Below are 111125 nucleotides of genomic sequence, written 5' to 3'. Positions count from 1 at the left end.
AAAAATGGATGACGGGCAGAGGGAAGAGACCCCCGTTGCTTCTCACAGGCCTCTCACCTGAGTGCACTCACCACAAGTGAGGGAGCTCTGGCTGCCCAGGCCTTGACGGGGAGAGGAGGGGAGGCCTGGCCTAGTGCCCTTTCCAGCCCAACGCGATGCCCCTGCCATCGGGGACATTGCCCCCGCCCCCACCTGAACATTGCTCCGCAGAGGCCTAGGTGGGCAAAAATTCCCAGGTGCTCCCAGCTGACTGGGGGCCTCCCTGTGCCCCCCCCATTTCTATTTCTCTTTTCCCCAGGCCCATCGCAGGGGGTAGCTCTGAATTCCCAGCCTGATGGGGACCCGGCCCCTCGGGCAGCTGGAACCCACAGAGGTGCCAGCTTGGACACCTGCCCCTCCTCGCCTTCGTCAGCACTGAACTTCTCGGCCAGACTTCCAGTTGAGGCAGGGGAGTGCCTGCAGGTTGGAGGGAGAGCACTTCCTGGAGCTTGCTTGGAGACTCTCCCCAAAGCTCCCTACTTGGACCCTAGGCCGTCTACTTGCACAGGGGCACGTCTCATTATCATTTGTGCAGCTGCCTTCCGTAGTCTCCTGGGGACTGAGACTGATGGGCCTAGAGCTGCGGGAGCTGTGAGACACAAAGGTCAGCAGCCCCACAGGAGCTGGGTCTTCTGAGGGGAGGCAGGCAGTGCACAAAGCCATGGCAGAATGTAGCACCGGCCAAGGAAGTGAAGTGACCTGTGGGTACTGTCACCTCTGGGAGGCTTTGGAGGGAAGAAACCTAGGCCCTAGGGAGGCAGGGAGGCCAGGCATCATAAAGCAGCCCTGGCCAGGTGCACTGGTTCATGCCTATAATCCCAGCACTTTCAGAGGCCAAGGTGGGAGGATCACTTAAGGCCAGGAGTTCAAGACCAGCCTGGGCAATATAGCAAGACGCCCATCTCTAAAAAAAAACAGGCATGGTGGCATACGCTGTAGTCCCAGTTACTCAGGAGACTGAGGTGGGAGGATGCTTGAGCCCAGGAGTTTGAGGTTGCAGTGAGTTACGATCGGCCACAGGGTCTCTGTTCACACCACATCTGGTCTGAGTTAGGTACAGTCCAATAACGGAGGTAGTTAATTTACAACAAGGTCAGGGATGGGGAGGGAGTTCCGGTCTCTGGCTTTTCCTCGTCGGGTACAGAACGGGAGCAATGGGGAAGAGGGTTAAGCTCCAGTCTAAGAGGCAGATCTGTAGAACAGGCTCTGTGACCCACATCACAGTCACATCTCTCTCAAGGCTTAAAGCGGTTTTGGGGTTCCAACAGCTTTTACATTTTTTTCTTTTTTTTGAGGCAGAGTCTCGTTCTGTTGCCCAAGCTGGAGTGCAGTGGTGCGATCTCGGCTCGCAACCTCTGCCTCCTGGGTTCAAGCGATTCTCCTGCCTCAGCCTCCCAAGTAGCTGGGGACTACACACATGCGCCACCATACCTGGCTAATTTTTTAAATTTTTTTGGTGGAGATGGAGTTTCATCATGTTGCCCAGGGTGGTCTCAAACGCGTGACCTCAAGTGATCTGCCCGCCTTGGCCTCCCAGAGTGCTGGGATTACAGGCATGATCCACTGCACCCGGCCAGCTTTTAAATTTTACTTACTCACACATGTTGGACACCCAGCTGGTATCAGATCATTGGTGTGAAAGTAACAAATACTTGGTGTTAGAAAAACACAATTTCTCCCCCTAACCCCCCAGCTCTGTGTTGTGGAAGTTTTACCTGGGGTGTTATACTCTAGGCAGGTGTGGTCAAAAAGACAGAGGCTCTTATCCCAGCTCCTAGTCTGGCTCTTCATTTCGCTGTGGGAGGGGAAGGCTGCTGGCCTTTCTTTACACAGCACCCACCCCTCCCTGACCATCCCTGTGTTGCAGAATCTCTATTGCAAGCAGGTACAGCAGACAGGACTTTCCCACAAGGCCCACCTGGAGCGTGGACACTGTTCTCCAGGTGCCGCAGGTTGAGAGTGCTTGGGCCCTGCTGGCCCAACTCCAGCTAGCTCATAGGATGGAGGCTTTTTCACACTAGGCGGGGCGAGACCAGCTGAGAATATCAGTGGCTGCCACCCCCTGGTACCCACTTATAGAGCAGGGTGTGACTTAGGAAAAGTAGGTCCCTCCCCCAGTTTGGTGCCATTGCGCGTGGATTTTTACTCTGGGGGAAGAGGCAGGGGAAGAGAACAAAGAGCTCTGTCACTCTGCCGAGGGGACTTTGCTTCCGGTCACAGCTTTAAAAAAATCCATGTCTAGCCGGGCGCGGTGGCTCAATCCTGTAATCCCAGCACTTTGGGAGGCGGAGACGGGCGGATCACGAGGTCAGGAGATCAAGACCATCCTGGCTAATACGGTGAAACCCTGTCTCTACTTAAAAATACAAAAAACTAGCCGGGCGACGAGGCGGGCGCCTGTAGTCCCAGCTACTTGGGAGGCTGAGGCAGGAGAATGGCGTGAACCCGGGAGGCGGAGCTTGCAGTGAGCTGAGATCCGGCCACTGCACTCCAGCCCAGTCTGGGTGGCAGAGCAAGACTCCGTCTCAAAAAAAAAAAAAAAAAAAAAAATTCATGTCTAAAGGCTGACAAAATTACAATCGATCAGTTTAAATATCGTAATTGACACTTTCTTTCTTTCCCTCTCTTTCTCTCTTTCCCTTTCTCTCTCTCTCTCCTCTCTCTCTCTTCTCTCTCTCTCCCTCCCTCCCTCCCTTCTTTCTTTCTCTTTCCTCCCCTCCCCCTCCCCTCCCCCTCCCCTCCCCTCCCCTCCACCTCCTTCTCCCCTCCCCCTCCTCCTCCCCCTCCCCTCCCCCTCCTCCTCCCCCTCCCCTCCCCCTCCTCCTCCCCTCCCCTCCCCCTCCTCCTCCCCCTCCCCTCCCCCTCCTCCTCCCCCTCCCCTCCCCTCTTCTCCTCTCTTCTCTTCTCCTCTCTTCCCTTCTCTTCTCTTCTCTTCTCCTTCCTCTTCTCTTCTTCTTTCTCTTCTCTTTTCTTTCTTCTCTGAGTCTTGCTGTGTTGCCCAGGCTGGAGTGCAGTGGCATGATCTCAGCCACAGCACCTACGCTGAATGAGGTTTTATTTGTTATTCTAGAATTGGGCAATAGAATGAGTGTCCCGATGAGCTGAATAGAGGAGGTTGGTGTGATAGATAGCGGAGGCTGACAAAAGCAGAAACAGAACAAAAAGTGGATGGGTTGTTTCAAAGTGGCTTTCAGCTGGATGCAGCAGCTCACGCCTGTCATCCTAGCACTTTGGGAGACCGAGGCGGGTGGATCACCTGAGGTCAGGAGTTCGAGACCAGTCTGGCCGACGTGCCAAAACCCTGTCTCTACTAAAAATACAAAAAAAAAATTAGCCAGGTGTGGTGGCACATGCCTGTAGTCCCAGCTACTTGGGAGGCTGAGGCAGCTGAGATCGTGCCATTGCACTCCAGCCTGGGTAACAGAGCAAGATACTGTCTCAAGAAAAAAAAAAAAAAAAGACAAATAATGACAAATGTTGGCAAAGCATGTCACAATGTCACAGGCTCATGTCAAAAGCCCAGCACCTGGCACCTGATGAGTTCACAACAAATGGTTGTGGTGACAATAATCATGATGATGATTTGTCAATTTAGATGACACAAACACGCCAGATTTTATTGTTTATTTGTTTTTTGAGACAGGGTCTCACTCTGTCTCCCAGGGTGGAGTGCAGTGGCACAACCACGGTTCACTGCAGCCTTGATCTCCTGGGCTCAAGTGATTCCCCACTCCCACCTCCATCCCCAGTAGCTGGGATTACAGGTGCATGCGCCACCTCTGGCTTTTTTTTTTTTTTTTGAGACAGAGTCTCACTCTGTTGCCCAGCCTGGAGTGCAGTGGTGCAATCTTGGCTCACTGCAAGCTGCACCTCCTGGGTTCACTCCATTCTCCTGCCTCAGCCTCCCTAGTAGCTGGGACTACAGGCACCCACCACTACGCATGGCTAATTTTTTGTATTTTTAGTAGAGACAGGGTTTCACTGTGTTAGCCAGGATGGTCTTGATCTCCTGACCTCGTGATCCTCTGCCTCAGCCTCCCAAAGTGCTGGGATTACAGGCATGAGCCACCGCGCCCGGCCTACACCTGGCTATTTTTTAAATAATTTTTGTTTTTAGAGATGGGGGTCTCCTTGTGTTGCCCAGTCTGGTCTCCAACTCCTGGGCTCCAGTGATCCTCCTGCCTCGGCCTCTCAAAGTGTCATGAGATTACAGGCATGAGCCACCATGCCCAGCCAAACATGCCAATTTTTTTTTTTTTTGAGACGGAGTTTCACTCTTGTTGCCCAGGCTGGAGTGCAATGGTGCGATCTTGGCTCACTGCAACCTCTGCCTACCAGGTTCAAGCAGTTCTCCTGCCTCAGCCTCCTGAGTAGCTGGGATTATAGGCATGTGCCACCACGCCTGGCTAATTTTGTATTTTTAGTAGAGACGGTATTTCTCCATGTTGGTCAGGCTGGTCTTGAACTCCTGGCCTCAGGTGATCTGACCACCTCGGCCTCCCAAAGTGCTGGGATTACAGGCATGAGCCACCGCACCCGGCCCAAATACACCAATTTTTAAAGATTTCAAGTAGACTGGGCACTTTAGCAGGAAAATGACTGAAACGTTCAGGTTCATCAGCTCTGAGATGAAGAGCACTTTCTTTAGCAGGTCAAGTACTCCTGATCCTTGGACTGGAGCCTGTCTGGCAAACAGCTGAGTCTTGATTAAGTGCCTTCATTCACTGATTCATTCATTGATTCATTGATTCATTCATTCATTCCCTTTCTTTATTCAACGAATAGATCCCTGCTCCTATGCCCTTATTAAAGTGAGTGGCCCTGTGTGTGTTGGGGAAGATGTCAATCAGATGTGAACACAAGTAGCAGAATTACACCTGTGATTTGGTACTGTGATACGTTAACTTAAAAAAAATCACGTGATTTATAAATTTGGGAAAGGAGAGGAGGAGACTCCTTTAGAGGAGGTTACAGCCTGCAAGGTGGTCATCCCACAGGCTAGGAAGCGTGCCTCCAGCCAAGACCACAGACAGATAGGAGGAGGGGTTGGGGTAGGAGCTTTATGCTGAATGGGTTCGCTAAACATACATATTCAACAGATTGCAGGAGGGGCTATGAATATTCATGAAGGTAGTTCGACACATGCATATTGAACAAACATGCATGTACCATTCGACCCATGTTTACTTTGGGGTGGAGACTTGACATTTAAATATATTACAATTAGGCCCTATTCGTCAAAAGGACTTTTCAGAAAACGAGGGCAGGCAAGTGCACAATCTCTGTAAACTGACCAGAGCCAGTCCATGATCTTGCTGAAATCAGCCTCTTGTCCAGTGAAAGCTGTAGTTATGGCTGGTGGAACTGGTGGTCAGTCCCTCAGCCTCTGGGAGCTGGGCGAATTGTAATTGTTTTAATATTGCTTATCTCCAGGCCATCTAGAGCTTGTTTAGCTGCTAGAGAAAAAGAAAAGCTTGTGGCAAGTGTGGAGTGTGTGACTTAACCCTCACCTGCCATGGCCCGAGGTCCTGTTTATAATTTGACACTGTATTGCCATAAAGAGTCTGTTCTGCCAGTCTCATGATCTCTGTTTTAATGTGAATGCTGGTCAGTTGTTGTTTCTAAACTGTAAGACGGAGGGGCTTCATGAGGCGTGTCTGACCCCCCATCTCATCATGGCTGGGAACTGTTTTTAAGGTTTTTCTTGGGTTCCTTAGCCAAGAGGGGCTCTGTTCAGTCGGTGAAGGGCTGATTTCATTTTTAGTCGACAGAGGAAAGGTACAGAGAGCTCCAAAAGCACGAGGAGGAGCCAGGAAGAGCCCCCATCATGGAGGCGCTAGGCTTGGAGGAGAAGGAGATGCTGCCCATAAGAGGTGTGTGTGGGAGGTGGAAAGACAGCCCAGGGCCTAAGGCAAGAAAAACAGCTCAAGTTTGATGAAGGCCAGAAAGCTGCAGCTGAGAGAAGGAGGGAGCAGGCAAGAGGGGGGCAGAGAGACAGCCTAACACATAAGCTTCCTAGACCGGAGAAGGAGCAGTGCACAATCTGATCAGCCGCAGAAGTGCAGGTTCCAAGTTGCTTTATTTTTATTTGACTTTATTATTTTTTTGAGACAGTCTTGCTCTGCTGCCCAGGCTGGAGTGCACCACAACCGTGTTTGTATTTTTAGTAGAGACGAGGTTTCACCATGTTGGCAAGGCCGGCCTCGAACTCCTGGCCTCAAGTGAGACCACCCGCCTGGGTCTCTGGAGGCACTTATATTATTCCCATTATGTTGATGTGAAAATTGAGGTTAAGTAACTTCTGCAGGTCACACAGGGAAATCAGGAGTCAAATCCCAGGCTCAACTCCGTAGCCCGTCTGGTAACAATTATGCAATAAACACTGAGAATTAACAGTGCCTGTTCTCCTAGGAAGAGACTTTTCTGGTAACAGCTAACTCCCAGAACCAGTTCTTTTTTTTTCCCCTGATAGCACATTTTATTTTGCTCAGCACAGTCTTTCATTCTACTTTAAGGTATCACATGGACAAAATATGGAAGGCTTCACCAATATGCGTGTCATTGGTTCCAATTTTAGTATTCCTACTGCCTAACCCAGCACCCAGACAGAATGACCAACACTTCACAACCCCGCCTGGGAAAGCCAGCCAATCAGCAACCGTCTTACTCCAGGAACCCCCGCCTCCAGGGCCAGAGATGACCAATCCCTAAACATCCCGGCTAGTAGCCGCTTACTAGCCCCGGAAGCCCGGCCTCCCCAAGCTCAGTCCCGAGGCCGCGTCTGACCCGCCGCGTGACCGGTGTCGGGTGGCGGCCTTTTCCTTGCTCACAGTGTCTCGGCCTAGAGTGTCTTTTCCGCGTTGGTTGAGGGGCGCGCGGGCGGCGGGGCAGAAGGCGCCCTGGCGGCAGCTCCGGTTACCTTGCCGCAGCGCCGGGCGTTCCCCGGGCATTTTGGCTTCTGTGGAACACCAAGAAGTTGTCCTTGGCCGGGCGCGGTGGTTCACACCTATAGTGCCAGCACTTTGGGAGGCCGAGGCGGGCGGATGACTTGAGGTCATGAGTTCGAGACCAGCTTGGCAAACATGGTGACACCCCATCTCTACTAAAAATACAGAAATTAGCCTGTAGTCCCAGCTACTCCGGAGGCTAAGGAAGGAGGATCGCTTGAACCCGGGAGGTAGAGGTTGCAGTGAGCCGAGATCACACCACTGCACTACAGCCTGGGTGAGACTCCGTCTCAAAAGAAAAGAAAAGAAAAAAAAAAAAAAGTTGGTCTTGTGGGAGGCCGCTGCTGGGACAGGGACAGCTCCAGGGGCGGCTAATTCAGGACCTTTAACCCACCTCTTCTTTTTTTTTTGTTTTTTTTTTTTTTGTTTTTGTTTTTTTTTTTTTTTTTGAGACGGAGTCTTGCTCTGTCGCCCAGGCTGGAGTGCAGTGGCCGGATCTCAGCTCACTGCAAGCTCCGCCTCCCGGGTTCACGCCATTCTCCTGCCTCAGCCTCCCGAGTAGCTGGGACCACAGGCGCCCGCCACCTCGCCCGGCTAATTTTTTGTATTTTTAGTAGAGACGGGGTTTCACCGTGTTAGCCAGGATGGTCTCGATCTCCTGACCTCGTGATCCGCCCGTCTCGGCCTCCCAAAGTGCTGGGATTACAGGCTTGAGCCACCGCGCCCGGCCTTGTTGTTTTTTCTTAGAAACAGAGAAGGTAATGGATCCCCATACCATTACCCACTAGAACCAGGGATTCTATATCCATAGGGAGGGGCACACGTGCTTCAGAGAGAATAGGTAGGAATTTGCCCCACCCGTTTTTATTTTTTGAGACAGCGTCTCTGTTGCGCTGGCTGGAGTGCTGTGGTGCAATCATGGCTCAATGCGGCCTTGATCTCCTGGGCTCAGGTGAGCCTCCCAAGTAGTTGGGGTTACAGGCATGTGCCACCATGACTGGCTAATTTTTCTTTTACCTTTTTTTTTTTTTTTTTTTTTTTTTTGAGACAGTCTTGCTCTGTCGCCCAGGCTGGAGTTCAGTGGTGCGATCTCGGCTCACTACAAGCTCCTCCTCCTAGGTTCACACCATTCTCCTGCCTCAGCCTCCCAAGTAGCTGGGACTACAGGCACCTGCCACCTCGCCCGGCTAATTTTCTGTATTTTTAGTAGAGATGGAGTTTCACCGTGTTAGCCAGGATGGTCTCGATCTCCTGACCTCATGATCCTTCCGCCTCGGCCTCCCAAAGTGCTGGGATTACAGGCGTGAGCCACCGCGCCCGGCTCTTTTACTTTTTTTGTAGAGATGAGGTCTCACTCTGTTGTCCAGGCTGGCCGTGAACTCCTGGGCTCATGTATTCTGCTCTCCTTGGCCTCTCAAAGTGTGGGATTACAGGCATGAGCCACCGTGCCCAGCCTGTTTTGTTTTTCTAGTAGCCATTCTAATAGGTACGAGGTAGTACTTCATTGTGGTTTTGACTTGCGTTTCCCTAATGATTAGTGAAGTTGAGCATCTTTTTGTGTGCTTATTTGCCATTTGTATAATTTATTTAGAGAAATGGCTATTCAAATCCTTTGCCCATTTTTTCTTGGTTTTGATTTCATTTACTTTTAAATAGATTCGAGGTCTTGCTGTGTTGCTTGGGCTGGTCTCAAACTCCTGGGCTCAAACCATCCTGCCCCCTCAGCCTCCCAAGTAGTTAGGACTACAGGTGCACGCCACCATGCCCAACTTCTGCCCATTTTTAAGTCAGATTGTTTTTTGTTGTTGAGTATAGGAGTTCTTGGATCTGGGTATTAGCCCCTTATCAGATATGTGATTTGCAAACAGTTTTTCCTACTCTGAGACTGCCTTTTTCTCCCTGCAGATTGTGTCCTTTGATTGTAGTTTTACATTTTGAAGTAGAACAATTTACCTATTCTGGTTTTGTCTGTGCTTTTGGTGTCATGTGAGCACACGATTTTAATGATAAACAGAGCAAGCACTATCTGAGCACTTCCCCTTCATAAAGAGGCAGCGCTCCCACCAGGAGGAGACTCAAATCCTGCTCCACACCATTCAACCCAGTTGTAAGAGGGACCACAAGTGTTGACAGCATCCTTCTACATAGTCTGCCATGGACACTTGCCACCAGCCAACAGTGTCATCTGCTCAAAGGATGCTGGAGGTCATATTTTTTGTAGAGATGGGGTTTCACCATGTTGGCCAGGCTGGTCCTGAACTCCTGACCTCAGGTGATCCGCCCACCTCAGCCTCCCAGAGTGCTGAAATTACAGGAGTGAGCCACTACTCCCGGCCAGGAGTAGCTGGTTTTACAAGCTTCTTGGCAACAGTTGGTGCCACTTTGTACTCCAAGGAGTGTAACTCAGATCACTGTCTCTGTAGTTTGGGTTTCTTCCCAACCTTTAGCCATGGAATTCATCAATTTCATTCTAGAATGTATTCTTTTTTTTTTTTTTTTGAGGTGGAGTCTCGCTCTGTCACCCGGACTGGAGTGCAGTGGCCAGATCTCAGCTCACTGCAAGCTCCGCCTCCTGGGTTTACGCCATTCTCCTGCCTCAGCCTCCCGAGTAGCTGGGACTACAGGCGCCCGCCTCGTCTCCCGGCTAGTTTTTGTATTTTTAGTAGAGACGGGGGTTTCACCGTGTTAGCCAGGATGGTCTCGATCTGACCTCGTGATCCGCCCGTCTGGGCCTCCCAAAGTGCTGGGATTACAGGCTTGAGCCACAGCGCCCGGCCCTAGAATGTATTCTTTAGTGCTTGGTCTGGAAAAATGTGCTTGGCTTATGGACTAGGTTATTGTGCTTCGTTTGAAATTGATTGAAATATTTAATTGAAATAACTAAAATATTTCAGTGTGTTCATCCACTCTTTGACAATGTTCTTTTATAACAGGTAATGCATAGGGGACCAGGCAGGTATAACTCACTGGCCCAGGAAAATCCAATTTTTATTGTACCACTTTATTTCCATTCTTTTTCTTCTTTTGTGTTGGTTGTGTAAAATCATCATCCTTCACGAGTCATTTGTTCCAGCCTATACAGACTCACACTCTGTATTCACACTCTGTATTCACACTGGAATCCCACTGTCTGCTTATGCCGAGAATGTTTTCTTTCTTTTTTGAGATGGAGTCTTGCTCTGTTGCCCAGGCTGGAGTGCAATGGCACAATCTTGGTTCACTGCAACCTCTGCCTCCCGGGGTCAAGTGATTCTCCTACTTCAGCCTCCCAAGTAGCTGGGAGTACAGGTGTCCACCACCATGCCCAGCTAATTTTTTTTTTTTTGTATTTTTAGTAGAGACGGGGTTTCACCATGTTGGCCAAGCTGGTTTTGAACTCCTGACCTCGAGTGATCCACCTTCCTCAGCCTCCCAAAGTGCTGGGATTAACAGGCGTGAGCCACCGCACCCAGCTGATAATGTTTTTCTGATAGTGGAGGGCTCTGGAGTCAGATGGCTGTGTTTAAATCTAGTCTCTGCCATGTACTAACTGGAGGGCCCTAGCCAAGTTGCTTTGTCTCTGTGTGGTTTTGCTTCCCCATATGTAAGTAGGGCTAATAATGGCACCTAACTCATACAGTTGTTGAGAAGATTCAGCAAGTCACATATAAAGCACTCAGTGCCTGGCACATAATAAGTGCCATGTATTATTTATTTAGAGACAGGGTCTTGCTGTTGTCCCAGCTGGAGTGCAGTGGCACAATCACAGCTTACTGCAGCCTTGAACTCTGGGGCTCAGGTGATCCTCCCACCTCAGCCTCCTGAGTAGCTGGGACTACAGGCACATGCCACCATGTCAGGGTCATTTTTTAATTTTTTGTAGAGACAGGATTTCACCATGTTGTCCAGGCTGGTCTCAAACTCCTGGGCTCAAGTGATTCGCCCTCCTCAACCTCCCAAAGTGTTGGGATTACAGGCATGAGCCACTGTGCCTGGCCTTCATGTATAACCACAATCAGAATGATTGTATTAATACTTTTTTTTTTTTTATTCAATGAAGCACTTTTAAGCCCATGGCTCATTTGAAATTGAAGATACAAGACAATAATAATAACCATCCCTTCCCCATGGCCAGTCACTATCCTGACTTTGGTATGTTATTTCCACACGTCTTTTCACACATTTACAACATATGTATCCACAAGCAATATATGGTGCTTTTTATGAGGTTCTGAAGTGCCGTGGTTTGCCAAGGTTACTATGGGACTGAATGAAGGATGAACGCAGAAATGAAAACTTAAACTATTTTAAAGAAGTGGTCGGGGGAAGAAGAAGGCTCCCTGCTTCTAGTGAGCAAAAGCAGCAGCTCTGAACTTCTACAGCCCTTCGTATTTATGGGGTAGAAAGAGCAGGGAGGAGGAGGTAATGACTGGTCAGCTACTTAATTGATCACAGGTTCACATTATTGCTAACAGGTTTCAGATGTACCTAATCACAAGCAAACGGCGCTTAGGGCATGACTGCCCTCTGCATTCTTTCTGGGCGGCAGATGCAGTTTGTCAGTTTGCCAACATTCTGCATTTATGAGAACAGTTTGCTGTTTACTCATATAGGCTCCAGGATACTGAGTTCATCATGACCCTCACTCTTTCAGCCTGCAACATTGAAGCTTTATATAAATGCACCATCCTGTCTGTATCCTCCCATTCTGTGCTCTTTTCACTCACTGTCAAGTGTCTGAGATCTATTCATGTGGATATATGCAACTGTGTGTCATGCATTTTTAACTGCCTTAAACCCACCATTGGGTGAATGTGCAGTTTATCTGTTCTCTTGTTGATGAGCATTGGGCTTTTTTAAATTTATGAGACTTATTTATTCTTTTCTCCCCAGGCTTGGCTTGGACTCATCATCACCATCATCATCATCAATGACTGAGCCCTCACTGTCCTTCCTGGGAGCTGGGCTCAGCTTCCCGCCTCCACGGGCAGTACAGGAGGGAAGAGAGTCACCTGTCAGGATCATGTGGAAAGAAGCCAAGGGTGGATTTAACCCAGGTGTGCTGATGCTCAAGTCTGCTCCTAACCACTCTGGCCTTCTGCTTCCTCAGGAACAAATGCTTGGTGGGGGGTATACAGGCCCCTGGCAGTCTCTGCTGAGCCCCACAGCCTGGACCAGGGCCTCTGAAGAGGCACAGTTCCTGGCTGCAGCTCACAGACGTGGCTTTAGAATGGCTCAGTTGGTGCTTTGGGTTGTTTTGGAACTCCCTGCTCCTCCAAGGATATTTAACACCATTGGAGACTTTTTAGCCTGTGGGTTCCATCTCTGTTGGTAACACAGAAGGACCAGGGCTTTGGCCCAGAACCTAAAGGGCCACACTCATTTGCTCTTGGGTGGCAGTGAAGGGGTGGAACGGAGAGAGGTGACGAAAGCTGGGACAGAAGACTTCAGCAACAACCAGGGAGATACTAGAAAGCCACTCCCATGAGCTTGGAGGGACAGATGATCCCAGGAAGCAGCAAACAGTGCTGCTTTTGCTTTAATGTAAATTTGGCTTAGGACAATTTAGAATTTTTAAAATTCCAATCTTAGATCTCGTTCCAAAACCTTCTGTTTGCTGCTGAACTAACTAATGATAGATAATGGGGGCCACAGTGGCTCACACCTGTAATCCCAGCAGTTTGGGAGGCTGAGGCAGGCCAGTCGCTTGAGCCTAGGAATTCAAGACCAGCCTGGGCAACACAGTAAGACTCCGTCTCTCCAGAAAAATACAAAAATTAGCTGAGCATGGTGGCACGTGCCTGTGGTTCTGTGGTTTCAGTTACTCGAGAGGCTGAGGTGGGAGGATCACCTGAGCTCGGGAGGTCAAGGCTGCAATGAGCCGTGATTGGGCCACTCCACTCCGGCCTGGGCAAGGGAGTGAGACCCAGCCTCAAAACAACAACAAGACAATGGGTGTCGGGAGTGAACTTTCTGAATTTCTGCATCTCTCTGAGCCTCAGCTTCCTCATCTGTAGAATGGGAGAGGATCTGCCTAACAGGCAAGTAACTGACGGGCCTGGCATGGTCAGTCAATGGTTGTTACCTCCTCATGAGACATGTCTCACCAAACTATAGTAGGCTATGGTGGTGCAAATTCCACCCACTGCCGCCGAGTTGGTAGCTTTCTCAGTGCCGTAAAGGAGATCAGGACCAGAATGAGAATGATGGGAAAAAGAAGTAGAGACAGAAGTCCCTACAAAGGGTCTCACTCCCCTGGGCCCAGCATTCTAGCGAGTTTCCTGTGTGGCCTCAACCCTCACCTAGGGTCCACTCCGAGAGCTGGGCCCACCTCACCGCAGTCTTCTCAGGTCATGAGCAGGTTCCAAGACAAGCAGGACACGCACCAGCTTCCATCCTGGAGAGAAGTTCATTATACACGTAGGGTGGATGGTGTAGCAGCAGGAGCGGAGGAGAGGAGTAATGCTGGTGAAGTGACCTCACTGCGTGCCCTAAATACACAGGCACCACATGATTGGAGAGGGAGCATCTGCAAAGATGGAGCCCCACAGTGTCTGCGTTAGAAAAGCATTCTAAGGCTGAGGCGGGCAGCTCACCTGAGGTCAGGAGTTCAAGACCAGCCTGACCAACATGGCAAAACCCTGTGTCTACTAAAAATACAAAAATTAGCTGGACATGGTGGTGGGTGCCTGTAATTCCAAAAAGGAAGGAAGGGAGGGAGGGAGGGAGGGAGGGAAGGAGGGAGGCAGGCATTCTAGATAAGGAGAAACGCGGTGGAAGAATGGTCTCATCTCTAGGCAGCGTCCTGTTGCAGCTAGAGGCCCAAGACAAGTTCCATGGCTAGTCCCCAGTGCGAGGCAGCTACAGATTTAATGCAAGCCACGGGGACCTGACTCCATGCCACAGCTCGGGGTGGCCGCCTCCTCTGTGATGAACTACTGCAAAAGCTTTCTCCTTCTGTTGCCCAAAGGAAAGCCAGACTACAGGCCCCTGGACACCAGGAAGGGGTGCTGATTTCTTTATTTATTAGACTCAAGTGCTTTAGTACAGAATGGTACAGAGATGATATATGTTTGTGCTTCAATACTTTCAAACACTGAGATTCTGATAATTTTAGGGTAAACAAGTTTCAAGACAGACTAGCTTTTTTAAAATATCCTTTTGATAAATTATTTTCATATAAATAACAGACAGAGGGAAACCAACATCTTCGACAAACAAGGTCCTGAAGCATGAGCACTGTTTGGTCCGAGGAAGGGGACAGAACAAGCAGCGGGAGTAAGACACCCGGAGCGGGTGCCTGCGGTTCTGTCCTAAGGAAATCAGGTCGTATAAGTCGGGAGGGAGACAGGGAGAGAGCTGACGACTAATTTCAGTGCAAGGGGAGATTTCAAAGCCTTGAGAAGAGAACACCACAATGCAGCGAGCGGAGAGGGCGGGGAGCAGGCTCTGAAAGAGAGGTGGAGGTGGCGCCGAGCTCGTGTACAGCACTTTGCGAGGACATCACTAGACGAGTAATACACACATGGCTTGCGGGAGGTCAAGGGCGGCGAGGGGGCTGGGCAGGGGACATTTTTGTGACTTCCACTGTTATATTTCACGACAACAGCAGCAGGACAAATGGTGTGCTCACCACTGGAGAATGAGAGCTGCTGAGTCTTGAGGATGGCGAGACAGCCTTTCCTGCATTTGCTGCTTTAGTTTCTGCTTTAGAGCTAAGTTTTATACAGAGAATAAAATGACCATCTTCTCTTACAAACACGATGACGTATGACCCCACACGACACAAAATAAGGTATTATGAAGTATCTGAAACTGAGGATAATCTGACTGAAGATGTTTGCCAAGAGGGTACAGGGTCTGTGTGAATCCAATGGGCCAAGAACCTTCTCCACAGCCATAACCCTCTGTTCAGGTACCTCCAGAACCCATCTGTTCTGGTTCACTCCTGACCCTTGAACGAAGGCTGACTAGGGAAAATGAGCTGTTGGGGTGATGCCTGGGGACAGAAGGGCCTGGGCCACAGGCTCCGGACTGTTTTTCCAAAGAGATGGAGGCTCCCAGCAGGAGTTTGCTTTTCACCTGTCGGGGCACTGTGACTTAGACTGGAGGACTTCCCTCAGGATCACGGCACTGTGGACACAGGCCGGGGAGGAGGCAGTTACGGGCTGTGGAGGAGGACGCTGACCTGGCTTCGTGCGGACACCCCAGCCTCCACCCACAGCCACACCCCTGGGGGCATGAGACACTGGGAAAGGCAAAGAGGTCTGTTCCACCTCAGACCTCCTGAGATGTCCCGATGATCACCTCCCAGGTTATTTGGATGAGACCAGGCACTGAGGGGTAGAGACTGGAATGAAGATAACAGATTAGTCCTCAGCGTGCAATACTCCAAGAACACAGACATCTCTATGATTCTCAACAAGGACAGGAGCGACCCCAAACAAGGTTTTAAAAATACCCACATTTCTACCGTTCCACACCCAAGCAATGTGCACATGTCACCCAGGGCTATGTACAAGGTCATAAATCTTAAATAACGGGAAGGAGGCGTCCGTTCATCCTAACAGTCCAGAAACTTCTCCTGCTGCACACCAACTGCACATGAACTTCTCCTTTCAGGATACATATGTAAGATACTCTTTTAAAAAAACACAATGCATTATTTTCTTTTGTTTCAAACAAGAAGAGGGCATCACTGAACACGAGAACGCAGCGGCAACAGTGCCGGCCAGGGCGTGCAGGGCTGGGGAGGCAAAGGACGCAAAGGAACTGAGGCGGGCGATGGTGGGAAGCTGTGGACCGCTGTGGGATGGGGCGTGTTTGGAGGGGCGACTTATTTTTTTAACTGCTTATTTCTTCATCTGTTTTATTCAGTTTCTTCAGCGTGTCCAGCAGTTTCTGTGGGGTGAGGATGTGCGTGGATCCTGGAGGAGGCAGAGAAGACAGTGAGCTTGCCAGTTCTGATTTCTAACACTTTTCCTTTCCTGCGCTTGACTGCCAGATCTGCACCCACCCCCCTCCCCCACCCTGGTCTGGGTCTAGTGGAAGCAGGGAGGGGAGCGGGGGTTGGGATTGGGGTCCCGTTGCAATAGGCCTGGGAGATATTCGGGGGCTGTGGATAAACAAAACACATCCTCTGGCTCAGGCAGGCTCCCAGGCTGCACCAAGGAACGAGCCGCCTGGCCATCAGGGTGCAGAGCCATCTACAGGTGATGGGCAGTTGCATTTCTAATTCACTCTTAAACTCCAAGTGAAGCCGGGGAGAGAAATTCCAAACATGGCAAGGGGGAAAGGTTGAAAATGGAGGCAGAGTTGGTAGGGGGACCATGTGTGGAAAGCACGGTGCCTGGGAGAGAATGCTGACAGGCAAAGCCCCCTGGGAGAATCCACTGACCTCTGGGAGCCAGCCAGTTGGTATTGCCCTGGTGGGTGGGACCTCAGGTGTGAGAGGGAAAGGGCCAGGGGACCTGAGGCCTTACCTTGCAGAGACCGCGTATTGTAAGAGATTAGAAATGCTTGCAAAAATTTAAGCTAATGGAATTAGATATACTTCTACTGCAAAAATAAAAATAAAAATAAAAATAAAAATAAAAATAAATGAAAGTCTTTTTCATAAGGAGAGAGAGAGAGATCTAGTAAGTGCAGTAAAAAAAGATGCATGGGTCGTGTGGTTTGGACATGGACTTAAACAGAACAGAGGTGACTGGGGTGGTGTGTGGGTGAGCATGAGGCCCGCACACATGCAGCAGTGCGCTTCAAAGAAAGGTCCTGGTGGGAGAGAAGAACGGAACAAAAGAGACCCGTACTTGAAAATGTGCCTCCCTGGAGACGTGGCAAAGGAATGGGCCTTCATGGGAGCAGAAACCACTGGATGCCAGATTTCCACCTCAAGGGCAGGCAAAAGAAGGCTTTGGCTGGCTCATTGGGCATGACTCCAATACCAGGGTCCCTATGCATTTGACCGCTGACTACTCGCTCAGCTGACCCAAGACTGCTGGAACTGCAGCCCTTCCTGGTCACTCCAGACTAGCAGAAACTTGGAAAGCCCTCTCTGTTCTTCCAACATCCCTTTCTCTGCAGTTCAGGCCCCAGCTGCCCACTCCTGGCTGAGCAAGGAACTTGTCCTCAGATGGATGCCCTGTGCATGCGGCCTGCAAGGGCCCTGTGCTGGAAAGCTGACTCATTATTCTGCAGACCCGAGGCTCCTTCAGCAAATGCGATGCAGGTTTCAGGAGTGTGTCCCTGGGCTTCTTTATAGCACTCCTTTCTCCTGAAGTCCACTCATTTCTGTGACCTTACCACTCCTCCTGCTTGTCCTAAAAGAGGCCAAAGGCTGATGTACAAATGAGGAGCAAGGACGCACATTACAAGGCTTGCCCCAGACTCTGAAGAGTGAACCATTGCCAGGATGGGGGGCCTCCAAATTGCAACTCCATGTAGCCCACATGTCCAAATGCTGAAAGACGGCCTGTCCTGCAGAGTGTGGGGATTTGCTTGGGAGCTTCCTCGTTAAAAGCAACAGCAAGGAGCGCATGTGCCAGAGAAAACATCCCCGAGGCCTTCCTTAGCCATCCAAATGACCCAGGAAATAACAGGGCAGACTCATCTTAGAGGATGCATCTGAAGGAGTTCATCTGATCAGATGCTCATTCCAAAGTCCTCCCTGTCTTTGCTGATGTGTAAATCTAGGATTTGGGGGAGGTCAGACAGAGGTTAGGGAATTAATGCACTAGAAGTCTCTGATATTATCTAATCACTGACCATTCATTGCTCCCAGTCTTGACTGAAGAACAATTCTAGGACTGAGTACTGGAGACAATCAGTGACGCCTCGGCAACAGGCATGGGCCTAGAACTTCACCTGTGTCGTTTCTTTAAGGGAACCAGACTAGCTGGTGTAAATGCTGACCATCAGAAAGCCAATTCTCCACACTCAATCATCCGTGTTGTTTTAATAAATTGGTCAAGCTTCTCACCACTATAAACATTGCAAATTAAGCTGAGTCCATAATCCACATTTTGCACGTTCTTATTTTGAATCCACAGATGACTGACCATATTGGTTTTCCAGAATAGAGCAGCAAGTGAGCTCTATTGCTCTGAGGGTCCTATTTAGTCCCTATAACTGGAAGATTATGAAATGTAAACAGTGGTCTCTAAAAACTAGTTGAGGCCCATCCACATGACTGTGTACATGTTTTCAAAGCTGTGGGCCACACACAGCAAGCTCTGATGGGACAAAATCCTTCTTTCTATGCGGACAGAATCTGAAAACCGAAAGTGTTCTTGCAGGCTAGCTGGTCCAATCATTCTTGAGTTTGGCTGAAGCAGACCTACTGACTCAGAATATGCAGGGTGGTGCCAGAAAACGTGTACGTTTAAGAGCAGCCCAGGTGAGTATGATCATCAGCCAGGTTTGGAAAACTGGGATCCGGCCCTCCCCTCTCATCCTACACATGGGACACATGAAGGCCAGAGTAGTCAGGTGCTTGCTCAGGGTGGGTGGCATAGACAGGAGAAGCAGTGCCTCCAGGCTCTTGATTCTCGGGACCCTGTGGCCCCTGGGAGGGCAGGGGAGGGGATGGGCAAGTGGATGCTTAAATAGCAGCCAGGAAATAGGTGGGCCTGAATTCAGATTCAAATCTGAGTCCCAAAGAAAAATGAAACGTACCTGATCCCAATCTGGAATGAAGCAAAATAATCAATATAAAAACCCTCAAACTTTCTCCCAAGTGGCCCCCATGTACTACAAAGATCTGATCCAGTCTTCAGCTCTCTCTCATTTGCTTCTGACAATCTCTTGGGTACTCCCCAGTGAAGAGTACTTTTATCATAAACCAACCAGAGCAGAGAGGTGAAAATCTAATCAAAAGATTTCATTTCTTAGACAATGTGGAGGGATTGGTGAGGATTTAGTGAGAGTTGTTGGTGAACCCTGACCTCGGGGGAGCCAGCCTCAGCTACAGGAGGGAGAGGAAAGAGAGGGTGTGGCACCATCACCCATGCACGGTGTCTGCTAGGAACCCTCTCATTTGCTGCAGGAAAATTCATCCTCTCTTAAAAGACATGTTGGGCCAGGCGCAGCGGCTCATGCCTGTAATCCCAGCACTTGGTAGGCCAAGGCTAGAGGATAACTTGAGCTCAGGAGTTTAAGACCAGCCTGGGGCAACATGGTGAAACCCAGTCTCTACCAAAAACACAAAAAAATTAGCCGGCGTGGTGGCGCATGCCTGTGGTCCCAGCTACTAGGTAGGCTGAGGTGGAAGGATCGCTTGAATCCAGGAGGTCCAGGCTGCAGTGAGCTGAAATCATGCCACTGCACTCCAGCCTGGGTAACAGAGTGAAACCCTGACTCAAAAGAAAGAAAAAAGACACAAAAGATATGCTGTCACAATGCTGGTCTTTAGGACACTCAGGTTTTCTGACGGTTTGCACTGTCCTGCACTTTGGTCACCTGGCCGATCACAACACAAGAGGGCAAGTCAGACCTTAATCTGCTTTCTGACCTCACTGGTATTAGGGTTCTGTGCCTTGCTTAACTGAATGCTCTAAAACCCAACACCACTCAGCAAATGATTTCAGAAGCCAGGAATATACGGAGTCTGTTTACTTTTTCTCTTTGTTTTGATGGCAGCTGAGACCTACTGTGCTGATCAAATACAACGCAAAGGAAAACACTCTGCAAAGCAGCAGCTTGTTCTGAAGCAGGGAAGCCCAGAACTCATCCTAGCAGGAGCTTTTGCAGTTTGAGCCTGTGATTCTTTCAGATGCTGCAAGTGGTCTGGTATTGCTGCAGACTCGACTGAACATTTGTCTTTCTAGAAGTCTTAAAATACATACTGCAGCAAATCCATCCACCTACCTGCAGTCTGCACACAGAACCAGATGTCTCTGATTTACAACCTATCAAGGTGCTTCTAAGGAATGACTTTTTTTTTTTTTTTTTAAGAATGGCTTTTATTCACCACATACTGGCCTTGCTTTATAGGGACGGCCAGCCCAGGCAGGATGGGAGCTATAGCCCAGGGCTATAACCAGGTCCACTTTCTGCTTTCCCAACTACTTTCAGTTCCTTAGCACACTGCTGCCCTGATGTTTATGTCAAGGAAGGGAGAGAGGAGGAGATAAGGAGCGTAGCCTTCTGTTCCTACCTTTAGGAGGAAGCATCATTTTCCTTACATACACAAGCAGCTGCTGATGCCACCTAGCCAAGGTTCTGATGGGCCATTCCCGTGAGGCTCACCAGAGAGTGAGAGAGTGGGCAGGACTGCATGGTTTGAGGCACAAATCATAATCACTGAATGTACAGAATGTCAGAGCTCCTGCATGCCTGGGGGCACTGCGATCCAGCTTCCCTGTGCTCCTATGCTATGGCCGAGAGAGCGAGGTTATCTTCCTACAGCCATACAGGTGCCCATGGAGGAGCTGGGGTAGAGGCCAGTCCTCCGGGCTCTGAGTCCAGGTCTCTCTCCACTGCTCACAGGGGACTCAAGCTCTGTGACTCACTGGGCCACATCTCAGCTCAGGTGAAGGGGCTTTTCAAGGGTCCATTGTCAATAATATACACAAAATCAGGTACACAAAATATGGCCTCATGACAGAATGTATAACAAGCTAAGGAGTCACCGATGTGATGATGGAAGTCTGCCATTTAAACACATAGGAGGGTCCCATCATATCTGAAGGATGGAAAGACGGAGGAGGGAATGAGGACAATTTTGAAGATCAAAATTTGGATAGTCGGCTGTGCGCGGTGGCTCATGCCTATAATCCCAGCACTTTGGGAGGCTGAGGCACACGGATCACCCGAGGTTGGGAATTTGAGACCAGCCTGACCAACATGGAGAAACCCCGTCTCTACTAAAAATACAAAAAAAAATTAGCCGGGCGTGTGGCACATGCCTGTAATCCCAGCTACTCGGGAGGCTAAGGCAGGAGAAACGGTTGAAACCAGGAAGCGGAGGTTGTGGCGAGCCGAGATCGCACCGTTGCACTCCAGCCTGTGCAACGAGAGTGAAACTCCATCTCAAAATAATAATAATAATAATAAATAAAATAAAATTTGGATAGTCTACTAAGCAGACAACAGGTTCTGGGTAACAAGCTTGGTGGGAGACAGAAGACGCTCTCTAAAACCACACAGAGCATTAATAATAGGTTTATGCTGGGCACAGCGGTGTGGGCCTACGGTCCTAGCTACTCGGGAGGTGGAGACAGGAGGATCTCTTGAGGCCAGGAGTTTGAGGCTGCAGTGTGTTGTGATCACACCTGTGAAGAGCCACTGCACTCCAGCATGGGCAACACAGCAAGACCCCATCTTTAAAAAAAAAAAAAAAAAAAAGAAGAATACATTGCTACTGAAAGGCTCTCGGACCTTACCAAGGGACTTCAGTGGGAGAGAGAGGGGTATGACTACTCAACTCTTGAAAGGATCCACAGAATTAAAAGTAATTACTAAAAGAGCAAATGACTGTTAAGTGCTGTTTCCTACAGAGGCACATGAAACAAAAGCTCTTCCCACTAAAGACTGGAGCTCCCCAAGGAGATGGCGGCCTGTGACCCAATTACCCCTTATCACTTATTCCTTGAGAAGTGCCTGTCCTAGGAAAAAGGTATTCACACCATCTGTCCAGCTGCCACTGACCTGGGGTCTATTCTGTGTTCCCTGCCAAGCTTCCCTCATGACCAGCCATCTCCACCACCACCTGCCTTCCTGGACAAGGTGTTCCCCGAATGTCCACTGGCCTCACTCTCAGACCCCCACACCCAGCAAAATCAGGACACTTTAAATTCCTTGTGGGGGCCACAAATTCATCCCAGACCAGCAGGCTTGGGCACTGTGCCTCAGGCATCCCCCAGAATTCCAGCTCCCTCTCTGACAACTGTTCACAGCAGTCATTATCATTTTTGGTTTCCACCCAGCGGCCTGCAGGCGTCTGACTGAGCAGTGTGGAACCCAAGGCATGAGTGAGCCAGCAGGTCGGAGCCCGGAGGGTTCATGGCAGGGCTGTGAGGGCAGCACTGGACACATTTTCAATCGGTGTTGAGAACTGCAAGCATTTTCTTGTTGAAACAAAATCAAATAAATAATAAACTAAAAAGGAAGAAATAAAGAAAAAGAGTGACGGAATAATCAAAGAAAGCCCTTCAGAGTGGAAGAGTTTCTTTTCTGTAATAAGCTGCTTTTACTTTGTTTCTTTGGCTCTCACTCCATTGTTGGAGCCTGATCCTCAAAAGATACCCTAGAGGACTCCCTGAAGTCGGGGTGTCTCAGGTCCATGAGAAATTTGGTGGGAGTAAGAATGTGAGTAGAACCTGTGGGAGAACAGAGGCCAGCTGACTGCTTGAACAAAGGTACGTCACAGGAACATGCCAACTTAGGCCTACATTTTATGCAGTCAATGAGGTATGAGAAAGCAAGACACACACATGCGTGCATGCATACACACACACACAAGCGCACACACACAAGCGTGCACGCACACACATGGCAGCAAGGCGGCTGGCATGCACAAAGCAGGGGAGGCAACACAGTGGATGTCAGCTGTCTGTGCGAGGCCCCTCCATGAATCTTCATGGGCAACTTCATACCCCCAGGTTCCCACCTCCCAATATATGGAACCTCAAGTCAGGTCTAAAGATGAAGGGGAAGATTTACACCCAAAGCCTGGCTGTGACAGCTTCTGTCCAGAAAAGCTGTGTTTGAGCTCCAGAATTACTCCCTACATTCATGCAACACATATGCAAGCAGGGAGCAGAGGGCTTTCTCACCGGGGCTACACAACAGGAGGAAAAACAGTTATGTGGAGAGCTGGTGACCTGACATGGGAAGCTGGAGGGCTGCGGTGGGGAGGTACAGTCTCCCCACTGGATTGTGCTCTCAGAGAGGTGGCTGACAGCCCCAGATCCATCTTGAAAAACCCAGGAACAGCCATGTGGACTGGTCCATGGAGTCTGCTCACTTGGATACCTTGTGGGGGGGGTGCTGTGACTTACTCACCCCAAATTGGAGGTATAAAACCGCCACTTGTTATTGAGATAATGACTGTGCCTGGGATTAAGACCAGTGGTGGGCACCTATGGCAGGTCAGCAATGCCTCCCAGCCGGGGCAGCTCAGGGCCTCTCCCTGCAGCAGTTCATGTGTAAGTGGCCTGAGAAGCCATCCTTGGTCCTGGAGAGTATAATTCCCCACTGGGTGAGGAGCATACCCCTTTCCAAATGGAGGCCAAAAGCCTTGGCCTCTTCCTGCTCAGTGTGAGCCTGTTTCCACTGAGAACAGAGCCCAGCCAGGGTAGTGAACATGACAGCTTCTTGCCAGACAGTGTTGAGAGGCCCCCCAGGCTGGTGGGTTCCCTCCATTTTGTTAAGTGCAAAACAGGACAAAAAGGGAGGCATCTGGAGAAAGTAAGACTTTTCTTAGCTCATTCATCTTCTTCCAGCCCTAAACATCATAGAAGCCCCCAAAGGCAAGAAAAAGGAGAAAAATCTCCTGCTGCGTTAAGTCAGCTCCTACAAGTCGCTTCCTCTCTTTTGGAAAATGAACAGGAAATACAAGAAAGGGCATGGCAGAGCTAGAAAGTGGTTGGAGGTGGCTGGGGGAGCCCTGAGCAGAGTCCAGCGGTCAGGCAGTAGTTTCAGGCAGCACCTGCTCACAGCTGTCCGTCCATCTCCACCTGACAAGTGAAGAAGGCAGCGACTGACTGCCATTCACTGCCCATTTCTGCCTGGGCATGAGGCCAATGCCAGGAAACTGACAGACCTCATCTTGGGCCTAGTTCAATGCTGTATTACTGATCCCGTTTTGTTGAGTAAGGAAATGGTTGGAGAGCTCAAGCCACTTGCTCAAGGTCCCCCACTTGCAGAGCAGGAATCTGAGCCTGAGTCTGCCAGACCCTGCGATCAGGCACTTCCTACCTCATGAGGCTGCCTTCCACTGAGAGATGCAGCAGGGCAGACGAAGGAGGGAACCCTTGGCCCCTAGCTTCTGCTGTCCACAGAGACTACGTTTTGTGGGTCAAGGGAGTCTATGACAGAATGCGACACCAAAGCGTGGAATGGAGTTGAGGTGCGATGCGGCGGCGCCTTCCACTGGAAGCATGGCCACTCACCTATCAGCACCTCCCACTTTCCGTTGGCCTGGGTCACCTCGTAGGCGCAACGCATCTCATTCAGGCTCACGCCCCCAAGGATGAAAATGATGAGGCGGGGGCCACTGCGGTACTCGCCTGGGGCCTTGTTCTTATGCCAGTGCCCATAGCGGGCGCTGAGAGAGAGAGAGAGAGAGAGACAGAGAGAAAGGGAGAGGGAGAGGGAGAGAGGGAGAGGGGGAGAGAGAGAGAGAGAGAGAGAGTGCATATGTCAGTCAGTTTATCTGCACTCACTGCATCTAATGCTTCATACCCCAGTGGTTTGTTTACATATTAGGTGTGTACACTTGTGCCCCAAACAGAGTAGATGCTTAGTGAGTGTTGGCTGAATTTCACTGCAATGCAATTTTCAAGTGGTCTGGTTCCCAGGAGAAGAGTCACTATGAACGCCTGTGCTGCTGTGACCTTGTCACTCTTAGAAACATGCAGGCGGCCGGGCGCGGTGCCTCAAGCCTGTAATCCCAGCACTTTGGGAGGCCGAGGCGGGTGGATCACAAGGTCAGGAGATCGAGACCATCCTGGCTAACACGGTGAAACCCCGTCTCTACTAAAAAGTACAAAAAACTAGCCGGGCGAGGTGGCGGACACCTGTAGTCCCAGCTACTCGGGAGGCTGAGGCAGGAGAATGGCGTGAACCCGGGAGGTGGAGATTGCAGTGAGCTGAGATCCGGCCACTGCACTCCAGCTTGGGCAACAGAGCGAGACTCCGTCTCAACAAAAAAAAAAAAAAAAAAAAAAAAAAAAAAAGAAACATGCAGGCGACAGACAGGATCAGTTCAGCTCTGACGTTTTGCTGGGTCAAGTTCAGTAGCATCCCCCTGCTACAGGCTTATGCAGACGTCTACCTCAAGTCATGCATGCCTCTGAGCTTGCCTGGGACACTCTGCTGTCAGTGCGCAGTGATGACAGTCTAAGATCTGCCTTCAGGCTGGCACACAGATCCCCTGAAAACATGTACTGAGTGAGTGCCTCTTGGAGGCCAGGGCCTCCCCAGTACCACATCCCAAGGAGACACAGGCCTTGACCAAAAGGTCGTCGTTGAATGGGGAGGTAGGGAGAAGGAAGTGAACCCAAATCCTGGTCTGATGAAGAGCTCTGTGCTATAGGGCCAAGCACAGGGAAGCCCTGGAACCCTGTCCAGGCACCACTAGGGAGGCTTCTCCATCCCTGAGCTGCCTTCTGGAAATCGCGGCGAAGCCAGGCAAGAAGAGTACTTCAGTGGTGGGGCTGCTCCCAGAGGGGCCTCCCTCTGTCCCCGGGTTTCCTTCAATAGCCTTTACCTTTGACTGAGAAATAGGAACAAATGGGTTGTTCCCAGGTTAAGAAAATGAGAAAAATGAGATGAAAGGAGCAAGTCCTTTCTGGCCACTGCAATGCATCACCTTTCTTTCTGACTCATGACAGCCTTACAGTCACTTTCCAAACCAGGAAGAAGCCTGGGGCACCATTTGGGCCAACAGAGAATCTCACGGTCACTTTCGTTCCTTGTGCAATCATTTGACATCCCGTTCTCATCACCCAGCCTGACTGTGGCGCTACTGGGGATTTTGCATTTTATGCCATGTTTGGCAATTTTCGTTTTGTCTCTGCTGCCATGAGAAGGGCTGCACAATGACACAGAGGCTGCCACAGGCCTCTGGCCCAGCTGAGGCCAAAAGTGAACACAGAGAGAGGAGACGCAAGAGAGAAGACAGGCGGGGAAAGCAGGAGAGGAGGGACAGAGACGTGCACATCCTGGGGTGCCAGGAGTGGTACAGCTGCAGTGCCAGGGTTGCCCTCTCGAGCTGATAACTCTACCATCCCAAGTGCGTGCTCAGCCCTCACTGTTCTGAGGAGCCACTGTGTGCAGAGAACACGTGTGTTACCCACTCGTCAGCTGGGGGACATGTGGGCTGCTCCACACTTGGACTGCAGGAGTAAAGCTATGAACGCTGATGCGCTGCAATTTTTTTTTTTTTTTTTTTTTTTTTTTTTTTTTTTTGAGGCGGAGTCTCGCTCTGTCGCCCGGACTGGAGTGCAGTGGCCAGATCTCAGCTCACTGCAAGCTCCGCCTCCCGGGTTTACGCCATTCTCCTGCCTCAGCCTCCCGAGTAGCTGGGACTACAGGCGCCCGCCACCTCGCCCGGCTAGTTTTTGTATTTTTAGTAGAGACGGGGTTTCACCGTGTTAGCCAGGATGGTCTCGATCTCCTGACCTCGTGATCCGCCCGTCTCGGCCTCCCAAAGTGCTGGGATTACAGGCTTGAGCCACCGCGCCCGGCCGATGCGCTGCAATTTTAAACAAGGTGGTGAGGCAAGATTGGAGAAGGTAACACTTGATTAAAGACCAAAAGAGATAAGCGGCAAGCCATGCAGACATATCTTTTGTTTGTCTGTTTGAGACGGAGTCTTGTTCTGTCACCCAGACTGGAGTGCAGTGATGCAATCTTGGCTCACTGCAACCTCTGCCTCCCGGGTTTAAGCAATTCTCCTACCTCAGCCTCCTGAGTAGCTGGGACTACAGGCGTGAGTCACCATGCCCAGCTAATTTTTGTATTTTTAGTAGAGATGGGTTTCACCATTTTGGCCAGGCTGGTCTCAAATGCCTGACCTCAAGTGATTCAACCGCCTTGGCCTCCCAAAGTTCTGGGATTACAGGTGTGAGCTACTGTGCCCAACCCATGCAGATATATCTGGGGAGAGATAATTTCAGGCAGAGGGAAAAGCAAGTGCAGTGGTCCTGAGGCAGACGTGGGCCTGACTGTTCGAGAAGTGTGAGGAAGCTGGCATGGCTGATGCGGAGTAAGGGAGGGAGGTGTGAGGGATGAATCAGAGAGGAACAGGATGCTGGAGGGGGAAGGGCCGTGGGGCCACTGTGCAGACCTGGCCCACGCTGCAGCTGTGGGGAGCAGCAGCGAGAGGGTTCTGGCAGATCACATAGCCACACAGTGGGACTGCCGCAGAGCTGACATCCAACCAGAGCTGGCCCCGCTGTCCTTGCTCAGGGATTTTTACCTACCTGACGGCGGTCGTACTGAAGGAGGCAGAGGATCGGGTAGAGATATAAGGGTAGTGCTTGGTGTCAAGTTTGTCCTCAATAGTGTCCTAGAAGGAAAAGAGACAGATATTAGCTTGCCATCTGTCTGAAAAATGCTGACGGGAACCAAGGCCAGATGATCTGGAGAACATGTCACTTGGCAAAGCCATGGCCAGGTTTACAGCAACCAGAGCTCCCTTCCCTGCGGCCAGAGGTGCCTAGCACAGGGCTCAGTTATAGCAGATGCTTTGTAACTGTCTGCTACACTGAGATAGCCTGCTTTTTTTTTTTTTTTTTTTTTTTTGACGGAGTCTTGCTCTGTCGCCCAGGCTGGAGTGCAGTGGCCGGATCTCAGCTCACTGCAAGCTCCGCCTCCCGGGTTCACGCCATTCTCCTGCCTCAGCCTCCCGAGTAGCTGGGACTACAGGTGCCTGCCACCTCACCCGGCTAGTTTTTTGTATTTTTTGGTAGAGACGGGGTTTCACCGTGTTAGCCAGGATGGTCTCGATCTCCTGACCTTGTGTTCCGCCCGTCTCGGCCTCCCAAAGTGCTGGGATTACAGGCTTGAGCCACCGCGCCCGGCCAATAGCCTGCTTTTTAAGAGAAGTTTTTTCTTGCTTCTCTTCCAGTTTATTCACTTTCATAATTTATGTGAGGTTTTATAAATGATGCATTCTGTCCAATAAATTCCTGATACTTGCCATCAGCCTTGTAGAAACCAGGCACAAGCAGTCTCTCCTGCACAAAGGAGTCTTACCCACTCCGTTTTTCAAGTGTCTAATTATCTGGTGGGTGGACTCTCACCATCTACCTCCTGCTGCCTAGAAATCCACACTCTTCCTTACAGCTCCCACATGAAGCCTACACATGTCTCTTTAGGGGACTGGAGAGGAGGGGGAGCAAAAGGGAGCAGAGAACAAAGGAGGGAATGAGACAGAGGGGTTGGCTATCCCAACAAGCAAAGAGATATAATTGGTTTCTAGATGTTTCATGTTCACCCATCCTTTTAGTTTGTGGATTTTAAAAATGGGAGCTGACTCACTCTATATATTTAAAATACATTTATATTAATGTACAATTCAATAGGAATACCTGGGCTGCCAGGAATTAACTAAGGGATCCCGAGAAAAACCCCTTCATTCTCTAGACCCTAGTTTTGTTCACCAATCAAGTTGGAAAGATCCAGTGGTGCGGGATTCTATGCAGGGTCTCTTCCCGCTACAAGGAGAGAAGGGAGTGACCCCACAGGGCTACGGTGGTGGCGACCACGTTATACACCTTCCAGCCAACAACTGCAAAAACACCTGCTGCACTAGAGGCTCTGTGCAGATGACACAGCAGCTGAGGGGACAGGACCAACAAACAAAAAGGCGACCCGAGGCACCCAGTGGCACATGTGCACTAAGGAATCCAGGGGAGGCCTCCATGTGCTGAGTGCTCAGACAGGTGGGCCAGCAGATGGAAACGGTGAGATTCAAGAGGGGCTTTGATGAAAAGCAGGATCTGGGGAGGGAGGTGGAAGGGTGAGAACATGCCAGGCAAGGGGCTGCTTTGGCCAGAGGAGCAGAGTCTGATTTGCTGTGTGTGGAGGCTCAGGTAGGGAGCAATAGGAGGAGGGCAGGGCAGGGCAGGCAGGGCTGCCCTGGGGAGGTGTGCTGAGCCACTTGTGTGGAGATATGATGTCACTCATCTGACCTTTGAGATGCACCTGGGCCCCACTGGATGCGGCACCCTAGAGGGGTCTCTGTTATAGGAGCTGAGTCCTCCAAGACATAACGACAAATAGATCTGGGACTGTGCTTCACAGTCTGTCAGCTCTTCATAAACCGCAGGGTAAGGGGCGCTATGAGGGCTGAAGGAGGCCTGGATGGGAATCCTCAAGTGGAGGCAGCACCCGTGAAGTCAGTGGCACCTCGCAGCAAGTGAAGCTGGAAGCATCCAGGCCGACAATCCGAGGGCCCTGGGCCTGGTTCTTCCTCCCCACGCCCCAGCACTGACCTCCATGATGTCCTTGATAATAGGAGTCCACCGTGAGAGCTGGTAGGTCTGCTCGCTGATGCGCTCCTTCCGCTCCGGCTTGCTCCGGCGACGCAGTGTGGACTGCATGCACACACACACCAGGTGAGAACCTGAGTCAGGGCCACTTGGGCCCTAGGTGACCTCTGCTACTCTCTAGAAATTCTCTGAAGGACCCCAGAGGCAGCAATGGCAAAGAGTAATGGGGGGCATGGTTTTCCTTGGAATAGCCCAAAATGTGCCCTTTTGGGAACCTGGAGCGAACTTGTTCTTTAAAGTCATAAAAGGGCCGGGTGTGGTGGCTCACACATGTAATCCCAGTACTTTGGGAGGCTGAGGTGGGCGGATCACCTGAGGTCAGGAGTTCAAGACCAGCCTGGCCAACACAGCGAAACCCTGTCTCTACTAAAAATACAAAAATTAGCCAGGCATGGTGGCGTGCACCTGTAATCCCAGCTACTCAGGAGGCCAAAGCAGGAGAATTGCTTGAACCTGGGAGGCAGAAGTTGCAGTGAGCCAAGATCTCACCACTGTACTCTAGCCTGGGCAAGAGAGTGAGACTCTCTCTCAAAAAAAAAAAAAAAAAAAAAAAAAAAGTCATAAAAAATGGCAAACATAGGTCAACTATGTAAGTGCCACTAGAAAAAAAAAAAAACTCCAGGCAGTTGAAAAAGTAGTTTGCTGCCTGTTAGAGGAGGGCATACTACTTGGAGCATGCCGTATTGGATTTCGGCAGCACGGCTGTACTGGATGAATGCACATCTCCATTCTCATTTTGATCCCTCTTGTGAACAAGGGTTTAAAAATGCCAAACTCCTGCTAGTTACAGGGCTATGGTCTGGTGGCACTGGAACAGTTTTGTTTATAAGATTCCAGAGGGAGAATATTTGCAACCCTAGCTTTGTTAGTGCTGTGCCTATAGAAGACAAGCACACAGTGGGGCTGTGACATACAAGGCTCATGGCAGAGTCCTCTGCAAGGGTCCTGGAGGCTTCACCCCACCTCTTCTAGAGCACATCACACGGTCCAGGCCTCCCAGATAACCTGCCCTGACTTGGCTCTGAACCAACCCAGTGCAGTAGACTCAAAGGTGGCCAAACTGCTAGCTCTAAGCATCATATTCTTATCTTCACAGGGGACGCTGAGGCTAAGCTGTCCAAAGGTGAGGCCAGACGGACCCTGAGACAAGACAGATAAAACGGCGGGGACCCCTATTATGGTTTGGTTCCAAGACAGCTCAGCTTTCACGACTGTGAATGACTCACTGCTGTTCAGGTCTAGTTCTTGGCTTTGTGCCTCTAGTTTATGTATAGCTTTACACCTTTATCCTTCTGATTCCGTGTCTCTCTCTCTCTTGACGTACGAGTGTGTATCAGAGGATGCTGTACGTCAGTCAGAGAGCAGAAGCAGACAGATCTGCCAGCTCCCCTCCCGCCTCCCCCAAGAACCTGAGCTGGCCTCTTACATCGGTGACGATGGGCACACCGAGGTGAGCCATGTTGGTGATGATCTCACTGTCCTCTGGGGGAATCTGGGCGTGCTGGATCAGTTTGTTCAGGTTTTCCTCTGTGATGCCTGAGGGCACAAGACACCCGATCACCACACACAGCCCCCATGCACCCAATGGGACAGGCTGGATGGTGGCCCTTCTCCCCTCAGGGTTAGTGGACATTGCTCCTCTAACTCATCAGCTTCACTGTCGGTGAGGAAAACATGAGGATCCCGATTCCCCTCCAGCCACTCTGCCTGAGTGAGGACCATCAGCAGCTGCTCCTCACAGTCTGTGTTTCCATCTGCCCCCTGGCTTCTCAGTAACCCCTGCCCACCCGCACCCTGAGTCAAGTCAAATTGGATGAGAGTTTTATTATCTATCTTTTGGACATTCCTGGGCAACTGTGATTGAACTGGGTAAAAGTCAGTTCTTTTTCTTTTGTTTTTTGAGACAGAGTCTCGCTCTGTCTCCCGGGCTGGAGTGCAGTGGCTGGATCTCAGCTCACTGCAAGCTCTGCCTCCCAGGTTTACGCCATTCTCCTGCCTCAGCCTCCCCAGTAGCTGGGACTACAGGCGCCCGCCACCTCGCCCGGCTAGTTTTTTTTGTATTTTTTAGTAGAGACGGGGTTTCACCGTGTTAGCCAAGATGGTCTCGATCTCCTGACCTCGTGATCCGCCCATCTCGGCCTCCCAAAGTGCTGGGATTACAGGCTTGAGCCACCGCGCCCGGCCAAAAGTCAGTTCTTTAATGGCAGAGATTACCAATGTGATACAAGTCAAAAATACCTGGTGGGCAGAGCTCTGGTAAACTGGCCACAAGGCCAAGCAGCTTTCCCTCCCTCCCCAGCCCTGTCCTCTTCCATCTACTCCATACCATTTATTAACTCTACAATGACCGGGGGACATTCAGCCTCTAGCTGCAATGATCTGACTACACTGTATTTCCCCAAACAAAAAGGGCCCCTGGGATCTTCTTTCCCTTCCCCAGTCCGTATCTTTTAAATGACTTCTCTACTTTGTTTCCTCTTTCTCAGCTGTCTCAGTTTCCCCAAGACAGGGCCTGTGCCTTTCTCTAGGTCCCACAGCCCTACCATTCTTCAAAAAGATGTAGAGAAGGATGATGCGGATTTTGTCGTAAGTGCTGACATTGGCGTCCAGCAGAATGGGGACGATGGCTCGCATAGGGTCCTTGATCTTCTCTCCCTCAGCATCTGTGCCCATGGCCAGGTCCTATGGAAAATATATCTCGTTGGCCCCATCTCTCTGGTGACAGTGTGGAGGGATGGTAGCTCTTAGGAAATTCAGGATCCACAAATGTCTAGAACTACCAGCTTGGTTGGGGAAGGTCTTAAAACAGGTGCTTCTATTCTCATAATGCACTGTAGTTAGCAGGAGTGTGATCAGCACTGTCTCCCATGACATCAGTGAGGGTGGATAAAAGCCCTGAGTGCCACTTGCCCAACAGAAACCACAATGATTTCCCATCTTGTTTTAAAGTAGGCTGTTCACTGTAGGTGAGTGCCAGTGTACTTGTGTCAGCTTCTCAGATAAAGACTCAATCCTGGCTGGGGGTGGTGGCTCATGCCTGTAATCCCAGCACTTTGGAAGGCTGAGGTGGGAGGATCTTTTGAGCCCAGAAATTTTGAGCCCAGCCTGGGCAACACAGTGGAGACCTCGTCTCTACCAAAAATAAAAAAATTAGCCGGGCATGGTGGCACATGCCTGTAGTCCCAGCTACTCAGGAGGCTGAGGCAGGAGGATTGCTTGAGCCCAGGAGTTCAAGGCTGCAGTGAGCTATGATTGCACCACTGTACTCTAGCCTGGGTGACAGAGCAAGACCCTGGTTCATAAAAAAAAAGAAAAAGAAAAAGAAAAAAAAAAGACTAAATCTTGGTAGGCTCTCTAGAGGTACAAGGCCCTGTGAGGGAGCAGGGCTTAAAGGGATGTGCTTCCCTCCCATGAAAAGTGCTGGGATTTTAGGATGCCTCCGCATGGGCAGATTCTTTCCACTCTGCTTCCCCTCTCATTGAAGCACGTGCTTTTTGAGTTTGAACTGCTCCAGGGTTTTAACCTGTTTTTAATCTTTCTACCATGTTTCATGTGTGAGAAAGGGAAAAAAAAAGAGCCCCCAAACCACCAAATCCAAACCCCAGGAGATGAAGGGGAAGATAAGAGCTGAAAAAACTAGAAATGAAACAGTGAAGTGAACACAAGCTTCTGACCCCACTTCATGACGCAGGTGAGACTCAGATCCAGAGAAGGCAGCACGCTGGTCTCAGCCAACCAGGACTCAGCTGCAGCTTCCTTTGTGGCTCTCAGGAGGTTGCCTGAAGGCTCTCCTTTTTTCTCTCAAGACCCCAAGAGTCCATACAAATTCTGATCTCGAGTTCATAGTCTCTCTCCAGTCTGTGTCCCAGGAAGGCAGGACACCTCTCACAGGCCCCTTCACCTTTCAGTCCTACCACCAGCCTCAACAGACATTTGACTAGCAGGACATGATTTTAATAATGCAACTACTTCAACCATACTTTTGATCACTTCTGAAAATCTGTAAACTTCCAAAATTAATCCCAAGCTGCATTTTTACTGATTTAGGTATGACCTATTTTCTAGATGGTCAGGTTCTTTTTGAGAGGACACCTTGTGTTTGCTATAAGCCCCTGTAAAATTGATGGATTTTAGCAGGGCTGCTTCCCCTTATAAAATATTCAATGATACAGGACAGGGCTTACAATCCTAAGCTGAGCCTGTCACATCAAACCAGAGGATTGAAATCTTAGCTTCACACTGAGATCCTGAATTTTTTTCTTCTATGAAAAGAGGCCAAGCTGAGGCTTCAGAATTTTATTATTATTTTTGAGATGGAGTCTCGTTCTGTCGCCCAGGCTAGAGTGCAGTGGCACAATTTCTGCTCACTGCAACCTCCACCTCCCGGTTCAAGCAATTCTCCTGCCTCAGCCCCCCAAGTCGCTGGGATTACAGGCACTCACTACCACGCCCAACTAATTTTTGTATTTTTAGTAGAGATGGGGTTTCACTGTGTTGCCCAAGCTGGTCTTGAACTCCTGACCTTGTGATCCGCCCATCTCAGCCTCCCAAAGTGCTGGAATTACAGGCGTGAGCCACCGCGCCCAGCCGGCTTCAGAATCTTTTAACTTTCTTCGCTTAGAAGTTGAACCATGGTTTTATAATGTTGCAACACTTAAAGAATTAGGATGAATCTAAGCCAGGATTAGTGACTCCACAAGACAACCTTAAAAAATGTCAGCACTGATTTCCCTTTTGCAGATGAAAAAAATGAAACACAAAGAAACAGACACATCAAATAATCAGTGACAGAGACAGAACTCAAACCCCAAATTCTCAATTTACAATCCTAATTGTGATCAGGGATGCTTTGAGCAAATTTCTGACTGCTACTGCTCTACCCTCTGTCAGGCTCAAGGTCTCCAAAGCTGGCCTGGCCATGGCAAGAGTAGAATACATTCAGAATATAAAATTCTGCCAGCCCTGTCAACGTAGGGCTCAGAACCCCACATATCTTTCTTCAGTCATTCCAGGGAAAATAGAGCCTTTCAAAACAGGCATGCAAAATCCAAACGGCACAGCATTCCAGACCAATCTAGTCCCTACCATGGACAGTGGAACCGCACTGGCTCCAGAGTTGAGACAGCACGATCTAGCAGGCCTTCCCGTCTCTATTTCCTATGATTCTGCAGGATGTTCAAGGTCAGATGTTAAAATTCTGCTGGGTAAATGGACCTGGCAAAAACTTGCTGTGGCAGAAGGAGGAGAGTCCTACCTGCTCCACTCGGCAGAGTTTGTCTACGGTGCCTTGGTAATGCTTCATACAGTCCTCAGCAAGGTGCAGGTGGGTGGAGTACTAGGAAAAAGCACAACAGTTTGTGACCAAGGGGCTAATCACGGATGCATGCAACATCTACTGAGCACCTACTACGTATAAAACACCACTGGGGCCGGGCGCGGTGGCTCAAGCCTGTAATCCCAGCACTTTGGGAGGCCGAGACGGGCGGATCACGAGGTCAGGAGATCGAGACCATCCTGGCTAACACGGTGAAACCCCGTCTCTACTAAAAATACAAAAAACTAGCCGGGCGTGGTGGCGGGCGCCTGTAGTCCCAGCTACTCGGGAGGCTGAGGCAGGAGAATGGCGGGAACCCGGGAGATGGAGCTTGCAGTGAGCCGAGATTGCGCCACTGCACTCCAGCCTGGGCAACAGAGCCAGACTCCGTCTCAAAAAAAAAAAAAAAAAAAAAAAAAAAAAAACACCACTGGGCACCAAGGAGTCTCTAGCCTCAGAAAGGAGATAAAATGTGTGTACAAGTGGGTACACAATCACTACAAAGTAGAAAAGGTTACATGTCAAAAGAGAGGGACAAACCACATTCTAAAAGAGTTAAGAGGAAGGAGAACTCCTTTATGAGGGTAGGTGGCACCATGGTTTTTTTTTTTTTTTTTTGAAAGAGTCTCATCTGTTGCCCAGGCTGGAGTGCAGTGGTGCAATCTCGGCTCACTGCAACCTTTGCCTCCTGGGTTCAAGTGATTCTTCTGCCTCAGCCTCCTGAGTAGCTAGGATTACAGGCATGTGCCACCAAACCCGGCTAATTTTTGTCCTCATTTTTTTTTTTTTTTTGAGACAGAGTCTTGCTCTGTCGCCCAGGCTGGAGTACAGCGGCCGGATCTCAACTCACTGCAAGCTCCGCCTCCCGGTTTTACGTCATTCTCCTGCCTCAGCCTCCCAAGTAGCTGGGACTATAGGCGCCCGCCACCTCGCCCGGCTAGCTTTTTGTATTTTTTTTTTTTAGTAGAGACGGGGTTTCACCATGTTAGCCAGGATGGTCTCAATCACCTGACCTCGTGATCCGCCCGTCTCGGCCTCCCAAAGTGCTGGGATTACAGGCTTGAGCCACCGCGCCCGGCCAATTTTTGTCCTTATAGTAGATATGGGGTTTCACCATGTTGACCAGGCTGATCTCAAACTCCTGACCTCAGGTGATCTGCCCACCTCAGTCTCCCAAAGTGCCGGAATTATAGGTGTGAGCCACCGCGCCCAGCCAACGATGGTTTTATTACTACAATGCATCCACAAATTCTTTGATACTCCTCCTTTTAGGAGGCAGAGCTTCATTCCCTCCTGAACTGTAGGCTGGATTTAGTAGCTTGCTTCTAACAAGCAATGTGGAGGAAGTGATAATGCATGGCATCCAGGATCAGGACATAAAAGGTATTGTGACTTCCTCCTAGCACTCTCTCTGTCAGACGGCTCACTCTGGGGAAAGCCAGTGGCCCTGTTGGGAGGATGCTCAAGCAGCCCTGTGGAGAGGCCCATGTGGTGAACTGAGGCCTCCTGCCAACAGCAGGGGAATAGGAAGGAAAACATAAAGAGGGGAAAAGAAAGTGACAGGAAATAAGGTGCCTATCCCAGCCTTTCATTTTCTTTTCTAATAAAAATTGAAGATGACTAAAAATCTGCGATTTTCCATAGATTATTCCATAGACTATCTATTCCACAGAGTAGTAGGGCTTTGAGAAGTCTTTTTGTGGTTGTTTCTACTCAATGATTCAAACAGATGATTCGGGGCTGCCATACCTTGCTGAGCTCTTTCTGGTACTGAGGCATCTTTTTCAGCATCTGGGACAGGTCCCGCATGGTGGTCTGTAAGGGAAAGGAAAGCATATGGTGTCACTCTAATGGCCCTGATGTCAGGAGGCTTTGCAAGGCTGGCGGGCACAGGACAGGACAGCCGCCCTCAATAGGGTTCCCAAGTGCACTCTCCGTAACCCTCAAAATGAATCTGTGAAACACAAGATCATGTGTGTTTAGATTTCCAGGCCTCTGGCTCAAAAATTTTTTTGATCCAAATATGATTGTCTTACAGGTTGGGAACTGAACTCTGAAGTCTCTAGAAGTTACATTTTATTCTATGCTTATTGAACTAGAAAGCTGTTGAGAGCCAATTCTTGGTGAGGAAAAAAATCCTTCTATTCATTGCTTTTCTTCATCCTCAGCTCAAGCAGCCTTAGCATCAAGTTTGCACTTTCTCCTGGCAGAAAGACTGTGGGTGTGTGGACAGGAGAACAGGGAGGTCAGAGAGGGTGGCAATCTGCACCCGAGGGGCAAGATGGGTCTGTGTGCTTTCTAACTGTGTAGGCCATCTAATCCCATCCATTTATCCCACAAAAATTTACTTAATTACTACTATATACCAGGAACGATTAGGTGCTGGAGATACAAGGACAAAAGTAAAAAAAAGAATCTCTGATTCACGGAGAATCAGAGCATCCAGGAGAGGAGTCAGATAAAGCATTGCAGAGATCAGGGCCCTTCGAGGGTACTCACCAGGTAGTGTGGGTGCAGTGCACATGGCACAGACATCTGCCTAGTCTAGGTAGGGGACCGGGGAGGGTTTCCCTGAGGAAATGATGTTTGAGCCAAAGAACCTGGCCAGGTCTGAGGTAAGAGGACCCTGGCATGGCTGGAGCAGGAAGGCAGGGCAAGAAGGACAGGGGCAGAGATGAGACCAGAGAGAGGCCTGTGGGGCTCATGATCTGGGCTTTGGAAGGGTTGTGTGTGTGTGTGTGTGTGTGTGTGTGTGTGTGTGTGCTGCAGATGGGAGTTATTCTAAGGGGAACAGGAAGTCCCCTTAAATGGTTTTAAGCAAGGGAGTAATACAACCAGAGTTGCAGTTGGGTAATTTCACTTCCCTTGACTAAGACAGGTGCACCACCTCTGATAAACAGGCAGGATATGGAGAGGCTTAGGTAAGGTAGCTTATAAATTCTAATTTTTTTTTTTTTTTTTTTTTTGAGATGGAGTCTTGCTCTGTCACCCAGGCTGGAGTGCAGTGGCGCAATCTTGGCTCACTGCAAGCTCTGCCTCCCGGCTTCATGCCATTCTCCTGCCTCAGCCTCCCGAGTAGCTGGGACTACAGGCGCCCGCCACCACACCCGGCTAATTTTTGTATTTTTGGTAGAGACAGGGTTTCACCATGTTAGCTAGGATGGTCTCAATCTCCTGATCTTGTGATCCACCCACCTTCGCCTCCCAAAGTGCTGGGATTACAGGCGTGAGCCACCACACCCGGCCATAAATTCTAATTTCACTACAAGTTAAAAAAAGGTCTTGGCCGGGCGCGGTGGCTCAAGCCTGTAATCCCAGCACTTTGGGAGGCCGAGACGGGTGGATCACGAGGTCAGGAGATCGAGACCATCCTGGCTAACACAGTGAAACCCGTCTCTACTAAAAAAATACAAAAAAACTAGCCGGGTGAGGTGGCGGGCGCCTGTAGTCCCAGCTACTCGGGAGGCTGAGGCAGGAGAATGGCGTAAACCCGGGAGGCGGAGCTTGCAGTGAGCTGAGATCCGGCCACTGCACTCCGGCCTGGGTGACAGAGTGAGACTCCGTCTCAAAAAAAAAAAAAAAGGTCTCACAGTTTGTTCTTCTGCCTTAAAATGAATCATGATCCAAAATAGTAAATATTAACCCTCAGAGTAACAAAAAGCAGTTCTCTGTAAATATCAAAATCTAGGGGCTCTGGATCTGTATCTTTTTTTTTTTTTTTTTTGACAGAGTCTCACTCTGTCACTCAGGCTGGAGTGCAATGATGTGATCTTGGCTCACTGCAACCTCCACCTCCCGGGTTGAAGCAATTCTCCTGCCTCAGCCTCCCAAGTAGCTGGGATTACAGGTGCCCGTCACCATACCCAGATAATTTTTTGTATTCTTAGTAGAGACGGGGTTTCACCATGTTGGCCAGGCTGACCTCGAACTCCTGACCTTGTGATCCACCTGCCTTGGCCTCCCAAAGTGCTGAGATTACAGGCATGATCCACCACGCCCAGCCTGGATCTGTATCTTAAGTGTAAAAATGGCTGGGCGCAGTGGCTCACACCTGTAATCCTAGCACTTTGGGAGGCTGAGGTGGGTGGGTCGCTTGAGGTCAAGAGTACAAAACCACCCTGGCCAAGATGGTGAAACCCCATCTCTACTAAAAATACAAAAAAATTAGCCAGGCGTGGTGTTGTGTGCCTGTAATCCCAGCTACTCGAGAGGCTGAGGCAGGAGAATTGCTTGAACCCAAAATGCGGAGGTTGCAGTGAGCCAAGATCCTGCCACTGCACCTCAGCCTGGGAAACAGAGCAAGACTCTGTCAATAATAATAAATAATAATAATAATAATAATAATAAAAACAAAATAAAAATAAGGCAAAATGATGTAAACTAAGAAAGGGATATGACCTTTCTAACCCACTAGTCCTATTCAGAGGAAGCAACTTCCCTGCTCTTAGAGAGAAAGCAGGGACTAATTTACTGGCATTTGAGTGCTGGCATGGGTTTACCTTCTCTCCAGTATTCATTCTCTTGCTAGAAGAAAAATCTTTCAGAGACCGGGTGACTTCCCTGAAAAATAAAAGGAGGCAGCTAAGTTTCACAGCAACACCATAGGCCTTGCTATGGATGCTAGAGGAGTCATGCAATTTTTCCTTTAGGAGTATGTGGTACTCCTAAACTGGTTTTCCTGCCAGTAAGGTATGCATTTAAAGTTACTTTTTGCCAGGCGTGGTGGCTCACGCCTGTAATCCCAGCACTTTGGGAGGCCAAGGCGGGCAGATTACCTGAAGTTGGGAGTTCGAGACCAGCCTGGTCAACATGGTGAAATTCCGTCTCTACTAAAAATACAGAAATTAGCTGGGCATGTGGCACACTTTTTTTTTTTTTTTTTTTGAGACGGAGTCTAGCTCTGTCGCCCAGGCAGGAGTGCAGTGGCGCGATCTCCACTCACTGCAAGCTCCACCTCCCGGGTTCACGCCATTCTTCTGCCTCAGCCTCCCGTGTAACTGGGACTACAGGCACCCGCCACCTCGCCCGGCTAATTTTTGTATTTTTAGTAGACACAGGGTTTCACCATGTTAGCCAGGGTGTTCTCGATCTCCTGACCTCGTGATCCACCCGTCTCGGCCTCCCAAAGTGCTGGGATTACAAGCATGACCCACCGCGCCCGGCCATGTGGCACACTTCTGTAATCCCAGCTACTTGGAAGGCTAAGGCATGAGAATTGCTTGAACCCAGAAGGCAGAGGTGGCAGTGAGCTGAGACTGTGCCACTGCACTCCAGCCTGGGTGACAGAGCAAGGCTCGGTCTCAAAAAAAAAAAAAAAAAAAGAAAGAAAGAAAGAAAAGAAGTTATTTTCTAAGAGAAAAGAGAGACATGTAGCTTTTCTAATTAATATTTGAAACCAGTGATCTCCAGAGTGGGGTGTACCAGATTATTCAAGGAGAAAAGAGAAGAAAATATTAGAATATCTGTGTTTATTTTACCTCATTTTGTCAAATTTATGTTGGAATATGGTGAAACATAATTCATGTTTGAAAAATATACAAACATATATATGTTGTAAATACACACATTAGTACAATAAAGCATATTTTAAATTCATAAATACATTTAATTTACTGAAATGTGGATTAATATCTTTTTTATTTTTTGAGTCGGAGTTTTGCTCTGTCGTCCAGGCTGGGATGCAATGGCGGAATCTTGGCTCATTGCAACCTCCGCGTCCCAGGTTCAAGTGATTCTCCTGCCTCAGCCTCCCAAGTAGCTGGGACTATAGGCACACGCCACCACGCTCAGCTAATTTTTGTATTTTTAGTAGAGATAGGGTTTCACCATGTTAGCCAGGCTGGTCTCGAATTCCTGACCTCAGGTGATCCACCTGCCTCGGCCTCCCAAAGTGCTGGGATTACAGGTGTGAGCCACCATGCCGGGCCATGGGTTAATATCTTTTTAAGCTGAGCGATCAAAAAAGTTTAGAGACCTCTTCTCTAAACAACAGAACTATCCAAGGCTGTATTGTTTTCTCACTCTTCCTTGGAAATTTCCTGAATATATCACTAACTCAGGGTAGCAGAATGTGTCTTTCTGAAAAAGCAGAATCATTATCTACAGTTTAAAGTTCTTACAACAATGTTTAAATATTAGAAAGATTCTGAAACATTTTCAGAGCTGAATACAGTTTAGTAAGGAGACATCAGCTATTGCTCAGGAACTGTAGGTAAAACAGGGAAGGTTGAATATAGCAGCTATAAAAAAGAAAATCCAATTGTATACTGTGGTGTTTGGGTCTAATGTTTGTAATGCATTTTTCTGAGAGAGCTACATATGTTTTCCAAGAATCCTAAAAGCAGCCCTAATACAAAATTGATTTTCTAACTTCACGAAGTCAGAGTAGCTCAAGCTCAGAGAACAGAAGGGATTTATCATTATGGGTTAGCATGTTGATGACTCTGCCAAGGAAACGAATTCACACAAGGATGAGCCCCCACGAGGTGCCCAGAGTGAGCACATCATCAACAGCAGCTGGGGAGAGGCGCCTCGCTGGAGAAGGGGGTAGGGGGCTCTTACTGGGACACCTCTGCGATGTGCTTGTGGCGCAGTGCTATCCACAGGTCGTCGTCCTCGTCCAGGAGCACCTCCTTCACCCGTGCCTCCCCGATGCCGCTTGTCTCGTACCTAGAATGGAGACGGGACTCAGCTGGAGCGCACTGTCTCCACAACAGTCATCGAACCCTCTTCAGCTTACAGCAGCAGCAGCTCACCACCCTCAGCTGTCAGATGTTCACAAGTGCCGTCACAGCAAGTCCCGAACATTGAACATGTCAATCAGGCCTGCTGTGGCAGCACTGACCCGGGCTGCAATTCCTTGGGTAGGAGAGACTCAAAGCTCTATTCAAAGTCAACCAACTTGAAATTCTGTCTTAAAATCTTCTGGGTCAGCTGATACAAGCTCCACCTGAGCTGCCTGTCCAGGGCATGAAGTCAGGTCATACATGAGTTTAGTTATTTATAGGGGAAAGGTAAAGATCATATCTGTCCCTCTGGAAAGGCACTGGGATGTCATCCTTAATGTGTGGTGCCTAAATAGCTTCCAGCAGCTGCCTGCAATGGGCCCTCGGCACCCATCACATGGGAAATCGCGAACAGCTGGAGGAAGCACAAATTATAGCTACCAACAGGGAAAACCGAGATTCACTCATATTTTTGGAATCTTCATTTTGAAACCACTGTCTTTATGATGGGTGCTATTAAACGCCATGAGAACAATATCTGTTCTCATACAGTCTGTTTCTCATGCAGTGTGGTTCCATAAAAGGAAAAACTGGTTTTTAGAAACTAAATTTCTGATGATTGTTACCAAGAAAAATGTTTTTTATAAATGAAGAAAACAGCTTCTCTGTAAGGAAAGTTCAGTACGAAACTTCTGTTGATATATTTCATCATCATCATATTTCAGGATCTATAAACAAGAAGTTTCAACTCTGCCTCCAGAGAGGCAGAACCAATAAAACAGAAAATAAAAATTTCTTTTTTTTTTTTTTTTTTTTTTTTTTTTTTTTTTTTTTTGAGACGGAGTCTCGCTCTGTCGCCCAGGCTGGAGTGCAGTGGCCGGATCTCAGCTCACTGCAAGCTCCGCCTCCCGGGTTTACGCCATTCTCCTGTCTCAGCCTCCCGAGTAGCTGGGACTACAGGCGCCCGCCACCTCGCCCGGCTAGTTTTTTTTTTTGTATTTTTTTTTTTTTAGTAGAGACGGGGTTTCACCGTGTTCGCCAGGATGGTCTCGATCTCCTGACCTCGTGATCCGCCCGTCTCGGCCTCCCAAAGTGCTGGGATTACAGGCTTGAGCCACCGCGCCCGGCCGAAAATAAAAATTTCAACTCTGAATGAGATACACACATAAACACAAAATCAACATATTAACATATCCAAGTAGGCTATGACCTGAGGTGATGTGAGCTGGGAAACAAAGACCTAAAGTGCTTGTCCTCCCCCAAAAGAGGACAGGTCATGAGTTCCTGCCTAGAAATGCCACCTGGATCTGTGGAACTTACAGAAGAACTTACAGGCTAATTTGCAAGGTTGAATCAATGAACCATTTTTCCTAGGGTTAAAAACACTCTTTTGCTGGGCACGGTGGCTCACACCTGTAATCCCAGCACTTTGGGAGGCTGAGGCATGCAGTCAGGAGTTTGAGACCAGGCTGGCCAACATGGTGAAACCCCATCTCTACTAAAGATACAAAAAATTAGCCGGACGTGGTGGCGCACACCTGTAATCCCAGCTACTTGGGAGGCTGAGGCAGGAGAACTGCTTGAACCTGGGAGGCAGAGGTTGCAGTGAGCAGAGATTGCGCCACTGCACTCCAGCCTGGGTGATAGGGCAAGACTTCATCTTAAAAAAAAAACAAAACAAAAAACGCTCTTTTTCTGCCAGGCGTGGTAGCTCATGCCTGTAATCTCAGCACTTTGGGAGGCTGAGGCAGGCTGATCACGAGGTCAGGAGTTCGAGACCAGCCTGACCAGCACAGTGAAATCCCATCCCTACTAAAAAAAATACAAAAAATTAGCTAGGCATGGTGGCACACACCTGTAACCCCAGCTACTTGGGAGGCTGAGGCAGGAGAATTGCTTGAACCCAGGAGGCAGAGGTTGCAGTGAGCCGAGATCACACCACTGCACTCCCGCCTGGGCAACAGAGCGAGACTCCGTCTCAAAACAAACAAAAAAACCCGTTCTTTTTCTAGATGTATTTTTGGTTCATGTGCAGAGCCGCATGCACTCTGGGGTTTGTAACACTATACTTACTTGTATACATCATTTTCGATAGGCAGCAGATCATAACTCATAGCCTGAAAAGTCAATTCGTGGAGCACAGGGGAGCTGGGGTCAAAGCCTCGATCCAGGATCAAAAGCTGGGAGCGTGCCTTGTCTGGGCCCTGGGGGAAAACAGGGAGATGCTTCACAAGCCACTCAGCCAACTCCGGCTTCTCCACCTAGCAAACCCCTCTTGCAAAGGAGGGCAGCAGGAAGCGAACTCTGAGGTGCAAAGCTATTAACGCAGCACAGAAGTCTACCACTGGACAAGATCACCAAAAATACCCTAAAAGACTCCAGTGTTTCCATTTCATAGCAAGCGCATTTAGAGGCAGATATGAAATGCTAGGAGCTGAAGTGAGTTTCTGTAGGAGCGTGCTGCCCAAGTTCAACTACAAATGGGGCAACCACCCTCCAGTCTGCCTGGGACTGAGCGGGTTCCCAGGACCTGGGACCTTCAGTTTTAAAATCAAGGTGGTGAGGAAACAGCTCTGTATCTTGATTGTAAGATGGTTACATGAACCTATCCATGTGTAAAACTGCACAGGACTGTACACAGAGCATGTGTAAAAACCAGTGAATGCTGAATGAGCTCTGAAGAGCGTGTCAGTGTCGATTTTCTGGTTTGCTGTTGTGCTTCTGTGGGTTTTCCAGGACGTTGGCTATTCAGTGCTGCAACCAGGAAAGCCCTGGCAAACAGAACAAGTTGGTCACCCTGGCCACGCTGAACACACGGAGATCGCCCTGCCCCAGGGGCTTCGGGCATTTCGCTGGAGGCCAGTCCCCAGGAAAAGCAGCACTGACATACACTCTGCGGCAACAGAACCAAGCTGTCTCTGGGACTGTCACATAAACACTGCGGTCCTTGGTAAGAAAACAATGTGGTCCAAGCCAGACTTACCTCCCCCATTGTTGGGTCATCAGCTTTATAGGCATCAAGCTTGTCCTGGATTAGCTGAGCCAGCAGGGCATTGTCCTTGTATTCCCTGACAAAGGAGGAGTGACAGAGCATGAACCACCCAGCATCGTGATGGTGCTAGCTGCCCCCGGGAAAGGAAGCCAAGCAGTGCAGGGGGTTAGGGGAGATGTGAGCATCGTCTGTACTGGTATTTTTACAATGAGAGTATAATTAGAGAGGAAAAGCAAAATAAAACACTTAGCTCAGTGCCTGGACCATAAATAAGTGATTTTCTTATTGCTTTTTTCCCAGAATGATCTAAGTGGAAACGTACATCTTTCCAAGCAGCTTCAGATAAACCACCACACTTCCACTGGGGGCCCTGACCAGTCAGTCAACCTTTTGCCACGATCAGGCCCCCAGCCTGACTCCCATGATTCTCACTTCCCTCAGTTCACATTCTCTTGGGTCTTGTATTGTTTTGTTTGTTGGAGAGTGACATTTCAGCTGGCATGGCCAGAACAATGTGAGAACCTTTGAACCTTTCCCCATGGTTGGGTCTGACGGCACTCCCTGGCCCCCACCTGACCTGATGCTGGGGCGGTGGCTGCCTGCCTCCTGGCCAGCGTCAGCACTGCAGCAGCCCCGCTACCTGCCTGAACTCCTGCTGGTCAGTCAGGAGACGCCACCTAGGTCCCATTTCTTAACTGCCAGTCGGCTTTGTCATGAGTACCAACAGTGGAGGGAAGCCAGGCACTGGGACAGCAACCAGGAGGTGTTTTTCTATGGCCACAACTTCCAGCAGACGATGAGGTCACAGGATGGGTGAACCCATGATCTGTGGCAACACCAAGCTCTTGGTTAACTCAGCACAATGCCTTGGTAGCCTAAGCCCTTCCTGCCCTACTCCCAACCTTCTGGCAGTTATGAGTCTACCTCTGCACCCTCTCAGATTCTGTCCTTACCTGTCCACCCCATTCCCATCACTCCAAGACCAGGCCCTTTGTTCCTTCTGCAGTGGCCTCCTGTTTAGCCACCCCTTCTGGTTTTTCCTTGCCCTGACTCCTGCTCATATTCCAGACTTCACTTTCCCAGAGTGCTGTGGTCACCCCCCTGTCCAAATCCCCCATAGGTTTCCAGTGATAACCACTGAAGGCCATAATCCCAAACCTGACATCTGAGACCTCCAGAATTGGCTTCATCCCATGCCACTGCCCTACACATACACTGTGCTAGGCTACCCGTCTTCCCCAAATGTGCCCCACATTTTCCCAACTCCAAGTTTTTGTTTATACCAAATGCAAGAGCCAACTGTACACACAAAATGCTGGCCCCTCTCTCCTCATGAGCCTATTGTCACCTGTGGTCTGCAGACAGGCTTCACCCTTGGCTCAAAGGGCCCTCTCTCTACTGTGGTTGCCCCCAGCACTTGGCCTGTCCTGTCTCGCAGGGCCGAGCCTGCAGGGGTGCATCTCTCATGCACACACACACTGGAAGGCAATCCCACCCATCCTCCCTGATCATGGGCCGGGTCTTCAGCTTCAGGTGCCCCCAGCACTCAGCACACAGCAAGCAAGTGAGGAATGCGTGGCTTTATAAAATCTGAGGAACATGTCCTTCGGAGAATTACTCTGTGTTTTGTCTTACTCTGAAACATCTTTAGTAAAGATAGTATTTGTCTTTAAAGATCAGAAAGACATGAAAAATGGTAGGCAGCCTGAGTTGCAATTACACAGAGGTTCACATTTTCGTTATTCAATAGTTGATTTGTGCTTTTTTCTGCATGTATTATTATATTTTGCTATAACATTTAGAAGATAACAAAACCATTGGAAGAATAATTTTAAGTGAGAGATGCTCAAATCCTGATCTTCTTGAGACAACTGTCAGAGGAACCTTAAGGCCAGAGGAGGAGTCCAGGCCAGCTCCTCGCTTGGGGGACACACAGGATGCCACTCTGGCAGAAAGGTGCACTGCCTTACCCCCGATACCGCACAGCCGGGTACTCCTTCAGGGTGGCACACAGGGTCGCGATCTGCTCTGCCAGGCGCTCCAGTATAGGATTCTTCATCTGAGCCTTGTGGGGACTGTAGAAGCTTTGGAAAGAGTCAGCAGAGTCCAAGGAATAGACCTGGGGAGCAGAAAAAGTATTAATACATATTGCGAACTATCGGAGTATTCTCCGACCCTGGCAGTGAGTCTATAGAATATGTTCCTGTTTCTTCCACAAATATGTGCTGGGTGCCTACCACGTGCCCATGTGCTAAACACTTGGGAACTATTAGTGACCAAAACATCCCTGTCCTCAAGGAGTTTGCAATCTAGTAAGAGAAAGCAGGCAATAAACATAATGAAAAGCGAATTGCGTGGTCCTGAGAAACTGGCAAGTATATGAGAAAATATCAGAGCAGGGGAGGATGTCTAGGAGGGCTGGACAGGGAGGACACCAGGACTCGCTGAGAAGGTGACGTCTGAGCAAGGGCTTGAAGGTGGGATGTTTATCACCAACAGGGGACTTCCACATGCAGGGAACAGGTAGTGCCAAGGACCTCGGGCAGGTGTGTGTCTCGGGTGCCTGAAGAACAGTGACAAGGCCAGGAGGACAGCAGAAGGGGTTAGTGTGAGACTACACTGGAAATTGTAAGCTTAGTTTCAATAAATAAGAGACAAGCCAGATACTGTGTGTGACTGCGGGCAAATAAAGGAGCTATTTATGGATTTAATAATACCTTATTTTCAGTAGTATGTTCTAAGTATTTGTCTTTTCTTTCTTTCTTTTTTTTTTTTTCTGAGATGGAGTCTCGCTCTGTTGCCCAGGCTAGAGTGCAGTGGCATGGTCTCAGCTCACTGCAAGCTCTTCTTCCCAGGTTCACACCATTCTCCTGCCTCAGCCTCCCAAGTAGCTGGGACTACAGGCATCCGCCACCACGCCCGGCTAATTTTTTTGTATTTTTAGTAGAGATGGAGTTTCACCGTGTTAGACAGGATGGTCTCGATCTCCTGACCTCATGATCCACCCATCTCGGCCTCCCAAAGTGCTGGGATTATAGGCGTGAGCCACCATGCCCGGCCATATTTGTCTTTTCTTTTTCCACTTCTTTTTTTTTGGAGTGTGCTAGAAGTTGAAGATTCTCTCTTAAATGACTGAGTCTTCCAGTGATCAGTATTCTCTTAAATTCTCATTTATATAAACTACCTTAACCTTAAAAAATGGTATATAAAAAGAGTTTATTACTTTCTCAAAATTTCTGAAATATAATATTGTTGAATATGCTAAAGCTGGATTTTGTTCTGTCCACGTAGGGACGGAACATACAGAAGAAAAAAAAATTCCTTTCCCCAAGCAGGTGACAGGCTTTAGGCCAAGTGAGAAGGAAGCCTGTTTTTAAATGTTCACACTACATCTTATGCGTCTCTCTTTCTCTGAGAATAGGTCACTCTCCGGTGTCTCGAAGCTGATCTGTAAAGATCCAATATGCCACAATCATCTTTTAGCTCCATAAAATGCATCAAAGTCCTGTGGTTTTTGTTTCCTTGTTTGGTAAGAAAAGACATTTTAACAACTCTTAAAATACCAAGACAAGTTGTGTCTGTTCTCTCACAATCAGCTTCACCTTTATTTGTTTAATAATTTTGTTTGTTTCCAAGGGAGCAATTTATGGGCCTGGCATTTGGCACTTGAAGTGTTAACGGCTAATGACGAAGGCTGCCATCTGCTCTTTCAGCACATGACAAGCTGAGGTTATCTCTACCTAAAAAACAGTCTCCTTCACAGCAGATGGGATGCTTCTGCTCCCCTCCCTCGCTCTCCTTCCAAGCTCGTTTTTGATTGGCTATTCTATGGTTATTCAAGGAGTCAGCCGACAAGAGTGAGCACTGAGAGCAAGGATGAAATGCACACAAAGAAAGGCACAAGGCTGATGCAAAGTCAGAAACAACTGGAGAGTAAGATGAGGGCAGGGGGCAGGCCCTATGGAATACTATTTCCATTCAGTAAACATTCACTTATAACCTGTTATTTGGCAATTCACAGCATGGTACCTTCCCTCCCCCACTCTTTAGTAGGTCCCACCCCACCCTCTCAGAATAGGAGAGGATGCAGATTTCCTTCGCACCCCCTACTCAGGCTCACCTGGGATTCATATGGGAGAAATGCAATATTGATTTCCGTCAGAGTTTTGATGACTTTGGCTGCTCGAGATTTTACCAGTTCATTAAACAGGGCATCTGGACAAGCTGCAAGCATGACAAAAGACAGTTGGCTTTCCTGTCCATTTGATGGTTCATTTAATAGCTGCACACGTACAGTGGGCTCTTCATTTTATCAGGATTTTTTTTTTTTTTTTTTTTTTTTGAGATGGAGTCTCACTCTGTCACCCAGGCTGGAGTGCAATGGCGTGATCTTGCTCACTGCAACCTCTACCTCCCGGGTTCAAGCAATTCTCCCGCCTCAGCCTCCTGAGTAGTTGGGATTATAGGCACCTGCCGTCATGTCCAGCTAATTTTTGTATTTCTGTAGAGACAGGGTTTCACCATGTTGGCCAGGCTGATCTTGAACTCCTGACCTCAGGTGATCCACCCACCTCAGCCTCCCAAAGTGCTGGGATTACAGGTGTGAGCCACCACACCTGGCCAAAATCATTCTTCTTCTATATCCTTTCCATTTTCTCAGCGGTGAGTGCAGTGGGAGTTTATCCCTAGAGAGAAGATCTCTGGGTGAATTCTTACTGTTTTATACTCTGTAGCTATCCAGGTCAATTCATCTCCCTCTGCTTCTCCGCCAGAATCTGAGCATAAAATCCCCACAACATAAGAAAACTAATTCCATGGTAATGACGCAGCTTCTATTTAATTCAAAGACTACTGAATTGGAATATCTTTGTAGTTGAAAAATTGATGGAAACATACTACAGCATACAGTGCTGACTGAAGTCTACATAATGAAATGCCAAGCCTCAGGAAGGTCATTCTCAGCACCAAGCCTGTCAGTCCTGAGAAGAAGTGCTTGTGTGCTATTTTTCAGCAGGAAGGACTGCATGATCTAGTGGGTTTGTATTTGGTGCACTTATTTTTGTCTCTTATGCAATTTATCTTCTGAAGAGAAACTAGCAGATTGGGACAAGCATGGTAACAACCCATTTCTTCCCTCTTGACCTGCCTTAGTTTTGGCTCAGCCCAGCTGTGCAGAAATGCTAACCTGCCTGATGGGACTGGGGACAGCTCTCGGTTGTACTCACAGTCAGTGAAGAAGACGTGTGCGGCCCGGTATTTAGCAGTCGGCGGGTCCTTAAAGTCACTGATGAGAGAGTGGACGGACTGTGAACAGGGGGAAAAAAGAGGGACCTGAATCCAATTCTAGAGCCAAATGGGACCTGTATCTGAACTGAGTTAAATCCAATGGCTTCAAGACACTTGCACAAAATCAGGGGATTTTTGATGCATAATTCTAACACTCATGTTTGGCCACAACCAAGTCCTGAGGACTTAAAATTAGTATTATTTCAGAGTTTAGATGAACAAAGGCCTTCTTAGCTCATTCTGGAATGACAGTATCAGTTCTCTGGAGCCATGTAATTAGTTGTTAGGAAGACACCCACAAAAAAAGGAAATTGGGCAGAAACCTTCCAGGAGATTCACATTGATGACCTTTTGGCAATTTACTTGTATCTGTAGAAACTCATATGTAGGCCAGTTTTCAAAGTGGAAAGAAAGTGTGAAAATTGGAGGAAATTTATATAGCCTAAGACACCTAAGGCTGGTGTGGTGGCTCACGCCTGTAATCCCAACACTTTGGGAGGCCAAGGCAGGTGGATTGCTTGAGCTCAGGAGTTTGCCACTAGCCTAGGCAACATAGCAAGACCCCCATCTCTACCAAAAATTAGCTGGGCATGGTGGCGTGTGCCTGCAGTCCCAGCTATTTGGGAGGCTGAGGTGGGAGGCTCACTTAAGCCCCAGAGGTCGGGGCTGTAGTGAGCTGTGACCACACCACTGCACTCCAGCCTGGGTGATGGATGAGACCTGGCTCAAAAAAAAAGGCTGAGCGTAGTGGCTCACGCTTGTAATCCCAGCACTTTGGGAGACTGAGACAGGTGGATCACTCGAGGTCAGGAGTTTGAGACCAGCCTGGCCAACATGGTGAAACCCCGTCTCTAATAAAAATACAAAAATTAGCTGGGTGTGGCAGGGGGGTGCCTGTAATCCCAGCTACTCGGCAGGGTGAGGCAGGAGAATCTTGAACCCGGGAGGTGGAGGTTGCAGTGAGCTGAGATTGTGCCACTGCACTCCAGCCTGGGCAACAGAGTTAGACTCCGTCTCAAAAAAACAAAACAAAAATGACAAAACAAAACAAAACCTGCCTAAGACAACTATTACCCAAAAGCAAGGAGTTGGACCTTGTTTGGAAGGTGATTTGAAGTAACCTCCAAAATTATAAGACAGGTAAATCTGAACAGTAACTGGATATTGATAAAATAAAATGAAAGCATAAAATACCAAAGTCTGGAGGTGGACTGCTAATGAGACAGAGTGGGTCCTACCTGAAGAGGGAGTGCAAGGGGGAAAACTAGAATGATCCAGGGCCATGGAACACAGGCTCTGGTTTTCTGCACAGCTGCTGTGTTTAAGAACGTTTAATACATCACTTCTCACTGCATAAACACCACCCTTCGCCCCACCCCATTGTGGATTGCATGCTTAAACAGAGCAGTGTGTTAAATGCGTGCTTAACCTAGAAATGTCAGACAGTCTGTGACACATAAATCCCAAGCCAGTTCATCTAACCTTAGCCAGAGTCCTCCTCTGGTGGAAGGTTTACCTTCTCGGATGGAGTGATGAGATACACAGCCTCCAGGCTAGGGAGTGGCTCTCTGCGCTTGTTGATATCTTCCACAACTAGACAACAAAACAACCCACAGTGAATAAGAAAACATGATGGATGACCATAAAACCAGAAGCAATATAGACAGGCTACCTTCAGACTGTTGCCGATAAATATCTACAGTGGGGGGGAAACAATCATTCACCCATTCCTTAAGGTTACCACGTTCCTTGGGAGTGAATTCCATGGTCTCAACATGCCCAAGATGTTAGAATCTGAAATCCAGGCTGGGTATGGTGGCTCATGCCTGTAATCCCAGCACTCTGGAAGGCTGAGGGGGGCACATCACTTGAGGTCTAGAGTTCAAGACCAGCCTGGCCAACATGGTGAAACCTCATCTCTACTAAAAAACTACAAAAATTAGCCAGGCATGTTGGAATGTGCCTATAATTCTAGTCACCCAGGAGGCTGAGGTGGGAGAATTGCTTGAACATAGGAGGTGGAGGTTGCAGTGAGCCAAGATCGTACCACTGCACTCCAGCCTGAGTGACAGAGACTCCATCTCAAAAACAAAAATAACAACAAAGGAAAATCTGAAATCTTATCACACTAGATATTTCTCACTTCCCATTTCAGTTTAAGTAAATTCATTGATCTGTTCTGAGAGAAAATGGAAAATGCTATCTAATTCTGTCAAGAATGGGTCCTCTGCCTCTTCTTCCGCTTTGTCTCATCTGCCCTAGATAATCCCAATTCCTTTAGAATTTCCATGTTGGGTTTATTTATCAACAGCTGGATAGTTTCATTGCTCTCCTCTGCATATCAAATGAAGGCATTCCAACTACATCCTCTATACAATATTGCTTCCTTCAATAGCGCAAAGATTAAACATTCTATTTGGTTAAAACAAACCATGGGCTTTGGTTTGCTTGTTTCCTCTACAGTTATGTCAGTGACTTCACCTGGAAAGAACAGCGTTTGGGAGAATCTTACCAATCACCTGGTAATGCTTAAAATGTGTTATCTACTGTCTTCTGGCATGGAGGGAGCAAGGCAATTATACAGGTGCCATTCTTCCTGTGCAGATGATTTAAGTAGATAAAAGCATCACTTTAAAAGACTGTAACATTGATAAAGACTCGGAACATTTATAAAGATTTTCACCCCAAATAATGTTCAAATTAATACCAAAATCCCCAAACATCTACTTTACCAGTGGTTATAGATTTTTTAATTTACTAGGCCTCTAATACTTGCCCCCAAAATATTTCAGAGCTTCAACATAGGGTTGCTAACTTTTAAATTTTGCTAAGTAAGAACACTTTTTTCTTTTTTTCTTTTTGAGATAGTCTTGCTCTGTCGTCCACGCTGGAGTGCAGGGGCACGATCTCAGCTCACTGCAACCTCCACCTCCCAGGTTCAAGCGATTCTCCTGCCTCAGCTTCCTGAGTAGCTGGGACTACAGGCACATGCCACCACGCTTGGCTAATTTTTGTATTTTTAGTAGAGATGGGGTTTCACTATGTTGGACAGGCTGGTCTCAAATTCCTGACCTTGTGAGCCGCCTGCCTCCACCTCCCAAAGTGCAGTGGCCAGATCTCAGCTCACTGCAAGCTCCGCCTCCTGGGTTCACACCATTCTCTTGCCTCAGCCTCCCGAGTAGCTGGGACTACGGGCGCCCACCACCTCGCGCGGCTAGTTTTTTGTATTTTTTAGTAGAGACGGGGTTTCACCGTGTTAGCCAGGATGGTCTCGATCTCCTGACCTCGTGATCCGCCTGTCTTGGCCTCCCAAAGTGCTGAGATTACAGGCTTGAACCACCGTGCCCGGCCGCAGGACATTTTTTAAAAACCACTTTTAGGGGTAGGAGAGAGTCTGTGTATAGTGGAGCGCTCTGAATCCCCATCTCCCACAGGAAGTCAATTAATGATTCAAGAGATAATAGAACAAGCATTTATGTAGAAAAATCAAAAAGATGACCAGAATGAAGAGCGAGGCGGCTGTCTCTGGGGTAATGGACCCCGAGGATGGGAGATGGGAGGACAGGGGGTTACTGCTCTTTTCTTAGATCCTTGTTAGCTCCATTTGGTGTTTTTCCCCTTTACTTTTGTGGGTTGTTTTGTTTGTTTTTGCTTTGATAGACGAAAAAAATAGTTTCAAAAATTCAATGAAGAAAATAACATCGTAAGCTCAAAATAGGGGCAAGCCTAGTCTTAAGACTGACTTGGGGCAGGGCACGGTAGCTCACATCTGTAATCCCAGCACTTTGGGAGGCCAAAGTGAGCAGAAAACTTGAGGCCAGGAGTTGAAGACCAGCTTGGCCAACATGGTAAAACCCTGTCTCTACTAAAAAAAAAAACAAAAACAAAAACAAACAAACAAAAAAAAATATATATATATATATCCAGGTGTGCTGGTGCCTGCTTGTAATCCCAGCTACTCAGGAGGCTGAGGCATGAGAATTGCCTGATTCCAGAGGCGGAGTCTGCAGTGAGCCAAGATTGCACCACTATACTCCATCCTGGGCAACAGAGCGAGATTCTGTCTCAAAAACAAACAAAAAACACACTGACTTAGATCACTAAATGACATAAAAGTCACATCAAAAATTGTGTATGTGTGCCAGGTGCGGTGGCTCACACCTGTAATCCCACCACTTTGGGAGGCCAAAGCAGGTGGATCACCTAAGGTCAGAAGTTTGAGACAAGCCTGCCAAAATGGTAAAACCCTGTCTCTACTAAAAATACAAAAATTAGCTGGGCACAGTGGCAGGTGCCTATAATCCCAGCTACTTGGGAGGCTGAGGCAGGATAATCGCTTGAACCCAGGAGGCAGAGGTTGTGGTGAGATAAGACTGCGCCACTGCCCTCCAGCCTGGGAGACAGCAAGACTAGGTCTCAAAAAAACAAAACAAAACAAAACAAAAAACTGTGTATGCCATTTACAGGACTATGCTTCTGCTGATAGATACACCGGATCTGTTTTTTAAAAATGAAGGAATCACATCCATGTGCAACCAAAATGAATACAGACACATGTCTTATACCCTTTAGAAATGTTGACTCAAAATGGATCACAGACCTAAATGTAAAATGCAAAATTATAAAACTCCTAGAGGATTACATAAAAGAAAAGCTAGGCAGCCTTGGATTTTGCAATGACTTTTTAGATATGACACCAAAGTGACAATCCATGAAAAAAAGAATTGATAAGCTGGACTTCATTAAAATTAAAATTTACTGCTCTGTGAAAGATGCCATCAAGAGAATGAAAAGACAAGTCACAGACTGAGGGCAAATATTTCCAAAAGACACATCTGATAAAGAACTGTTATCCAGGCCGGGCACGGTGGCTCAAGCCTGTAATCCCAGCACTTTGGGAGGCCGAGACGGGCGGATCACGAGGTCAGGAGATCGAGACCATCCTGGCTAACACGGTGAAACCCCGTCTCTACTAAAAATACAAAAACTAGCCGGGCGAGGTGGCGGGCGCCTGTAGTCCCAGCTACTCGGGAGGCTGAGGCAGGAGAATGGCGTGAACCCGGGAGGCGGAGCTTGCAGTGAGCTGAGATCTGGCCACTGCACTCCAGTCCGGGCGACAGAGCGAGACTCCGCCTCAAAAAAAAAAAAAAAAAAAGAACTGTTATCCAAAATATACGAAGATCCTTTAAAATTCAACAATAAGAAAACAAATAACCCAATTAAAAAATGGGCCAAAGACCTTACAGACACTGCACCAAAAAACAATCTACAGATGGCAAATAAGCATGTGAAAAGACGCTCCACATCCTAGGTCATCAAGGAAATGCAAATTAAAACAACGATACCGTACCACTACACAGCTAGTAGAATGCTCAAAATCCAGAACACTGACAACTCCAAATGCTGGTAAGGATGTGGAGCAACAGGAACTCTCATTCACTACTGCTGGGAATGCAAAATGGTCAGCCACTTTGAAAACTGGTTTGGCAGTATCTTACAAATCTAAACACACTCATCATGTGATCCAGCAATCATACTCCTTGTCATTTACCAAAAGTTATAGCACACATTCCAAAGCGTGAACAAAACATAAACATACAAATAACTATAAGGCAAATGTCTAAATAAGGACCACCCCAGTTAAGAAACAAAAACCCAATCAGCACCACATAAGTGCCCTGGCTCCAGCTCACATTCCCCTCTGTCAACGCCATTTCCTCTCTTCCCTGCAAACAGAATCATTATCCTCCTTTGAATGGTGAGCTCTTCTCTTTAGGTTTTACCCCCTACATCTGCATTTTAAAACAACACAGCTGAGCTCTGCGGTCTGAACTCTGTGGAATGAAGGCTCACTCTCAGTGGTCTTGCGTGTCTTGATGTCTTTGCTCACCGTTGTGTTTATCAGATGCATTCATGTTACTGTGAGCGCTCAGGGCTCGCCCATTTTCATCCCTGTAGAGTGTTCTGCTGTGTAATTGCACCGCAACTGACTTAACCATTCTACACTTGATGTATGTTTTGGTTGTTTTCCACTTAGGCACCTATGAGCAACACTGCACATGTATTCCTACACATGTATCCTAGGCACACATACCTGAGGTTGTCTAGGACATACACCTGACCACAGACTTGCTGGCTCACGGGACATGCATACCTTCAACTTTACTAGACACTGCCAAGTGCTTTTCAAAGGGGCAGACATTCCATCACATAGGAGTTTCCATTTTTCTACCTTCCCACCGTCACTTGGCACTCTCAGAGATTAAATATTCTAATATTTTGAATCTGTATTGGCATCTCACACTCTGGTTTGAATTGCATTTCCCACTAGTGATAGTGACAATTTTCTTTTCTTTTTTTTTTTTTTTTTTTTTTGAGACGGAGTCTCGCTCTGTCACCCAGGCTAGAGTGCAGAGGCCATATCTCAGCTCACTGCAAGCTCCGCCTCCCGGGTTCACGCCATTCTCCTGCCTCAGCCTCCCGAGTAGCTGGGACTACAGGCGCCGCCACCTCGCCTGGCTAGTTTTTTGTATTTTTAGTAGAGACGGGGTTTCACCGTGTTAGCCAGGGTGGTCTCGATCTCCTGACCTTGTGATCCGCCCGTCTCAGCCTCCCAAATTGCTGGGATTACAGGCTTGAGCCACCGCGCCCGGCCGACAGTGGACAATTTTCATAGATTGATTGGCCATTTGGATTTCATCTTTTGTTAAGTGCCTGCTGAGAACTTTTTTTCTTTTGGGTGGGCTGCCTTTTCTTTCTTGATTTAACCTTTCTTTTGGCATTCCTTTAACACACATTGAATGAGCATCTAGCCCTGGATTTGGTGCTAGGGATTCAGTAATGAACAAGATAGCCTTGGGCCTCTCAGGAGCTTCTAGTCTTAGCACACAGGTTGCTGGAAGAATCTAAAATCAAAGGAGATAATAACGAATAGGAAAGAGCTAAGCCCGCCACAGAGAGAAGGCTCCAGTACTGCTCAAGCACAGAGAGCATGCTCACTTGTTATGCCCTCGGTCATGATGTCTGTCATCTTGCAGCAGGAGGACAGCATCCTCATGCTTAACTGATCCACCACCAGCACCTGCAAGGAAAGAGAACAGCATATTGGCTGCATGGCATCTGCTGTGGTTCTCGCTCAGCTTACCGCATTAAGACACCAAAAGGAGCTCCAGAAGTGCAGAGTACAGAAGAAGCCATATTTCCTATGGACCAGAAGCCAAAGGGGCTACATGCTCGCTTGTACCTCCCACACCCTAACCTAACCTTCTAGGAGTTAGAGTTTCCTCTCACTGACCTAATTTTATAAACTTAAAAAAAAAGTTTTTATTTCCCATAATAAAGTAAATACCCATTTAAAAAAGGAAAAAAAATCAGTCGGGCATGGTGGCTCATGTCTGTAATCCCAACATTTTGGGAGGCCGAGGTGGGTGGATCACTTGAGGTCAGGAGTTCGAGACCAGCCTGGCCAGGATGGTGAAACCCTGTCTCTACAAAAATACAAACATTAGCCAGGTGTGGTGGCTCACACCTGTAATCCCAGCTACTCGAGAGGCTGAGACAGGAGAATCATTTGAACCCAGGAAGCGGAGGTTGCAGTGAGCCGAGATCACGCCATTGCACTCCAGCCTGGGCAACAGCAAGACTCTGTCTCAAAAATAAATAAACAAATAAAGGAAAATATCATCTACAGCTCCAACATTCAGAGATAATCATATTAGTGAGTACTTTTTCAGGGCATACACTTGTGTTTAAGGGGAGAGTGAACACTACCGCCTGCACATGGGGTCTGGTATGTGGGGACTTAATGAAAGGCATCATCAGAACTGTGCCACTAACACACATGTCGGCTGGGACATGGTGTACCTCAGTCTAGGCTGGAAGAACAAGAATGCTCCAGTCCTGGCCCAAAAGCTTCAGACCTGCAACTCTTCAGCTAACCTTTCTTATCTTCATTCAGCCCACAGTGGAGAAGAAGCTGGCAGTTAAAACAAGGCTATTTCTCCTCCCTTTTTGTAATGCTATAAACTGAGAAGGAGGCAATAGGAGGAAGACACATCAGGGCAGATAGTGTGGATGAGAAAGCTTTCTGCTGCAGTACAACGGCCAATTAGTTTTTATTATACAAGGCAGCTTCCTCAAGATTGGTTTAAAATTCACATGTCTACAAGCCCGTCACTGATGGGAAGGGTAAGAGAGAAAGGTATGCTAAAGAGTTCCCATCAGGCCGGGCGCGGTGGCTCATGCCTGTAATCCCAGCACTTTGGGAGGCCGAGACAGGCGGATCATGAGGTCAGGAGATTGAGACCATCCTGGCTAACACGGTGAAACCCCATCTCTACTAAAAATACAAAAATTAGCTGGGCGCACTGGCGGGCGCCTGTAGTCCCAGCTACACGGGAGGCTGAGGCAGGAGAATGGCGTGAACCCGGGAGGCGGAGCTTGCAGTGAGTGGAGATCACGCCACTGCACTCCAGCCTGGGCGACAGAGCGAGACTCCGTCTCAAAAAAAAAAAAGAGTTCCCATCGGACGGCCTCCCCTTGTGGGTGGTGAGGACAGATGTGATGGTTAAAACAAAGGCCCCTGGTGAGACTTCAAAATCCTCCCATACTAATCAGCTCTGTTGTTCCTAGGCCCAATGCGCTTGAAACTGCATGGGCTTTTGACTGCAGGAAAACTTAAGGGCTTTCTTGGCTGGTATAAATCCTTCAGCAACATGCAAAAAAATCAAGTAAAACTGCACACTCTTCTGGCCAGTATAATTCTCAACCTCAGACAACCAAGTAGTCCTTAAAATGCTGACTTCATGCATAGGGGGCTGCAGGTGCCACTCCTGTACCACCCACTCCAGGAACCCGGCCCACTCTCAGTTTGATTGGCTTAAATACTTCTTTCAAGTACACTATAGTTTCCAGCATTGCTCTTAATGTTATATGAATAAACGAGCTTACTATTTTTGTCTTATGTAGTTACAGTTCAATGAGGGTAGACCAGATGAGGGCTTTGAGCCCAAACTGTGCATGGACTCCATGGAGATGCTTTATGGCCACAAAGGGGCAAGAAGGCCTCTTCTTCCTCTCCCAGAGCCAGCAGAATTATACCTTCTTCTGCTTTATCTAACGGGTTCCAGGTAATGTTTTGTTTGAACAAAAGAGTCAGGCACTGCTAACTGCCTGACAAGGTGGTCTTTAAGATAAGCTTTATGACACACAGACCTCTTAGCCAAGACCATATGAAATGTGAGGCAGAGCAGATCACCTTTCTCCAATCCAGGAGCATTCTGTACTCTCTGGACAGCAAAAGCTCTCATTCCTGCCTACAACTTTCCTCCAACTCCATCCCCTTCTGATTTTTTTTTTTTTTTTTTTTTTTTTGAGACGGAGTCTCGCTCTGTCGCCCGGACTGGAGTGCAGTGGCCAGATCTCAGCTCACTGCAAGCTCCGCCTCCTGGGTTTACGCCATTCTCCTGCCTCAGCCTCCCGAGTAGCTGGGACTACAGGCGCCCACCACCTCGCCCGGCTAGTTTTTTTGTATTTTTAGTAGAGACGGGGTTTCACCGTGTTAGCCAGGATGGTCTCGATCTCCTGACCTCATGATCCGCCCGTCTCGGCCTCCCAAAGTGCTGGGATTACAGGCTTGAGCCACCGCGCCTGGCCCCCTTCTGATTTTTCTGTGAACTCACCTTAAGCCCATTAACTGTACTTTCTACTCACCTTCCATTCCCCCTTCTTCTTAACCTTCTTTATCACATCGTGCATAATCTCTAAAAAAAGAGAAAGAGAGAAAGAGAGAGAGGGAATTAATGTAATATCAAAGACTTCTACACACCTTAGGCTTTGTGTTTCTGAATCATGCAATTCACCAACTGGTTTACTGAGCCATAATCAAACCACCATAAAAATAGTTCTCAGATGGGCACGGTGGCTCACACCTGTAATTGGTGCTAGGGATTCAGTGATGAACAAGACAGTACTTCGGGAGGCTGAGGTGGGCGGATCACCTGAGGTCAGGAGTTCGAGACCAGCCTGGCCAACATGGGGGAAACCCTGTCGCTACTAAAAATACAAAAATTAGCCAGGCGTGGTGGCATATGCCTGTAATCCCAGCTATTCGGGAGGCTGAGGCAGGAGAATGGCTTGAGCCTGGGAGGCAGAGGTTGCAGTGAGCCGAGATCGCACCATGGCACTCCAGCTTGGGTGACAAAGCAAGACTCTGTCTCAAAAATTTAAAAAAAAAAAAAAAGGCCAGGCGCGGTGGCTCAAGCCTGTAATCCCAGCACTTTGGGAGGCCGAGGCGGGTGGATCACGAGGTCAGGAGATCGAGACCATCCTGGCTAACACGATGAAACCCCCGTCTCTACTAAAAAATACAAAAAACTAGCCGGGTGAGGTGGCGGGCGCCTGTAGTCCCAGCTACTCAGGAGGCTGAGGCAGGAGAATGGCGTGAACCTGGGAGGCGGAGCTTGCAGTGAGCTGCGATCTGGCCACTGCGCTGCAGCCTGAGCGACAGAGTCAGACTCCGTCTCAAAAAAAAAAAAAAAAAGTTCTCTTCCGGTCTCCTTAATTCAGTGGTTTTCAAACTTTTTGGTCTCATAATTTCTTTACACTCTTAATTATCATATTGGAAATTAAACTGAGAAATTTTTAACAATATTAATTCATTTAAGATGATAATAAACTTGTATGTTAACATAAATAGCATTTTAATGAAAAATAAATATATTTGTCATAATAAAACATTTTTAGGGAGACGGTTGGCATTGTTTTATATTTCTGCAACCCTTCTTAATGTCTGGCCTCACAGACATTCTCCTGTCTACTTCTGGATTCTCCTATCTGCTTCTGCAGCCAGTATGTCCTGAAATGTATAACATCTGGGAAACTTCGCCATGCCCTGTGAGAGAATGAAAATGAAAAGGAAAACCACATCTTGGTCTTAGTATGAAGATAGTTTTGACCTCATGAACCCCCAAAAGGGCTCGGATTTGAGAACCACTACCTAAAGTTAAGTGGGTAAAAGGCGGTGACAATGCCTCAGGCCGCATGAGCCCTCTTCAAGCTCTAAAAACAGATGTGAGGAGCAGTTGTGAAGTTCCCAACCCTGAGCACATCTCCAGAGCACTCTCATCCCCAAATCACCATTTTGATGAGCCCCATTACCTAGAACACCACACAAACACACACACACACCCCTGACCAGCTGTGGAGGCTCCATAGGAAAGTCTACCCTTGCTACTCTGTAAACCCAAGTAACACATGCCCAGAGCAACCTGAAGGGCAAAAGCTGTTGTCAGCACGTATGCTTCAAACAGTTAGACAATTATCTAGGGCTTGATGGTTCCTAAATCTGCTTTTGACTATCTTTAGTAATCACTGAATCATAGTAAACACATACACACACACCCACACCCACAGCAGTAAACTTAGAAAACACAGAAAAGCATAAAGAAAAAATTCCAGCCAGGCACAGTGGCTCACACCTGTAACCCCAGCATGTTGGGAGGCCGAGGTGGGTGGATCACCTGAGGTCAGGAGTTCGAGACCAGCTTGACCAATATGGTGAAACCTCGTCTCTACTAAAAATACAAAAATTAGTTGGGCATGGTAGTGTGCACCTGTAATCCCATCTACTCAGGAGGCTGAGGCAGGAGAATTGCTCGAACCCGGGAGCTGAAGGTTGCAGTGAGCCAAGATTGCACCACTGCACTCCAGCCTGGGCAACAGACCCAGAGTCACACTCTATCAAAAAAAAAAAAAAGGAAGGAAAGACAGAAGGAAGGAAGGAAAAGAAAAAATCCCATGTATTACTGATGTACTTAAAAACAATCAGACTAGGTGCGGTGGCTCATGCCTGTAATCCCAGCACTTTGGGAGGCTGAGGTGGGCGAATCATGAGGTCAGGTGAAACCCCATCTCTACTAAAAACACAAAAATTAGCTGTGCCTGGTGGTGCATGCCTGTAATCCCAGCTACTTGGGAGGCTGAGGCAGGAGAGTTACTTGAACCAGGGAGTCAGAGGTTGCAATGAGCCAAGATCATGCCACTGCACTCCAACCTGGTGACAGAGCGAGATTCCATCTTCAAATAAAAAAGATTAGAAAAAAAAAAAAAAACAATCAGGCCGGGTGCAGTGGCTCACGCATGTAATCCCAGCACTTTGGGAGGCTGACGGGGGAGTATCACCTAAAGTCAGGAGTTCAAGACCAGCCTGGCCAACATGGTGAAACCCTGTCTCAACTAAAAATACAAAAAAATTAGCCAGACGTGCTGTGGTGGTGCGCACCTGTAATCCCAGATGCTCAGGAGGCTGAGGCACGAGAATAGCTTGCACCCAGGAGGTGGAGGTTGCAGTGAGCCAAGATCGAGCCACTGTACTCCAGCATGGATGAGAGAGTGAGACTTTGTCTCAAAACAAAAAAAACAAAAACAAAAACAAAAAACGAAAAGAAGAATTATCTGTAATCATGTCAACTTGAAATGTATAATTAACATTTTAGTTTATTTCATACTAGTTTTTTCTATGCACTTTTACATAGTTAAGATCATGTTGGCCAGGTGTGGTGGCTCATGCTTGTAATCCCAGCACTTTGGGAGGCCAAGGCAGGCAAATCACTTGAGCCCAGGAGTCCAAGACCAGGTTGGACAACATGGTGAAACCCCATCTCTACAAAAAGTACAAAAATTAGCCAGTCATGGTGGTGTACACCTGTAGTCCTAGCTACTCAGGAGGCTGAGGTAGTGGGACTGCTTGAGCTAGAGGCAAAGTTGCAGTAACCCAAGATCACCTCACTGTACTCCAGCCTAGGTGACAGAGATGCTGACTCAAAAAAAAAAAAAAAAAAATGCTGTAGATATATATAAAATTTTATATTATGCTTTTTTCACTTAATGTATTCATTTCACCCATTTTAATAAAAGTGCTTACTAGGATTTTAATGCCTGCATAATCTGTCCATGGTCAACAATATTCCCAATAGCCATTTAGATTACTTCACATGTTTCAGCATAGTGAAAAACTGGAAAGCAATATATCCATAATAGGGCAGTGGTTAAGTTAACTAGGTTACATTTGTACAATGGAATACCATGAACCCATTGGAAGTAATAATATGGGAAAAAAATACGTACTCATTCATTCAGGCTTTCACTCAATAAGCATTTGTTGAGTAACCGCTACTTGCCAGCCATTGTGCTAAGCCCTGGGAATGAACAAGATACTATGCTGCTCAGCTCCTGTGGAGCTGCTGCTCTAGGGAAGGCGGCAGTCACTAACTGAAAAGAGCAATTGCATCTTCTCATAAGTGCTCCGAAGTAAATAAATAAGGTGCTATGATTTCTTTTTCTTTTTTTTTTTTTTTTGAGACGGAGTCTAGCTCTGTTGCCCAGGGTGGAGTGCAGTGGTGCGATCTCTGCTCACCGCAAGCTATGCCGCCTGGGTTCATGCCATTCTCTTGCCCCAGCCTCCCGAGTAATTGGGACTACAGGCACCTGCCACCATGCCCAGCTAATTTTTTGTATTTTTAGTAGAGACGGGGTTTCACCATGTTAGCCAGGATGGTCTCGATCTCCTGACCTCGTGATCTGCCCGCCTCGGCCTCCCAAAGTGCTGGGATTACAGGCGAAAGCCACCGCGCCCGGCCAATAAGGTGCTATGATTTTTTAAAAGGGTGTGGGCAGCCTACTTAAATAGGGGGTCAGGCAAGGCCACTCTAAGCAAGTTGGACCTGACGAGGAAGAAGTCAGTCAAGAACTAGGAAAAGAAGAAGGAACAGCACAAAGTCTTGTGGAAAAAGGAAAATGAGATTGACATTTTCTGGGAACTGAAGATGATATACGCTGAGGTTGGAGGCCAGATCATACAGAGTCTCACAGTCTTTGATAAGGAGTATGATTTTATCCGAAGGGCTTTGGAAAGCCATGGAAGGTCAGGTTGTGATCTAATGTGCTACAGAGAGACAAGAAGGAGCACGCAAGAACGGAAGCAGGGAGTGGAGTCAGGAGGCCTTTCCAACAGTCCAGGCATGACAGTGGCAGAGGAGATGGTGAGAAGTGGGTAGATTGGATATACACTGTGGAGGTAAAACCAACAAGGTTAGCTGATACACTAGATGTGGCAGAAAAGAAAAGAAACGTAGCTAACGCCCAGATTTTTGGTTTAAGACAAGAAAGTGATGTAGAGACATTCAGAGAGTTTTAGAGGGAGGAGAACTGGTCTGTAGGAGAACATCAGGAGTTCTATTTTAATTGTTTTAAGATTGAGATGTCTAAGACACATTCAAGGGAAGATGCTAAATAGTTAGCTAGAGTTAGCTCTTTGGCTTGGAAGCACAGCCTCAGCTGGAGTGAAACACTGGGGACTTATCATCAAATAGAGGCAGGAGGGAAGGCTGCAGAAAATGACTCTGACAGGAGGAGTGAGATGGACAGACAAGGTCTTTGTGGACCTTGACAAGCATTTCAGTGAAATGGTAAGAATGAAGCCAGACTAAAATGGGAGAGGAGGAAGACAAGACAGACAACAACTCTTAAGAAGTTTTGCTTTGGCTGGGCGTGGTGGCTCATACCTATAATCCCAGCACTTTGGGAAGGCTGAGGCAGGTGGATCATGAGGTCAGGAGTTTGAGACCAGCCTGACCAATATGGTGAAACCCTGTCTCTACCAAAAATACAAAAATTAGGTGGCAGGCCTGTAGTCCCAGCTACTCAGGAGGCCGAGGCAGCAGAATCACTTGAACCTTGGGAGGCAGAGGTTGCAGTGAGCCAATTCTTGCCATTGCACTCCAGCCTGGTGACAGAGTAAGACTCCGTCTCAAAAAAAAAAAAAAAAATTAGCCAGGTGTGGTGCCGCGTGCCTATAGTCCCAGCTACTCAGGAGGCTGAGGCAGGAGCATTGCCTGAACCTGGGAGGTGGAGGTTGCAGTGAGCTGAGATCATGCCACTGCACTCCAGCCTGGGCAACAAAAAAAAAAAAAAAAAAAAAGAAATTTTGCTTTAAAAGGTAGCAGAGAAAAGGCATGAAAACTAACAGGGTAGACAAAGACATGGATGCAAGGGTAAGATTTGTGTTTTCAAAGATGCGAAAGATTAGAGCATTTTTAGTGATGCTGGCAATAAGTCAAAAGGGAAGGGGAGACTGACGATGCAGGAGAGAGGATGGAGCAATGGAAGACTGAGGTCCCTGAAGAAGAGTAAGGAGTTGGAGCTGAGACACAAGAGGAAAGCCTGACCTGGGACAGGAGGCATCCTTTGTAAAGGAAAGGAAAGCCGCAGATGGGCTTGAAGACACGGTGGCAGAGGTGAGGGGTTTCCCTGTTGGAGACGAAGTCATTGGCTAAGAGTGGGGAAGGGGTGTTATATATGGAAGCTTTGAAGAAAGAAGGTATCACATATCTTCCCAGAGACTGGGAAAGTCAATTTACTATGGAAATGTTTTAGCATTTACAGACAGTACTAAGGACTAATTTGACGGTCATGACCGTGAATTTAAAGTTAAACCAGGCAGCTTAATAATGTTTTTTCCCAATAATGTTGGGCTGTCCAGGTGCAAGAAAGGCCAGTTTCAATTAAGGTTAGAGTTTTCATATATGAGTACAAAAGAGGAAGAAAATGCTCAAAATATATGGCTAAGGGGGGAAAAGCATGCTACAACTATTTTTAAAGCAGATATGCATAGGAAAATTAGAAAAACTCATACCAAAAGCTTATTTTTGTGCAATAAAGTTATAATTAATCTTTACTTGCCAATTTGTGCCTTCCAATGTTGCCCCAAGCTTTCTGCATAAGAAAAATGCTCTCAAAAAAATGTGTCAGTGAACATCTTTGCGGCCAGGGCTTTTCTTAGCACAAATTATTCCATTAGGGTAGCTTTCTGAGTATGGAATAAATTGGTAAAACGTCTACATGTTCTGGCCTCCTGATAAATTCTGCTGAATTACTTTCCAAAAGTATGTCTCCCATCCTCACCAGTACTATGTGGCTCTCCAAATTAACATACTAACTGATAAAATATCTTGTGGTTTACTTATATTAATCTTTGCCACAATGACAGCAGAAAACAGTATATTTCACTCTTTATTTGAATGTATTATATTATTGAGGATGAATGTATTTTCTTGCCACTAAAAATTAATATAAATTCACTGAAAAAAATTAAGTCACCTTTTGATAGGGAAAGGCAGAGATATAATCAAAAACTAAAACCAAGTACTACAAGTGTTAAAAAGACACCATGGCCGGGCGCGGTGGCTCAAGCCTGTAATCCCAGCACTTTGGGAGGCCGAGACGGGCGGATCACAAGGTCAGGAGATCGAGACCATCCTGGCTAACACGGTGAAACCCCGTCTCTACTAAAAAATACAAAAAACCAGCCGGGTGAGGTGGCGGCGCCTGTAGTCCCAGCTACTCGGGAGGCTGAGGCAGGAGAATGGCGTGAACCCGGGAGGCGGAGCTTGCAGTGAGCTGAGATCTGGCCACTGCACTCCAGCTTGGGTGACAGAGCGAGACTCCGTCTCAAAAAAAAAAATTAAAAAAAAAAAAAAAAAAGACACACATAAATTACCGCTGCAGCTGCCACCATTCCTAGGAAATTATTTCCTTTCCAAAGTTCTCAGGGCATATATTTGTCCTGGGTATTGTTAACAGCTGATTCTAATCCTGCCCTACATTTTTCTAATCCAATACCGAAAAGGAAACAAGGATTAGAGCTCGGTTTAGCATTAAGAATCAAGTAGCTTGGGCTACCTCCTCACAATCCCGGGCAATCGCATTTCATCTCCTTCCTAAGTCCTCTTCATGTGGAGAGAAACAATGAAGTCTTCTGAAGCGAGTCCAGCCAGGAGGTCTTACTTCTGCATACCAAACCACGTGTATCTACAGCCAAATGCCTGCTCCACCACCCATCTAGTCTACAGAGATGTGTTCAAAAGACCAGGGCAGCTTCAATTTCTCTGTAATACTGAAAGACCCTAGTGGACTCTGCTTCCCTCATGACCAAATGAGTAAGAAAGCAGGTTTCTTCTCAACCTCATCCTCTAGGTCCTGGGTGACTCCCAACCTTGACAAATCTCTGCCATATCCTGAGAAAAATGACTGGTGGTCTAAGATGATCTAGGACATCTTCAAAGGCACCCAATATTTCAATTGGAGTCCCAAAATACAGGCTCCAGGGATCACTACAGGGACTGCGCAAGGCTTGCAGCTCCCTATGAAGCCACACCCTCATAGCCTAGGAGGGACTCACAACTGCCCTCCACAGTGACATATGCCAGATGCCCGATGCCCTGAGCCCAGGGCACATGCAAACACCTGATGTAGCATGACTAATATTAGATGAGCCAGAAGCTTAGGAGAAGAGAAGCCAAAGTCCTCAACACCACAGGTGATTCCAAGATTCCCCAGGGTAGCCCCAGAGCACCACACTGCCCAGGACAGAAACACTGGGATCCACTTTCCCCAGGTTGGGAGAAGTTGCCTTCATGCTGCTGAGGCAACTAAGAGAGTCCAACCTCAGCCCACAACTCCCCACCTCTTTTTACCAGTCCAGAGTACAGGGAATTTCCAGAGTTATTCTCACTCAACAGTAGACGTTCTTCTAAAAGGCATCTTCTTGACTGAACTCCAGGGGTCTGAGGGGGTAATGCTGGCTGCTCAAGCAGAAGTCACCCCAAAAATGCCCAAGGAAGTGCTAAAGTTAGACCAGGGCTGACATCCAGGTTCAGGCATTTGCTGGCTGTGTGACCTTGGCACTTTTTTTTTTGAGAAGAAGTCTCCCTCTATCACCCAGGCTGGAGTGCAGTGGCAAGATCTCGGCTCACTGCAACCTCTGCCTCCCGGGTTCAAGTGATTCTCCTGCCACAGCCTCCCTAGTAGCTGGGACTACAGGCATGCACCACCACACCCAACTAATTTTTGTGTTTTTTGTAGAGATGGGGTTTCACCATGTTGGCAGGGCTGCCTTCGAACTCCTGACCTCAGGTGATCCACCTGCCCAGCCTCCCAAAATGCTGGGATTACAGGCATGAGTTACTGAGCTACCGCACCTTGCCAAGTTTAAAACATTTTAAGTTTCAGTTTTCTCATCTGCAAAATTAAAATTATAATACTCTAGTAGCCTGTTGTGAAGATTGAGATAAAATGCTTACTTAGTCCAGTGCCACATATGAGGCACTCTGCAAAAAGCACCTCTTGTGACATCACTATAAAAGCATATTATTCATACAGAGAAAGAAGAAAATTATGAAATATAACTTCCACCAATCAAGATTTTTAACCTAATGTAAAAATCCTTAAGAAAACAACTGTGGCTGGGCACAGTGGCTCATGCCTGTAATCCCAGCACTTTGGGAGGCTGAGATGGGTGGATCACTTGAGGTCAGAAGTTTGAGACCAGCCTGGCCAACATGGTGAAACCTCATCTTTACTAAAAATACAAAAATTAGCCAGGCGTGGTAGTGGGTGACTGTAATCCCAGCTACTCAGGAGGCTGAGGCAGGAGAATCGCTTGAACCTGGGAGGCGGAGTTTGCAGTGAGCTGAGATCAAGGCACTGCAGATAGCAAACTACATGGATATTTCACCAAAACTTTCAAAACTTCTCTGATCTGCAATAAACATGTGAAAACATTTTTGGAATAATGGCACTATCGCACCAACGCATACAAATCCTAAATGAAAATATAAAGTTTGGCCCGGGCAACATGGCAAAACCCCATCTCTAGAAAAAATACAAAAATTATCTGGGTATGGTAGCTCACGCCTGTAGTTCCAGATACTCAGGAGGCTGAGGTGGGAGGATCCCTTTGAGCCTGAAAGGCAGAGACTATAGTAAGCCAAGATCATGCTGCTGCACCACTCCAGCCTGGGCAACAGAGTGAGACCCTGTCTCAAATAGGAAGGGCGGAAGAAGGGAGGAAGGAAGGGAGGGAGGGAGGGAGGGAGGGAGGGAGGAAGGGAGGGAGGGAGGGAGGAAGGAAGGAAGGGAGGGAGGGAGGAAGGGAGGGAGGGAGGGAGGAAGGGAAAGAAAGGAAAAAGAAAGAAAGAAAGAAAATATAAAGTTGAACATAAGGACCCCTGTTCCCTTCTGAGAGGGCAGAGAGTGGCCCCTGGCTATCTGTCAGTTAATGCTCAAGCACAAGCAGAGGCCCAAAGAAAGCCAAAGGCGTTTTAGTCACAACAGGGCACACAGGTCTGTGTTTTAAAATTGTTATTATTTAACATGTATCCAAAAATTCAGTCAGATGAGCAAATAAAATGAGTTACAATATTGGTAAATTGATAAATATCTATCTGCAGAAATCAAAACAATTAGCAACATTACAACATTTAGTAAGGCAGCAGATAAAAAATAAATACATGGCTGGGCGTGGTGGCTCATGTCTGTAATCCCAGCACTTTGGGAGGCCAAGGCGGGCGGATCACCTGAGGTCAGGAGTTCGAAACCAGCCTCAAAATGGAGAAACCCCGTCTCTACAATACAAAATTAGCCAGGCGTGGTGGTGGATGCCTGTAATCCCAGCTACTCGGGAGGCTAAGGCAGGAGAATTGCTTGAACCTGGGAGGTGGAGGTTGCGGTGAGCAGAGAGCACGCCATTGCACTCCAGCCTGGGCAATAAGAGCAAAACTCCATCTTAAATAAATAAATAAATAAATAAATAAATGTCAAGAGGACTTTTCAAACAGCAGCAATAACCAGATTGTAGGAAGAGGGCTCACTCTTCACCAGTTTACACTGGGCTGGGACTCAGCCCCCAAAGGTTCACTCTGCTGCTGGAAATTCTGCCCTGGAGCAACACGTCTGGGTAGTCTGTTCCTCTTTCCTGACAGCAAAGACAGCAACCAAGTTTTTTTGAATGTCTTGTGCGGGGCTGAAGGGTCTCCTTCATAAACAGTTGCATCTTCCCAGGTGGAATAAGTTAATGTTCAACAAGATTGCAGAAAACGGTGCAAATACTTGAGAACAAGCCTTCCCAAGTACTCTCAAGATTCCTTTCTTGGAAATATCATTTATACAAACACTATTGGTAACCGAATTATAAACCACTTTAACCTTTTGCCTTTATGTAGTTCTTTTTTTTTTTTTTTGAGATGGAGTTTCACTGCCCAGGCTGGAATGCAATGGCACAATCTTGGCTCACTGCAACCTCCACCTCCCAGGTTCAAACGATTCTCCTGCCTCAGCCTCCTGAGTAGCTGGGATTACAGGCATGTGCCACCATGCCCAGCTAATTTTGTATTTTTAGTAGAGAAGTGGTTTCTCCATGATGGTCAGGCTGGTCTCAAACTCCCGACCTCAGGTGATCCGCCTGCCTCAGCCTCCCAAAGTGCTGGGATTATAGGTATGAGCCACCGCCCCCAGCCTATGTAGTTCTTTTTTTTTTTTGAGACGGAGTCTCACTCTGTCGCCCAAGCTGGAGTGCAGTGGCCGGATCTCAGCTCACTGCAATCTCCGCCTCCCGGGTTCACGCCATTCTCCTGCCTCAGCCTCCCGAGTAGCTGGGACTACAGGCGCCCGCCACCTCGCCCGGCTAGTTTTTTGTACTTTTTAGTAGAGACGGGGTTTCACTGTGTTAGCCAGGATGGTCTCGATCTCCTGACCTCGTGATCCGCCCGTCTCGGCCTCCCAAAGTGCTGGGACTACAGGCTTGAGCCACCGCGCCCGGCCTGTAGTTCTTAATAATATAAAAGTAGCACATTCTTGTAAAAAAAAAAAATCAAATGATATATAAATACACGGTGAAATTTCCCTCCCTACCCCTACTCTTGCAAGGAAAACAACCACTAACGGTTTCAGGTGTGCCCTTACAGATCCTTTCCTAGGCACATACACCCAGGTGTAGGGAGGTATGCACATGTACACAGCTCTTTGGGATATTACACATACATACATTGTTCTGCAATTATATTTTCTACTCAATATATTATAGACTTTCTCTTGTATCATTTCACACAAACCTACCACATGCTTTTAAACTACATAGCATTCCATAGTATGAACATACAATAATTTGCACAAATCTCCTTAAATGTATTCATAAGACAGCCTCTACTTGGAGGCCTGCTGACTTATTCCAATCAAACTAGTGAGGACTTTATTGTAAACATAAACACTAACACAGGAGGCGAGTAAAATTTTTTTATCTATGTCACCTTGTGGCCTGGGGAGGCGAAGTAATTTTCAACGATTCTTCTTTGGGGCTTGAAAACTTTAATGTTGGAAAGAACCTTAGAGATCAGCTAAGGCCAGGTCCCAGGTCCCAGGTCCCAATTTGGGGATTGAGATACTCCCTGCAGAAGACAGCCATCTGGAGTGGGTAAGCCACTAATTGGTCACTCTAGCATGAGCAGAAACTATTCTCTGGACCCCATCCGCGTGTTCTTCCCACTGCACATGTCGTCTCTTTGGCACTAGCATGGGCTAGACTCTGACACTGAACCCAGCTGTCCTTTGCTGTGCCATATTGCTATGAGATCACCTTGACAGAGTAAAGCAAAGGGATTCAAATGGGTTTTGGAGCCAGATGGTTAAAGTTCAAATCCCTGCTTCTCCACTCATTAGCTGTGCCATTGGGCAAGTTATTAAATCTCCATGTGTCACAGTTTCTCCATCTGTAAAATGGGAAGGACCACAAATGTCTCATAGGGGTATCATGAGGATTAAATAAGTGACTGCCAGTACAGCATTTAGCTCAGTGTTTACAACAGTACTTAACCCTGTTGGTTATCACTGGTCCCATTATCACCTATTTTAAATAATATTTTTACCTTCCCAGTAAGGAAGAATCTAGTGATTTATTGTTCCTCCATGGGGTTTGTAATATGTTTCCTGTCTTCTAATCTTTTCTCTGCATACATTTTTTCACATCTATTCCACAATATTTATTGAACACCTGCTATGTGGCAGACATCCTTCTAGGCATCAGAAAGACCATGATGAGCAAGCTAAACAAAATGTCTACACTCTGGTGTGGAAGGGAGAAACAGCCTATAAACATGAAGAAATAAACACCATCGCCTCAGAGAGTGCTCAAAGGAAATTTGACAGTTTAATGAACTTGCTGGGGGCTTGGAAGAAGGTCCACCATCTGATAATTCTCCTATTGCTAATTTTTTAACCAGTGTCTGATTGAGATATTACAACCTTAGCCAAAATATTTTTCAAAGCTCTTATTAAAGAAAAAACTTGGCCGGGCGCAGTGGCTCACACCTGTAATCCCAGCACTTTGAGAGGCCGAGGCAGGCGGATCACAAGGTCAGGAGTTCGAGACCAGCCTGGCCAGCATGGTGAAACCCTGTCTCTACTAAAAATACAAAAATTAGCCAGGCATGGTGGTGCGTGCCTGTAGTCCCAGCTACTAGGGAGGCTGAGGCAGGAGAATCACTTGAACCTGGGAGGTGGAGGTTGCAGTGAGCCTAGATCATGCCATCGCACTCCAGCCTGGATGACAGAGTGAGACTCCGTCTCAATTAAAAAAAAGGAAAAGAAAAAGAAAAAACTCAGCTGGGCACAGTGGCTCACGTCTGTAGTCCCAGTACTTTGGGAGGCTGAGGCGGGCAGGTCACTTGAGGTCAGGAGCTAGAGACCAGCCTGGCCAACATGGTGAAACCTCGTATCTACTAAAAATACAAAAATTAGCCAGGTTTGGTGGCAGGTGCCTGTAATCCCAACTACTAGGGAGGCTGAGGCAGGAAAATTGCTTGAACCTGGGAGGCGGAGGTTGCAGCAAGCCAAGATTGCACCACTGCACTCCAATCTGGGCAACAAAGCAAGACTCCTTCTCAAAATAAAGAAAAAACTCAATCATTAATTTACTCTAAATAACCAAAAAAAAAAAAAATGCCCATAATAATAGCAATATCTGAAATGTATTGAAGGTTGACTATATGGGAGATAGTTCCTTATGTGTTTTACATATATCATCTCATTTAAAGCTCCCAGCAGCCCTCAGAGGTTAATAATTATATCACCCTCATTTTACAAAGTAAAACACTGAGGCTCAGAGAAATAAAGTATCTAGCAATTACACAATAAAATGCACTAACCACTTGCAGCCTATAGAGGATACAAACAATATATAAATTAATTTTTTTACCTTAAAGAATTTACAGTCCAGTCTGAGAAAGAAGGCATTACACCTTAAGCACAGTAAGATAAAATGTTACTGGACCCTCATGCACTGCTGGTGAGAATATAAAATGGTACAGCTCCTGTGGAAAACAGGCTGGCAGTTCCTCAATAACCAGACATAGAGATCCAGCAATTCTATTCCTAGGTACATATCCTAAGGACATTAAAACATATGTTGGCTGGGTATGGTGGCTCATGCTTGTAATCCCATCACTTTGAGAGGCTGAGGCAGGTGGGTCACCTAAGATCAAGAGTTCAAGATCGGCCTGGCCAACACGGTGAAACCCTGTCTCTACTTAAAATACAAAAATTACGTAGGTGTGGTGGCATGCACCTGTAATCCGAGCTACTCGGGGGGGCTGAGGCAAAAGAATTGCTTGAACCCGGAGGGCAGAGTTTGCAATGAGCCGAGATAGTGCCACTGCACTCCAGCCTGGGCAACAGAGTGAGATCCTGTCTCAAAAAATAATAATAAATAAATGTTAAAAATAAATAAATAGGCCGGGCGGAGTGGCTCACGCCTGTATTCCCAGCACTTTGGGAGGCTGAGACGGGCAGATCATGAGGTCAGGAGATAGAGACCATCCTGGCTAACACGGTGAAACCCCGTCTCTACTAAAAATACAAAAAAATTAGCCAGGCGTGATGGCAGGAGTCTGTAGTCCCAGCTACTCGGGAGGCTGAGGCAGGAGAATGGCGAGAACCCGGGAGGCGGAGCTTGCAGTTAGCCAAGATTGCACCATTGCACTCCAGCCTGGGTGACAGAGCGAGACTCCATCTCAAAAAAATAAATAAATAAATAACGTATGTCTACACAAAGACTTGTATATGAATGTTCCTAGCAGCATTATTCATAATAACCAAAAAGTGGAAACAACTCAAACGCCCACTGACGGGTGAATGGGTAAGTGCAGTATACCGATACAATGGAATATTATTCAGTCATAAAAAGGAGTGAAGTACAATAAATGTCGTCAGACCAAAGAACCTTTAAAACACACTAAGTAAGAGAAGGCAGTCATGGTCGGGCGCGATGGCTCACGCCTGTAATCCCAGCACTTTGGGAGGCTGAGGCAGGCAGATCATGAGGTCAGGAGATCGAGACCATCCTGGCTAACATGGTGAAACCCCGTCTACAAAAAGTAGCCAGGCATGGTGGCGGGCGCCTGTAGTCCCAGCTACTCAGGAGGCTGAGGCAGGAGAATGGCGTGAATCTGGAAGGCGGAGCTTGCAGTGAATCGAGACTGCACCACTGCATTCCAGCCTGGGTGACAGAGACAGACTCTGACTCAAAAAAAAAAAAAAAGGCAGTCATAAAGGACCACATATTGTGTAACGCCATTTAGATGCAATGTCCAGAACAGGCACAGCCATAGAAATTGAAAGGAGATTAGGCCGGGCGCGGTGGCTCAAGCCTGTAATCCCAGCACTTTGGGAGGCCGAGACGGGCGGATCACGAGGTCAGGAGATCGAGACCATCCTGGCTAACACGGTGAAACCCCGTCTCTACTAAAAAATACAAAAAACTAGCCGGGCGAGATGGCGGGCGCCTGTAGTCCCAGCTACTCGGGAGGCTGAGGCAGGAGAATGGCGTAAACCCGGGAGGCGGAGCTTGCAGTGAGCCGAGATTGCACCACTGCACTCCAGCCTGGGCAACAGAGCGAGACTCCGTCTCAAAAAAAAAAAAAAAAAAAAAAAAAAAAAGGAAAGGAGATTAGTAGTTGCCTAGGCAGGAGAAATGGGGGTTTAGGGGTGACATACAAGGAATATGGAGTTTCCTTCTGGGGTAATTGAAAATGTTCTAAAATTGATTGTGATGATGGACACATTGTTCTATTAATAGACTAAAAGCCATTGAATTGTATACTTTAAATGGGTGAATGGTATGGCATGTGAACAATATCAATGGTTATATTATATCAATGGTTATATCAATGAATTATATCAATATGTGAATTATATCAATAAAGCTGTTTCTAAAATCATTAGAGAGTTTTAGATAAAAATTTAAAACTCAAACTCAAAAAACTGGCTGGGCACAATGGTTGTAATCCTAACACTTTAGGAAGCCAAAGTGGGAGGATCGCTTGAAGCCAGGAGTTAGAGACCAGTCTGGGCAACAAAGCAAGACTCTTGTCTCTAAAAAAAATTTTTTAAAAACAAAAACAAAACAAATGCAGTTATGCTTAATATAAAACTGTTCCATAGTGCCTTCATTTGAAAACAGTAACTCTATCAACTGTTTGTTATCTAGAATAATTTACTATAATTTTATATCTAAATTGTATTTGTGGGAAGTGGGAGAGACCAAAATAGAGATCTCAAATTGTCAGCCTTAGGGCAAGCACTGGGTATCACTCCCTATAACTGTTGAATGACAACTAATTAGCCTGGTTATAATCTGAGAATATTCCTATTTAGGTTTGATTTTTGGATAATGGGTAGTGAGAAAAAAGAGTGAGGGCTAATTGTTTGGAGTTGTCACAAGCTTTAAAACGTGTAGAGATGGGTTAACAATGATTTGATTACATCGGCCTACTGAGCACACCCAAAGATCGCATAAGACTCAAATGTCCAACGCTGTAACATACAAAACCTAGTTTACTGCCAATATCCGGGAGAGTGCCTGATGATAAATGCCTAGTATCCGAGAAACCAAATCCTAACCTCGGACCCATAAAGATACTGGGTAGGGTTACATAAATGACTATTTACTTTCTCTTTTAAGGGAGATTCTCATTTTTTATCTTATATCCCTGTTTCATAAGGTTTGGAGCCAAAAAGTGAAGGAGCTAGAAAATCTCTAAGCAAAGCCTCGTGAACCTTCGAAGTGATTAGTAAAAAAAAAAAAAAAAAATCTCAGCCACAGCCAGGAGCAGTAGTTCATGCCTGTAATCCCAGCACTTTGGGAGGCAGAGGTGGGTGGATTACCTAAGGTCGGGAGTTCAAGACTAGCCTCATCAACATGGAGAAACCCTGTCTCTACTAAAAATACAAAAAATTAGCCGAGCGTGGTGGCACGTGCCTGTAATCCCAGCTACTCAGGAGGCTGAGGCAGGAGAATCACTTGAACCTGGGAGGTGAAGGTTGTGGTGAGCTGAGATCATGCCATTGCACTCCAGCCTGGGTAACAAGAGTGAAACTCTGTTTCAAAAAAAAAAAATCATCTCAGCCGGGCGCAGTGGCTCAAGCCTGTAATCCCAGCACTTTAGGAAGCCGAGGTGGATAGATCACCTGAGGTCAGGAGTTTGAGACCAGCCTGACCAGCACGGTAAAACCCCGTTTCTACTAAAAAAAAATACAAAATTAGCCGGGCATGGTAGCTCATGCCTGTAATCCCAGCTACTTGGAAGGCTGAGGCAGGAGAATCACCTGAACCGGGGAGGCGGAGGTTGCAGTGAGCTGAGATCGTGCCACTGTACGATCACTCTCGTTGCCTGGGCAACAAGAGTGAAACTCCATCTCCAAAAAAAAAAGAAATCTCAAACAGGGGCTAGTGGAGATGAGAAATAGGAGTACGTTAGAGGTATATGTTAGAGGCAGCAGTCACCTCCCCTCAGTTCTAAAGGGAAATTATTTCTTCCTTATGTTGCCTGACACAATGTTCCTTTGGATAAAAGGAGCTGTGAAGTTATGAAATACACACAAATGGAAAAATCAATCAAAAACAGAAACTAAATAATTCATATCTTCTTAAAATCAACAGCTTATTGTCATCAATACTATTGAGTTGTGTTGATATTTTGAACCAAAAAGACCAAAGAAAGACAAAAATTGTGAAACAGTAACCTTCCAGGGGAGCAAACACTACTGTCACCATATAAAGCTCTGCTATGTAAGGACATCTTTTTTTTTTTTTTTTGAGACGGAGTCTCGCTCTGTCGCCGGGCTAGAGTGCAGTGGCCGGATCTCAGCTCACTGCAAGCTCCGCCTCCCGGGTTCACGCCATTCTCCTGCCTCAGCCTCTGAGCAGCTGGGACTACAGGCGCCCACCACCTCGCCCGGCTAGTTTTTTGTATTTTTTAGTAGAGACGGGGTTTCACCATGTTAGCCAGGATGGTCTCAATCTCCTGACCTCGTGATCCGCCCCTCTCGGCCTCCCAAAGTGCTGGGATTACAGGCTTGAGCCACCGCACCCGGCCATAAGGACATCTTTAAAAGAAAGGACTGGAAAATGAGGACTATTTTTATACACCACAGTGATACTAGCATTCAGTTATTTGGGAAGCCTGGGCCAGGCACTATGGCTCACATCTGTAATCCCAGGACTTTGGGAAGCCAAGGCGGGCGGATCACTTGAGGTCAGGAGTTCAAGACCAGCCTGGCCAACATGGTGAAACCCCATCTCTACTAAAAATACAAAAAATTAGCTGGGTATGGTGGTGCACGCCTGTAGTCCTAGCTACTCGGGAGGCTGAGACAGGAGAATTGCTTTAACCCAGGAGGCAGAGGTTGCAGCGAGCCGAGATAGTGCCATTACACTCCAGCCTGGGCAACAGAGTGAGGCTTCATTTAAAAAAAAAAAAAAAAAGATACATGACTACAGCTGACCAGGGAAAAAAAAGAAACACAAAAGAAAGAAAAGACATTGCCCTTGTACATTACCAACAGCAGCAGACCCCATCTCTTAATGCCCACTTGGTCTGTCAACCTGCATCTGTGTCTGTTTTTTTGTTTGTTTGTTTGTTTTGAGACAGAGTCTCACTCTGTTGCCCAGGCTGGAGTGCAGTGGCACCATCTCAGCTCACTGCAACTTCCGCCTCCCAGGTTCAAGCAATTCTCCTGTCTCAGCCTCCCAAGTAACTGGGATTACAGGCATCTGCCACCAAGCCCAGCTAATTTTTCTATTTTTAGTAGAGATGGGGTTTCTCCATATTGGTCATGCTGGTCTTGAACTCCTGACCTCAGGTGATCCACCCGCCTCGGCCTCCCAAAGTGCTGGGATTACAGGCGTGAGCCACTGCGCCCCGCCACATCTGTGTCTCCGAAGAAAGCTCATGCTCCTACTACAGGCTCTACGATGGCCGCAGGAATTCCTCCTTCAACTGCAGAAACCCAGAATATGTATCTTGATCTTGGCAGGAACCCAAGATGTGGCCAGCATCTTAAATTGGTAGATGCAGCATTTAATGGCTCCAAATCACATCTCTTGGCTTGAATGGGAGTTTCCCTAAGGACTTAAAGATGAGTCTAAAACTAGAGAGAGAGGAAAAGAACGGAGTGTTTCATACAATCCCAGAAACCCAGCAGCAGACAGGAGACATAAGATCACCTAGTCCAGTGGGGCCCGGTACAGTGGCTCACACCTGTAATCCCAGCACTTTGGGAGGCTGAGGTGGGTGGATCACCGGAGGTCAGGAGTTCGAAACCAGCCTGGCCAACATGGCGAAACCCTGTCTCTACTAAAAATACAAAAAATTAGCCAGGCATGGTGGTATGTGCCTGTAATCCCAGCTACTCAGGAGGCTAAGGCAGGAGAATCGCTTGAACCAGGGAGGTGGAGGTTGCAATGAGCCAAGGTCACACCATTGCACTCCAGCCTGCCTGGGCAACAAGAGCAGAACTCCATCTCAAAAGAAAAAAGAAAAAAAAAGATCACCTAGTCCAGTGGTTCTCAACAGGGAGTGATTTTGCCCCCCCAGGGGGAAAGTCAGCATTGTCTGGATATATTTTTTATTGTCACAACTAGGGGATGCTGTGGGAATCTACAACTAGAGGTGAGTAATGTTGCTAAACATCCCACAAGGCATAAGCTCATCTGGCCCAAAATGTCAATAGTGCCAAGACTGAGAAATTCTGATGCAGCCTATCTTATAAAGAAACCGAATCCAGGAGAGATCACATGATTTATCCATGACAATGGTGGTGGCAGTCATCTTATTCTTTTCTTTTTTGAAATGAGTCTCACCATGTTGCCCAGGCTGGCCTCAAATTCCTGAGCTCAAGCAATCCCCCTGCTTCAGCCTCCTGAGTAGCTGGGACTACAGGTACGTGTCACCATGTTCAGCTCTGTCTTATTTTCAAGTCCAAGACTCTGACTAGCCCAATCTGTTCTGCTCTAAGATTGAGCCTGCTTCAGGTCTACAGATCTGAGATATTAGGAAATGTTTAGTCCCACGCAACATGACAAGGCCATAAGCTCACACTCCCTCTGGAACCCTCAGTTCAGCCATGCTATAGATGTCAAACCCATGTAAGACAAAAGCCCCAGGGAAGCTTCCAGAAGGCAGGAAATGCCCCACCCACCCATCCACACACACAAAGGGCCAGTGTTAGGAGGGCTGCTTCCTTTCCCCAACCTGTGGAACTGGCTACAGTGAGATACCAGGAAAAGAAAACATCCTTTTGGGGTTGGGGCCAAAGATCGAGCACAGGAAGAAGGTGGAGCTCCAGGAAGAGAAGCCTCGAAAAAACCAAAAGAAACACAGGGCGCGCTAATACTCATGAATATGCAGGCTGCGCGATTTCTCAAGCAATTTCCATATTTTATAGTGAAGATTCTGCTTCTTACGGTATAAAATTGGTTTATTCATTCTGCAATGCCATGATTTGCTGTTTTTGAATTCCCCTGCTAGCCCATTTTCCACCTCATTCTGTTATCTCACATTACATCACATTTGAGCTCTTGGTTGATCATTTTATGTTAGAATGATGAATGGTTTTGTCTGTGCTGGTCTTCTTTACCGATATGCTACACTTGTCTTTTCTCCTCATAGAACATTTACAAAGTTTCCACATGATCTTTCTTCTTCCTTTCCACTGAAATCAGCTGTTCTCTCAGATCATCTATCTACCTGTATCAAAATCACAGGCAGGGCAGTCTCTGACTCCCTTTCCTGTGCCCCTAAGGCATGATTTGAATATTCCCCTTGTGTGTTGGGATGACGGTCTGTGCTGCCTGCCTTCTGCCAGGGACTAAGTGGGTGGCGGAGAAATGACCGAAGCTTGTCTCTCTACACTGTGTAATTTAGTTTAAAAGTTCTGTACCAAAGATTGCGGGAGGGTGTATCCAGTCTGAAGGCATGACCTTAGGCCTCATCTGATTTCCTGCTTCAAAGTGAGCTGAGGGCTAGTTCAGCATTAAATTCCTGGATTTGTGGTGTTCCAAAACTCTTTCTCTTAGGAGACTCTATTTCCTCTCAGTGAGAAAGAAAAACAAGTGGCCAAAAGAGCCAGAGGCTCTGCTATGTTAAGAAACTCGGGGCTGGGTGCAGTGGCTCATGCCTATAATCCCAGCACTTTGGGAGGCCGAGGCAGGGAAATCACCTGAGGCTGAGAGTTCGAGACTAGCCTGACCAACATGGAGAAGCCCCGTCTCTACTAAAAATACAAATATTAGCCATGCATGGTGACGCATGCCTGTAATTCCAGCTACTTGCGAGTCTGAGGCAGGAGAATCGCTTGAACCTGGGAGGTAGAGGTTGCAGTGAGCCAAGATCGTGCCATTACACTCCAGCCTGGGCAATAAGAGCGAAACTCCATCTCAAAAAAAGAAAGAAAGAAACTCGGGTGTGGTGGTCCCCAGTCTCTGGCTGGTGGCTACTCCCCTCCTTCCTTCCTGGAATGCAGTTCTTACAAAAGAGAAAGTTGTGCTTTTACATTCTGAGTCTGTTGTCTTATTTTCTACAATAGATGTGTGGTAACTGACTTAGCAGGTCCATGAAAGAGGACTCCTAATCCAGCAGTAGGGAGCAGTGAAAACCAACCAAATGTACACAGCAGAATCCTCAGAAGTTTCAGGAACTGGCAGCACCAGATGCCTCTGGAACTTAAAAGAATGGGAGGGGCATAAAGCTTGTTGAGAAGCCACTGTCAGCCCACCTCATCCAGTCAGTTCCCAGAATTCTGGTAGCCAGACCTTTATCTCCCAGACAGCAGACAAAAGGAGACCTCTCTGGGAAATCAGAGACCAAGAAGAAAAATCTAAACATGCTGACACTGGGGGTTCCCCAACAAACAGCCCATCCAGATCAGGCCCATTCACAAGGTGAGAGCTCCCAATCAGTTTGTTTTTGTTTCTGTATTGAGACAGGGTCTCACTCTGTCGCCCAGGCTGGAGTGTAGTGTTGCAATCTTAGCTCACTGCAACCTCCACCTCCTGGGTTCAAGCTATTCTCATGCCTCAGCCTCCCGAGTAGTTGGGATTACAGGTGCCCACCATCACACCTGTCTAATTTTTTGTATTTTTACTAGAGACAGGATTTCAACACGTTGGCCAGGCTGGTCTTGAACTCCTGGCCTCAGGTGATCTGCCCACTTTGGCCTCCCAAAGCACTGGGATTACAGGTGTGAGCACTTGGCCTCGTGACTTTTTTAAAGGGATCTTCTTGCTAGTCAATTAGTGATTATAGAGGAATGAGCCAGAGTCACCCCCCAGGTAATCCACCCTAAGATTATCTAAGGGAAAGCAAACTGGAAAATATTCTCAGTAGCCACACGATAGCCTCATCCTAAAATCCTGAAGCAGCACTTTGACCCACAATACAAGGAGGTCTGCAGATTAAGTGATTTTTAAGGGCTCTGCTTCACTGTAGTCTATTGTTTAAAGCCTATAGTGTGAAATCCTCCCAGAGCAGAGGGTGACTCTTGCTTACCACCAGTGTTTGGTTTTCCTCAAGTCCTTAGCAACTGGAACCATCAATACCAATGTGTCCAGAGACTGGGCAGGGGGCCTCCTCTCCAATGCTATCCTGGCCACACCAATGCTCAGAAGAAACTGACAGAAGAGATCAGGGAGTTTGTTTCACCTTGTCATTCCCAGTATAGGGGCTCCAAAAACCATTTAAGCCTAAATGTTCTTCCTTTTTCCTCCCTTGGCTGCCAGAATGAAGGCTTCTACTGCCATAAAGGAGGCTCATGAGGCTCATCTGCGACTGGATTAGAATCAGCTAGAGTCCTGAGCCACATCTAAGCATAGGGTAAGTAGCCTTTCTGCCTCCGCACACTCCTCATGGCTTATACTTGCCATTTGCGACTCTATACTGGTGTGGAACATGAAGGTAATACTGTATCCCCAACAGCTACAGAGAAGAAAAAAATTGGCCAATGTGATCAAGTTAATAGACTAGCGCAATCTGACTTCCTACTCTGGGTCATGGTCTGGACTAGACGCTTCTAAGATCCTTTCCAGAGCCAAGATTCTACAATTTGATGCCATCTTTTTATTATTATTATTATTATTATTATTATTGAAATGGTGTATTAGTCCATTCTCACGCTACTATTAAGAAATACTTGAGACCGGGTAATTGATAAAGAAAAGAGGTTTCATTGACTCACAGTTCCGCATGGCTGGTGAGGCCTCAGAAAACTTACAATCATGGCAGAAGGCACCTCTTCACAGGGCAGCAGGAGACAGAATGAGTGCCAGCAGGAAAAATGCAAGACGCCTATAAAACCTTTGGACTCACGCATTATCTGAGAATAGTATGAGGGAAACTGCCCCCATGATTCACTTACCTCTACCTGGTCTTGTCCTTGACACGTGGGGATTAGGGGAATTATAATTCAAGGTGGGATTTGGGTGGGGACACAGAACAAAACCATAGCAGACAGGGTCTTGCTCTGTCCTCCAAGAAGGAGTGCAGTGGTGTGTCATGGCTTACTGCAACCTTGACCTCCTTGGCTCAGGAGATCCTCCCACCTCAGCCTACTGAGTAGCTGGGACTACAGGCGTGTGCCACCATGCCTGGCTAGTTTTTGTACTTTTTAATTTTTATTTATTTTTATTTTTTGGTAGAGACAGGGTCTCGCCACATTGCTCAGGCTGGTCTTGAACTCCTGGGCTCAAGCGATCCACCTACCTCGGCCTCCCAAAGTACTGGGATTACAGGCATGAGCCACCACACTCAGTCAATCTGATGCCATTTTAACACAGCATAAAGTCCAAATGCTCAGAGTTTTGCATGTTGACTAACTATAACCATTTCCTCATTTCCTCCTCAAAACAATCCTGAGCAATGAAGTTAACACAGGCAAGTGTTGTCTAAAACACAGGGGCAACACCACAGACAGGAAAACTCCTGAGAAGTTTCCAGCGGCCAAGCCTCCCAGCCTAGAGAGTGGGGGCTGTTCCTAAACTGGAGCCTCCTGGTGGCTGGCTCAGCTTGCACTTGCTCAATTTGAGGTTGGGTCTCACGAGTCACAAAATCATAGACACTGCTGTGAGCCTCACCTTCCCCCTCAGACTCTCGGGCCTGCTGGCTGCTTTTCCTGTACCTGTTCTGTAAATGCCAGTGTCCCGCGGGGTGGGACCTCTGCCCTCTTCTCTCACTCTCCTGTGCATCTGACCTGCCCACACTCTGGCACCGGGTGACTGCCAACGTCAAGCATGTCTGCCTGCTGCCTGTTAGCATCCCCCCTAGGTGGTCCACAGGACCTGAAGCCTGTGCCTACAAAACCTTATCTTCCCCCATAAACCTGTTTCTTCTCTGCCTCTCATCTCAGTGCACACCATGACCTTCTAACCAGCCGCCCAAGCCAGAAAACTGGGACTCATTTCTGACTCCTCCTCTCCTGTTCCTGCACAGCCATCACCATGACCTGACCCTTCAGCACCCTAAGATGCCTTCAAGTCGGGGTCCCCCTCCCCACCCTGCTGCTCTCTCCCTGGCATAAATCACCATCCTCGCCATCACATCCCCAGCCAGGACCGGCACCATAGCCTCCTCTCTCTCACTGCCTCCCGCCCACTCTGTACACAGCAACCAGACAGCATTCTGAACTCACTTCTAACCATGCCTCTCCTGGACTCAAAACCTTCAGTAGCTTCCCACAGCTGCTGGAATAAAGATAAATGACCTTACCAAGGCTAAGCAGGCCCTGGGACCTCTCCGACTGCTCTCCACACACTCCCCACAGCTCCAGCCAGCCAGAGTCTGTCTCATTTTCTTGCCAAGCTTAGACCTTCCTCTCCCCAAGGCCCCACGGACTCCATCTCCTGCCTGGCTAACTCATCATCCTGCAGGTCTCACTCTGCCCTGCTCATGCCCAGGTCTTGCTGGGTGCTTCCCACCTGCTCCAGCATCACCTGTATTGCCCTGTCAGGGCATATTCCTGCTGCATCACCACTACCTGTCTAAATCCCACAAGGACCCGGTCTACTTAAACACAACTATATCTGCCGCCTGTGTGGCACAGCTTCTGGCACACAGAGAGACGGCACAAATATTGGTTGGATGAATGAAAACAGTTGATCCCAGACCCTACTGAGCCATGCTGAAATGAAAACAGACTATAATTTACGGTCCTGGAGTTCTTGAACATCTCAGAAGGGCACCAAATAAGGGGTGGCTACTGGAGACTCAGATTCAAATCTGTATGAATTTGAATTCACACAGACCAGCTCCAAAGATTTTTTTTTTTTAATTTTTTTCTCTACTTTATCTCCTTCTAAATTTTTTTCTTTCCAAGAATAAAACAAGTTTTCCTACTGTAATAAATACTTAATATCTCGTTCACTTCCAGTAAGTTTGCTCTTATTGGAAGTTGCTCTTAATGTCTACTAAATAATTAGTAGACATTAGCGAAAGGTAGAGGCTGGGTGTGGTGGCTAACACCTATAATCCCAGCACTTCGGGAGACCAAGGCAGGAGGATCATTTGAGATCAGGAGTTTTTGAGACCAGTCTGGCCAACATGGTGAAACACCGTCCCTACTGAAAATACAAAATTAGCGAGGTGTTTTGCTGCACATTCAATAAGCTCTTTTTGGATACTAGGTGGCGGGCACCTGTAATCCCAGCTACTCACAAGGCTGAGGCAGGAAAATCACTTGAACCCCAGAGGTGGAGGTTACAGTGAGCTGAGATCGCTTCACTGCACTACAGTCTGGGTGACAGAGCGAGACTCTATCTCAAAATAAATAAATAAAACAAAGTGAAAGATAGAGATGGGTGAATGTTGAAAAGAAAAAAGTTAAAGATCAGGGCAGGTGCTGTGGTGCATGCCTATAATCCCAGCACTTTGAGAGGCGGAGGCGGGCATGCTGCTTGAGCTTGGAAGTTCAAGACCATCCTGGGTGAAATGGTGAAACCCCAACTCTACAAAAAAATACAAAAATTAAAAAAAAAAAAAAATCAACCAGGCATGGTGATTCAACATGCCTGTAGTCCCAACTACTTGGGAGGCTGAGGTTGGAGGATGGCTTGAGCCTGGGAGGTTGAGGCTGCAGTGAGCCAAGGTTATGCTACTGTATTCCAGCTTGAGTGACAGAGTGAGACTCCACATCAAAAAAAAAAAAAAAAAAAAAAAAAAGGTCAGGCATGGTGGCTCTCATGCCTGTGATCTCAGCACTTTGGGAGGCCGAGGTGGGCGGATTGCTTGAGCCCAGGAGTCCAAAATCAGCCTGGGCAACATGTATTTTCTCTACAGGAAATATAAAAATCAGCCAGGTGTGGTTGCACACACCTGTAGTCCCAGCAAGAATTGCCTGAGCCCAGGAGATCAAAGCTGCAGTGAGCTGTGATTTTGCCACTGCACTCCAGCCTGGGAGACAAGAGCCAGACCCTATCTCCCACAAACACCCCCCACCCCCCAAAAAAAGAAAAGAAAAAAGACATGGAAAAAGGTAAGTAAACCTCATACCTGCTGAAAAGAAAACAGTCTCAGTCACCTCACTCTAACTTTAGCTCTTGCAACAGCCTCACAGAGAAGCAACTAATTGAGGCAATTAAAGAGGATCATACTGGGGATTCCCAAAGCACTTCCTGCATAGGTGAGCACAGGACTAGGGCTCAAGATTTATGGCTGTTACATTGCCAGTGATAACTATAAAATTTAGCCTGATCACTCCACTAAAGATATTTCATTAGCTCTCAAGCACCTGTTTGTCTCAGAGGGTGCTGTGTGCCAAAAAAGCCAGTGGGAAAACCTTTCACTGCACGTTCAGTAAGCCCTTTTTGGATACTAGAGGCAGATACGTGCTCTCTTACATTTGATGATGATACCTGAGTCCCAAACCACCTCTTAGGGAAATTTTGCCCCAATTTAAACTACTTATCACTGGTTATAAGAGTGACATCCACAAAGTAAATGGCAATAGCCAGGCACAGTGGCCCACAAATATAGTCCCAGCTACTCAGGGGGATTGAGCCCAGAAGGCCAAGGTTGCAGTGAGCTATGGATCATGCCACTGTACTCCAGCCTGGGTGACAGACTGAGACCTTGTCTCTAAAATAATAAAATAATAAATCAGGAAAAAAAGAAATGGCAAGAATATTGGATATTAAAAATTATGAAGCAGGGCTGGGCGCAGTGGCTCACACCTGTAATCCCAGCACTTTGGGAGGCGGAAGCGGGTGGATCACTTGAGGTTAGGCGATCGAGACTAGCCTGACCAACATGGTGAAACCCCGTCTCTACTAAAAATACAAAAATTAGCCGGGCATGGTGGTGCATGCCTGTAACCCCAGCTACTCAGGAAGCTGAGGCAGGAGAATCGCTTGAACCCAGCTACTTGGGAGGCTGAGGCAGGAGAATCGCTTGAACCCAGAAGGTGCAGTTGCAGTGAGCTGAGATCACGCCACTGCACTCCGGCCTGGGTGACAGAAAGAGACTTCATCTGAAAAATAAACAAACAAAAATAAAAACAAAAACTATGGAGCAGGGGAAAAAACCTATGGGATTCAACCAAAGCTGTATTCAGATGAAAATTCATATCCTCAGATGCTTTTAGTAGAAAACAAAACAAAATTAATAAATTATTCCAGCATTTTATTCAAGAAATTAGAATAACTACACACAATATAGAAGAAACTGATTTTGACGGGGCATGGTGGCTAATGCCTGTAATCCCAGCACTCTGGGAGGCCAAGGAGGGCGGATCATGAGGTCAGAAGATCGAGACCATCCTGGCTAACATGGTGAAACCCCGTCTCTACTAAAAATACAAAAAATTAGCTAGGTGTGGTGGCACATGCCTGTAGTCCCAGCTACTCGGGAGGCTGAGGCAGGAGAATTGCTCGAACGTGGGAGGCAGAGGTTGCAGTGAGCCAAGATCATGCCACTGCACTCCAGCCTGGGCGACAGAACAAGACTCTGTCTCAAAAAAAAAATAAAATAAATTTCTCCTTTAACTCTTTTGACACCATTCAGTTATTTATTAAGGCGCTTTCTGCATTCTGCATTTGGTTATAGGGTTTTTTTTGTTTGTTTTTTATTTTTATTTTTATTTTTTTGAGACGAAGTCTCATTCTGTTGCCCAGGCTGGAATGCAGTGGTGCCATCTCAGCTCACTGCAACCTCTGCCTCCCGGGTTCAAGCAATTCCTGTGTCTCAGCCACAGGAGTAGCTGGGATTACAGGCATGCGCCACCATGCCCTGCTAATTTTTGTATTTTTAGTAGAGATGGGGCTTCACCATGTTGGCCAGGCTGGTCTTGAACTCCTGACCTCAAGTGATCCACTCCCCTTGGCCTTCCAAAGTCCTGGGATTACAAGCGTGAGCCACCGTGCCTGGCCTGTTATAGTTATTTGTTAAAAGGCTTTTTTTTTTTGGTTTTGGTTTTGTGTGTGTGTGTGTGTGTGTGTGTGTGTGTGTGACAGAGTCTTGCTCGGTCACCCAGGCTGTACAGTGGCACAACCTAAGCTCACTGCAACCTCCACCTCCCAGGCTCAAGCAATCCTCCTACCTCACCCTCCCGAGTAGCTGGGACCACTGGTGTGCACCACCTTGCCTGGCTAATTTTTTTTTCTTTTGCAAAGACGGGGTTTTGCCATGTTGCCCAGGCTGGTCTCAAACTCCTGGACTCAAACAGTCTGCCCACCTTGGCCTCCCAAAGTGCTGGGATTACAGGCATGAGCTACCATACCTGGTCAAAAGTTTTGCTTCCTTGTTAAATTATAAGTCGTAAGTTCTTTGAAGGCAGGGATTATGTCTGGTTCCTTTTGCCATTCCTCATGGTGCCTAGACTAGTTTATTACAGATGGCAGGCAGGCAACAAATAGCTGTGGAATTAAATTGCATACGTATAGCATCTTCTCAGGTCCCAGACCGTTGCAAGTCTTTCCCAAATTTCTCAACATTATGTATTTTTGAACCCAAAGCTGATATCCTGGTGGTACACACCAGTTTGGCTGATACTAAAATAGTGAAAGTCTTCCATACTTGTTGGTACGTAGCTGCTGCCTTAAGCCCCTCATCTCCCTGCTGCGGGCTTCTTTTTCCTGGGACCCATTGGATATTCCCATAACTCAGCAGCCAAGAAAGCAATGCTAGCACAACCCAAGTCACCAAGGTTTTACTCCTGTGTAATAGCAATATCTATTTGGATGAGTATTTTGTATTTTAAAATCACTTTTGCTTTTAGTTTTGTTTTTTTGTTTGTTTTTGTTTTTGCTTTTTTTTGAGACAGAGTCTTGCTCTGTCACCCAGGCTGCACTGCAGTGGTGCAATGTTGACTCCATGCAACATCCACTTCCCGGGTTCAAGTGATTCTCTACCTAAGCCTCCTGAGTAGCTAGGGCTATGGGCACGCACCACCACGCCCAGCTAATTTTTATATTTTTAGTAGAGACAGGCTTTCACCATGCTGGCCAGGATGGTCTCGATCTCCTGACCTCAGATGATCCACCTGTCTCGGCCTCCCAAAGTGCCGGGATTATAGGCATAAGCCACTGCACTCAGCCTCACCTTTGCTTTTATACCTATTCTATCTTCCTATATAGTTCCCAGAAAAATTGTTTTTTTTTTTTTCTTCCAAAACCATATCTAGGATATTTTCTTAAGATAATAGGCCAGGCATGGTGTCTCATACCTATAATCCCAGCACTTCAGGAGGCTGAGGCAGGAGGATCCCTTGAGCCCAGGAGTTTGAGACTAGCCTGGGCAACACAGCGAGACCCCATCTCTTAAAAAAATACAAAAATTAGCTAGGTGTGATGGTGTGTGCCTATAGTTCCAGTTGCTTGAGAGACTGAAATGGGAGGATCACCTGAGCCTGGAAGGTCGAGGCTGCAGTGAACCATGATTGTGCCACTGTACTCCAGTCTAGGTGAAAGAGTGAGACTCTGTATCAAAAAAAAAAAAAAAAAATCCTACTAAATCTGTTATCAGATAGTGATGATTTTTTTTTCCCCTAAACTGTCTCACAGTTGCATGGAGAAACTGTGACATGGACAGGTCACCCACAGAATTGTATTTAACTTTGAAGTAAAACAAATGCTCATATTTAAGCACCCTCTTCCCTGGAGACCCAGGCTGTGCAATTAAATATTGAAGTTCTCTTTCTCAATGTAAACGTTTTAAACTGACCCTCTTTTAAAAGGACTTCCTTGATGATGTGCATTTAAGTGATACTCCAGGGAAAGTTCAGGACAAAGGTGTCAACTGGGCTAATAGCTTACCTTTCAAGTTAGCTTGCTCTTTTTTTTTAAACATCTAAAAACTTACTACTCAGATGTAATTCACATAAGCTTTGCCATTTTATGTTATTTATTTTTTTGAGACAGGGTCTTGCTCTGTCATTCAGGATGGAGTGCAGTGGCATGATCTTGGCTCCCTGTAGCTGGTCAGAATACTTTCATCACCCAACAAGAAGCCCTGTACCTGTTAGCGATCCCTACCCATTCTGCCCTCCCCCAGCCCCTGGCAACCACTAATCTACCTTCTGTCTCTGGGTTTGCCAACTCTGAATACTTCATATAAATGGGACCCATTCTGCCCTCCCCCAGCCCCTGGCAACCACTAATCTACCTTCTGTCTCTGGGTTTGCCAACTCTGAACACTTCATATAAATGGGAGCATCCAGTATGTGGCCTTTGTATCTGGCTTCTTTCACTTAGTGTCATGTTTTCTTTTTCTTATTTTTTTTTTCTGAGACCGAGTCTTGCTCTTGTCGCCCAGGCTAGAGTGCAATCGCACAACCTTGGCTCAATGCAACCTCCACCTCCTGGGTTCAAGCAATTCTCCTCCCTCAGCCTCCCGAGTAACCGGGATTACAGGCACCCACAACTGCGCCCAGCTAATTTTTGTATTTTTAGTAGAGACAGGGTTTCGCCATGTTGGCCAGGCTGGTCTTGAACTCCTGACCTCAGGTGATCCACCTGCCTTGGGCTCCCAAAGTGCTGGGATTACAGGCATGAGCCACTGTGCCGGCCATCATCGTGTTTTCAAAGTTCTTCTGTGTTGTAGCCTATGTCAGTGCTTCACTCCTTCTTTTAGCTGAGTAATATTTCATTGTATGAATAGGCCACATTTTGTTCATCTACTAATTACTTGATAGGCATTGGGGTTGTTTGGCTGATAAATGCTGCTGCAACATTTGTATATGAGTTTGGTGTGCATGTATATTGTCATTTCTTTTGATTCTATACACTGGAGTGGCATTGCTGAGTCAGATGGTAACTCTATGTTTAACTTTTTTTTCTTTTTTGGTGGGGGATGGAGTTTTGCTCTTGTTGCCCAGGCTGAAGTGCAATGGCACAATCTCCGCTCACTGCAACCTCCAACTCCCAGGTTCAAGCAATTCTCCTGCCTCAGCCTCCCAAGTAACTGGGATTACAAACATGCACCACCATGCCTGGCTAATATTTTGTAGTTTTAGTAGAGACGGAGTTTCTCCACATTGGTCAGGCTGGTCTCGAACTCCTGACCTCAGGTGATTTGCCCGCCTCAGACTCCCAAAGTTCTGGGATTACAGGCATGGGCCACCGTGCCTGGCCCTCTATGTGTAACTTGTTGAGGCACTGCCAAAATAGTTACCTTTTTTTTTTTTTTGAGATGGAGTTTCTCTCTTGTCACCCAGGCTGGAGTGCAATGGCATGATCTCGGCTCACTGCTATCTCCTCCTCCTGGGTTGAAGCAATTCTCCTGCCTCAACCTCCCAAGTAGCTGGGATTACAGGTGTGTGCCACCAGGGCCAGCTAATTTTTGTATTATTAGTAGAGACAGGGTTTCACCATGTCGGCCAGGTTGGTCTCAAACTCCTGACCTCAGGTGATCCACCTGCCTTGGCCTCCCAAAGTGTTGGGATTACAGGCATGAGCCACCGCGCCGAGCCTAAAGTTGCCTCTTTTTTAAAAAAAAAAAAAAACGGGCTGGGTGCAGTGGCTCAAGCCTGTAATCCCAGCACTTTGGGAGGCCGAGACAGGCGGATCACAAGGTCAGGAGATCGAGACCATCCTGGCTAACATGGTGAAACCCCGTCTCTACTAAAAAATACAAAAAACTAGCCGGGCGAGGCGGCGGGCGCCTGTAGTCCAGCTACTCAGGAGGCTGAGGCAAGAGAATGGCGTAAACCTGGGAGGCGGAGCTTGCAGTGAGCTGAGATCCGGCCACTGCACTCCAGCCCGGGCGACAGAGCGAGACTCTGTCTCAAAAAATAAATAAATAAATAAATAAATAAATAAATAAATAATAAAAAAAAAAAACAGGGTCTCACTCTGTCTCCCAGGCTGGAGTGCAGTAGGACGATCTTGGCTCACTGCAGCCTTGACTTCCTGGGCTCAAGCAATCCTCCTGAGTAGCTGGGACTACAGATGGGGAACACTACGCCTGGCTAATTTTTTTTTTTTTTTTTTTGAGACAGAGTCTCATTCTGTTGCCCAGGCTGGAGTGCAGTGGTACTGTCTCGGCTCACTGCAATCTCTGCCTCCCGGGTTCAAGCAATTCTCCTGCCTCAGCCTCCCAAGTAGCTGGGATTACAGATGTGTGCCACCACACCCCGCTAATTTTTGTATTATTAGTAGAGACGGGGTTTCACCATGTCAGCCAGGCTGGTCTCAAACTCCTGACCTCAGGTGATCCACCCGCCTCGGCCTCCCAAAGTGCTAGGATTACAGGCGTGAGCCACCATGCCTGGCTGGCTAATTTCTAAATTTTTTGTATAGATGAGGTCTCACTATTTTGCCCAGGCTGGTTTTGAACTCCTGGACTCAAGTGAACCTCCTGCCTTGGCCCCCCAAAGTGCTGGAATTATAGGCGTGAGCCAGTGACTGGCCTAAGTTATCTCTTTTTACAAGTCAAATTTCTCCTGTACTTAAGGTCAAGCAGGATTTGCAGTACATTAAGTCATTAGTAGAGGGAAAGTGCAAGTTTCAGTGTCTTGTTGGCAGAGCTGTGACTTACCCAGTGTCACCCATGAGTCAGGGGCAGAACCCGGAATAGAATCCGGAGGATCTCACTGACACTTAGATCCTGTACATTTTTGGGAAAATTTAGGGAAAAAATATTTTCAAGTATCAAAAATCAAGGAACAGAGGTTAAGAATACAGGCTCTATGTAGTCTAAATTAGGCCCTTCTAAATTAGGTTATATAGCACTTTGGGAGGCTGAAGTGGGAGGGTCACTTGAGCTCAGGAGTTCAAGACAAGCCTGGGCAACATAGTGAGTCCTCATTCCTACTACAAATTCTTTTAAAAATTGGCCAGGTGTGGTGGCTCACGTCTGTAATCCCAGCACTTTTGGAGGCCAAGGCAGGTGGATCACGAGGTCAAGAGATTGAGACCATCCTGGCCAACATGGTGAAACCCTGTCTCTACTAAAAACACAAAAAATTAGCTGGGCGTGGTGGCACACACCTGTAGTCTCAGCTACTCAGGAGGCTGAGGCAGGGGAATCACTTGAACCCGGGAGGCGGAGGTTGCAGTGCGCCAAGATCGCACCATGCACTTTAGCCTGGTGACAGAGCAAGATTCCGTCTTAAAAAATATATATATTTTTTTAATTAACTGAGCATGGTGGTGCATGCCTGTAGTCCCAGCTACTTGGGATGCTGAGACAAGAGGATCGCTTGAGCCCAGAAGGTTGAGGTTGCTGTGAGCTATGATTGTGCCACTGTGCTCCAGCCTGGGAAACAGAGACATATTTCTGGGGAAAAAAAAAAAAAGTACAGGCTCTGCAGCCTGTGAGCCGGAACCCAAAAGTGAGAAGACAGGTGTCGAGGTTAAGACTGATGCTCCAGCCAAACCACCAGGGTCCAAATCCTGCATCTGCCTCTTCTCATCTGTGGGACCTAGAGCACATTCTTCACCTCTGACTTCAATGTTCTCATCCATAAAGTGCAAGGAATACACCTCTCTTACAGGGTAACTATAGACATTCAACAAGTTAGCATACACAAAGCACTTAGTTTAGTGTTTGGCACTTGTTGATGAGATATAAATGTTACTTATTAAAACATTATAACAACAGGGCTAGGGCCGTGGCTCACGTGGCTCACGTCTGTAATTCCAGCACTTTGGGAGGCCAAGGTGGGTGGATCATTTGAGGTCAGAAGTTCAAGACCAGCCTCAACCAACATGGTGAAACCCTGTCTAAAATATATATATATATATATATATATATATATATACAAAAATTAGCCAGGCGTGGTGGCACATGCCTGTAATCCCAGCTACTTGGGAGGCAGAGGCAGGAGAATCACTTGAACCCAGCAGGCGGAGATTGCAGTGAGCCGAGATCGTGCCACTGCACTCCAGTATGGGAGACAGAGCGAGACTCTGTCTCAAAATAAATAAATACATACATACAAACATTATTACAACAAACTGATAACCTTGGGGAATTATCCTAAACTCTCTCAGCCTCCGTTTTCTCAAAGTAAAAGAAAACTAATGAGAGTAACTCATGGGATCGTTGTGAGGATTAAATGACAATATACGACGTGCCTAGGACAGTGTCTGGTACCTAATAAGTGACCAATAGATTTAGTTTTTATTATTAGTTTTATTCTAAGCAAAGCAATAATTTTTAGATTTAGATTCAAAGTTTAGACCGATTGATCATAATCTATAACCTGATAAATAAATACTGAAGCCACTTTATAAGAAAGACTGAATTGACTTGGAAAGTGCAACTTTCAAAGCGTTCTTTCCCCATGTATTTATTTGGCAGGGCTGGGGATTAGTGAGGGAGATTGAGGAAAAAGAGGAGTATCTGTCTTTCATAGACTGGGTCTGACACCTCTGATCTCTCCTGCTTTCCACTTACAATTTGGCCCTAGAAGAGCAAATTGGATGATGCCTGAACTCACCTTCGGGCTGCTGAGTGCAGTGAGAGGGTAGGAGGAGCCGCAGTCCTTAGACAAAGGCCCCTTCTACTCACTTCATCCCCTGGCAGAGAAAAGCAGGGCGAGGGAACCTTAGAATTCAATCATCGGGGAAAATGTTGGAGGGGTGGCTATAGAGGGGATGATGAGAAAATGTGTTTCTTGACCAGTGATTCAGAATTTTTATGACTGGCTTTGGCTAGTTACATTATTAGAAAGTATATGGTCTGAAGCAGAGAGTTTCAGCTTGCCTGGAACATTAGGATGTCCAGCTTGTTCTAATACTAACCCATAATGAACTCAAATGGACAGGAACGTTTATAGCTATTTTTGTCCAAAGCAATTCTTCAGTCCCGGAGTTCGGGCCTTTTGTGTGTCTTCCTGGTGCTCCAGGATTGATGGCTTTCCTACCCACCCTTCTAGTGGGTTACACCGGGCATCAAGGGGCAAGGTGGACTGGTCTAATGAAGAGCTCAGCCTTTTGGAGCCAGAGAAGCCTGAGTTTGAATTCCAGCCTTACCACTTGTGTGTACTGTTAAGTGACTTTATCTGTACCTCAATTTCCTCATCTCTAAAATGGGGATAGTTTATATCTACTTAGGACATTTAGCATTAAGAATAGTACATTTGGCTGGGCGCGGTGGCTCACGCCTGTAATCCCAGCACTTTGGGAGGCTGAGGCGGGCGGACTGACTGAGCTCAGGAGTTCGAGACCAGTCTGGGCAACAAGGTGAAACCCCGCCTCTACTAAAATGCAAAAAATTAGCCGAGCGTGGCGGTGTACGCCTACAGTCCCAGCTACTCATAAGACTGAGGCAGGAGAATTGCTTGAACTCGGTAGGCAGAGGTTACAATGAGCCAAGATCGCACCACTGCACTCCAGCCTGGGCAACAGAGTGAGACTCAAAAAAAAAAAAAAAAAGGAATAGTATACTTAAGTGACTAGGACAGTGCCTGGCACATCATAGGTTCTCAGTAGGTAGTCATTCTTGTTATGACTAGAGCCTGGCACAACCTGGGGAACTTGGTGGTACTGAGCCAGAACCAGATATGCATTCTCTGCTTTCCTGTTAATAAAAAATATTTTTAAAACCTTTATTTTTTACATTATAAAACTAGAACACACTATAAATTTTAGAGAAGAAAATCAAATAATACAGAAGTGTGTAAAGTGAAGGCATCTGGTTGCTGGTCTTGCTCTCCTCCCCGCTTTCCTACTGTGTCCTAGCCCAGTTCTGAAGCTAGTTTTCATTCTGGGGTAAGAGAGCCCCCAGGATGGCCTCCAGTGGTCCCTGGTTCCTGGTATTCATGCGCTTGTATAGTCCCCTCCCACCTTGTGCCAGGGTTGGTCTGTGTGATGGATAGGATATGGTAAAAGTGATGACAGTCCTTCTAAATTAGGTTACAGAGACTGCGGTCTCCAGGTCTCCACCTCTTTTGGGTGGCTGGCTCTGGAGGAAGCCAGCTGGCCATGCTGTGAGCTGCCCCAGGCAAAGCCCCTGTGGCAAAGAACTGAGGTATCCGGCCAACAGCCTGCTGGATAACTGAGGCCTGCCAACAACAGGAGTGCCATTGGAGGTGGATTCTTCAGTTCTGGTCTGGTCTTGAGATAGCTGCAGCCCATTGATGTAACCTCCTGAGGGCCCTAAGCCACAACCTCCCAGCCAGGCTGCTCCCCTCCCAGATCCTGACCCTCAGGATGTCTGAGACAATAAATGTTCATTGTTTTAAGCTGCTAAATTTTGGTGTAATTTGTTATGCAGCAATAGATAACTAACTGATGTCTTGTCTATTTTTCTTTAGTTGCTTTTTGTTTTTTAACATTTAAGAAAGCTCTTTACAGATAGATAGATAAATAGATATTGGTCCTTTGTTATATGCTGTAGATACTTTTCAAGCTTATTGGTCTTTCAAATTGCTTTTTGGCTGGCCGGGCGCAGTGGCTCAAGCCTGTAATCCCAGCACTTTGGGAGGCCGAGACGGGCGGATCACGAGGTCAGGAGGTCAGGAGATCGAGACCATCCTGGCTAACACGGTGAAACCCCGTCTCTACTAAAAAAAAAATACAAAGAACTAGCCGGGCGAGGTGGCGGGCGCCTGTAGTCCCAGCTACTTGGGAGGCTGAGGCAGGAGAATGGCGTAAACCTGGGAGGCGGAGCTTGCAGTGAGCTGAGATCCAGCCACTGCACTCCAGCCTAGGTGACAGAGCAAGACTCCGTCTCAAAAAAAAAAAAAAAAAGAAAAGAAAAAGAAAACAAAATCAAATTGCTTTTTGGTGTTTTTACTGAATAGAAGTGTAGTCATATCTGTCAGTCTTTTCCTTAATGTTTTCTAATAATGTTTAGAAAGCTACTGCACAATAATATAAGGAAACGTACATCTGTTATGGTCTACTACCTTTATCATTTTATTTATTTAATCCCTATGGGACTTATTTTTGTGAACATGTGAAGTACAGAAGTAAATTTATTTTCCCCACCAAAATGTAGCCAACTGCCTGAATATCGTGTGTTGAGTTTTCTTTCCTTTGCTCACTGACTTAAAATGCCACCTTTGCCACATACGGGATTCTCGTCCAGACCTACTCTAGACTTCTTGTTCTATGTCATTGAACTTTTCATTTTCCCCCTTCATTTGGAAGTGCTACAATGTTTTGGTAACCGTAGCTTTACAGTATGTTTTGAATCTGGTAGGTGAAAATTCCCATTTTCTTTTTTTTCAAAAAGTTCTTAGCTCCTCTTAGCTTAGCTTTTACCATTCCAGATGAATGTTGGGACTTCTATAGGAATTTTATTAAATGTATAGGTTAATTTAGCAAGAACTGATTTTTTTAATACTCTTCCATAAAGCAACATAGCATTCTTCTCCATTTATGAAGGTCTTGCTAATTTCCTATCAGACTTATTGCTAGAGTTTGTTGTGACAGCACTGTGCTAGATACTAGTTCTTGCCCCCAGCGAACTTATGGTCTTACAATTAGTACAAATCATTTATTAATTTCAATTGTGATAAGAATTACAAATGAATGGTCCAGAAAACGGTGAATACAGGGAGGCCTGATGGGATTGGGGAGGTTAGAGGTTTCTCTATAGGGACATTTAAACTACTCCTTTTACTTCTGGATTACTAAGAGTTTTTGCTTTGTTTTTAAAAGCAGATTAACTTGTTTTTCAGTTGCTACTGAAAAGATTATATAGTTTTAAAATTTTCATTTCTTAATGTCATTCTAATATTGAACTATTGTGTTTCTGAAACAAGCTCTACTTGATCGTCAATTTTTTTTTTTTTAATGTATAATAGGTTCTTTTTTTTTTTTTTTTTTGACACAGAGTTTGGCTCTTGTAGCCCAGACTGGAGTGCAGTGGCGCAATCTCAGCTCACTGCAACCTCTGCCTCCCGGTTCAAGCAATTCTCCTGCCTCAGCCTCTTTTAGAGAAAAGGGCAAATCTAGAAACCCCACCCAAAATTAGAAGCCAGAATTAACCTCCATCACTGACAAAGGATTTCAACTTTTTTTTTTTCCCAAAATTTATACCTAATTGTTATAGGAATAGAATTCTATTCACATAATCACCGATTTTTTTCTTTTTCTTTTTTTTTTTTTTTTTGAGATGGAGTCTTGCTCTGTCGCCATGCTGGCATGCAATGGCACGATCTCGGCTCACTGCAACCTCTGCCTCCCAGGTTCAAGCGAGGGTTCAGCCTCCTGAGTAGCTGGAATTACGGGCACCTGCCACCACACCCAGCTAATTTTTTATTTTTAGTAGAGACAGAGTTTCACTGTGTTGGTCAGGCTGGTCTTGAACTCCTGACCTCAGGTGACCTGCCCGCCTCAGCCTCCCAAAGTCCTGAGATTCAGGCATGAGCCACTGCGCCTAGCCATATTCACCAATTTTATGTAAAATTGCTTTGTTATCTTTGTGTACAATGGGTTTGCTTTATTTGGGAAAGTAAATTCTGACCATGCTGCGTATTGATTTTTTTTTTACTTTTATGCTTGCTTCTAATTAAAGGTGGCGGAGGGGGATTATGGAGCCACTTGCATAAACAAGGGTTCCAGCAAAATGATGCAAAAACTTCATTTCTATAACACTTGGGGATTTTATCTTCAATGTGTAGTATTCAAATATATCATTTTATTTTACTTTTATATTTACAGAGATGGGGTCTCACTATGTTACCCAGGCTGATCTTGAATTCCTGGGCTTAAGCAATCCTCTCATTTCAGCCTCCCAAAGTACAAATATAACATTTTAAAGAATACAACCTGTAAGATTCTATTCCATATTTCACTACCCTTTAAAAGGATATTGGAAAGAAAATATATACACAGAATAATTAAGGAAGTTATTTTTTACTAATGTTACAAGGAAATGCCCACCAAGTTTTACAAAATTAACACTGATTGTGTGAAGTCACTTAACTGCTCCAAGTCTCCATTTCTTACTCACGGGTAAAGGGAGATGTTGACATTAGAGGATCCCTATGGGTCCTCCTTGCCCTAAACACCTGAGAACAAGTATCAGAACCTGTACTGCATGGGTACAACGCAGGTGTTATGATGAGCACCTTTAAAAATTTCGTTTTATTTGGGGCTCAGTTTTTATAACAATTTTCTTCTGATGTAATAGGTGAGGTAAGGTTTTACAACGAGATTTCTCAGTAGGAGTATTTCCTATATATCAATGAAAAGAATGGGAGGGGAGATAAAACAGCTATGGTGCTCAACAAGAACACTACATGGCCAAAAGCATTCCACAGACAGCGAGCGCTATGATGGGAGAGAATCATTGGAAAGGAAACTAAATTTCCACCATTTTATTCTTTTTCCTTTCTTATCCTCTCCTACAGAGAAAAGCCCAGTTTTAATCTTCACTTAATCCCCAAAGAGACAGCAAAAGCCACAGCAATCCTTACACATGTTTTTGCTACAAAGAAATGGACAAATTATTGACAAGGGGCTGTTTTTCCACACATATCACCAATCTTATTTACTACTGAGGAAGCCGCTTTGCAAATGTCACCCACCATCAGCCCTCGCTCCGCTGCGGCCACCACTCGCCGCCACCCATTTTTAAAAATCCATTCATGTGGTGCCTTTCATCCAAACCCATAAACAACCATTTCCTCCCTGCCACCGTGGTCTGAGCTCCTGAAACGTTCGGCTACTGCAGGGCCGAGCCCCGCAAGCAGGGAGATTGCAGACTGCGGCGCTGGGCGGCGGACACCGAAGCTCTCCTCATCTCCCGAGTGATTTCAGGGGTTCAGGACCCTGATAAGTCCCCGCCCTGGAAGCCAAGCCCCGGGAAAGGAAGGAGTGAGGTGGCCCCGGCCCAGCAGAGCTCAGCCTCCGAAAAACAGGCGTCTCCTCCCCAGGCCGGGGACGGCCCAGTCTCCCAGGTGGGTCCCGCAGCCAGGGACCGCGGCGCGGCCCGGGGCGGGGGAGGAGGACGCAGGCCGGGATCTCGCCCGTCACGACTCACCCAGGAGGGTGGGGAGGAGGAGGGACTGCAGGAAACGGGAGCGGAGTCTGGGCGCTCAGGGAATAAAGACGAGGAAGGGGAGAGGGGACTGAGGGGAAGGTAAAGGGGGTGAGGATGGGGGTGCGGGGGAGGATGACGGGCTGCAGGGGGTAGAGGCGAGATTAAGGTGAGGGACGGGTATTGCGGGTGAAAGAGGGGGAATGGGAAGGGGGTGGGATGGGGGAGAGGCGGGATGGAGAGAGGTGGGGTTAGGTAGGGTAGGGGTGGGGGAAGGGAGAAGGATGGGGCAAGGGTAGAGAAATGGGGGTGAAGGGAAGAGCGGGAGGGAGGGATGGAGGGGAAGGAGGATGCAGGGAAAAGGGAAGACAGGGACGGCGAGGAAGGAGGATGGGGAGGGAGGAGGGCGGGCTGCAGGGGGAGGGTTGGGGTGAAACGTGAAGTGAGGGAGGGGAGAGCGGGGGAAGCCTTCCTCTCGCGCGGGCGGCGCCTGAATAACGGGACCCCGCGGGCCAGGAGCCTCGGGTCGGGGGCGTAGGGCGGGCAGCCCGCTTGGAGGCCTGGGCGCTGCGGGCAAGGGCCGCGCGGGGCTCCTCGGGAGCCGCAGTCCCCGCCTGCTGGAAGGACCCCGGCTCCACTTACTCTCTCCAACCACAGCTTTGAGGCCAATGGGGGCCATGGCGCTGCGCGAGTCTCCTGGCTCCGATGTCCTCCTCCCGCGATGCCTGCGGACCCCGCCGCCTCCTCAGGTGGGCGCGCTGGGCCGGTCGCAGCTCTCCACCCCGCAGCCGCGCTAGGGACCGACTGACGCGCGGACTGGGCGCGGGGGCGCGGCGCGAGCCAGAGCGAGGCTGCCCGGCCCCCGGCGCGCGCGGGGGCGGGGCAAGCCGGGGGCGGGGCCTCGCTCCGGCCGTCGGCGTCACCCACTCGCCTCCGCCAATCGCACTGCGGCCCGGGGACTCAGCCCCGCCCCCCGAGATGCGCCTGGGCGCGAGGCGGCAGCTGGCTGGTGCGGAGCCGCGCCCTCCCCCTCACCTCACGCGCCGCGCGCGCCCGTGGCGCGGGGTACCCAGGCCTCCTCTTTCCCCTCCTGGCTGGGATCCCTGGCCACAGGCTACCGACGCGCTCCATCTGCCTGAAACCCTGCTCGGGTCCTGTCTTTCCTCTTTCTTGGAGCTTCCGTTTTTTCCCTGCCCACGGAAGGAGCTTGGAGGCGAGATCTCTTACTAGCAGCGCCCACTCCCAGCCGCAGCGAAGCCAGGGTGAATCCACCCACAGTACCTCCTTCTTGCTGGGCACCTGCATCCGTGCATCCACTAACACTGAATTCTTGTGTCAAACTCGGTGCCAAGCACCTCACAGGCATCATCTCATCAAATCCTCCAATCATTGGGCATTGCTTTTTATTTTGTTTTGTTTACATTCCTCTTAGCTCATACCTATGGGCATTATTTTTAATCTCCATTTTCCGATGTAAAAACCAAGGCGCCGAGATACTGGAAATAGCGCTAGACTTACCTTCAGGCAGCATAGCATCCGATAGCTAATGTTCAGTATTCTGTCTCCTTTACGTGTAAGCCGTTATTCTGTTCCCTGGAGCCACAACCAAGTACAAGACAGAATCTCATCCTGCTTATAGGGCGCTCAGAGTTTAGAAGTTTCTAAGCACCAAATCTGATACGAATATACTGTGGGACCGACTCTGGTCTCAGTATCTCCTTCCTGGAGTCCGTATTTACTAAAGCGGTCCCAGGTCAGTTTTTGCTCGACTTTCTTTGTTAATAGGAGATACTACTTTTCTTTTCTTTTTTTTTTTTTTTCTTTTTTTGAGACAGAGTCTCGCACTATCGCCCAGGCTGGAGTACAGTGGCGTGATCTTCGCTTACTGCAACCTCCGCCTCCCAAGTTCAAGCGATTCTCCTGCCTCAGCCTCCGATTGATTACAGGCTCCCGCCGCCACAGCCCGGCCAATTTTTTGTATTTTTAGTAGAGATGGGGTTTCACTATGTTAGCCAGGCTGGTCTCAGATACTGCTTTTGAAATATAGGCAGGGCTTGCTTTTGGCTTCAAAGTAACACAAATTGAGCCAATTAAAAATTTTTAAAAAAGAGAGCTAGTAAAAACCAGTGAATATTCATTAAATATTTGGAATACATTTGAGCTAGGTTTTTAATCTTCACATTATTAAGACGTGTAACAATATTTTACAGATGAGGAGTTGAGATTCAGACTGGAAAAGTGCTTTATTAGTAAATGACGAAAGATCCAATTCTAGAATCTGAATTCTGAACCATTATTTTATACTGAGAAAAAAAAAAAAAAAACTGCTGAGGACTAAGGAGGAATTTTCCAAAGTCACAGAAGCTGAACCAGGACAAGAGGTCACATGTCCTACTTCAGTCACCAGCCCCAGGACAAGCAGATCTGACCATCTTCTCACTACTACCCCAAACTACCCCCAACAGAACCTTCTGATGGGTTCAGAGAGAGATAAGGTGTTAGTGTGTCAACTCTCTATGTCTGGGCCTTGCCTTTTGCCCAGGAAACATATTGATAGCCCCTGGGCACATTTGGAGGAGGAGACAGTGTGTAAATGTGGGGGGACCTAGGATGCATTGGTAATGCCACATGCTTCCTCCTTCACCAGCTGGCATGTATCAGCAGAGACTCTACGGTTTTTGCATCTGCCATGAAAATATAAATTCGAAGCTGGAAAATTCCTTAGCAGCTAAGGAGTAGGAACGGCCAAGGGCTCCTCTTGTCGCTCATCCAGTTGGTGGGTCAAGCAGCATTTATTGAGTGCGGCCAAGGTCTGGGCCATGTGGTGTGGGTAAGAAGGAGACAACTTCTGCCCTCGAGAAGCTGGTATTCTAGCTGAGGTGACAGACAGGAAACAAGGTGTTACAGCATTGAGTAACTGTTCTGACAAGTGCTGAAGCAGATGGAGAAGGGACTGTGAGAGTGGATAGCGGGGCACCTTGCCCAGTGGACTGGCTGGAGTAAAATCAGAGCTGGCCTCTTGAGATGGGAAAACGGTGGTAAGAGGGGCCTGGGAGAGTGTCTAGGCAGATATACAGTAGGTGCAAAGACCCAGTGGCAGAAAGGAGTTTGGCTGTTCCAGGAACAGAGAAGGGGCATCGGGACTAGAGAGGAGAAAGCCTGAGGGGTAGGGTGGGAGGAAGACCCCCCAGGGGTAGGCCTGGATGCAGGGATCCAGGACTTTTTAGTGGCCTGGGATCCGTGTGCTGGGACCTTCTCAAAGGTCACAGCAAATAAAATATAGTAGCTTCTTATTTTCTGTAGAAGGAAGGACAAAAAAAAAAAAAAAAAAAAAAAAAAGCCTTTCCTGCAGATGTGTATCTGAGATGTTCACTGGGGATGACAAAAATCAGAACGGATGTTTTTTTAAAGTAGCATGATTGAAAGACAGAGCGGGGTGACAGACTGTGAATTCACCCAGGAATTCAGGTTGGGAGCGCTGATTTGGCACCCAAGACCTGGTTGGAGACCTCTTGACATCTTTGAGCCTTGGTTTCCCCATCTGTGAAACGGGGACAAAGAAAACTTCCAGGCCTGTCTCCCAGGGTGACTCCCAGCCAGCAAAATGATCCACTTGAAAGGGCAAAATACGGCTGGCCGCGGTGGCTCACGCCTGTAATCCCAGCACTTTGGGAGGCTGAGGCGGGCAGATCACGAAGTCAGGAGATTGAGACCATCCTGGCTAACACAGTGAAACCCCGTCTCTACTAAAACTACAAAAAATTAGCCGGGCGTGGTGGTGGGCGCCTATAGTCCCAGCTACTAGGGAGGCTGAGGCAGGAGAATGGCGTGAACCCGGGAGGCGGAGCTTGCAGTGAGCCGAGATGGCGCCACTGCACTCCAACCTGGGCGACAAAGCGAGACTCCGTCTCAAAAAAAAAGAAAGAAACAAAGAGTAAAATACTCCCTCAGCTATCACACAATACTACTCTTTGCTCTGTATTCTTTATTTGCATTTACTGGAAGTTTGATACATGCCAGGCATTGTGCAAAAAGCTCTCATGAATTTTCACTGGATTCTCACTACTGCCCTATGAGGTCTGTGCTATTATTATCTCCACGTTCCTGGGGCGCAGAGAGATCAAGTCACTTGTCCAAGGTCACACAGCTCTTATCGCTAAGCCAGGACTCGCGCTCTGACTTCCTAATGACCAGGGGAGAACGTCCAGCGCCCAGGGTGCAGCCCCAGTGCCCAGACCTAAGGTGAGGTTTGGCTGTGTGGACAGCTCGTTGGAGAGTATCGGCAAAGAGAATCAGCACCCTCGGGAGTTTGGACCCAGGCAGGTCCGCCCCCGCGGCCCGGGCCCAGCGCCAGGGCCAGCTGGGGTAGCAGCCGCAGGATGCACAGAGATGGTCGGCGGCACCAGCCAGCGGGCTTGCAGGTGCGCCCGCAGCTGCGCATGCGCGGCCTGCAGCCTCTGCAGAGTCTGGTGCGGGCCCGGCGCCGGGGTGGTAAGAGTCCTGTGATTTACGCATGGGTCACGTGACGGCGGGGAGTGCCCCAGGTGGGCCGACCGCAGCAGAGAGGAGCGGGGGAGAGGCTGGCGATCAGGACAGATGGAGAGGGAGCGGCCTGGAGGGACGGAGAACGAGGAGACAGAAATAGCAATGGAGCCAAACAGCGGGGGAGAGGCCACCCCTCCACCGGACCTACTGAGTCCTTCACGCGGTATCACAGGCGTGGCCCCCCTCTACACACCTGGAGCCTGTTGCAGAGCCCTGGGGCCAGTCTGGGAGCTTGACAGCCTCGGGCTGCACCTCCCTCCCTTCTGCTTTTAAGCTGCATCATCAGCTCCAGTGTTCTGTGTTCACCGACATCCCCTCCTCTTGGCCTCTGGGCCGTTTGATTCCGCGACACTCCTTTAGAAGCAGTTTCTAAAGAATTCAACAAGATAATATTTATAAGGTACTTTATCCAGGACTGGGAACCTGGTAAGGCTCAAATGAATGTTAGTTATTAATATCCTTCTTAAAAATGACACATCATTAGGCTGAATTAAATCACTGCTAAATAGATAGGTATGGGTTGTGGAGAGTTCAGTCTGTGTCCTGCTTATTTGCTGCTAGATTCATTGGCAAGAATGAAAAGTAATTGTTTCTGTCACTGTCGCCTCCACCCCCACTACCATGCATACACCTACAAAGGGTGGCTGGGCCTGGACTACTTAAATTTGAGACATCCTTGCCCTCGAGTGAACTAACAGTTTTTGAGTTTGAGGCCACACTGCAGTATCAAAAAGACTTTGTTTTCAAAAGCCCAGGCGAGGGCCTCAACTTCAAGGGACTGCAGAGGCCAGGGTAATGTAATAGCACAGATGTAGCCAGCTGCAGAGCACATGACTTGCCCAGAGAAATAGTGCTTGCTCAGCTCCAGTCAGTGGTTTCCCTGCAGCAACTGAGGGTCTAGAATGTAGAAATTATGCAACATCTCCCAATGCTTAGGTGTTGCAATGGATTTTTTTTTTTTTTTTTTTTTTTTTTTTGAGTCAGAGTCTTACTCTGTCGCCCAGGCTGGAGTGCAGTGGCGCGATCTCGGCTCACTGAACCTGACCTCTGCCTCTCAGGTTCAAGTGATTCTCCTGCCTCAGCCTACGCTAGGCTGTAATCCTCAGCTAGGATTACAGGTGTGTGCCACCTGGCTAATTTTTGTATTTTCAGTAGAGTCAGGGTTTCACCATGTTGGCTAGGCTGGTCTCAAACTCCTGACCTCAAGTGATCCTCCCCCCTCAGCTTCCCAATGTGCTGGGATTTCAGGCATGAGCCACTGCACCAGGCCAACAATGGATTTTTTTTTTTTTTTTTTTTTTTTTTTTTTTTTTTGAGGCGGAGTCTCACTCTGTCGCCCGGACTGGAGTGCAGTGGCCGGATCTCAGCTCACTGCAAGCTCCGCCTCCCAGGTTTACGCCATTCTCCTGCCTCAGCCTCCCGAGTAGCTGGGACTACAGGCGCCCGCCACCTTGCCCGGCTAGTTTTTTTGTATTTTTAGTAGAGACAGGGTTTCACCGTGTCAGCCAGGATGGTCTCGATCTCCTGACCTCGTGATCCGCCCGTCTCGGCCTCCCAACGTGCTGGGATTACAGGCTTGAGCCACCGCGCCCGGCCGGATTTTTTTTTTTAAACCTGTAACTCAGCCCCAGGAAATCCTGAGGACATATGCCCTGCATTTTAAAAGATGTTAACACCACACTGCCCAAACAAAGCACATATGAGGACCACATTCATCCCCACACTACCTGCATGCAAACTCTAAGGAACTGGAATACTTCTAGGCTGGGTGCAGTGGCTCACGCCTGTAATCCCAGCACTTTGGGAGGCCGAGGCGGGTGGATCACGACGTCAAGAGTTGGAGACCAGTCTGGCCAACATGGTGAAACCCCATCTCTACTAAAAATACAAAAATTTGCTGGTCATGGTGGTGGGCACCTGTAATCCCAGCTACTCGGGAGGCTGAGGCAGAAGAATTGCTTGAACCCAGGAGGCGGAGGTTGCAGTGAGCTGAGATCATGCCTTTGCACTCTAGCCTGGGACAGAAGAGATTCTGTCTGAAAAAAAAAAAAAAAAATAGTATCCTCAGCTGGGCACAGTGGCTCACACTTGTAATCCCAGCACTTTGGGAGACTGAGGCGGGTGGATTACCTGAGGTCAGATGTTCAAGACCAGCCTGACCAACATGGTGAAACTCCATCTCTACTAAAAATACAAAAATTAGCTGGGCATGATGGCACATGGTACTTGAGAGGCTGAGGCAGGAGAATTGCTCGAACCCAGGAGATAGAGGTTGCAGTGAGCCAAGATAGCGCCATTGTACTCCAGCCTGGGCAGCAAGAGCGAGACTCCATCTCAAAAAAAAAGAAAAAAGAAAAAAGAAAGCTACTCTGTTACAGTCAGGAGGGTGTCCCGAGAAAGTAGGAGGAAGAATGCCCTGTCTTTGTTTAAGTTATTTCTCATAAGGGATCTTGTCTATGTAAAAGCTAAGCCAAGTCTGTGTCTATGTGCGGGTGAGCAGACAGCATGACAAAATTTATTACTCTATTGATTTAAACTATCCTTAACATTTTAGCGTGTGAGTACATCAAAGCATAACTATAATTATCTTGAAAGCATATATTGTTATGAGTATTGGTACATCTAAACTATAAACATCCCATGACTATGGGTCATGACCAGCAAGAAATGTGCTTTGTTAGTTTCAGGATGGAGCTGAATTTAAAATGGCGTCACTCTGGCTCTCCTAGGCTTTCGCTTCCCTAACAATGAGAAGCAAATAACTCAACTGGCTCAGACCTGTAATCCCAGCACAGCACTTTGAGAGGCCAAGGTGTGAGAATCACTTGAGCTCAGGAGTTCGAGACCAGCCTGGGCAAAATGGCGAAACCTCATCTTTACAAAAAATACAAAAATTAGCCAGGTGTGGTGGCACATGCCTGTAGTCCCAGCTACTTGGGAGTCTGCTAAGGTGAGATGATAGCATGAGCCAGGGAGGTTGCGGCTGCAGTGAGTTGAGACCGCATCACTATACTCCAGCCTAAGCAACAGAGTGAGACTCTGTCTCAAAAAAAAAAAAAGAAAAAAAGGAAGAAGAACAAGAACAAGAAAACAACAAACTACTCATGAAGATCAATGTGGAACACAAAATGAGAGTGCTGGCCAGGTGTGGTGGCTCACACTTGTAATCCCAGCACTTTCTGAGGCCAAGGTAGGAGGATCACTTGAGCCTAGGAGTTTGAGACCAGACTGGGCAACATGGCAAAATCCTGTCTCTGGTAAAAATACAAAAACTAGCTATTCACTGACCACTTGGACGTAAAGAAAAATAATAATAATTAAAGAAATAATAATAATAGGCCGGGCTCAGTCAGGAGTTCAAGACCAGCCTGGCCAACATGGTGAAACCCCGTCTCTACTAAAAATACAAAATTAGCCGGGTGTGGTGACGTGCACCTGTAGTCCCAGCTACTCAGGAGGCTGAGGCAGGAGAATTGCTTGAACCCGGGAGGCGGAGGTTACAGTGAGCCGAGATCGTGCCACTGCACTGTAGCCTGGGTGACAGAACAAGGCTCCATCTTGAAAAACTAATAATAATTATAAATAATAATAATAAAAACTAGCTGAGCGTGGTGGTGTGTGCCTGTGGTCCCAGCTACTAGTAAGGCTGAGGTGGGAGAATCACTTGAGCTGGGAGTTTCAGGCTGCAATCAGTCACGATCTCGACACTGCACTCCAGCCTGGGTGACAGAGCAAGACCCTGTCTCAAAAAGAAAGGAAGGAAGGAAGGAAGGAAAGAAGGAAGAAAGGAAGGAAAGAAAGAAAGGAGGGAGGGAGAGAAAGAAAGAAAAAGAAAGAGAGAAGCAAGGGAGGGAGGGAAGAAAGGGAAAGAAAGAACTGGTATCTGATGTGATTCCAAGATTCCAAGAAAGTACACATATCCCATCAAGTAAGTAATCATGGTGTCTTACTCCATTTTGTGCTGCTAAACAGAATCCCATAGACTGGGTAATTTATAAAGAACAGAAATTTCTCATAGTTCTGGAGGCTGGGAAGTCCAAAATCAAGATACTGGCATCTGGTGAGGGCCTTCTTGCTGCATCATCCCATGTAGAAGGGCAAAGAGAGGGCAAAGAAAAGGGGAGAGACAGAAAAGGAGAAGGAGAGGGGGAGGAAACAGAAGTCAGGTATTTTTTTTTCTTTGTAGAGAAAGGGTCTTGCTGTGTAGCTCAGGCTAGTCTCAAACTCCTGGCCTCAAGCAATCCTCCCACTTTGGCCTCCCAAAGGGCTGGAATTACAGGCATGAGCCATCATACCCAGCCCTGATTAGCTATTTCTTTTGACCTAGGACTGCTATGAAAAAAATCACTGAGACATAAAAGCTGCTATGTTTGGGTACCTCTGGCATAGGCAAAGAAAGTGTGGTGTGGTGGCATTTAGCAATATTTACTGAGCACTTACTGTGTGCCAGTCATCAATCTAGGCACTGGTGATACAGCAAGGAACAAAAGAGAAAAATCCCTATGGACAAGAAGCTGATGTTCTAGAGGGAAAAACAATAAATATCTCAGTGATGGGTTAGGATGTAAAAAATGAGTAAAAATAAAAACAATAAAAAGTCAATAATAAACTGACTTATTCATTAGTCAGGGCATGGGCTGAGCGTGATGGCTCACGCCTATAATCCCAGCACTTCAGGATGCCAAGGTGGGAAGAGTGCTTGAGCCCAGGAGTTAGAGACCAGCCTGGGCAACATGGCAACATGGCAAAACCCTGTCTCAACAAAAAATGTAAAAATTAGCCAGGCATGGTGGCACATGCCTGTAGTCCCAGCTACTTGGGAGGCTGAGGTGGGAGGATCACTTAGATCAAGGCTGCAGTGAGCCATGATGGTACCATTGCACTCCAGCCTGGGTGACAGAACAAGACTGTCTCTCTCTCTCTCTCAATATATATATACTCAAATGGGTATATATGTTATCCTGAGGAATGAGGAAACAGCCATTTGTCCAGGGTCACACAGCCAATAAATGATAGGGCAGGGATTTCGACCCTGGTGTGTGGGAGATAAGGATGGAAGTGGAATGCAGTACTCTGTGGTTTGGACTTCATTTCTCTCTCCATGAGAAACCATGGAAGCCTTTCAAATATAGAAGTGACATTTAGCCTGGGCATGGTGGTTCATACCTGTAATCCCAGCACTTTAGGATGCTTGTGAATAGCTACTGCACTCCAGCCTGGGCAACATAGTGAGACCCTGATCTAAAAAAAAAAGTAGATACTGTGCGCGAAGCACTCAGCACATAAGAGTGCTCCGGAAATGGTAGGTGTTATTGCTTTTTTTGTTTTGTTTTGTTTTGTTTTTGAGATGGAGTCTCAGTCTGTCGCCAGGCTAGAATGCAATGGCACAAACTCGGCTTACTTGGCCCACTCTGCCCACTGAGACAGGTGGATCACCTGAGGCCAGGAGTTCAAGACCAGCTTGACCAACATGGTGAAACCCCATCTCTACTAAAAATACAAAAAGTAGCTGGGCATGGTGTCAAGTGCGTATAATCCCAACTACTTGGGATGCTGAGACAGGAGAATTACTTGAACTCAGGAGGCAGAGGTTGCAGTGAGCCGAGATTGTGCCACTACACTCCAGCCTGGATGACAGAGCGAGACTCCATTTAAAAAAAAAAAGCCTGGCATGGTGGCTCACGCCTGTAATCCCAGCACTTTGGGAGGCTGAGGCGGGCGGATCATGAAGTCAGGAGATCGAGTCCATCCTGGCTACCATGGTGAAACCCTGTCTCTACTAAAAAATACAAAAAACATTAGCCGGGCATGGTGGCAGGCGCCTGTTAGTCCCAGCTACTCGGGAGGCTGAGGCAGGAGAATGACGTGAACCTGGGAGGCGGAGCTTGCAGTGAGCCGAGATTGTGCCACTGTACTCCAGCCCGGGTAACAGAGCGAGACTCCATCTCAAAAAAAAAAAAAAAAAAAAAAAAAAGTTCGGGTGCAGTGGTTCACGCCTGTAATCTCAGCACATTAGGAGGTCGAGGCAGGCGGATCACAAGGTCAAGAGATCGAGACCATCCTGGCCAACATAGTGAAACCCCCATCTCTAACTAAAAATACAAAAATTAGTTGGACGTGGTGGCACGTGCCTGTAGTCTCAGCTACTTGGGAGGCTGAGGCAAGAGAATCACTTGAACCTGGGAGGCGGAGGTTTCAGTGAGCCGAGATCACACCACTATACTCCATCTAGCCTGGCGACAGAGGGAGACTCTGTCTCAAAAAAAAAAAAAGTGACATTTATTCATCTGTTTAACATTCAATAAATAGTTATCATATGCCTGTGTTAACAAACAAAAATAAAACACCAGTGTTTGTTCACCTGGCAAGTAGCCACAAGGACTCGGGTTTTGATTAATAGGAGTTTTATTACTTGGCGCAAATAAGGAGGGCGCTGGAAGTATTCTCCAAAGCAGTGTCTCCCTGAAGGAAAGTGACAGGAGGGTTTTAGGGGGTGACAAGAGAGAGGAGAGGGTGCGTTATGGCAGGTAGAGGAGGGGTCCCAGTTGCGCAGAGTCAGTGTGTCATCACGCCAGCACATGAGGCTGGCATTAGGGTAATGAAGCCATAGCTCCTCTGGGTGGAGACTTCAGTGTTCTAATGAGGAAAGTTCACTTGAGTTCATCTATAAGTTGCCAGGGTCTGTCAAGAACTGGTTTAAACCAACAAGGTGGCCGGGCGCGGTGGCTCAAGCCTGTAATCCCAGCACTTTGGGAGGCCGAGACGGGTGGATCACGAGGTCAGGAGATCGAGACCATCCTGGCTAACACGGTGAAACCCCGTCTCTACTAAAAAATACAAAAAAATCTAGCCGGGTGAGGTGGCGGGTGCCTGTAGTCCCAGCTACTCGGGAGGCTGAGGCAGGAGAATGGCGTGAACCCGGGAGGCGGAGCTTGCAGTGAGCTGAGATCCAGCCACTGCACTCCAGCCTGGGCGACAGAGCGAGACTCCATCTCAAAAAAAAATAAAATAAAATAAAAAATAAAAAAATAAAAACCAACAAGGTGGCCAAATTCTACAGGGTTTGGGGAGGAACAGGCTGCAGGGCAGAAGGCTGTAAAGCAGGCTGATTGCTCAAGTTGATTAAATTCCTAGGATCCCTGGGGTCCTGCTGCCTGTTTACACCCGCTGTGTGTCAGGCACTCTGCCTGTGCCAAGCACTCCAGGTTGAACTTACAGACATAATCGCGCCCTCGGGGACTTCCAGTAAGGCAGGGCTGAGCACTCTGCCAGGGGTGCAATAGGGGATCTAGGAGGACAGATGGGGACATGCAGCCCAGCCTGGGACCTCGAAAGGACTCTTGGGGAAAGTCAAAGTTGAAACCTAAAGGCTGAGCTGGTATTTGCAGGTTGAGGAGGGGCGTGGGAAGCAGAGAATATTCTGAGCAGAGGCAACAGCATGAGTGAAGGCCCAGTGACCTGTGATCTGGCATGTTCACGTTGGCACAGCCCACTT

The 111125-nt window shown here is 47.5% G+C and overlaps 1 protein-coding gene across 2 annotated transcripts; it reads right to left on the bottom strand.

The window, feature by feature from the left end:
* Positions 1-13958: 13958 nt before the first annotated feature.
* Positions 13959-99961, bottom strand: STXBP1 (syntaxin binding protein 1). Of its 2 annotated transcripts, XM_010367839.2 has the most exons (19): positions 99728-99961; positions 59214-59263; positions 56502-56583; positions 51019-51095; positions 49442-49520; positions 48337-48440; positions 46187-46335; positions 44208-44292; positions 43298-43428; positions 41061-41168; positions 38999-39059; positions 36249-36314; positions 34440-34520; positions 31729-31867; positions 30612-30721; positions 29129-29230; positions 27113-27198; positions 24077-24231; positions 13959-15892 (listed from the first exon to the last, which is right to left on the bottom strand). In XM_010367839.2, the coding sequence occupies exons 1-19, from the start codon at positions 99762-99764 to the stop codon at positions 15810-15812; spliced, it is 1785 nt and encodes a 594-aa protein (XP_010366141.1). In that variant the 5' UTR covers positions 99765-99961; the 3' UTR covers positions 13959-15809. The 2 variants fall into 2 exon arrangements, with proteins under 2 accessions (XP_010366141.1, XP_030775273.1); XM_030919413.1 differs by lacking the exon at positions 24077-24231.
* Positions 99962-111125: the final 11164 nt, after the last annotated feature.

The sequence above is a fragment of the Rhinopithecus roxellana genome, chromosome 16, assembly GCF_007565055.1.
Source record: "Rhinopithecus roxellana isolate Shanxi Qingling chromosome 16, ASM756505v1, whole genome shotgun sequence".
NCBI lineage: Eukaryota > Metazoa > Chordata > Mammalia > Primates > Cercopithecidae > Rhinopithecus > Rhinopithecus roxellana.
This window is presented reverse-complemented; position numbering and strand designations above follow the sequence as displayed.

What these genes read in the sequence shown, in the direction of transcription:
- STXBP1 (XM_010367839.2), bottom strand. Translation starts at nt 99,764, where the DNA reads ATGGCCCCCATTGGCCTCAAAGCTGTGGTTGGAGAGA. An exon ending in CATGACCGAGGGCATAACAA is followed by an intron (nt 51,096 to 56,501) that starts GTGAGCATGCTC and finishes TTTGTTGTCTAG; the next exon opens with TTGTGGAAGATATCAACAAG. An exon ending in CACATCGCAGAGGTGTCCCA is followed by an intron (nt 39,060 to 41,060) that starts GTAAGAGCCCCC and finishes TTTATTTTTCAG; the next exon opens with GGAAGTCACCCGGTCTCTGA.